This window comes from Myiozetetes cayanensis, unplaced genomic scaffold, assembly GCF_022539395.1.
Source record: "Myiozetetes cayanensis isolate MyiCay16 unplaced genomic scaffold, myiCay2020 scf7, whole genome shotgun sequence".
Lineage (NCBI taxonomy): Eukaryota > Metazoa > Chordata > Aves > Passeriformes > Tyrannidae > Myiozetetes > Myiozetetes cayanensis.
The window spans coordinates 18,097,739-18,241,917 of NW_026087964.1; the positions used below are offsets into that span (position 1 = coordinate 18,097,739).

General features: G+C 35.6%; 1 long non-coding RNA gene across 1 annotated transcript; it reads right to left on the minus strand.

The window, feature by feature from the left end:
* Nucleotides 1-18,452: 18,452 nt before the first annotated feature.
* Nucleotides 18,453-49,593, minus strand: LOC126651932 (uncharacterized). The gene is made up of 3 exons (XR_007631830.1): nt 49,576-49,593; nt 46,506-46,647; nt 18,453-18,539 (listed from the first exon to the last, which is right to left on the minus strand). It is a non-coding gene; the product is annotated as an uncharacterized LOC126651932 (long non-coding RNA).
* Nucleotides 49,594-144,179: the final 94,586 nt, after the last annotated feature.

A 144,179-nucleotide genomic window follows, 5' to 3' on the forward strand; every position in this document is an offset into this window, starting at 1 on the left:
CAGCATGCCCAGATCCCTTTCTGCCTGGCTGCTCTCCAGCCACTCTGTGCCCAGCCTGTAGCGCTGCAGGGGTTGTTGTGGCCGAAGTGCAGGACCCGGCACTTGGCCTTGTTGACCCTCATCCCGTTGGAATCAGCCCAACTCTCCAGCCTATCCAGGTCCCTCTGCAGAGCCCTCCTGCCTTCCAGCTGATCGACACTCCCCCCCCAGCTTAGGGTCATCTGCAAATTTGCTAATGGTGGACTCAATCCCCTCTCCAGATCATCAGTAGAGATATTAAACAGTACTGGGCCCAGTACTGATCACTGGGGGACACCACTGGTGATCAGTCTCCAACTGGATGCAGTCCCGTTTACCACCACTCTCTGGGCCCAGGCATCAGCCAGTTCTTAACCCAGCAGAGGATACCCCTGTCTAGGCATGGGCTGCCAGATTTTTCAGGAATATACTATGGGAGAAGGTGCCAAAGGCTTTGCAGACGTCCAGGTAGACTATATCCACAGCCTTCCCCTCATCCAGGGGTTCCTCTGCAGACTCTGGAAAGGACTATGGTAAAGCTAGTATTCACATTGAAGCTCGTAGTGGACCAGAGCAGGCAGATATGCCTTGAAAGAACTGCTGCCTGTGCCCACAGTTGAGCAAGTTTACCCTGAAGGACTGCAGTCTGTGGGAATGACCCATGTTAGAGCAAACATGAAGGAAGGAGTGGTGGACTGACCACAACCCCTCACTCCCCATATCCCTGCACCACTTGGAGTGGGAGTCAGAAGAGTTGAACTTTAAGGCTTCAAGGTGAGACTGGAGAAAAGGGAGTGGAGGGTGGAAGTGTCTTAAGTTTTTGTATTTGTTCCTCACCATCCAACTCTTTTTTTAATTGTCAGCAAATTAAATTATTAAATCAATTCTGTTTTGCTTGTAACAGTAATTGGTAAATGATCTCCCTATATTTATCTTAACCCACAAGCTTCTCCATCCTGCATTTTCTCCTTGTCCTGTTGAGGAGGTGGGCGGGCATGACAGTTAGTGAAGGTCAGCCCAGTATAGTCCATTTTTTATATCCTGACTTTGTCAGTAAGTCATATATATCATTATTTTTATGTTAGTTCTAATTTATGTTTACATCTTTTTAAAGTCTGTAAAACTGTTTCACAGATGAATTATAATTTTCTGTATGAAAATTAATAAACTACTCTAGGAAACTACAAAATGTTTATAAAGTATATTCTCCTGGCTATTTAATAATAAACTTAAAACAACTATGGGTTTCTAAAATGACTGGTGACCCCACTTGTTTAAAGTAAAACTAGGTATTTTCTATTACTTTGAAGACAGGGTGCAGAAGCAACATTTCTTTTTCCCTTTCTTCACAAGAAATTAATTTTCTCCAGTTCACCTCTCTGTTTGACTTTCCCTAGGCTTTTTGTATGAGATGGATCCAGGAAGCTAGTGGACTTTTGTCCACTGTTTGTAAATATTGATGAAGATATTTCAAAATTTCTACCTCCTAAGAGACAATAAAAAATATACAGCACTATAGCTAACAAGTGTGTTCCCATGGGGACTAAGAACTTTATAATTAATTGGAAAATTAAAAGAACTAAAATTACAATTCCCATGGGTAAAGGATTTGAAATACACTAATATTCTGTTTTAAATGTAAAAACTCCCATGATATGAACATAGATTTAAACATCATAAAATATGAGTCAATCTGTAATTCCACTTACGTGACTGTAAAGCTGGAACAACAGAGTGAAAATCAATACAGTTGCTTATTCAGTGCACCTTATCCTACACACTATGTAATTTGAAACACCTATGTGATGCTTAAATTTCAGTGACATTAGGAAAATATATTCAATCATTATTATTATAATCACAGCACACAGAAACTACCTTCAAAGTAGAATAACTAGAAACACAAGTCCTTTTAATGTTCTTTTTAATGTTAATGTATTAAAAACATAAAATATTTTAATGCATAAAATTTGAATTAATTTTGTGGCTTTTTTAGTTAATCATCTAATATCTGGTAGTCTGTGTATGTTGCAGTATTTGCTGAGTATGAGAGACTACATAGCACAGAGTTGTGCATATGTGTATATATTGAGTCACGGCCTGACAAGCCAACTTTTAAGAAGCTTGGGTGTTTTTTGATGTTACTACTAATCTTGCTAGATCTGTTATATCACTAACTGAAAAACGATAAGCTTAGGGCTCAAATTTGATCTGCAGGATCTTTATCAGAGATCACATACAGCAAATGGGGATCTATGTTTAACACAGTATCAGGCTGATCTTTTTTAGTTTGTATCTAAAAGTTGAATTTCATTAATTGCATAGTCACTGTAGAATTTAGTAAAGAAATTTCTAGAAAACATTGCAGTTAGCATTTCACCAGTATTGTTTTTTCCAGAGAGTGTTCATCTGCCATGCACATGTGAAAATCATTGAAACTCCATTACTTAAGGGTAGCCTTGGCTGCAGGGACCGTGAAATGGTGGAGTTCAAGATCTTTTGGGCAGCAAGAGGGGCACAGAGCAAGCTTATTATGCTGTACTTCAGGAGACAAGACTTTAAACTCCACAGGGATCTGCTTGGTAGAGTACCATGGGATAGAGCCCTGGAGGGAAGAGAGGCTCAGGAAAGAGGGTCTGGTATTCAAGGATCACCTTCTCTGAGCTCAGGACCTGTTGCCATAAATGGTGGTGGGGCAGACCCTTTAAATGTTAGTGAGGGAAACTGAGAGTTACAAAGAGCGGAATTACAAAGACTCTGTGTCTTTTCTGCAAGGGCAGAAGGCAACTGTGATACCATAGCATCACTGCCTGTCCCGCCTGGCTGATTGCAGTGATAATCATCATCTGGCCTCTGCCTGAAAAGTTACCACACCCAGTAGCAGGCCAGCATGCCAGTATCCACTGACTTACTTTCTTCAGCCTCATCCAAGAGAACATTGTTATTTGCGGTTCAAAATGAAACTGGCTGGATAACCTCAGACATTTTATTAAGCTCTTATAAATGATTTTCTACTATTTCTTTCTACTTGAAAAGAAACCCAGAAACATTTCTTGATCGATCTTGGAGCGACAAGAGAACCTTTATTTAGTTAATTTTCTTTTTTGGACTACCTAGTAAATGCATAAGAATTTGATGCCTGAAAACAACACAAATCATGTATATGTAGTAGATGTTAGGAAAGAAAAAACATATGAAATTCTACTTCTCCCGAGGACTTGAAATTTCCTCTTTAGTCAGAAAGGCACAATAAAACTGCTGTTCAGATAATTAAATCTTTTCCAGACTTTGACAATGCAACCAGGTACCAAGCATTAGTCTTGTTACTCTTTTCCAAGACATCCAATGAATGAAACAGTGACCACCAATATTATAGGCTGACTTTTCTATTACCTATTCCAGAGAACTGAAAACTGAATACTAACTGATTTGTCCTTAATTATCAAATAGCATTAAATATTAAAACTAATGAAAAATATTGCAGTAGTGACCCCTAAAAAGTTATAGAAAGAGCGAAAAATACTATTTAAAAATTGTAATACCCTAAGTATCATTATCTTTTTGTGATTAGAATGTGCCCTTTAACATTTACATCTCATTAATTAATAAGCGTTATTTCAGGAAATAGTAAAAATGTAGCCCATTCACTGCCATCCATCCATTTGTTTGGTTTTACTAAAAATGTATCACTGTGTTATGTACGTAGCAGGGGAGGGAAGAAAGAAAGTTCGTTGTTCCTTCTGATGTCAACTAGTAATTAAAAAAATCTGAGTGAACACTCAGCTACCCATAGGGATGCAAGAAAATGACTGAACATAGTTTAAGCAGAGGTTTGAGTATGTAATTTATTTATGAACTAATGCATTAATTCATGAGAATCTGGAGGTGGTATGGGGATTAGGGCTTTTTACTCTATAATCTTTCCTTGGGAAATGTATAGTTTAGTACTCTTAGCCAGCTGGTGATTAAAACAGTCAGTCTGAAGCCAGATTGGTTTGCTTTTCTTGCTTACTTGTAACTCTGAGTCAAATGTGAGATACTGACATCAGTCTGTCATAATAGATCTGCTTGTGAGGATTCAGATAACTTTTTGAAAATGCTCTAGACTATAATTTACCCCAAGTAAACCTTTTTTTTTTTTTTTTTTAAATACAGGTCAGTCACTTATCTAACACTCATTAGAATAAAAACAGAAAATGTAAGCAAGTGACAACACCTGAAATGTGTGAAAATGTAACTAACTGAAAAGCATCCAAGTATAAATCAAAAAGTCTATTTTTTATTTTAAAGATGCTCCCAAAAATGTTGCAGATTTCTAAACAGCTTTTTCTTCTTTTACTGCAAGATCAATGTACAATACCTTTATGACTTTGTTTACTTGTCTTTGTCCTTTAAATAAATAACAACCCAAGAGACTGCACTTCTATAAAGGTAGGGTAGAAAAGAAATGCTAAAACATCATTCATGCTCATTCCTCAGACTCCCTCTTCTCCAGGATGAACAAAACCCACCTGTCATCCAGTATTCATACGAGAGGTACTCCAGTCCTCCACTTGTTGTAGTGGCTGGCCCTCCTATGGACTTGCTTCAACAGGTCCATATCCTTCTTATGTTAGGGAACCCAGAGCTGGACACAGTATTCTGGATGGCATCATAAGGAGAGTAGAACGGGAAAATCACTTCCCTTGACCTGCTGGCCATGCTTCTTTTGAAGCAGCTAAGGATATATTTGGCTTTCTGAGCTGCAAGCACACATTACCAGCTCATATTCAGTTTTTCAGCCACCAATACCCCACAAGTCCTTCTCTGCAGAGGTGCCCTTAACCCACTCATTTCCTAGCCTGTATTAGTGGTTGGGATTGCCCCAACACAGGTGTAGGACCTTACACTTAGCCTTGCTGAACTTCATGTGGTTTGCATGGGCCCACCTGTCTAACCTGACAAGGTACCTCTGGATGGTATCACTTCCCTCCTGTTTGGAGTATCCACCACACTGCAGAGATTCCTGACATCCACAAACTTACTGAAGGTCCACTCAGTCCTACTCTCTGTGTCCCTGACAAAGATTTAAATAATTCTGGTCCCTGTAGGGACCTCTGAGGAATATTGCACATCATTGACCTCCATCCAGATATCAAGTCATAGCTTGCAACTTGTTTGAATACAATCATCCAGCCAATTCCTTATCCACCAAGTGGTCCACTTGTCAAATCCACAAATGTCAGAAACTGAGTGACAGCCCTACCTTCAGACTTTGTAAAGGGAAGGTAAGCTTGCTTCTAACCCTGAGGTGACAGACTCAACCAACTCAAAAGACAAAGCAGAACTCTTGTCTCTGCTTGGAGCAGGAGGAATCCTCCCATTCATCCTGAAGTGCCACTATATAATAGGTAAGATGCCTTGGGTTTGGAGAATGAAAAGAGAGTTAGTTTCAGGCTAGACCCAGGAAAGGTTAACCATACAAAGCTGGTCCAACCACCTACCTGCATGACAACTACTGTCATCAGAACAGCATGTTAGTAACTGGAGAGTCCTTGCCAAGAGGCATCAAAGTGCCTATCTGTTGCTCAGAAAATATCTCTAGAAAAGTTTGCTGCCTAGTGGGAGCTCACATATGTGACGTCACAGTGGTGCTAAGCCTGGTAAACACTGCAGACTATCACCTCTTTATACTATTCCAGGTAGTGTTTAATGATGTTGCAGTGAGGTAATTCAGAAATATCAAAAGGAACTTTACCTTTCTCCTAACAGCTTGTTTATTTGAAGAAGGCACACACAGGATTTACAGTCTCAGTCATGTGATGATTAGTGGACATCCAGCATTCAACCGTAGGTATTTAACTGTTGTAGATCAGTCAGTGCCAGATGTAACTCTTCGAAGTGTTTAACATATCTTCTAGCCTGCGGGATGTTCTGCATAAACTCTTCCAAAAGAGCTGTCTATACACCATTAGAAAATTTGGCACAGAACATGTCTCAGCTGCATTAATTGATGATGGTGTAGAGATAGTTGGTTCAAATAGCTCTGTATATTGATTACAGCTGATATATACAGTCTACTTACACATACACTGTCTGATCTGCCAGGTTTTGTGGAATTTCTTTGCTGTTTCACTGACTTTGTTTATGTCACTATCACTCTCGTTGAAATCAATGATTGTGAAACAGTAACAGTTTAGTCCTCAGAGGGAAGTAAAATGATTTTATAGAAACATCTCCAGGTTATTACTGAAAGCTGGAAGAGAATCATTTGCAAGGCTTCAAATATTCATATTCAAAATTTTGATTAAACTAAGACATTTCAAACTTTTTTTCTGAATAAAAAAGAAATAAAGATAAAGGAAGCTATTCCACAGGATGATGGGAAACCTGACAGTAAATGTGGCATGTCTGTAGGATTCAAATTGAAACACCTGTTCTACCTAAACTAGACTAGAGCTTTGAATTCAGATCTTCTCAACTGTCATAACGAGGATGGTCACTTATGTGTTGCTATGTGGTTGCTACATTATAACGTGATTTCTAGACTGAAAAACTTTGTTTTCCAGCTGCGGTTTAATTAAAAAGGTATTGAGTTCATATTTGACAAGGAAACCAAGAATCTGGAGAAAGGATTCCCAGTTAATAAATAATATTACATATTTTTACTACATTATACTGTTTGAGAGGTAAACTTTGCATGATAACTCTATTTCGGTGTTACTGAAATACATATTTTTTCTATATAACTTCCTCTTGAAAAATAACATAAGATGCAGAGGACACTTCAATTTAGAGAAATTTTTCAATGATAAATCCATGTATCATTTAAGTCTATAAATGTCTCAGGCTGTCACTCCAATACTTTTCCCAGTCATGTGGAACAAAATATTAGTTTGTTGGGTTTTTTGTCTGCAATCTATTTTCTTCTCTGCAATCCATTTTCTCAGCTATTACCCATCAGAGACTACGTTCAAGACACTTCCCAAATACTTCAGTGTGGAGTCATCATTAGACATATATCCTAGTGTTGATGTCTAGAAATAGGGATATTGTCACTGACACATGTGTTGCAAGCATTTAATTATAATTAAATAAGCACCCAACCAAGCTACATTCAGCTGAACTATAATGTGATTAAAGGCTTGCTCTAAGAAATAGGCAGGATCTGCTCTGCTAGTTTTACTTTCTAATCTTCTAAGAAAGGATTAACATTAAAAAATGGTCTCATTATTTCCCTGCTCCATCATTTCAAGGCCCAAAAAATATTTTAAATTTAGAAAGCTTACTTTGCCTTTGTTGTTGATGATGTACAAACTAAGGTAGTATTTTCACATTATAATTTTATGATTGTAATGTATTTTATATAACTGCTATTCATATTTTTGTTCTGAATTCTTTGGAGGTTTTTTTTGAAATTAGGTACAGATCTGTCTGGCTGTCCAATCCATACAATAAAATTGACTGAATCTTTCACTGTCTTCCCATTCTTTAGTCTGTTTTCCTTATTTTAACCAGATATTTTCAAATTATTTCCATGCACATGCATATCCACTCCCAATTTTTCTTATTGTTAATAAAAATTGTAAATAATTTGACTTCAAAAAAAGAAAGATAGAATCAGAAATATTTATTTGCAATAAGAAAAAATCACAGAGATTATTTTAATCTTAGTACATTTAACATTTTTACTGATTATTATTTTATTCAAAGCAAATGTGATAATTTTGTATTTTGAATATCTTAAATGTTTTGTCAATTGGACAATTTAGTTAATTAATTAATGCTTTTCTAATTATTTCCCAATGTTTTGGAAATAATTCATCTCAAATTGATTTTCAGTTTAATAAGGAGATTTTTAAGTCTAAAAATGAGTTAAGTTTCTGAGCAAAAATGATTTAATTTAGCATCTGTATTGCCAAGAAGTTTAACACCTTCATTTAAAATTTACAGGATAGAACAGTAGTTCCAAGAGACATTATTTTAAAGACTATTCCTTGTTGAATGGAAGCACGAAATAAAACTATGGGCTTCTTTTTAAGCATTTGTGCTCAGGGAAATACATGCACTATTCCTTCAGATAAGCAGAGCAGGTTTAAGGTTTACAAATTCATAGACTTTGTTTCATAAGCACTTAACCTAAGTTAAAACAGCAAGATGGGACTTTACCTTGGAAAAGGAAAATCTGCTCTGTTGTATTCACTGTAGAAATGGGCTCAGTGCCCAAAGTTCTTTACGAAAGTATAAGGGTTTCTAAAAGTTTTGTTGTGACAAATGTTATGTTTTTGTCATCACCCTGTAATACCATTTTTTAAAATACTAGTCTTATACTTGCAAAGTCTTTATACACACATTCTATTCAAATAGCATTTAGTATACCCGTGAGTAAAAAAATATTCATATTTAGTAAAAATTCTAAGAACTTTTGAAGAATCCTTTTGGGAAACAGTCTGACTTAAAATGTACTTCAGTTTGAAACTATGGTTTCTTTACAAGGCTATTCTGGAAGCACCATGCAAAGCAAAGCTTCAGAACAGGACTAGCTTTCTGCATATGATTAGAGAAACCAAAATTATCCTTCCCTTGGCACATCTGCAAAAGACAGCACTTAAAAAATAAACTCTTTCTGCAGGCTATTGAAATTAAGCACAGTGATCTCATACAAAGCACAGTGCAGCTGGTATCATGGGATGAAGACAGTGGAATCTTTTCTAATGGAAAAATGAAGTCAGACCAAGCTTGCCTCCTTTCTTTCACAGAATATAATTATGTAAACTACAAAGCTCCATTATAGACAATGTTTAAAATTCACAACTGTTTTTCCCTAAATTTTAAATAAAGCTTTTTAATGGTTGATGTCAAGCTGACATATTTCCACAGATGCCACAAACAATGAATAATCAAAAACATGTTTCTGTTGTTTCTTTCATAATTATTCCAAATTGTGGGATCCCATAATAAAAATCAATGTAATGAACAAACACCACTGCATGTTGATAAACATCACAGTCTTTCAAATTAAAGAAAAGAATCTATGGCATACTAATTAGTAGAGAAATTAATTTATTTCTCTACAGTGATATACAGAATTTGATTTTAAGAATTTTCAAGTTTAGATCATTTGATGGTATAGAGCATTTTCCTGCTCTCTTGATTTATCTAACATGTCTAAGGAGTTTGTGAATCTCTGCTTTATGTTTAGAAAATCTTACATATAATTAGAATACAAACAATGTTGAAATAATTCAAACAATGAATCACTGTATTCAGCAGAATGATGGCAAAATGCTTCTTTTCATTATCCTATGTTTTTTAAAATTCACAGGAATGGAGACTGGGATTCTTCATTGGACTCTACTAAAGCATTCTCTTGCATAAATTTAGCTTTTATCGATATCTCTGTTTTATTGTGTGAGCCTAGAGGTTTCTTCCACTGTGTCTGAGACTAAACCTAAAGCTAATTTATAAAAAACAGAGAGAATAAAAGTGTTCCTAAAGGTCAGGAAGAGATCATAAATTTCCTGTTTTAAGAGAGTGCCCTCTTGTTTAGATAAGGCTGAAACAGATGACACGTACAGAATATGCTTTTCAGTGTCTCATACATCTTCGTCAGAAAGAAAGAAATGAACTTTAAAGTGATGTAAGAACTTGAATGATTCATTTAATCTTGCTACTTTAGCATAAGAAGACTGTTACCTTTTTTTAATTTGGAAGGGACAGCTCTTTTTTTTTCCTTTGAGAACAATTTGGATTAAAAAAAAATTCTGGCAAAATGCTGCTGATGTAAAATGCTAAACCTCCTTCTGTGTCTACAGGGCCTATGAAATTTGCTGTCAGTTATAGTACTGATCATGCAGCATCCTTCTGAATGCCAATATGACACTGTAAAGAATCAGAAAGGAGGCATCTTTTCACTCTGACACAAGACTGTGCAGGTCACAGTGATTTTTGGCTTGGAGGTATTGTGGGTCAACCCCAGTAGGCAGGTAAACACCACACAGTTGCTCTCTGACACACAGCACAGAGGGATGAGGAAGAGAATCAAAGTGTTAAAAGTGAGAAAACTCACAATTTGAGATGCAGACAATTTAGTAGGTAAAATAAAGGCTGAATGTGCAATGAAAGCAAAATAAGAAATTAATTCATTACTTCCCATCAGCAGACAGCTGTTGAACCATCTCAATGAAAGTGGGGCTCCATCACATGAAATAGTTACTTGGGAAGATAAATTCCATCATTCCTAAAGTCATCCCCTTCCTCCTTTCTCTCAGTATTAATGCTGAGCACTATGTCATACTATATGGGATATCCCTTTGGTCGGTTGGTTCAGCTGTCCCAGTTGTGTCCCCTTACAACCTCTTGTATGTTCCCAGCCTCCTCACTGGTGGAGCAGCGTGAGAAACTGAGAAGCCCTTGACACTGTGCAAGCACTGTTCAGAAATAGTTAAAACATCCCTGTGTTATCAACAGTGTTTTCATCACAAACCCAAACACAGCGCCATACAAACTGCCACAATTAAAATAACTCCATCCCAGTCAAAATCAATTTGGGTTCATTTCAGTGTTTTGTTTCTTTTCTGGGGAGTGGGGTTTGTTCGGGTTTGGAAGAGGCCTTTTTCTTTTTTATCCCAGATGCCTTGTGCTCTTTAGAATTATGATGAATGCTTAAAGCACTTGTCAAGTAATCAGCATTGGACCCAATGATCCTTGTGGACCCTTCAAACTCAGGATATTCTATGATTTTAAGATTCACGATCTGCTCAATACCATCCCCTTGACAAAGCTTCAGTTTTATTATTTCTTTTACCATTTTCCTTTGCAAACTGATAGTCCCCTTTTTCTAAACCTTACTAAGTCACTAACTATGCAAAAAAGTGAAATGCGAGGCAAACATGGAACAGTCAGCGCAACTTCAGACCCAATCCTTTGGGAATTCTATGACTCCAGTCATAAGTTGCCCAAAGTGCAGAAAAAACATTTCTTGAATTACTTTTGGACACTAGTTTCAATAAGAGACCTGCAGGACATCAGTTGGTCAACTTCTGTACCATTCTGTTCTTAAGCCTAAAACTGACTTCTTATAAAAGTCTAAGAAACAGTGCAAAATTATGTCTAAAATTATGTCTTAGGAAAAAAAATCAGTTATTTCTTTATTTGTATTTCGGATATTTTTATAGACAATTTCATCATTGGACTGTTTTTATCTTCAGAAATGCTTCTCCTATTAGCTTGGCTGAAATGTTTATGGACAAAAAGCTCAATGTGACCCAGCAGCTGCAGCCCAGCAAGCCAACCACATCCTGGGCTGCATCTAAAGAGACATGGCCAACAGGTCAAGGTGGGTGATTCTGTACATCTACTCTCTTCTTTCGAGACCTCACCTGCATCCATCTCTGGGGTCTCCCACACTAGAAATATGTCGATATGATGGATTGAGTCCAGGGAAAAGCCACTGAGTTATCACAGGGTTGGAACCCCTCTCCTGTGAAGACAGGCAGAGAAGATTGGGGTTGTTCAGCCTGGAAGAGAGAAGGCTACACAGATATTCTATAGCAACCTTCCAATTCCTAAAGGGGGGTTACACAAGGGCATGTGATAGGACAAGGGGGAATGGTCTTAACCTGAAGGTCTTGTTATTGCATTACAGATACTCAGGGCTCCAGGTAGGTGTTTGTATACTGCTGCAGACAAGAAAGGTAAAATGAAATAATAATGCTTCTCTTCAAAGAGGCCATGAGATTTGCTGAGTTTCTCATTCATTTTCCAAAGAGAAGTAGCGATGATTAGACAGCTGCAATGCATTAATGCAGTGTGGGGTTTTTTTAGGCAAGCATCATAAAGTTTATTATAGTTTATATTTTTTGCCAATCTGCTAAGTATAGGTAGAGTAGAAAATATACATGCTAAGTAATGGGGAAGAAGGGTGTCATGCTTAATTTGCATTTAGAATTTTCTAGATATCTCAGGTTATTGTACTTATACTGCATAACCTAACCCTGTTTTGATTGCTTTTGTTCAAGACATAACTTTCAAAGTACAGCGTTTTTGTTTTTTTTTTAAAATTAATGGTAATTTAACAATAATCTTTCACACTAATAAATATTTGCTACTTTGTATTTGATTTAAGGGTTTATTTGTGGAGGTTTTTCCCCCAACTATAAGTTTAAATTGATGTTACTAATGTTGCTATGTGAAGATTAAAACTAAAATAAAATGCTTACCTTACAAGCACATGAATAGCTGCTTGAAAACTAAGCTCTATCTGAGATAACTTTTTCATGTTTATTATATCATGAAAAATAAGGTAAAAAAATATCTTCTGACTGGAAACTAGAAGATAGTAAGAAAAATAACATTTTAAATGCCTTCAAGTGATACTGAAATTGAGTTCTTCAGAAAGTGAATTTGACCAGAAAACATATATTTGAAGAGTAGGAGATTTTCCAATAGCTGCTGAACCAAGAATTGAGTTTTCTCTACCACCCACCCTCAGTTACCAAGAAAGTAAAAATGATGATATTCACCATCAATGTGCTCTAAATCACATAAGATACATAAATTAAAACTTAAAAGTGTAAACTGCAATATTAAGACTTAATTTTTTTTTTGTGATATGCTTATTTGCGCAGTAAAGTGTACTAACCACATTTTCCCATTTCTTTCGGCTGCAGAGAAGTATATTATAAATGAACTAATTCTCTATGATTATTGTAATACTCTGTATCTGATGTCTGTTATGATCCCAGTAGAAATGGCAGATTGTAGATTCCAAAAATTATTGATAACATTTGTAAGAGTTAACAGTAGAATGAAAAAGAGAAATAGCATAGATAATCCTATGTTGCTTCACATTCTGGGAAACCAAAATGGACCATTGGGTGGTAAGACACCTCTGATCAGAGCTGCCCACCTCTGATCATGCTGCCCAGATCCTCTCAACAGAGAGGTTCACCAGCATTTTGGTATTTAGAGCTCTTATAGGACTTTCTTAGTAAAGAAACATTTTTAACAATCATTTTTTTACTGTCAAGCAAAAAAGTGTTCACATGAGAAAATGCTGCTTTGCTTTAAGATAGGTACACAGGTGGCATAATCACTGTTACCCAATGGGAAGAGCTACAGGCTTCTCCTCCAGGATTTGCTGGTTGACCTTATCTTGCAGTAAAAAGCTACAGGTGTGATGGCCAAGACATACACGTGAAGAGCACAAGCCTGTGTCTATTCAGGTTCACCATTTTGGGGATAACTTATTCCTCACATACAATAATCTTCTGATTATGGTCACTGTAACTGTATAGGGAAAAGAAACAATTTAAAGATCTAATGAAACTTGTGATTTCTCCACAGAATTTCCCACCTCTCCCCTCGTTGCTACCCCCCAAAAAAACCCCACCCAACCCTTGAAAATAAAATTGTTTTGCAAAATGTTTATTACTTCTATACCGTCTTTACTCTTGTAGGATGTATTAGTCATATTAATTTCTTAATTTCCTTCATTATACCTATGAACTTTATTTCATATATGCTTTATATGATAATATTATCATATGAAAGTTTGACTTCTTAGCAATCAAAGTAAGATAAGAAGGTAAATAAAAATTTTTATCTCTTTTTTCTTTTTGTTTCCTTGTCTGGTGTTTATTTGTATTATTGCTGAGCTTCAGGTTGCCATAGATGTATTTTAATATTTGGTAGATGGAAGTAATCACAGCATTAGGGACTCTTTGCTTAGCTTATAGCTCAATTACTGTAAAGTAGCTAAAATGAATTGTGTAATAAAGCTACAAGTGTACTAAAGGTGTATTGAAAAACTCATAAAATATAAACCTGTGGGTTTTGCCTAGAATTATCTCCAAATTTCTCAAATATTCTGAAATACAAGTTTCAGAGATTTCATGTAGATAAAAGCTCAAATCAGTGAGATGGGTTTAGCACAACTTGTTTCAGAAATACAAAATTTGTTATTATGAGGCAGATGATTTCAGGGAAAGGACAAAAGATTCTAAATATTGCAGGATGAAGATTTAGTAAAATCCTATCATAGCAGCAGTATTTACAGAAATTATCAGTGCAATGCATTTCAGAGCTGTGAAATAAAGGCTGTTCTGTATATAGTAAATGAAATGAGACAGATACTTCAGAAAGGATGCAGAACAATTCCCTGACAAGCAAATCAGAAAGGTTTCTTGAAAGAATCAGTGTAAAACACTGAGCACTTCCTTGATTTTAGTTCATTATTCAGGTCAGTATGCAGGTCTTGATTCAGGTCCATTATTCCCATAAATTCTGTCTTTCAAAAGCTGATCAGAGCTTATTCTTTGCTTAAAACAGAAACTTAAAGCTGAGCTTAGCTGCTCTACTCCAATACACTTTCTCTGTGAATTTTAATAGATAAATTATTTAATATTTTAAAAAAATTTAAAGTGTTTACTTGGTAAACAATAGACAAAATTCAAAATATGCCCTGTTGACTTTACTTATCTATCACAGTTTCTTCAGTTCACATGAAAGAGTGCTTTTCTCTGATTTTTTTTTATTGTATGAAATTAAATAAGCAAGGAATATAAAGGGAACATATGAAGAAGCGTGAGTCTATAGTGTAATGGTAACAAGGTCTGCATTCTAGTTTTTTTTACCCAGACTTTTTCTGCATGTTTACACTGAAACAACCATCAATACACTCTTAATTCTAAATAACTTACATTTGCCTTCTGACATGTTTTATTAGTAAGCATTGATATGGACAGCCATAAAGTCTATGTGAAAGACTTGCCAGTATACAGGTGTCACAGAAGGTTTCTGCTGTTTTGTTTGGTTTTGATATTGTAGTGCAGACTGATATAGCTGTGGCTGCAAAACTTTGTAATATAAACCAAGCCTCAGGCTCTCAGACTGCAGCTGACCCGGTATAATGTTGTATTGCAGTCATTTGACATTTAGAAAACTTTCTTCACAATTCTTGGGTCTAGAAACTTTGTGGTCGCTCTACAGGTGTGTCTGTGATATTACAAGCTCTAGGCATAGCCTAGGGCTACTTTTAACCTCCCGTCTAAATTCAACACTTTTCAGTAAGACTCTTCCCATCATACATCCAATAAAAGGTTCAACCAACCACTGAGATACTTCGCTTAGACAGTTTACCAGTATGTTCAAACCTTTACAACACTAATTCCTTGAACATACTTCCAAAACATCTGGTGTCCTTTCTGCTTCAATTCCATATTTCTCCCTTTGTGTCGCAAGGAAGCTGTATATGTTATTTTAGATTATAATTTCAATTCATTACAGCTTTGGAAGATTTATAATGTTACTTTATTTTTTTTTACCCAGCAAAGCAGAAATAAAATTTCTAAGTATTTGGGTGAAATGTAGTCATGGTAAGACAGCTCTTCATGTATCTCTTTTTCTTTCCTCATATACCCACAACCATCAGAAGTGTCCAGAAAGCATTAGACTTTCAAAAAATCCACAGATGAAATTAAACCCATGAAGAAGTATGTTTTAATTCTGATACAATCAAACATATGCTTGCCAATTTTAGTCTGTGTACCCTGTATTAAAAATATGCAGTTATGGACCTTCTTTTATCCATCTATCCATCTATCCATCTATCCTGATCTTCTCTAGATAGAACAATTAAGTTAAATATTTTTTATGATTCTTTGTTGAATGATGTGTTGTTTGGTATATACCCAGGATAAAATTATTATTCTGTAACTTTCACGTTTATGTGCATAGTCAATATGTCTCTGTAAGGAGATGTCTCACTAAGTCCTATGAAAACTTTCATTTGTAGGATTATAGTTTTGAATGCATGCTAAAATACATTTTATGGTGTCAAAACTTATTCTTGGATCCAAATGATTGTATTTTTTCCATAGGTCTCTGCCTTTGAAAAGTAGATCCTGAGAACTACAGGTCTGTCACGCTGACCTCAGTTTCAGGGAAGGTCATGAAGTTGATCACTTTGAGTGCTGTCATGTGGCGTGAGCAGGACAACCAGGGTAGCAGGCCCAACCAGCACAGGCTTATGAAAAGCATGTCCTGCTTGACTAACTTTACCTCCTCCTAATGACAAGGTGACTTACTTATTGGATGAGGAAAAGGTTGTGGTGTCTACCTGGACTTTAATAAAACCTTTGACAATGTTTCCCACAGTATTCTTCTGGGGAAACTGGCAACCCGTGGCTTGGACAGGTGTACCCTTTGCTGGTTAAAAAACTGGCCAGACCCCCTGAGTGGTGGTGAATGGAGTTAAATCCAGCTGGTGACTGGTTACCACTGATTTTCCATAGGGCTCAGTATTGTTGTCCATCCTGTTTTATAGCTTTATCAGTGATCTGGACATAGGCATCCAGTGTACCCTCTGTAAGTTTGCAGATGACACCAAGTTGGGTAGGAGTGTAGATCTACTGGAGGACAAAAAGGTTTTGCAAAGGGATGTGGAAAGGCTGGGTCGATGGGTGAGGTCAGTTGTTTTAGGTTCAATAAGGCCAAGTGCCAAGTCCTGCATTTCAGTCACAAGAACCCCATGCACCACTACAGGCTTGCAGAATAGGGCTCAGAAAGCTGTGCAGTGGAAAAGGACCTGAGGATACTGGTTGACAGCCAGCTGAACAGGAGCCAGAGGTGTGCCCAGGTGGCAAGAAGGTCAATGGCATTTTGGATTTTATCAGAAATAGTGTGGACAGCAGGACCAAGGAAGTGATTGTGCCTCTGCACTCAGGACTGGTGAGGCCACATATCAGATCCTGCATTCAGTTTTGGGTCCCTCAGTACAAGAAAGATATTGAGGTGCTGGAGCCCATCCAGTGAAGGACAACAAAGCTGGTTAAGGGTTTGGAGCCAAAGTCTTATGAGGAATTGGGACTATATAGCCTGGAGAAGAAAAGGCTGAGGGGAGACCTTATTGCTCTGTACAACTACCTGAGAGGAGGTTGTAGGGAGATGGGGGTAGGTCTCTTCTCACAAATAACAAATGACAGAAAAAGAGGACATGGTGTCAAGTTGCACCAGAAGAAGTTTAGACTCGATGTTAGGAAAAAAATTCTTCACAGAAAGGATGGTGAGCCATTGGAACAGACTGCCCAGGGAAGTGGTGAAATCACCATTCCTGGAAATGTTCAAAAACCTATTGACATGGAACTTGGGGATATAGTTTAGTGGTGAACATTGTAGTACCAGGTCAATAGCTGAACATGATGATCTTAGAGGCCTTTTCCAACAAGTCTATGATCCTATGTGTTTTGGGTACATGTTCTATATATCAGAAATGAAAGTAAAGCATCTCAGTGTTATGCTTTTAAAATTGCTAGGCTATATTTGTATTCTTTGGACTCCTATCTGCTTTTCTTTAGTTATTTATTTTTGGTCTTAGTTCTAATATGTACAGTGGAAATTAAATTACTTACACACCAAACATATTTTGTAAAATAAAATAAGATACTAAAAGCTCACATTTTTGCTATTTAAATACCATACAGTCAATCTTCATAAAAGAAAAAATTATTTTAAAGGAAAATGTCCAAAAGATGTAAATCCTTTGGTGCACTGAATCATTCAGGATTCCAGTGCAAAAGTGTTCTGTAATTCTTCAATTACTTTCATTACTCAGTTAAAGTGCCTAGGCATGTCAGGACAAAACAAATTTACAAAGGAAGCACCAATTTTGACATTTTTTATGTTCTGAATACTCACACTTCCAAGGTTATTATTCTCTTTATTCATGTGTTCATGTTGTGTACATTGTATTTATAGACTTCTAAAATCATGTGAATCTTCTAAAAATTGTGAAGCAAAAGTTGGCAAATACAAGCTCATTTTTACAAGTAATAAACATATGGGAATTTCTAGGAATAGGAAATAGAAGTTGACATATATATACATATATATTTATATATTTTATGGATAAACATACACACAAAAACAGTTACTTTGTATCAAAAGCACTTCAAATATGCATAAATTCACCTTGCATTACCGTAGCTACTTAGAGCAAAAAACCCAACAGTATTTCAATAAGGCCAAGTCTACAGTTTTGATCTATTTCATCAACATAAGTAAATAAAGGTTTAGAGAAAAAAAAAAGTCTTCCAGGAGAGAAAAGCTAATGTCTCTGTTAGGTATTACACATATCCTATACAGAATTGTCTTAGTTTAAAGACAAAATATTTGGTTGGGAACTCAAATGAAATTAACTCCCTGCCCTTTCACAGAGACAAAAATGCAAGGAGATGTAAGTGAAAAAGAAGAAGTTTACTAAAAGAAAATTGAAACAACTACAAAAACACAGGGGAAACAGTTTACCCACAAAGGGAGAAACTCACCCAACACATGGCACCCCTGCCCCTGGGAACAAAAGGGAAGCAAAAATGGCAGAGCGTCTTCCCACTAAACGACCCCCACCACTCACAGCACTGGTGCTGCCTCTTTGGCTTGGCTGCACTCGGGGTCTGCTGGGTTTTCTTCACACAGCTGGGGTGGGCAGGGAGCGATGTGGGGCCCAGCACAGTGGTCCAGCATGTTGGTCCCAGGGCGGTGAGCTGGCATTGAGGCGAGAATGAAGAGATGCATTAGTTCTGGGTGGGGAGGGCCCCCTTCAGATGACATAATACTATAAATATTCATTGCTAAAGTTCCCTGGTTTTGTAACCGTAACAAATATTTTTTTTTAAAAAAGAAAGAAGAAGAGAAAAAAAGGAAATAAATGAAACCAAACCTTAAATAAGGTGAATATTTTCTTCAATTTGGATGTTAAAAGCTGGCAAAACTCTAAATAATGATAAATTAGTTTGCACTAATAATTTTTTATCTGTATCATCACTTCTAAAAGGCAAGATGTTTGCTGATTCCCACATCTGTAAAAAAAATAGTGTTAAAATGCTTTGTTAAAGTGTTAACTTTGGCCTTTCCAATAAAGTTTATATATAACAAAGGAAGAAAAGTTTTTTAGACAGTGAAAATTTATCACTAAATATCTTCTCTACATTAAGGATTTTTAAATGCAGACTGGTCAGACATATTTTCTTTATTGTATATAGAAGGAGAAGTTACTGTTCAATTATTCATAGGCATTACCAATACAATAAAAACCACCAGAAATAACCCAAATATACAAAAACCAAACTAACCAACAACACCAAGAAAAGGACAAATAAGAAGCATTTTAATAAAATTCAATTTCACTTCCAGTATAATAAACAATTGTTCCTTCATCACAAATAAAACCAAAATAGAAAAATCTTTGCAGGAGCCTAGAATATTAAAATAAAAAAAAAAATCAAAACCGAAACAAAAGAAGAAAAGGATGAGTACCTAAGATACACCACAAAATGTTCCTGGAGTTGATGCCGAATTTTTGCCCCAAAAGGCACGGAGAAACTGCTTTAGAGACAAAGTTTGTTTCTTTAAAGCAGGAGGTATTTTATTGCAACGCGTTGGGAAGCTCTCCAGGTCGCCCTGGGCAAAAAGCTTCGTCGTGTATAATCAGCGTAGCTCTTTTATACAGTTTTCGAATATAGGATTACAACATAATCATGCATATTCATTAAATTGCAACATCTAGTTGTAATATTCATATGAAGGTGGAGTCTGGGCGGAGTCTTCAATTTGGGGAGATTTCACGGTGGGAGTTCCTGTTGCCTTCCTCTGGGCGGGGGTCGTGTGTGAGTCTTCCTCACTGTAAACTTCTGAACTTTCTTTCGATCTTCTCCTTTTAAGGCAGTTTTGGCAAACACAATAAGGTCAGGCTGACTTTTGGCTCATCCTACGATTTGCTGAGTTGCTATCTCTGTGAGGAATGCAGCTATCTCTCTAGGACTGCTCTAGGATTCGCTGAGTTGCTATGCCAAGGACTGCCTAGTTTCCTAATGTTAAGGTTTTGAAATTTCTCTTACAATTTTGTGTTAACCTTTTATGTTTCAAAGTTTTAAGTGAGTGGCTTCATGATCCTGCTCATCATCCCCCCTCCCCAATCCTGGGGGTTGTGTTCCCAGCTAGGGAGAACTTCCTGCTCCTTGGAGGTATCTATTTCATCAACATAAGTAAATAAAGATTTAGAGAAAAAAAAAAGTCTTCCAGGAGAGAAAAGCTAATGTCTCTGTTAGGTATTACACATATCCTATACAGAATTGTCTTAGTTTAAAAGACAAACATATTTGGTTGGGAACTCAAATGAAATTAACTCCCTGCCCTTTCACAGAGACAAAAATGCAAGGAGATGTAAGTGAAAAAGAAGAAGTTTACTAAAAGAAAATTGAAACAACTACAAAAACACAGGGGAAACAGTTTACCCACAAAGGGAGAAACTCACCCAACACGTGGCACCCCTGCCCCTGGGAACAAAAGGGAAGCAAAAATGGCAGAGCGTCTTCTCCACTAAACGTCCCCCACCACTCACGGCACTGGTGCTGCCTCTTTGGCTTGGCTGCACTTGGGGTCTGCTGGGTTTTCTCCACACAGCTGGGGTGGGCAGGGAGCGATGTGGGGCCCAGCACAGTGGTCCATCATGTTGGTCCCAGGGCGGTGAGCTGGCATTGAGGTGAGAATGAAGAGATGCATTAGTTCTGGGTGGGGAGGGCCCCCTTCAGATGACATAATACTATAAATATTCATTGCTAAAGTTCCCTGGTTTTGTAACCGTAACAAATTTTTTTTTTTAAGAAAGAAAGAAGAAGAGAAAAAAAGGAAATAAATGAAACCAAACCTTAAATAAGGTGAATATTTTCTTCAATTTTGATGTTAAAAACTGGCAAAACTCTAAATAATGATAAATTAGTTTGCACTAATAATTTTTTATCTGTATCATCACTTCTAAAAGGCGAGATGTTTGCTGATTCCCACATCTGTAAAAAAAATAGTGTTAAAATGCTTTGTTAAAGTGTTAACTTTGGCCTTTCCAATAAAGTTTATATATAACAAAGGAAGAAAAGTTTTTTAGACAGTGAAAATTTATCACTAAATATCTTCTCTACATTAAGGATTTTTAAATTCAGACTGGTCAGACATATTTTCTTTATTGTATATAGAAGGAGAAGTTACTGTTCAATTATTCATAGGCATCACCAATAAGATAAAAAACACCAGAAATTACCCAAATATACAAAAACCAAACTAACCAACAAAACTAAGAAAAGGACAAATAAGAAGCATTTTAATAAAATTCAATTTCACTTCCAGTATAATAAACAATTGTTCCTTCATCACAAATAAAACCAAAATAGAAAAATCTTTGCAGGAGCCAAGAATATTAAAATAAAAAAAAAAATCAAAACCAAAACAAAAGAAGAAAAGGATGAGTACCTAAGATACACTACAAAATGTTCCTGGAGTATTAAAGAATAATTGCACATAAAGTAATGCTTTAGATATGTTGAACTAATTAGGGTCTATGATAATGATTTGGTTTGGGGTTTTTAGATCCTTTTCTCAGTGAAGTGTAAGTATCACATGTGTCATAAAATTTTTATTTTAATGATCTGGTAATCTTCAAGGCAGGAAAGGCTACATCATTACTGTTCAATTCATAGTAATAAAAATACCATAAAAACTGCTGTTTAAGAACAGAATTGGTAAACTAAGTAGAACTACTGTTTCTTAAGTCATATTTTCATATAGTTCTGATTTCTTCTATAAGTAGTAATTCTCACTTAACTCATTTAATAAAAAAATATGAACTTCATGATATTTTCTAGAAACACTTGAGTCTATTTATTTACTTTTTCCTCTAATGTCCTGTCAATAGACAGTTGCATGTTTTTTCTTGAGTAACAGAACTTTTATAAAACAGACCAGTTTGAAAAATATAACGCTAGTATAAGCTTTATGTAAACCTACTTTTAAATGGAGTTGATAAAATAATTTACATAATATCCACTATGGTAACATAAAAACATCAAACTTATGTAAGAGTTTTCCCTGTTTAAAGGTTTTGGAAAAATACATATGTCCAACCTTGCCATTAAACAACCTATCATTACATTTCCAAAACTGATGATTTTGGAGGAGATAGGGAAACTAAGGGGAACCTTTCTGCTAGCAAGACAAAGCAGCAGAATTATTTTATAGTTGAATGAATAATTTTTAGCACTCTAAAACTGATTTTTAATTATCACTCTTCTAAACACTACCTTTAAAGATTTAGAATTCCCTAACTGATAACATATATATACACACACACATATATATACATACATACATTTCTATACAAAGAGTAGAATGACAATTCTTTTTCTTTGCTAGTGAACATTATCTGCCATTGTTTTATAACAACATGGTTATGAAATCCCAAACTAAGTGAAACAATGGAACAGAGAAATTACTTCTGAAAAAAATGTGGAAGATTAAAACACAGATAACACTAGAGAATAATGTGTCTTTATACACTTCCTGGTTCAATTATTTGGTCAGAAATAGCAAAGATAGTAATTAAAATTCCTTTAGCTTTATATTGACGTTTCAAGGTTTTCAATACTTCATAAGTTTACATTTGTAAAATGTATAGACAAAAATCCTAAGTTTTCTAAGAAAACTTAGGATTTTTGTCTATACATTTTACAAATGTCTTAATCTGCATAAACATGGAGTATGGACAAATTTTGCATTTGCTAAAATAATGTTCTCACCCTTAAGAATATACTTACATATGCCAATGCTCTCCGCTAAATTTGTGACCTCCCTTTATGGAAAATAATTTTTACTGTTACACTCCTTGGCTTCAGAGTAGAAGATTACTTTTGTTAATGTAAAGCAGAGTTATTACAGTCTAGTAAAGGTCTCCTAGTTATATACAGCTGGTTGAATCCTGACAGTATTAAGAATCTCTGGATATACTTGTGCATAAGCCTTTTCTCAGGGTTCAAGTGTTCACACATGTTGAATACGTCAGTGTTTGTGCATTCATGTCACCTTATGGATAGAGGTCTTCATAAGGTGTGTCTTGAGAAGGAAGAACCTTCAGTCTTTCTTCTCCAATAGGTGAGTAGTTATATTTTTTAGACTGCTGATTAGGGACCATTCGATTCTTAGGTATCTGCTAAGTTGGACACCTCTGTAGAGCTGGTGAACAGGAGCATAGAAAGCAGACTTTAGTTATTAGCAGACAACAGCAGAGGGCTGCAGCTGGGAGGCAGCACACCAATAGAGTTGGAGGGGTTCTTCCTCCCTAAGTGAAGATTTACAACCCTAATCTATAATATTTCATATTCAGGAGCTGGATAGGGGGTTTCGGTTAGTTTTTATGGAATATGTTGTACCACTTTCTACTGAGAACTGAAAATATTTCTAAAGCATAAAAAGTTAACAATATAACAGTAATAAAAAGACTAAGGTATCATTCAACTGTGACCATTTCAAGAAACTAAACATTCTATTTTTATTTCCCTCTTTCTAGAACAAACATTCTTATTTAAAAATAATCTGAGATCTTCCCTCTGAATTAATTTATTCTGGAAACCTTGCAAGAATAACCCAGTTATGTCAGGAAATGCACACACACATTAGGTAACTATTCCATATGTTTTCATCAACTGTTATTTTACATCAGAATCCAGCATGTACTAAAACAACTGTTTGCTGTGAAGGCATTATTAGTTCCAAACAGATGAAGAGGTGTCACATTCTATTTTATTTTTTTTTTTCACTTCTTTGTTCTAACAAAGTGATAACAGAAAGTAAGAATTCTAAGAGTAGTTGTAAGGAAAAAAAAAGCTAAAAATTAAAAATGTTACTTACAAGTCTGTATCTTTGACTAGCAGTAAGATGAAAGACCTGTTGTCTCATTAAAAGTTAGACACAGTATCTAACTACTTCATAATATTTTACTGGAAAGTTGCAATATATTTTAACAAAATAATAGCCATTTTTAGTCATATTTTCTAGTAAATCTAATGTTTCATATTTAAATCAGAATAAGTACTTAAATGCACTAAAATTCTCTGACTTGTTTCATTGACCTGACTTCTTTACACTTAAAAAGCAGATCCATTTAATGTACAGTTTTTATTTATTCACACCTTTGGACAGGAATTCAATCTGGAGTTACACATCTATTTGAAATTAATCAAGTTCTTAATGGCTCTCTGAGTGGAATATTTTTCTTGCTTTGAGGGGGTGTATGTGTAATATGGAGAGTGGGAGGAAAATCATTGGAACACTGGAAGCGTCCAAGGCCAGGTTGGATGAAGCTTTGAGCAATATGGCCAGTAGAAGGTGTCCTTTCCCATAGCAGGGAAGTTGGAACTAGATGATCTTAAAGGTTCCTTCCAACCCAAACCATTCTATCATTCTATCGTCACTAACAAAATTAAAACCTATTCTGAGTCCTTTTTTTGTTTGTTTGTGTTATTAGAATGTAACTTTATTTATATTTCCACTCATGAACTGTGAATATCCTGCACTTTCAGCTGTTCTTGTTCCTACTGAGGTTTACTATCATAGCCTCTCACATCATGGCAATGGACTTGAGCTTCTTGGGTGAACACAGTATTCAGGTGTTCTGTGAAACTTTCTCTTCAGGCTAGGAAGTTTTTTAGTGTGAAGATGTTCCTGATACACTACTGTGTACTCTAATGGTCATACAGAGACACTTAAAAATCTTTAAGCATGTAAAAGAAAAGTATTTTACTGCACACAGACATATTCAATACTTGAATGTTATATCTGTTACACAATAGTAAAAATATCCTCAACATAATCAAAATTCTACAAAATCTTTTTCTCTTTTCTTACCCATTTCTGTATGTTCCCTATGAAAGTGTCTCTCTAACACATTTGAAAATGCCAGCTACTCTGTGAATTCAGTCTATATTTACATGAAGAATTTTGGGTAATTGTGCATATCAAGCTCATGAACAAATACTTTAAAGTGAAGAACAAAATTGTATGAAACTCTAGTCTTATTTCTGCCGACCCTCCTAAGATTACTTTTAGGCCTAGGAAGTTTTGACAGGGATGGCCAGTAGTGATAAAAATGAATCAAAACCGTGATGGGGCCTCTGAATAAAATAAAAGGGTTTCACAATAACTGCAGTATAAAGGACATATAAAAACTGTCATTTCAAAGAGGCTAAGTGACATGGCAGTGACAAAATGGGTCATGCTAGAAAGTATTTCTGTTCAAAAGGCAGTTCAAGTTTCAAAACAAGGAACTGTGCAGCAGGCAAATGCATTTGAGTTGCTCTGAATTTGAAAATAGCTACTCTCTGTTTGCAGTATATTTTAATTTGCTTTTTACTGGAAAGAAACATCTATTCAAAACAACCTCTATCATTATGGACAACAAAGTGAAACTGGGGATTGACGTAAAGAGTTTATACTACATTATTACAGTTTAAAAAACCCCAAAAAACAGAGTAGAGTTTTTTAGTTTTTTTGATAAGAGTTACAAGAAATCAATTCTAATGTTGTTGTTTACTAGATAGGACACATGGCTGCTAGGAGGCAATCCCAGCTATTAGGAATTTCTGACATCAGTAACATTTAAATATATTATTGAAATGTGGTTTTATGACAGTTCATTAATACATAATACAGTCAGTTTTCTATGTTTAGAACTGTATTTCAGTCAATACAAGAATATTCTTTGACAAATAACAGTATGCCTTTATATCATTTTTATTTAAATACCAATTTTTCAAAGCCATATCATGTTTTCCTCTCAATCTCTATTTTTAATCCTATTCCATACCTTTCCTGGACTGTTTAGCTTCTTATTTACATTTTGACCACTTTTTTCCACTTTAGTTGGGTGTCCTTGAGCCGTAACAAGATCCATAGATTTGTCTGATAGATTTGTCTTCCTTGAAACAAATAGGAACTTACTTCAGGATCTTTTTCTGTAGTTCAATTGATAAAGCAAAAATAGTGGTCTCTGAGGAAAAGAATGGGGGGGAAAAAAAAAAAAAAGGAAGGGAAAGGATTCTATCAGTATATATTGAAAACTAATTTTAAATAGATAAATTCTGTAGCCAGACTGCTGAGAAGCTAAGTTACTATAAAGTAATGTTTGCATAAGAATTATAGAACCAAAAGTACTTCCAATGAAGTATTACTTCTTATAGCCATGACAAGATATGACATCTTCTAATACATAACAAGATTTCTCTGAGGGCTCAAGAAGGGCCTGGATAATAAATTCTAAAACTAAACCCCATCTTGGGACTCTGTGACTAAAAAAGAAATAAAATACTTTTACAGTAATTTCTGTAAAATTTTACATTTCAGTCTATTGCAAGGCTGCTTTAAAGAATTTTATTGATATTAAAAAATAATTAGATAATTGGGTTTAGACTCCTAACTCATGTTGTTGTGTAAGCAGTGTAAATATACATTAGATATCTGTAGATCTGTATTTCTGCAAGCAACTCTATTACAAACTTTTCTCTTACTTTATAAAATAGACCAAATCATTACCAAAACATGTTTGGTCACTCAGGAACCAAGTCAAACTTTAAAGATTAGATAGAAAGCAATGCAATTGTTTTGAAGATATCCTGGATGAACTAGAAAATTCATATTATATAAAAAAAAAAAAAGTACAATTTTTTAACATTGCATCAAAAAACCCACATTTTTATCTGTCTTTTTTAATTTAAATTGCTATCATGTTTAAAATAAAAGAATACTGGGGAATGAATAGCAAAATAAAATCTAAAAGAAAAAAAAAACAGAACCTGTTCCAAGCCTTTGCTGTTCCATGCTCTGTTTGCCTTTCATTTCACTTAAAGCTAGATCAAGTTGTTGTAATCTTGTAGGTGGACTGGAAGAAGTATCCTGGGATAAGGAGTCACACTGTTGTCTTTATTTAACCTGTTGGCATTAAGTAAGTCTCAGTTTATAAATATCAAATAAGTATTTTTCCTCCATTTTTTTCTGATTCAAAAATTATTGTAACACCTCATGACATTCTGTTTGTAAATTCACTGTTCTTAAAATCACTTAAAAAATAGAAAGAAAACATTGCATCCTACTTTTCATAATAAAAAAATACCTATTTCTTAATTTGTATCTTTTATTTGCTTTTGGACAAAAATGCTGCAGCCCAGTTAGGCTATATACTACTAAAAAAGGGAAATTAAAAACAAGCTTTAGTATTGATAAAAGATGAAATTAAAAGTGACAAAAAATCTGAATCTTAAGTTATGAATTGTACAACAAGGAGTAATAAAATTTAAATTGTTTTACTTCTCATTAGGTAGAGGCAAAAATAGTGTTCTAAGCCAGGTCAGGTCTCTCTAGCTACAACCACCAAAATGATTTACTATTGCATAGGGAGCTGATACATGGTAAACATATTCCTAAATTTCATATGCTATTTTGTTCTTCACTATGATTTTTTCTCATTCAACACATAGCTTCAAGTGCAGATTGTTACATTAATTTATGAAAGCTCAAAGATTTTAAAATAAACCTGAGAAGCAAAGTAGAAAAACAATCATTCTGTAAAGGTAGAAGAAATAAAGTGTTCCAGTTTAATTTTCTATGCTATAAGATAAAGATATCGAATTACATTTTTAAAACCCTCAAAATAGTTGGTTAGATAGCCACAGATTATTAGTATTCGCTTTGGTTAATTATTTTAACATCTCTATAATACCTGGCTAATGGATTCTTAATAATACTTAAAAGTACCACTGTTTCTAAATGCTTCTACAGTAGCACTTCATAGTTATTGATGTAACTTCAACCACTGTCAGTTGACTTACATAATTTGAGTAATACACATGACAAATATTTTAGTGTTGGTATATTTTTGTACTGACAGAATTGAGAACAAGTGTTCTCTGTTAGATCAACCTCAAAGTGATTCTTTCAGATCCCAAGAAAGCATGTCAGCTCTGTCAGACAATGTGCAAATTACAATCTAGTGAAAACAATGGGTTTGTTGTTTTGACAGGTTTTAAACACTATGTAATTTATTTGCATAGCAAAAATAACTCTGAAATCTAGGCTAAAATACGGATGAGAGCTGACATTCATTTCTTCTGAAAGGGCTACATGAATATCTGTTGACAGAAAAAAAAAAAAAAACACACAAAAAAAACCCACCACACACACACACACAAAAAAAAAAAAAAAACCAAAAAAACACACCAAACATACGGCCTAGCTGTATAGTTTTTATAAAATTGTTTTCTTTTCAGTCACAACTGATCTTTTCATGTTGAATGGACTGAAGATATCAGCTTGTCTGTAGCTGTTACACAGAGGGATTTCAAAGTACACCCTAGATTTTTCTTTACTTTGTACCAAGATCATTGATAGGTGTAAACCATTCTTTCTGAATCCTTGTTTCTATGGGAAGGAAACCCCAAATGCCCTCATGCTTTGAGTATTTTTCTTATTTAGACCATCTGGATACCAGAACTTTTGAAACACACACAGCATAGCACACTTGCTGGCAAAATCTATTTATATTTGTTGTGGCATTGGATTATTTTTTGTCTTATCTCTAATTTTTGTCAGTTACTTAGCTTGTTCCCTAGCTTTGTTTCTCTTGTGTTCTATTACCTGTCTTTCCATTTCAGAAACTATTTCAGAGGTTGTTTCATTAACATCAAAACCACAGAAGACTTTCTTGTGCCCAACAAGACATTCTGTCTTCAGTGAGGAACAGTACTGTGAAAAAATTTGTTACCACTTGGTCTGAATCACGTTTAATCAGCTTTTAAAGGTTGCTGTATACTTAAGGAGTTATCAAATACTTGGATGCTTGTGAAGATCAGTCAGGTTCAGGGATACAAATGCCAAAAGCAGTCCACTTGTCTTATGCTATAAGTGGTGCTAATAGGACTGCTATATAGACAGCTGCAAGCAGGTTAGCTATTTTTAATACTGTCAGAACAATGGATTTTTCTGGAAAAAACCAGTTTATCCTCAAGAGATACAGTCGAAATGGTTATAGTTACAATCATACATATATATTGCATATATATATATACAATTATAAGCAAGCAAAAATAAAACCTTTTTGTTGAAATATTTCCAAATTGTCCTTGCAATAATTTCTCCTGCCTCAGTTTACAAGGCTAAACAGAGAGAATTTAAGGATAGAGAGAAACATCATCTATATGCATAGCAAGTTCTTCAACAGAAGACAAATAGATGATGTCCAATTCTTTTCTCAGTTTAAAATGCTGTTCATGGCATTACTGAAGTTCCTAATAACTTAAAAACAATGAGAGGTATTCTGTATGTCTCAAAACTTACTTATTGTTTAATAAATTGTGTCAGAAGTTTTAATGTGTTCCAAATCAATTGATTGCTCATAGAAATAGAAATGTCTGTTACATCAATTGTATAATCCACTAACCTTTGTTGTTCTGGTTTTTTCCTTCTCTTTTTTTGTGTGTGGTCTAAGTATGATTTTACTATGCTTTTTGGGAAGAAGCTTTTATGTATTACATACATCAAGTTACTACCTGGAAAAAAAAAAGAAAGTCCATAGTTATTCCTAACAAATATTGGAAACAACTTAAAATAAACATCTACTACTATGACTTATTGAATTTTTTTTTCAGTATACAATAGCATTGCTTTCTTTTCCAAGTAATTTTTTTCAGTCAAATGAGGTCAATTATGTACTACATTTCCACAGTTAATCCTGTTTCTTCTTATGCAAGTCTTCTTAACCCCTAAATATATGACTAATAAATTTCTATTTCTGTGTGAAAATGAAAAAAGCTAGTTAGTCTACTTAATTATTTTATAAAGTGATATTCACCTTTTCCCCTTTCATAATATTAATGAAAAAACACAGCATCAAAACAGCTTTTAAGCATGAAAATATAGGACTGCAAATTAGTTTCAACTCCATGTAAAATTGGAAAAGGAATTTTGATGAGGTATGAGGCTGAATGATACCTACACTTATGAATAATGATTGGCAAAGATCTATTCTTTCTCAAATTACAGGGTTATTTGTTCTAATTTTGAAGATTTGTGGGACAGAGGAGTGCTCTGTTTTCTCTGGGGTATAAAGTAGTCTACATAAACTGCAAAGTGCAAATACTTCCCTGATGACTTGTTTTCCTTGGGAAATTAAATCCTTTCAATTGTGATCTTACTATGCAAGAAAATACTGCCTGAATTTTGATTCACTACAAACTCATATCACACAGTGCATACTGTGTAGTTTGCAGAAATATTTGTGATCAGGGATTTCAGGTGAATTATTCAAATTAAGCTGTAATAGAAACCAAATCCAATCTCAGAAACCAGATATATCTCAGAAACAAAATGGAATAGAGCAAGTGCTTACACAAACATCAGATGTTTCACATTGACCCAGAAAATATTATTTTTTATTGTTTGGATTGCAGAGAAAACATTTGCATAAAACCTGTAATATCATATAATATGCATGAGTTTACAAATTTCTGGACTGAATGATAGTAAAGAAGATATTTTTGTACTCTCACCTGTTTTCAGTTACTTTATTTTATCCATTGACTGTTCAAGATTCACGTTTACATTCTGACATTTCCTTTTTCTGTTTTTTTCAGTCTGAGAATTTATTTTCAAGTGAGAAGCACTACAAAGCCAAACAGTATCTTAATCTGGATGCTTCCAACAAGATCTGCAATTAAGAGCTTTTTGTTATTTCTTAAATGTGACAAGGAGATGCACAAAAGGGATTTTTTGTTGTGGGTACGTGGGACTTAAGAGAATTCTAGAGCAGGCATGTATAGATGTGATATAAACAAAGTAGTTTCTCTTCAAGGGCGATTTAACAATCAAATACCAAAACGAGACAACAATTTGCAATTATGATGCCAGTTATAGCAGTGAATCTGCCATCCTTCTTCCCAAAGAGCAAACCTATAGCAGAAAATTATTGACTGCATCATGAAAAAAATCACAAGCACCATTTTCCCAGGAAAAAAAAAAAAAAGTAGATCCACAAAGAAATATAAAATCAAGGCTCTCTACCTAAGAGAATTAAAATAATAATCCTTTGGGAGCAGGTCCACTAGGTGCCTTCCTTTAACCTATCCTTGTTCTGACCCACCTCTGAGGTGGGGTAACTGAGATTCTTGTTAATAGATCCCTTGGGGAAGATTAGAGTGAAACAACACTGAATGACCAGTATGTATATGTACGGCAGGTCTGTTTTAGAACAAATTGGTTGCAATGCAAAAGAGGTATGTGTGGGGGAGCCCAGCTGGTTCTGGGCTCTCTGTAAGCTGAGATACCGAACATGGAACGCCTACACCCAGCAGAGGGTCAACCATGGACAGAAAGGACTGTAACACAGAATGGGTTTCCTGTCAAGAATGCTGACCTATTGTTCAGACATGTGGCTGTGTGTCCAATCATGAGTTATTATGTTAGTGGTAAAGCAATGGCGCGTGTACATGTGTCATCTAGAACTGTATAAAGAAGCTGCACTGTTGTAATAAAGTGTGTTGGTATCCTGAAGCCATGTCATGTACCACCCCAACCATGACAGGTATGTAGATTATTTTATTATTATCTATAGAAATGCAATAATATAAAAGCAGAAAAGGAGAGAGCGGAGCGGTTTTACACCTGAGTCTTGTGGGGAGGAGGGAGATGAGGACATTGGCATGATAAAAAGCATTATCCCACCTTGCAGGTTCTGCTTCTTACTGACCTTTTTCTTTGTCTGGCTCAAAAAACACTTTGTTGAGACATCAGTCCCAGGTTATCAAGGACACAGTCAATCTCAGGGCTCAGTTGATTTGTCTGCACAAACGTCAGTTTGCAATGGTCATCCTCTGGGGATGGGTGCACACCTCCTTTACACCTAAGCTGTTCTTATGCAGACCAGAGGTCTCACCACCACACACCTCAAAACTCTCCTCCTCCCTTTCAGTTGGGTGGTGCAAACCTGGCTGCAGTAAAGCATCTGCTGTTTTTGCAAATGGCCAATTGTTTGAATCATTTACCTTCAACATTTCATTCTCTCGCAACCCTAAGTAGCTAAATATATGATTCCCAGTTGAGTTATGTCCTTTCTGTGATTGTCTCCAGTAATTTCTTTATGAAATGTAAAAAGTCAATTCATAAATATATAGCTACTGAACTTCAAGAAGTCTAATTCCTGATTGCAGATCAGCTTTGAGGTTTCTTAGGAAGTATACTGGATGCATGTGTCACTGTTTGCGTGCACAACAGTACATGTTATAAGGACTTTGCAGGATTCTCATTTCATTGACTCCAGTATTGAAGACTCATTGGTGTAATTCCAACTCTGTTTAATGATGGCATAATTGAGACGATGTAATAAAATTAAGGAAATTTTCACAGAAAAGACAACTGAGTATTTTAAAAACAAAGGTACTATATCTAGTGCAATATTTAAAGAAGGCGCAGTGATAAAGTATTAGGGTTTACTTCCTCTTCCTTTTGTAGTAGCTTGGTTACATTGTACCAGCCTGGACCGGCATTCCAATGGACCTGTTTCCAGATTAGGAATTCACCCTCAGTCTCCACATGTTCAATTCAATGATGCAGAATACTGGTGAAGAGATAAGATCATTATAGTAACATTCCTTTAATGTATTTAAATAACCATCTAATGACTCAGAAGATTTAGAAAATGCTTTGGGAGTACCTTAGACCCAGCCAGCAACAGTGTCTATAATTTTTTATCCTGACTGAATAAGAACAGCAGCTTGATCTCTCACCTTCATTATATTTCAGTAAAATCTTCTACTAGTTTTTTTGAAGGTAGCTTTCTGATACTACTTTAGTAGTCTTAGAAGTTTCTTAAAGACACTAGAAACATTCTGCAATTCTTGTGTTTCTTTGGATTGCACATCACAGACTGAACAGAATACTTTTCAGAGTGACAATTGTATTCCTAGATTTTACCAACACTGTCCTAAATTTCCATTCCTTCCAAATACTTCAGAATTGTGGGTATAAGAGAATTATTCTAATGGTTCTATTCTCTGGGATTAACTTACTGATTGAAAGTAGTAGTAATATTATTTTTTATATCTGTTTCCCTTTTTTCCCTTCTAGAATATAAAACTAGACTGTCTTGCATTGTGAAGCTTTCAATTAGCAGTTAAATGATACTGTCTTATGGAAAACATTTGTTATTGTATTATATTCACTTCCCCTTTGCAATTTAGATCATAACCTGAAAATTTAAATAAATAGAAACCATGTATAATTTGCAACTAATTTTTTTCCCCACTTTCTCTTCATCTAGTAATCTGACAAAATATTTGTTCATACCATAATGAGTCAGACTTTTTGTGCCTTTTCCACATTTTCTGTGTTTTCCAGTGTACATGAAGACTAGAATCTCTCCACCTATCAGGTTTTTTCATTTACACAGAAAACTTCAGTTTTCAGAGCACGCCTTTGACTCGACATAAACCCCTATTATACCCCACACTTTTAGGAATTTCTGGAATTTAAAAAGTCAAAATCATAGACCACATGAAGATAAAAAACTGTACAAATCAGAGCAAAAAACACAGAGTACATTTAAGTGGGGTCTGCATCAGGTTGGATTAGTTTGAAGGAGAATTTGATTCAGGCACAAAAAGCGTCTGTAAAAAACAAAAACAAACAAGTGCTTATTTAAACTTGTTAAATTAAGACTGTAAACTACGTGAGAAAGAAACTGGTCAAGTGAGGATCTAAGTAGATATGAAGAACCAGAGTAGTTCAGAAAAATTTGTTTTCTACCTCTGCATTCCTTCGTAGTTCTGGTGCAAATTTTCCCCTTATTGTATATGACACAGCTTAAAGAAAGCAAGTTTGCCCTGCACAAACATAAATGGTGGGGGGAAAAAAAAAAGAATAAATTTTTTGTTACACTGAGAATATATTTTCAGTTCTCAAATTTTGTCTCAATTATTGATAAAGAGGCTAATGTGTTTACATTAACACAGTTGCTACTACTTTTCGTTATTTAAATCTAATGCTGTCATTGCTTGTTTGCTTGTTAGAGTTTTGGTGACAGGTAAGATAACTATTTTCCTCTTTCTTTATGAAATTTAAATAGTTTCCATTCTAAAAAAAATGTATTCCAGTTCAAGAAATAAAATAATTTGCTGTATCTACCTATTTATGATGACATTTTTCTCATAGATCATCAGACTTTCTTCCTCTTTCATTTCTGTGGTGAGGTCACACAGTTAAAACCAAGTTTCATGAAAATTCTTATTGGGTTCATTCAAGTGTATAAAAAGGTCTCCTTTGACCTTGTGTTGTGATCCATACATCACAGAATCATTTGACAGGATCCATTTGACTTTTGGTTTGAAGTCTGAGGCCTACTTTGTGCAGTCCAGTGGGGTACACGCTTCATGCTTTCTCATCTCAGTGATCAGCTCTGGCTCCTGCTCATTTTGTTCCCCCAGAAATATTCAGCTTCACTGAATATTATGGAATTTGTATACATGGCAAAAAGCAGAACAGAAATATTCTCTATTGTCCACAAAATTTCATCAAGAATTTTACCTGTGCAAAGCATCCTAGTCTTATCTGTTAATTTCATAACCATTGATTGACCAAATCAACGTTAGTTTATTCTGGTAAATTTTCACTCCCAAACATTATCATACTGTTAGTTAGATTTCAGTAAAAGTTTATTAAAAGTGCTGTGATTATAACCCTCAAGAACTATTCTGAAATAGTTTTGAAATTATTATGTTATACTGCATTGAAAGTACTCACAGAAGTAATTTGTAAATTCTTGGGTTTAATTATACAAGCAAATCATAAACCTTACTAACACAATCATTTTTCACTTTATATGCTGGATAATTTTCTACCAACAGATAACACAGTCTACAAAGAGAACTCCACTAGAATACACTTTGTGATATTAGTTCTATCATCTTAGTTCTACAATCTTTTTGTCATATCCTCATTACCATCAGAGACACAAAACTCAGAGTCCAATAAAGAGTAAAAACTGCCAAAATTATCTTCACAGACAATCATTTTTATCTTTTTAGCAAAGAAAACTGTGGGAAGAGGTAGAATATTGATGAAAAGTAGGCATGCACTCAGAACAAAATCAATATGGTTCTAGGCTTGTAAACAGGTATACGATCTTGACATTTCATTATATATTATTCTTGACATTCATTATATATTCTCATATATTTTTTTCAATAGATTAAAATGAAATAATTAAAAATAATTTAAAGAGGGAAACAGTGCATTTCAGAAACTAATATAATTGACAATTGTTTAGGGAAAGTAGACCTCTTCTCCCAGGTAACTAACAACAGAAGAAGAGAACATAGACTCAAACAGTGCTGGGGAAGGTTCAGGTTTTACAAGAGGAAGAATTTTTCATGTGAAGGTTGTTAAGCATTCAAATGGGGTGCCCAGAGAGGTGGAGGAGTCACCATCCTTAGAGGTGTTCAAGAAACAACTGGATGTGGCATTTAGTGCTATGGTCTAGTTGACAAGGTGTTGATTAGTCAAAGATTGGATTTGATAATCTTAGAGGTCTTTCCCAACTCAAATGTGATCATGTGGAATAAAAATAACCACAGATCTTAGATGTCTGTTGCACTACTACTTGATGAAAAATACCGTTACTATTAAAAATAAATCAATTGGACATCAGTTGAACAGGTGATTCACTCTCTGACTCACATATTAACGGGGCAGAGAAGTCAATGTGTAAAAAGTTTTACTCTAATGCATTGTAATGATTAATTTTTATAATAATGGATATAAAATGTTATTTTATATAATAGAAATTAAGTCTAATGATTTTTGGTTTCATATTAACAGAAAAAAACTACAGTTATAAAGAACTTATTGTTGCGTTCATTTCAGATGTTTGAATAGAATATAAACTGTTTAACAGTTTTGTTCTGTCATCTACTTTTTGTGGCTATATAATTTCTTAACTACTAAATTCTTTCAGAGAAAGAAAACAGATAACTTAACATTACAGTTGTTGTGCAATACCCCATGTAGTGTTGTGTTGAATGATATGATGTCACAAAATTTATGATTCATATAATGTATTATTTATAGTATGGACTTGCAGATGTTGAACTGTATCATACATCACTAACTACTTTGTTGGCTAGACAGTAAAGGTTATTTGAAGGAGAGCTTTTTATTTCTTTATTCAAGCAAATTCAGAAGCAACAGAAAAATAAACAATTTTCTTACAAACAAAGGAACCAACTATTCCAAAGAAGTCTCTTAAGGTAAAATAAAATAATCAGATAAATAGAAATACAAATATATATATAAAATAGTGTTTTAGAAATTACTCATATGACCTTCTTTTGAGTTCAGTCGCTTCATCTCAGTAAGGATGTACCAAAGATTAATGAGATTCATGCAAAAGCGACAAAAACGATTAATGATAAGGTAAGATTTACATGTGACAAAGTAATAGGAAAAAAGAATACTGTGGGAAGTTGAGTAACTTATGAAGGTCAAATGAAAATGGATTACTTTCACTTCTTAGTTTAGCTCTATAACCAAAAACCAACAGAAACTCTAATGCAATACAGGGCCCTCTGTTTTGAGCATTTCACACAGGGAACTGCCGGCATATGAAAAGATATTCACATTATATTTATATTTAGAGATTTTGAAATACCCATGTTACTGGACTTCAGTAATATTTTTCTGTTTAGATTCTTTAATTGAATGGCTGTCTAAGAAAGTTAGGCTTCTAACTATTGTTCCCTCAGTTTATTTAAAAGTGCAGCTAAAAAGTTTTAAATTGGACCATGAGATTATTCCTTATTCTGTTTAAAGACTTCTAAGATTTTTATTTTTTAATTTCCACTAGGGTATTTATTTCTGACTCTTTTGAACACTGTTTAAAAACCTCTTCTTTAACAAACTGTATGATGAGATAAGTGATTATGAATGTTTAAGATTCAGTCGCCTAACTATGAGTGACATCTTGCAAGATTTTGTCTTCCATTAAATGATTACCTCTTTCAACTAACAAAAGTATCCTTACCCTGAAATTCATGATTCCAAAAGGGGCTAAAAATATACCCAAAAGAGAGCACAGGAAAAGGGGATACTGAGAAGTAAATATACTGTCACTTTAAGTAATATATTTGGAAAGAAAGTACATTTCACATGAAAAAAGTGTACTTTTCCTGTATAAGGTGGATGTATCACTCTTACTGAAAAAGGATTTAATATCTGAACTACAAAAATGTGTGTTAATAGTGAATAAAATATGGAGTTTAACAGTTTTTATGTTCACTCATTTTATGATACAACTGTGACTCTAAAATACTTTTCATTATCTACTTCTAGCACTGGCCAGCCTGTTATGAGACTATTAATTGCTACTCCATAGCAGGATGGATGAGGCTAAATCAGTTTCTATGTTTACCTGTTATAACAGTAAAGAAAATGTTTTCTTCACATAGCAAGAATGTGTTTTTTCTTGCTAAGAAACGCCTACTACTAGCCAAATCTAGGAATAAGAAGCTGGAGCAAATGAAGCAATTAACTAACTCGCTAAGGCAGGTCCTCTAAGACACTTCAACTAATCTGTATATTTAATGATATGTTACAGTTTGTTTCCAGATGATTGCAGATTAGGTTGTAATGTAGTGCATTAAAGTACCTCAATTCAGTCAGACATAAGCATAACAATATCCAAAATTAAAATAGTATTATTTTTGTATATTACAAGGAAGTAGTGTCTTTTTTTTTTTCTGATTTTAATGGTAAAAAATAATAATAATTTCTTTTAATAATATTTAAATGGGGGAAATAATACATAAATATCCAGTTATGTTATTAGAACATACTGCCTTTAAATATTGAAATGCAACAATGCAAAGATGCAAAGCTCTAAATTCGATAGCACATACAAACAGGGTTTATGTGTAAATTTTGAAAAAAAATGGTGAAAATTGATAGAACTTCTTTGATTTATTTAGTTTAATTGTCTGGACTACTAACTGTCTCACATAACTCCACTCATGTACCTAAAGCTAACTGTTTGGCTATGTCTACTGGCAACAAGCAACAGGCTAAAGATAACAAATCCAAGCTCAAAAGAGCTACCTATGAGAGACTGGATGAATTTAAGTAGTTTCACCTGTTAGCTGTGGAGAAAATAATTAACAATTAGACTACACCAGACACAGAATGCTGGATGTCAGATGTCATGTATCCTAACTGATGTGCCTTACTTCAGTTACTAACGTATTTTCTCTAGGATCCATGCATAGAACTGCATAAGAAGAAAAGACAATCAAGTCTATTTGGAAATGTATCTAAAATAGGTGACATGACTAATCTCAACAGAAACCATAGAGCAAAAGCAGGTCCCATAGTTTAACCCCAGATGGCAACTAAGCCCCACAGCCACTTGCTTACTCCCCTACATCTGAATGGGGGAGAGAATCAGAAAGGTAAAGGTGAGAACTCATGGGTTGAGACAGTTTAATAGGTAAAGGAAAAGCTGCACACAGAAGCAAAGGAAAACAAGAAATTCATGCACCACTTCCCAAAGGCAAGAAGATGCCCAGCCATCCCCAGGAAAACAGGGCTCTGTCACATATAATGGTGACTTGTGCAGACAAACTCTATCACTTCAAACAACCTTCAGCCCCCGCATTCTTTTCCCCACAGCTTTATATGCTGAATGGTATGGAATATATGGTATGGAATATTCCTTGGGTCAGTTGGGGTCAGCTGTCCCATCTGTGTCCCCTCCCAGTTTCTTGTGCACCCCCAGCCAACTTGCTGGTGGGGTAAGGTGGGGTATAAGCGCTGACCAGCAGTAATGAAAATATCCCTGTGTTATCAACTCTGTTTTCAGCACAAAATGTAGCCCCCTAGTAGCTACTGTAAAAGAAAACTAACTCTTCCATAGCAAAAACCAGCCCACCAACATAAACATATTTAATTATCTCCTTAGTTTTTACACTAAAAATTTATTTATGGAAAATCTCTGCTCCATTCATAGCTAATACAGAGATAGATGCCTTGAAAGGATGATTCATCCCAATCAAGTGCAACCATGTGCATATGTGATGGAAAAACTGTTCTGTTTAAAATGGCTTTATTAAAGTCACAAGTAGAGCACCAAATGTTTCCTCTATGCTCTTTATGCTTATAGAAGACAATTTTTTCAGATATCTGAAAGGTCACCTGCAGTTTTCCAAAAAAATTTGTACATATTAAAAGGCTACATTTCAATCAGGAAAATGTAAAATCTGTGTAAGATTTTATGATTTTACAAATGAAGTAGTTGTGTATTGTCTTTGCTTCATACAGGTAGTTATCACAAGAATCTTGTTCATAGTTGAAGGTGGGAAGTACCTCTAGAGATCAGCTATGTGCTTCACTCTTTTTACACATTTCTTCTTTATTTTTTTCATTCATTCAAAAAAATGTCCTTTGAGGAAGTATAGCATGTTCATACATATGCAATACTGTGAATTTGAGCAGGAAGTAAATACTATCTTTTCAGGTGCATGAATGTTAAAAAAGAAATCTCAACCCCTATTTCTTTTCCAACACAGTAAATACTTCTTGGCAATACACTTTATAAAAATCTTAATAATGCATTCCAAGAATAAAATTAAAATAGAAAAACAGTCAAGCCAAAATATTTATTAAAAATATGCATAGATTCAATTTGTCTTATTGGGCATTTTTATATCAACAACAATTTTAACTACAGTGTTCTCATCTAAAGCCAAGCCAGGAACAAAGGTGATTGAAAATAATGAACTGTCAGGTTGTGCATAGCTTTAGGCAGGTTAAGAGATTCAGTCACTGTGTTCCTTATCATAGTTTTAAAAGAGAAAATCACAAGAAAAATATTTTTTTCTTATGACAGTCGCATAATGGACTTCCATGTGGATGATGAGCCAGTTTATAGAAAAGCATACTATGGCCTCAAAAAAAAAAAACAAACCAACAATGCCCAGGTTTGTTTGTAAAATGTAAGATTTTCTGAGATTTGCTTTCTTAGGTCTGTTTGTTACAAACTTCCAGGCTATTTTACCAATTGCTAACATGATATGTGCTATCTCAGAATACCAAGTTTAACTGGCTTTTTACAGATCCTTAAAAATGTGATCACAAGTAGTAGATGTTCATTTCAGTGGAGCAATATACGAAACTTATAACAGTTTATACAATTGTTTCAGAAATCACGGGTTTTTTTCTCAGTTTTTATTTAACAGTTATACTCAAAACCTTTTAGTTTATTTTTATCTGTCAAAGAGACACTTGATATATTATTCTCTATCATTTCTCAACAGGAGCAAAGACAGTACTCGTTACATGCAAAATACTAACAAAAATGCTATCCATGAAACAAAACTAAAAAATAGAAAAAAATAGAAATAGAAAACAGAAACAAAATAGACACATGAATAAAATCAACCTTCTTGTAAAGTATGGTATACATGGGAAAGTTCTACTCCTCAGTAAATTTCTTTAACTGTTTTAAAGCACCTGTATTTTAAGTGGTCTTCTCTATGAAATATAAAACAAAGGTTTACAATACTTGAAGTTAAAACTGCATCCATAATTCAAATATATATTGGTGGCTGAAGACATATCTAGCACCTCTTCCAGTAAACAGGGTATTTTACAGGATAACTCAGAACTACTTTTACATTATTTTATATCTCAGAAGAATTCTCTAGTGTCATCTGAATGCATTGAAGCTCAAACTGATGCATTTGAGGATATTTGATTATGAGATGAAAGACATGAAAACCAAAAAGAATATCCAGAAAAGTACTAATGAGAAATAAAGTATCTACTCTAGAACATTTTCCTAACATGTAGTGCTATCTAGCAAAAATTATTGTAGTGTTATTATTACAGTGAGTTATTGGCTTATGCTGTTTTGTTTACTTCTGTACTGGATGCCTTTAGGTTTAAATTTACTGTAAATCCAAGTTGCTGAAGTAGGCATTGACTGTGTCTCTGAAAACCTACCTTCAGGGATCTGTGCACACCCTCATTGCTTAGAAGATTGATTTGTAGCTTCAAGCATAAGACACTTAAGGGGATCTGAAAGTAGGATGGCCACACGAGTGACATGTTATATTCTGCTCAGGGTGAGATAAGGAGCTGTATGCTCTGTTAGTGCCCTCTGATGGTCAGATAACGCAACCCTTTCAGATAATACATGAATCAATAAAATATATACTTAGGATGACAATAAAATATATATTAAAGAACAAAACAAAACCAAAGCAAAAGTGAAGACTAAGTGGAAAAAGTATGTTATGTTAAAAACCTGCAAAAATGTAAGAAATACGGTCTGCTTAATTTTTACATTTGATAGATGTGTAAATTTATTATCAGTGGCAAACTGAAAAAAACCACGCAATAATAATTTGGATCAAACTTTTGGTTAAATATAATTTGATTAAAAGAAATTGTTCTGGTATCAATACTAAAACTTGTCATAAGGGGAAGGAAAACAAAGGGTCAATTCCTCACACAGGGAAATGGAAGAGGAAGAAGTTATTTCATCATTTCCTAAACCAAGAAATGTTTACCCTAAATTAAAAGGTGTTTACTCGAGCCATGGAAAATTCTGGATAGATTTTCTACATTTGCAAAATCAGTTACATTTCTCATTGTCTAGCTGTCTTCTATCTGTCCAGGTGTTGTGTTGAAAATAGGTGAGCTGTTAATCTTTTCTGTGGAAACATTGCCACTTCCTGCATACATACAATTAAATAACCCTGTGAGAAGAAAGGACTGTTGCCTTTTGACAGTTTGAATGTTCTGTGCAAAGAAGACAGTTTCATCAGATGTATATTACCTCAGTATCCTCTAGACTAAGAGAATTCATGTTTACATTTTCTCAAAATATATCACATAAAGGAATATTATTTACAATATTGTCTCTTTAGTGTTTTATGCAATTCTAGCCTGAATAACATGTTCTCTGAGGGCCCAGTTCTGCAAATATTATTGCAGTTGATTAATTTTACTTTCATGTTTAGTACCTTTGAAGTCAAAATCATCAGGAAGATGAATGCAAGTAATAGCAATACAGGCATTTGGAGAATCAGGTCTGGAATTTAAATATAGTAGAGTATGTTGGTTTGATCAGTCTAGGAAACATTTATTTTCACTAGAAAACACTCACTTGAAACATCTAAATTGTTTAGGACTGGTGGAAATTAATTAAATGACAAAATGGTGGGGAAAACCTTTTTGAACTGAACGAACAATTTTGGGGTCTTTAATACTCTGGTGTAGGACGAACACTTCCTTAAGCTTTCTTTGGCATAAAATAGAGTTAAGTGCATCATCTGGGAAAACAAAACCAACGCAGTTATCCAGAGGCTGATGTTCCTTTCAAACTGATAGATAAGGAAAGAAACTTGACTTTTTCCACTTCTTGCTAGCATTTGATAATTTCTGATTCAAGAGATAAATAAAATTAGTAGGATTTAATGAAATTTTGTAGTATGGTACATTCTTTTTCTTCTTTTCACACTACTGCGTTAGGTTTTTTGACAAATCAGGGGCTTATTCTTCTATAATACATCTTCTTTGAGGAACATAAATGTGGGTTTTCCCTTAGTATTTTATTCATGGCACTTGTATAATTTCTTACATTGAAAACTCTCATTTCCATTATTAAGTTTTCTTTTGTGAATTATACATTAACGTAGGCTAAACTTTTATTTAAAGACAATAAATAAATTTAATATGTTTCACGTTTTACTTAAAATAATACATATGTAGCAAATTACTCCAAAAACTGTAAGTTGTATTGGAATAGCATTATATATAGAGAGATACATATTTATATATACACTCACATATGTACACACACATTTTTAGAGATATATGTATATACACATCTATACATTCCTAACAAGGAACATCTGTGGTAGAACGTGATTACCACTTAAACATTAGCCTTTGGTTTATTTAATCCACATGCTGTATTTTATTTTTTCTAACCAAAAAAAAAATACTACTTCCTGCATTATTCTATTTCCATAATTTTGCCCTCCCCAGCAACTACTTTCTAGGAAGTGGACATCTCACAGTTACTAATAAATGTACCTTAATTCCAAAAATTGTCTGTGGAAAGCCCCCTTCTGTGCTATGACAAGTAATCAGGTGGTGAAAAACCTCTGAAGTAAATTCCAAACGACCTGACATGACCTAATAGCTGGAAAGACCATATATCTAGCCTCTCTACAGAAATTGCCATCATTTGATGGAATGGTGTGTCAAGCCTGGAGCTTGATTGGCGTCCTGGTTGAAGAGAGGGGGTGGAGCTTAGTGCCATATGGGTGTGGCTATGTTGCAATTCTATACCACCCACGTTGTTGCTGAAGGCATGGTTTCAGGGAGAGGAAAAGGTGTGTGAACACCCAGAAGTGTGCTCCTTTTCCTTCCTCTCTACAACAGGAAGGTCCTTAGAATCAGCTCTGCAGACCCTGTCCTCTGCTGCCACTGCCCATCCCCTGCCTATTCCTCTGAGATGCTACTCCAAGATGTGGTGTGGGAAGTGTCATGTGGAATAGATCGTTGGAGGTAATCCTGAGCCCAGCTGAGTCTGACCCAAGCTGAAAGAAGCTGAGCTGAGTCAACAAGCAGCTGAGTGGAGCCAGGTAGTCCAAAGTGGTGGCACCAGTGCTAGAAGCAGCCACATGGAATGAAGTCTGGTTTTTAAAGCAGCTGCACAACATAGACCATCTAACTTTCAGGGGTTTGTCTGTCGTTGTTTTCCATTGCCTCACGCTCAGGGAGGGCAGGGGGAGAGCTGCCTGTGGAGAGTACCTCCCATCTTGTCTTTGTCTGGGGAAACGACGTGGTGATGGGTGTGGGAATGGCCACCACCTTGTCTTTGTCCCAGGGAGCCATGCAGAACTAAGTTGAGGTGGTGAACACCTTTTTTGTGGGTAAAGCATCTTTTTTTTTCTGTACACTTTTCTTATTAATATTTCTGCTTTTACTGTGTGTTTCTTATTCCATTCCTTTTTGCTTTCAGTATTTTGTTATCTCAACCCATAGTCTCTAGCTTTGTGCCTCCCTTATTGGAAGGGGTGGGGGGGTGAAGGGTAGTGGTTTATTTGGAGCTTAATTTCCATCTGGTATTAAACCACCATACTTGGTCATAGCGTCTTCAGTATCTTTGCACTAATCACCAGTACAAAGAATAGACCAGATTTTTTCTATGTATTTCTGGCACAGAAATCTGATTATGTTTTATCTTCTTTAGTTATAACTTATAGAGCTGAGACACTGAGTATCCTGTGTCATGATAAAGAACTGCCTTTCAATAACATTCTCTCTTATTGATAGCTGTGTTTTAGGACTCAGCAAATCATCAGAAAGGGTCTTGTGCCTACTTTACTCAGCCCTTAAAGAAGGTCTCTCACAAACAGCTGTTCCCTATCTGCATGCCTAAACAGGTTTTCCTAATGACACCATCATTAAGAAGCCCAAAAGAAAAGCTAGATATATATTTGTTGCTGCCAAACTTTTAATGTTTATTATCTGTTTATTTGTTTGTCTTGACAATGGAATTTAAATGTGGCTCCTTCTTGGTGCTGGGAGTACTTGAACAAGTTTAGATTAGATATTAGGAAAAAGTCCTTCATAGAAATGGTTGTCAAGCATTTGTACAGACAGTTCAGGGAAACGGTGGAGTCATCATTCATGGAAGTGTTCAAAAAACTTGTGGGTGTGGCACTTGAGATCATGGTTTAATGGTAAACATGGTGGTGGTGCAAAGTTGATAGTTGGACTTGATCTTAGAGGTTTTTTCCCACAGTAATCATTGTATGATTCTAAGTGATCACAATTTTTGTGTTTGTATTTCACAAATACAAAGAAATTAGTGAATTTGATAAATGCTTATAACTGTAATCATCTGCTATGGTTTTGGTCTGTGTGTATTCTATCTCAGTGCAGGTTATGTTATAACTGTGCATATATTGCATGTTAGTGGGGAAACTTTTTATTGTTGTGCTTCAATATTATATTAAGTAAACATGTATATATGTCAAAGAAATAGAAATCATATACTTTAACTCTTCAAAGTCTTAAATTTTAAATTGTACAAACTTGCACTTAATGGTGCACATTTGCAACAGAATTTTCATCATATATTCTTGTGTCTTTGAGATACAAAACCTTCTCTTGGAAAGAAAGAACTAATATAGTAATAGCAATGAAACTGGAATAATTAAAACATATGGGATAGTACTTCTTTTTCAGTAATAATCTTTACAAGTAGCAAGGGGTTAATTGAGTATTTATATATAATGTTTTTCTTGGAACCAATTGTAATGCATTTTCTTTACTAATCTGCCTGTTTCACGTCTCCTATACAGCAAACATCTTTTACTTAACTTTATAATTTATGTCCAAATATCATACTAAGATTTTTTTTTCTCCTTAATAACTTAATGCAGAATCATTCCTGCATGCTGCTGAACAGTTTGACCCAAGTCCAAATAAGCACTTGAGCTTAAATTCAAGGGCCCAAATCGTAAGACTGAAATGAATAGAAAATTATGTGATTAATTTTCTGGCCTCTGGATGGAGGCCAGAGTGTTCAATGTCTTGAAGACTCTTGGGGATATAAATAATCTCATCTAAGAAATACTCCTATTTTAAGAGCCTGTATAAAGATCAATCATACCAAAACCAGAACTTTGAATTTATAGACGTCCTCTGCCTTTAATGCTGTGGAAGTCAATGTAACATTTTTAAGGAGAATATGATTTTAGATTGCTGTTAACTGTACACACTTTATAATTGGATGACATCAATATACCAGTTTTATATTCTTCCTTCTTCTCTAACCAAACAAAAAGATCTGGGAGAGCCTCATTTGAAATTCAGTCACTAATTTAAAACATTTCATCCTAGCCTGTTCACCTAATAGTTTTAACAGTCACCTTAGCTCTTATTGTTCCCAAATTAGGGTTGTATGGTCTAGATTGGAGGATGGTGTTCAGAACTGGTTAGAAGACTGAGCACAAAAGGTAGTGATTAAAATGTGACATTCTAACTTGGGAGCAGTAGCAAGGGAAGTACTTTAGGGGCATCTATCCTGGGACCTGCCCAGTTTAACATATTTCTTAATGATCTGGAGGAGGTGATGGAGTGCTTGATTATCCTGTTTGCAGATGACTACAAACTGAGTAATGAGTCAGTGTGGTTGGGATCAATGACTTCTATGCAGATGGACCTCGACAGGCTGGAGGAATGGGCTGCCAGGAACCTTATGAAATTTAATCAGGATACATGTCAATTCCTCAGCATAGGAAGGAAGATACTTCTGCAATGACAGGCTGGGGCCTGATCATCTGGGGAGCAGATCTGCTGGGAAGAACCTGAGCGCATGACCCAGCAGTGTGCAGCAACCAGGCCTGTGCTAAGCCTGGAGGTCTAGGGGAATGACTGAGCCCCTTTATCTGGCACTCATTTTTCCACATCTACATTATTATGTCTGGTTTTGAGCCCCTCTATTCAAGAAAGACATCAATAGATTGGGATGGGTCAAACAGAGGGACTCCAATCTGTCAAGGGACAGGAGCACTTACCATATGAGGGATGCTGAGGGACCTGGGCTCGTTCAGCGTCACTAATTGATGGCTTTGACAGAGAACAGCAGGCCATGCATGCTGTCTGCCCCAGCAGCTGCAGTCAGGTCATCGAGGAGATAGATACTGGCTCCTTCAGGTGCTGCAAGACAGGTAGATGAGGGACAATAAGCAGAAAGGAGGTGGATTTGATTATATCCAAGAAACATCTTTACTCTGAGAGAATAATCAGAAAATGGAACAGGATGTCTAGAGATGTTGTGCAGTCTTCATCCTTGGAGCTTCGACGACATTGATTCAATTTAATCAGGTTCAAATCAAACTGATCTGTCCTCAGACATGGCCCTTTTTTGAGCAGGACGCTGGATTTAGATGAACTTCTGAGGTTCCTTACAATTTGAATTTTCTGTAGTCCTGTTAGACTATGATATTTATACCATCATTATTCCTGCCATGACTCTTTTGAAATTAGAATCACTCCAAAAAGAACTGATGTCCTTACTACATATGTCAGCAAAAGGAAAAAAAAAAATAAGACAAAAAGTATTTTCAAAAAACCTCTTGAGATAGGCAAGCTTCATACTGTTTATTCAGTGATTAAATGGCTTTATGAACTCTGAGAATGTTGTTCATTCTTCTTTTTTGACTGTTTTGAAGATCAGATATGGATTTATGGTGCTTTGGCTCCTTTGAAAACCTTTCTGACATTTTTGTACTTATTGTAATTACTATACTCATTGTATAAAACTCTGCCCTGGATATAAGATAAAATATTAAACCATGGGTACTGTAGGGATAAATCTATGAAGCCCACAAGAAGTATAGGTACAAATTATGCCAGAGTTAGCATGTGCATACAGTAAATGTAGTACTGCTTTACAATATGTTAGCTATAGAAGAAAAAGAACCAAACCAAAACAAACCCCTCCAAAACTTCAACCTCACTGCAAAGAAACATAGTCTGCAAAATATAATAGAGTTTCGAAATATCTAAAGACAAAGCATGAATTCATTACTTCCTTCAAGACTTCTTTCTATCCAATAAGCCAGATAAACTTCTGTAATGGAAGTATATGAGCAAAGGTTATAAATAATTGACTGCATCACCTTGTGTAGAGCAAAACCCAGCTTTTATCAATGAAGTCTCATGATAAGAGATTTCATCTATCCCAATATTCTTAAAAGGATTATGGCAGCAAAAAGAACAAAGTGAGTTCCTTAACATTCCACCTGCATTAATTTTTCATGATAGGAAAGGACTGAGTGGTTAATAGAAAATGGAACAGACTCTACACATTATCTGAGAACTGTAGAAAGGAACAAAGAGAGCATCTTGTATATTTAATTTCCTATTTGTATTAGTTTCTGGGTTTAAATTATGCATAAATATGTAACAAAGGCATATTAAAAAACAAACAGATAAAAAAATCAACAAACCATGAACAGATTTGTGAGCCATGCAGCTAAATCCCAAGGCACTTTTGTCTGGATTTCTTAACAAAAATATTTATCTAGCATTGTCATCCATAATGTATTGAGGTCAACTAAAAATTAAACCACAGATACTTGGTGAATTTCTAAGAATATAGAGCAATATATATTCTGGCATGAGGAAGTGCTATTTATTTATTTATTTTCACAAATTATATATCTAAGACCTCCTAACCTAGAAAGCAATAATGCTGCTTATTCTTATATATGCATGGATACAGAAAAAAAACTGTTGTTAATCGGAAATGGGAACACTTTATATACTTCTATGTAGTTTCAAAATTCTTGCATTACTCTTCAGACTTTTCTTTCATAAGACTTTCTGTTGAAGAAAAATAATGAAAACTGAGCAATCAAATCCAAACTTCTTTTTCTCAGCCAAGCAGTACAGAAAAAAACAGCTCATACATTACTCTAAAAAATTATTAAAAAAGGTTTTATTTATGAATTCATTTTAAGTTCATTTTATTAACAAAGAAACTATTCCTTCTTAAGAAATGTAAGTCTGGCAGATAAAAAAGGGCAATTTGCTTTATTTTATCTAATAATTTTTGCATGTATTTATCATAGATAAATATGCTTTTATACTCACAGTTAACCTCTCCTGATTAAAAACATATTAATGAATAAAATGTAATGCTTCAAACCCTCTAAGGTAAGGTTCTTTGACTTAGACTTTGGCAGATATATTATTAGTACTGAAACACTTTATTGAAGAAATTTAAACTATTCATGTAAACTAAGCCATTGCGTTGCAACTGGCTTTCCATCTATTCTATCAGAAATAGAAATTAACCCTCTAACATTTTCGGTAATAACTGTGAAAATCCCTTTTTCTGTAAAAATAATAACATGCACAAATAATGGCTACTTGACATGACTGATTACATTCACCTCTGTCAAAGCCTTGCAGTAGAATCTGCAGGAAAAGTAACATTCAAGCTGATGCTTATAATTGCATGCCATAGGGGAAAATGTTTCACATAGTGAGGTATTGAATGTTTCAAATAATTGCTCTCAAGACAATTAGGTGTTTTAACATCTGTACTTATGTTTCTGGCCTTTTTACCTCCTGTAGCTTAAATTATGTTATTGTGATGTCAAACTCCTAAGGCATATCGTGATAACTGAGTACATACAAGACTAAAATTACACATAATCCTTAAAATTACTTATTATCCTAAGACTATCACTAAATTTATATTTAAAGCTTCTGCTTTAAACATATTTGATAATTTGTAAAAATTCGTTGGGCATCAGTTATAATGTGTAATCTCAGAATTCAAGTGATTCACAAACCTGATGATATTGTTGAAAGTTTTAGCAATGACTTTTCCATTTCCTTGTAGGAAATGGAAACTCTCTCTCAGTACAATTTTTCTATTGTCTAGGTACAGGGGCTGTATAGTTGTGCAGATTTTTTTTTTTAAGGTTGCATTAGATAATTTTTTCAGCAGACCAATTCAGATGTCTTCTTACCTCCACAATTAAGTTCTCATACTCCACATGAATATTATTGATATTCATATATAAGGAACAGAAAGAGAAAGAAAGGACAGGGGTAGAAAGATAATATCACCTGTGGATCTAGCGAGACTCGACTGTTGCAGTTTCGATGTCTGTTCGTTGAAGTGATGGTCACAGTCTTGAACTGTTGTGGGTGGGGGAAAGCCCACAAAACACAGAGTTCAATAGGTTAATGTATATTCAGGTTTAAGTGGGAATGCCCTCCCCTGGGCAAGTGTAAAACCTCCCCTGGGGGTTTTACAGTGTCTGTTGCAACACCGTGGATCTGGTGCAACATTGTGGATCACCCCCAGAGATGAGTCTGTGGGTGCTTTAGAAGTCTTTGGTGGTTTATGATATCTTCTAAGACATGACAGCTGCCTCTCACATCAGCATAGTTGAGTCAGTTATGCCATACCAGAAGGGATGAATACCTTTAGGCCTATGTGTGAATACAAACGGCCAGACACCTCATCCAGGGGGGAGTTTTCACACCTGACTCAGTTGTGTAAGGGGGCATTATCCCACCTTTCAGGATCTACTTCTTATCGGACTCTTCCCTATCTGTCTCAAAACCCAGCTTGCCACTAAACAAAGGTTGGTTTGTCATGAGTATCCTCTGGTGCTCACACCCTCTGTACCCAGGGTGTTACCTTGCAAAACACACCCTGCTTTTGCAAATGGCCAGTAAGTCATTAACTCTTAACATTTCAGTCTCTCATGGATATTAGCAAAAAATTATTTACTGTGAGGATGTTAGGACACTAGTAAATTTGTATAAAAAGTCTAAATTGGGAGAGGAGTGGCTGTAAATCAGCCCTACAGAAAGGATCTGCGGTGCTGGTCAGCAGCATGTTCAGTGTGAGTCAGCAGTGTGCCCTGGCAGCCAAGAGGGAAAATCCATCCTGTGGTGCATCAAACATAGCGTCACTAGCCAGTCAAAAGATGTGGTTGTCCCTCTGTTTAAAACTGTACACTAAAAGATTTGAAGCCTATTTTCTGCTGCACACAGCTATTTTTGGAATGTAGCCCCTTTTACAACCTGTCATTTTTTCCTGTTTACTTAAAGTTCGTTCTTTAGTCTTCAAGGTCTGTATTCTTCAAATTTATAACTGTACAGACAACCTTTCTATATTTATTTATTCATGTCTTAGATTTATTTGGGGGTTTTAGTTTGAATAACTAGTGTGAATCTTAGGGAATTTATCCTAAGACTTTGTTTATGACTGACTGTAACATCTCTTCTTAATCTTTCTCTTACTAGACTAAATAAGCCAATGACTTCAGGTTTCCTCTCATGTTGTCAACTTTTTTTTCCCTGATAATGTCGGTAGTTATTCTTGGCATTTGTTCCAGTTTGAACAGATCTTTCATAAATGTGACTAGAATTTTAAATCAAATTGAAATTGAATTGTTATCAAACTTTATTTCATGCAGTAGCATTAATAATTTTCTTTCTTACTATCTTCACCTGTATCTTGTGAAATCTCATTTTGGATCTTGTTTATTCTTTTCAGTGTTGTATCCATTTCTGAGTCATAATTATCATACTGCACTGCAGTAAATCTTGACTGTAGGATTTTACAGTACACAGTGTAAACTAAGTAGCATTAGGATAATAATTCTCAGAAACACAAAACATAAAATAGTTTGGGTTGAAAGGGACCTTTAAAGATCATCTATTCAAACTCCCTCTGCAATGAGCAAGGACATTTGCAACTAGATCAGGTTTCTCAGAGCCCCATCCAACCTGACTGCAAATATTTCTGGGGGTGGGGCATTCACCACCTCTCTGGGCAACCTGTTCCAGTGCCTGTCCACCCACATTGCAAAAATGTCTATCTAATCTAAATCTATTATTTTTTAGTTAAAATGCATCCTCTATTTTCCTATCATTACAATCCCTACTAAAAATTTTGTACTCATCTTTCTTATAAGCACTCTGTGTATTGAAAGGCCACAATTAGGTTACCCCAAAGCCTTCTGTTCTCCAGGCTGAACAATCCCAATTCTGTCAGCCTGTCCCTGTAGGAGAGGTGTTCCATTCTTCTGATCATTTTTGTGGTCTTCCTCTGGGCCTGCTTCAATAGGTTGATCTTTCCTGTGCTGAGGGCTATAGAGAGGGACATGGTGCACCAGATGAGAGTAGAGGGACAGAAGCTGGTGTACACTTTATCTCATACATCATTGATGAAGATAATAAACAGTACTGGTCCCAGTACAGATCTCTGAGGGAGCTACTTGTTGCTGATGTCTATCTGGACTCTTGAGTTATCGACCACTACCCTCTGGGTGGGACCACAAAACCAATTCCTCATCCACTGGATAGTCCACCCCATCAAACCCATCTCTCTCCAGTTTAGAGAGAAGGATATTGTGGGGCACTTTGAAGGCCTTACAGAAGTCCAAACAGACATCTGTAGCTTTTCTCTTGTCCACTGATGTAGCCATTGCATCACAGAAAGCCACTAAGTCGGTCAGACTAAACATGACCTTCATGCTGGTTGTCTTGAATCACCTCCCCATCCTCCACTGTGCCTTTGCATATCCTTCAGGTTGATCTGTTCCATGATCTTTCCAGGCACAGAGGGGAGGCTGACAGGTCAGTGGTTCCCAGGGTTCTCCTTTCAACCCATTTTAAAAATGGGTGAAATGTTTCCCTTTTTCCTGTCAGTGGGGGCTTTATCTGACTGCCCTGACTTTTCAAATGTCAAGGAGAGTGGCTTGAAAACCACATCAACCTCTGGAAAGTATCTCATCAGGTCTCAGACTAGTGTATGTTTAGGTTCCTCAAGCAGTCACAAACTTGATCTTCTCTTAGAGTGGGAACAACTTTGCTCCCCTAATCCCTGCCTTGCAGTCCATCCATTCAAGAGGTAAGACAAGGTGTGGGAAGAGAAGTTGCCATCGAAGACTGAGGCAAAGGTATATCAGTTTTCTCCTCTTGTATTATTGTCAGTTTTGTTCATTGGTGCAAGGGGTACACTTTCTTTGAGCTTCCTTTTCTGGCTGACATATCTATAGAAGTCTTTATTATTAATCTTTACATCCCTTGCCAAGTTCAGCTCCAGTTGTGCTTTGGCCATTCTGACCCCATCCCTACACAACTGGGCTTTGTTTTTAGTCCCTACAGTCTTTCTGCTTCCACTGGCTGTGCGTTTCCTTCTTGGCCTTTAGTTTGACCAGCAGGTCTTGACTCATCCATGCTGGTCTCTTGCCTTCCTTTCCTGATTTCTTACACCCAGAGTTTGAGAGCTTTTGTGCTGCATGAAATGAGTCCTTAAAAATCTGCCACCTCTGTTCTGCTCCCTTGTCTCTGAGGGCAGTTTCCTATTGACTAGTTCCTTGAATAGATGAAATTTTACTTTCCTAAAATTCAGGGTCCTGACTTTATTCTTTACCTGACCCTTATCCCTCAGGATTGCAAACTCCACCAGTGCATCATTACTCCAGCCCAGGCTGCCTCCAATTTTAATGTCACCAATAGCTCACTTGCATTGGTGACCATCAGATCCAGTATTGCATCCCCTCTGGTAAGACTGTCTGTAAGTTACACTCAGTGCATTCCAGGAATCTGCTGGACAGCCTATAGCTTGTCTTGCTGTTTTTCCAGCAGATGTCAGGGTGGTTGAAGCCCTTCAGTGGGTTGAGAGCCAGCAAATGTGATGCCTCCTGTAGCTAGAATAAAAAGGCTTTGTCAATAGGCTCCTCTTGATTTGGCACAAGTTTCCGTTTGTTGCCTCAGTCTCTAATTCTTAATCTTTCAGCCTGTTTGTGGCTATTCTTCAAAGACAACTCTTCAAAATCTGTCCATTTCTTGATGAAGAGGTCAGCCTCTCCACCCCTCTTAAACAGTTTGTAGCCATCAGTAGCCATACTCTAGTCATGAGATTCATCCTACCTAGTTTTGGTAATGTCAACTAGATTACAGCTTCATAGTAGCGTGGTGGCTTCCAGTTCCTCCCATTTGTTTCCCATACTGCATGCATTGATGTAGGGGCACTTCAGAGGGACCACTGGCCATGTTGCCTTCTTAAAGGAGAACCTCTTGTTTTCTTTGAAATATTTCATCAGGGTTCCCCTGTGGTCTTCTAATACCCCAAGAGCTCATGGCTCACCCCTGTAAGAGAAGTACAAACATGACCAAAAATCTATACTGGACATTATGAGGAGGCAATTACAACAACCAACCTGGTCAGTCACACTAACTGAACAAATGGCATCTCTGTGCATGCCAGTGCAGTGCGTGGGGTTCTTAAAACCTCCAGTAATTGAACTGGGAATGAATAGTGTGTGCCCTGAAAACCATGTACTGGGAGAGACTGGTGAGTGAGGTGAGTGAGAGGTCCAGCACTGATGGCTTGAGTGGGACTGTGGGTCACAACCTGTGTGTCTGGCGCTGGCTGTATCTTCCCCAGAGCAGGTATACACATGTATTCACTAGCAAACAACAAGCTGGATCAGCCAACCAGTGATCAGGAAACCATGAGTCCAGGCAGGGGTGTCAACTGGGGTGAAGACTTGTGCTGGTATTCAGAGGGATTTCACAAGTGTGGTGTGCTCAATGTGTATGCTTTCAAAGAGATATGAGTGGTTCATTGAGCCAAGCTGGATCAGTCACTTATAATATCTCTTAGCATTAGTGTCCAAATTTTCTGAGTGCAAGATGACATTAATATCCATCATGAAAACAATCCCAAGTTCTAGAGGGACATGATCTAACAAAGTCAAAAGAGTTATTCATTTACATAAAATTAAGGAAGTACTTAAATATTTTCATAACCTGAGACCTGAGAATCTCTATGGTGTCTATGAGTTATAACTTCATGAAGTTAGTTCAATCAAGTTGATAACATCAGATGAGAATCAGATGAGAGTTTTCCCCAGAAACGTATCAAACCTGATAATTACTTGAAGCTTCTGATGGCAATTTAGTGGCTAATTAAATGAACTTTCATAAGTTACTTAAGAAGTTTTGTACATGCAAATATTATCACAATCTGGTTTTGTATGTGTTAACTTAGTATATCAAACTTGTTGGTATTAACATATGATAGAAGGAACTATGCTGATATTACTTAAGATTACTTCACACTGTGTGAAAATTCTGTTCTGCTCCCAGCTTTGACAGTGACCTTTGACAAGTTACATCTTTTGTTGTTGTTGTGGGTTTTTTTCCTCCCAGTTATTAATTTAGAAAATGTAAGAGAACTTTGGAAGACTGTTTATACTGACATCTAACCTAAATTATATGTAATAGTTCTGTGACTTCTATCCCATTTTTGCAAGTATGCTTCAGAGAAAAGGTAAAAAAGTAATGGAAGAGTTATACAAAAGTACTTCTTTGATCAGCATTTAAAGATGATGAAGAAAGCATACGAAAACATGAGTGAAAACTTAGCTTGAGTGACAGTTTTAGAATACGTTTCCAGTCTTTCCATTTATCAGTCCTTGAAATAAGGACACTTAGTATATATACTCTTTCCATTTCTTCCAAGAGGAATAGAAATGTCTGATGGATGGAAAGCACTCATACACATAAACATTGGTATTGTTTTTCTTTCACCATACATATTTCTTTCAACATACATATTGTCATTTTTCTGCTGCTCCTTAAGAAAGAAATATTTCTCCATTCCATATAGTTCTGTGTTTTACTGGATAAAAATATATTCTTGAATTTATTAGGAGCTACACTTAATATTGTTTAAGTAATGCATGCTTATAGTACATTCCTACATCATATAATGTAATCACAAATGACACGTGCTTTGAATGGACCATGAGCTTCATATGGCAATACTCCAGGGCAAAACTTCAATCAGCTTGTGAGGATTTTAATGTAAGAAAGATAATAATACTTTAGACGACTGACTTCTCTCAGACCACTAAAATATTTAAGATCTGAAACAATCAATCTATACATACATGCCTGTACAAAAAAACAGACACCATGAAATCTATCTGCATCATGTGCCTGGTAAAGCTTATTCTGTCCCAGCAATTTCCTTGCTGAATTGTTTAGTGACCATTCAGAATCAAGATTACCCTTTCATTTTGCATTTATTTGATCTGTAGTACATATTAAATGTCTCTTCATAATAAAGGAAAAATCAATTCAAACTGGGTAGCTTAAAAGTGCTTCTCTTCCTTTAGCAATGTCATGTAACAACAGTTTTTAAGCATTTTGAACTACTTTCCACTAATATGCCAGATGATAATGGTTATATATCAAACCCTGTAATTCCCTGAAACTGCTTAGATTTATACCCACTAAATTAGCTGGTTGTAAAATGTTTAGTGAAAACAATAAACATTCAGTCAGTCAGACATAATTCTATACTGATGTAATTACAATGGCTTGAAGCCAGCACTGACTGATTCTAGAAGTTTAGTATACGAAAGGCAAGACCAATACCCTTAGCTCTATTGTAGTGATTAAGATTTCTTTAAAGACTATTCAGGATATGGACCTAATCTTCTAATACATCTTCAGATTCCAACTTAACCAAAAAGATAGTAAAAATTTTTAGATGTCTCTCTCTATGGAAGAGTAATATTTTGTGATTTACTTATATAATTTGGGGAAAGGGTGTTCCATTTCTATTTTCTCTTGCCTGCTGGAAGGAACCAGAGACTATCTCAATTCGCAGTATCTTCCTTCCTACCCTGAATACTGCAGTTTCACGTACTTTAGCAAGTTCCTGCTTTATCATTTAGTTTGAGAGAGAACAATTACCTAAGGATATGCAGCTGCAAACCTCCAACTTTTACTATGCTCCTTTTTTTTCACACTCTCTACTATTTCAGTTTTTCTCTCTTTCCTTTATTGTAGAGCCAATTGATAAATATTTTTTTTAACTCATACAGAGTGTATTTCCCTTATTACTCCTGAAAACTCTGTGTCTTTACTGTGTTTCTTTTTTTTTCCTAGGGAAACTGATACATTCTATGCCTGTAATAAGTGTGTAAAGTGTGAGATTTTTCTCTCTTTATCTTTTTTTCATGTGTCTTTCTTTTCAGCACCCAGCATTCACTCTTTGAACACTTTAGCTAGTGCATTAATGATCACTAAAAATTTAGAAAAGCAGTATTTTTTTTTTAGTTATACTGACACTCAGTTCTGGTTAGCATTTACTGCTCTTCCTACAAAAAGCTTGCCTGATTTGCTTATATCACTGGCACTCTAATTGTCCACATTCTTCAAAATATTCACAAAATGATCTGATCATTACAGTTTTTGTATCATTCATTTGGCAAACAGTAGGCTTTACACTGACTTGTATCAACTGTATTTTTAACCCTTCTGGTTTTAGAAAGAATGTGTGTAAAGGAAAAGTGCTCCACTGTTAAAACCATAAATCTCTGATTCAATTCTCATTTCAGACACATTTTCCAATTCTCTTTCATACATAGACTGTAACACATTACATTTTGCTCTATATTTTTTATATTCTTCATCCACAGGCGTCTTCAAGGTCCAAGATGATGTTCTGGGTAGTGATGTCTCCAGCCATTCAATGGTTGTTTCCACCACTGTCACCAGGTAGCTCTTGTCTTGGCAAGTTTGCAGGAGTGTAACGTAATCAGTCTTCCAGGACTCTCCATATTTATATTTTGACCATCACCCCCATACCACAGAGTCTTTACCCACTTGGCCTGCTTGATTGCAACACGTGTCACAGTTATGAATAATCTGGGAGGTAGTGTCCATGGTTTAAGTCCACCACTCAGTCATGAGCCCATCTGTATGTTGCATCTCTTCCCTGATTACCTGAGGTTTCATGTGCTCATCAACAGTGATGATAATAATTCACTGCCTGCAGTCCAGATCAACCTGAGACACTTTAATCTTGGCAGCTGAATCCAGCTGTCCATTGTTGCAAAGTTCTTCAGTAGCCTGACTTTTGGGTTCATGTGCATCTACATAAATGTAATTTTACAGCCAACTTCTCTACCCAGCCAGTGATGTTTTCCCACAGTTCAGCAGTCTAAATGGGTTTACCTCTGTGCTGCCAATTGGCCTTTTTCCATTGGTCTAGCCAACCCCACAGAGCATTTGCTACCACGCACAAGTCAGTGTAGAGTTAGAGCGTTGGCCCTTTCTCTTGTTCAGCAGTATCTAAAGCCAGCTGGATGGCTTTCAGCTCTGCAAACTGACTTGATCCACCATATCCCTTGACAGCTTCTGTGACTCACCACATAGGACTCCATACAGCAGCTTTCCATTTTTGATGTATCTCTACAATATGGCAGGAACCATCAGTGAAGAGAGCATATCACTTTTCAGTTTCTGGTAGCTGATTATATGGTGGGACCTCCTTAGCATATGTCACCTTTTCCTCCTCTGATGATAATGATAGTATAAAATTTTTGCCTTTGGGCCAATTAGTGATGCCCTCCAAGAGCCCAGGGTGATTGGGGTTTCCTATCAGAGCTTGATGTGTGATCAGCATGATCCACTTACTCCACGTGGCATCAGTGACATGATGTATGGAAGGGACTTTCCCTTTGAATTTCCAGCCCAGCACTGGCAGTCAGGGTGCCAGGAGGAGCTGTACTTCACTGCCAATCACTTCTGAAGCAGCTTGAACGCCTTCACAAGCTACCAGTATCTTTTTTTCAGTTGTGGTGTAGCAGGCTTTGAATGCATTGTATCCTTGACTCCAGAACTCCAGGGGACGTTCTCATTTCTCCCCAGGTACTTTTTACTAGAGACACCAGGAAAGACCATTCTCCCCAGCCATGGTGTAGAGCGCATTTTTCACATCTTGTCCTGTCCTGACAGACCCAAGGGCTACCGCATGAGCAATCTCTTGTTTAATTTGTTCAAAAGCTTGTTGTTGTTTAGTACCCCACTTGAAATTGTTCTTCTTCTGTGTCACATGATAGAGAGGGTTTACAATATGGAATATACATCCTCCAAAAACCCATGGCACCTGGGAAAGTCTGTGTTTTCTTCTTGCTCATTGGTGGGGACTTAGCTGCTGTTTTGTTGACCATGTCCATTGGAATCTGATGATATCCATCTTGCCATTTTACTCCTAAAACCTGAATTTTCTGAGTAGTTCCCTTGTGTTATGGCAGAACTGGCCTTCAGAAGCTATAAGACAAATAAACAATTTACACAGAAAGTCTGCAGCAATACCAGCCATTTCTTCTACCATGCTTTCTTCCCCCTGAAGGAATGCCTTTCTTCTCAGAAGCAAGGGAGTCCCTTTTCCCCACCCCTGGCAATGATGTGAAGTGGTATCAAATAACATAATGTCTTGGCCACACCCTGTCCAGCTAATTTTACTGAAATACAAATTTTATCTCTGAAATGCATTTTGTAAGATTTTAGTGTTTTCAGTTTTCTCATTGTAACTTTATCTACCTTTTTTTAGTGCTTCACATTTTGAAAATTTAGGCACTGAAATTACATTAATAATATCTGCTTTTGAGTTATTCTTAATCTACCAGTGAAACAAAATATATTTACAAGACTATGCTTGGAATACTGATTGCTGCTTTTTATATTCAGGCTTCTCATCTGAACAAAACTGAAAATTAAAACTCTTTGGCTATCACCTATTGTACTCATAATCTGAATAACTTGGCCAGAAAGAGAGATGACTGCATTATCTCATTTGAACTGTCACTGAGGGTACGACTTTTCAACTATAAAATAGACTGTGGAATTATTTTTTACTGTGTGATTCATTTATATCTATGTAAAATTTCTCCTGAGCGACTTTAACTGCTCTATTATGCATCCAGACAGCAGAACAGAGAAAGTATTTTGGTTATTTTTATCAGATTGAGTACTGAAGCCATTAAAAAATATTTTTAGTGAAGTCAGCTTACATTTTCTACTTAAAAAATAAAATGTTGCATTTCAATGTCAATATTTATTTGCTATGGCAGTAGAAACTTTTTTCACTAATATAGAACAGAAATAAAAGACTTCTTAAGTCTTTTATTAAGCCTCTTAAACAACACAGTTAAATGAGAAATAAAAATACTGTAGAACATGTGATATTTAAAATTTAAAAATTCAATCTGAAAGGGAAAGTGTAGATGAAACAGCTAGAAAACTTCTCACCATGTCCTGCTTTCTTTTCTTATACTTCAATAATACTTCTCAGAAATCTGGAGGTGGGGAGGAACAACGGCAACAAAGAAATCAACCAACCAACCAAAAAAAAAAAACCACAAACAACAAAGCACAAACACCTTTTCTTGCTACTTTTTTCCACAATGCAATTTTTTATTTATTGTGTGGAATGAGTGATTTCTCTAGGCTAAACCTGGCCAGCAGCCAAGCATCCACACTGTTTGATCACCCTGCTCTCCATGGGAGGAGAAGAAAATAGAATGAAGGTGAGTAGGTGTAGATCAAGATAAAGGAATTCTAGTAGGTGAATCAAAAACTGTGTTTATAAGCAAAGGAAAAAGGGTGTTTATTCACTGCTTTCGGCTTGCAGGTAGATGTCTGTTACCTCCTGGGAAGCAGGGTCTCACCACATATAATAATCCCTTAAGAAGACAAATACCATCACCATAAATATCCTTCCTTCTTCTTCTTTTAGACAGCTTGGGCCAGCGGTCAAAGAGAAACCCTTTACATTGTGCAAGAACTGTTCAGTCATAGCCAAAACACTGGTGTGTTATCAGCACCCTTTTTTTCAGACACCCAAAATACAGCACTATACATGCTTCTAAGAAGAAAGTTAATTCCATCCCACCCAGATCCTGTACAGTGATACAAATTGAATATGCCCTTTCAATTCAGATCTGTGGATTTTCACCTAAATCATCGTGTTCCCATGTGTGTGATCCTAGGTCTCATTTATTGCACATTAGCAATCAAAACCTGAATGGAAAATCAATTTCTCCATGGACTCCATTGCAATAGCTATCGTTGTATCATTTGCATGACTAAAAACTGTTAATGAGCAGACTTCCATAATATTAAATATACTATCCAATATGCAGTATAGCATATTTATAAATTATTTATCATATTTTATAGATAGTAACAAAATATTATAATATATATAGTATATTTATTAGATTTAATTGTTCAGTATAATAATATTATTGTTAGTGTAGCATGTTGTGTACTATAAAAGGCTGCAAAGGGAAGCACTGCTAAACTAATTTATAAGTTTGGATATTTATCTTGGAAAATAATTTATGGCATCAAGAATCTGAAGCTGCAGATTCAGTGGTAAGTATCCCTTTACATCATGCAATTAAGACAGTATGCTTTCAATTTCAACTATGAACTCATATCTGAATTGGATTGAAAGATATCACTTTGTGTGCATTTATGTATAATATTAGTCTAATTTTCATATTTGTCATTATATAGAGAAGTTTAGCAGACAGAGTCAGTTTCCCAGGATTGTAGTCAGCTTCTAACAGGGATTCATGCTTTTTCTTTGTGTTGTTGTCTGCTTTCTTAAGTATACATACTCCTGCTTCTGAACCACAGGGAAATACTCTACCACACAAACTGTATTTGTCAAGAGAACACTATTTTCTAGAAACTAGTCTTGTAATTAGATGTGTCAGGTAGTTCTAACAACAGGTGTTACTATTAAATTTTTTGTGACTTTGCAAAATGACTCTTTATTTCAAGTGAACATTACTGTGACTTCTCTTAGAAGAGAGTGAATTGTTGAATTATTTGTAAAACCAAACCAAAAAAAGACTCATTGAAAGAACACATATTTTAAAGAACAATGGAAATTCAATAGTTCAAAAGCTTTGTCCTAACTTTTCACTCAGGTTCCAATTGTTTCCTTCATTTGGAAAACTGTTACTATGAAGGGAAAGGATATTTATCCAAGTACAACCAAAATCATTGTTGTCATTGCAGTGAGCACTCTTCCCTGAATAAACTGGTCAGAATGTCCTCAGTCACTTCTAACTCATTGTGACTTCCTCCAGTGTCCCGTTAAGCAGTTTTTCAATCAAAGTAGGTATTTCCTTTATGGGAAGGCTTTCTTACTACTCTTTGGCTTTTTCATTCACTCTGTGCTACTTTTGGGGGCTGTGTTGATGTATTCAATTTTTTTTCAGGCTTACTTTTTCCATCTTCCCATTGGGCTAATAGAGTTCAGACCACAACTGGAGGCAGAGTTGTGTTTGTAACTGTAGCTTGCCTTCCAGATGGTCACCTCATTGAAATGTCCTTATGTAAAATCATTAGACACACAATACTAACTTCACATTGTGGACAGTCCAGTCTTAAAGTACAATCCAGTCCAAGACTTGCATTGTCTTGCTATTCAGAAGTAGTGTTGATTTTTTTTCTTTCAGCATGTGTGAGGATGACTTTCTACAGCTTTATAGTAAGTGGTTTTACAATGCATTATTTTCACAATGTTCCTTCTCCAGTCTTTGCTGCTGCTGATCAGTGTTGCTGGTAGTCCATCACAGCTCTCTTCATTATGGATTTGAAAGAGAACTGGTGGGTGATTTCATGATATAATTATTGACATGGTGGATGAAAAAATAATTATTGATATGGTAGGAGAAAAACTGAGAATATTTTTCAGTTTTTAGAACAGCAGTCATATTTTGGTTCATCCAAAAATATATTCGAAAAAAATTACGAGTAAGTTCTGGTAGGCTAAATGGCTACCACTCCCCTCTCTCAGCTTTGTACAATGCCTTTACTAAGGGTTAATAAAAGTTCCACACCAGCTGTTAGAAGTGCTTATGTTGAAAGAGATTTAAACTGGAGGTGAGCCACTGTGACCCTCTTCTATAAGAAGGGTCAGAAGGAGGATCTGGGGAACTACAGGTCTGTCAGCGTGACCTCAATGCCCAGGAAGAGGATGGAACAAATTATCTTGAGTGAGATCATCCAGCATGTACAGGACAGACAAGGGATCAGACCCAGCCAGCATGAGTTTTGGAAAGGCAGGTTCTACTTGACCACCTTTAAAGGTCAGGTGACCCACCTAGTGGGTGAAGGAAAGGCTGTGCATGTTGTCTGTCTGAACTTCAGTAAAGTCTTTGTTAGTGTCTCCTGTGGCATTCTCCTGGAAAAGCTGGAAGTTCATGGCTTGGACAGATGCACTCCTTGATGGGTTAAAAACATTCTGGATGTCTGGGTGCAGAGAGTGGTAGTGAATAGTGCTAGATCCAGCAGTGGCATTCCCCATGGCTCAGTATTAGGGGCAGTCCTGTTTCATAGGATCAAGTGCACCCCCAGAAAGTTTGTGGCCAACACTATGTTAGGTGGGAGTGCTGATAGGCTGGAGGGTAGGAGGGCTCTGCAGAGGGATCTGGACAGCCTGGATTGATGGGCTGAGGTCAGGCTATGAGCGAGTCCTGCCCTTTCATCACAACCCCATGCAGCACTACAGTCTTTGTGAAGAGTGACTGGAAAGTGGCCCAGCAGAAAAGAACCTTTAGGTTGACTCTTTACTTGTACCATCCACAGATATCATTGACTCTTCACTAGACAGTGAAAACTCACAGACTCTTTCACTAGACAGCTGTTGCCATTGCTACTCAGGTTTTGTTTTGTTTTACTATTTTCTTGATGGTTCTCCTTTAAGCAGGAATTGCATCCCCCCAGCAACTATCAAATTTTTAATGGAGCATATTTTTATACCACTTGCACTAAATGTGGAGTATATGTTTCTCCTTCTATTTCTTTGTTTTGGCTAAAAATGATATCTCTGTATTGTCTCCTCCAATATCACAGAGTAAAATTAGTGGAAGCTATAGTATTACTGGTGTTATTACTGATATCAATAGATCAGTAATTTTTTTTTTCTGTTAGTGAAGCTGCACAAAAGAATCTTTCTTTTTTCCTCCACTTTTCATTTTTTTTTTACTTTTAGCTCATGTCTTGTTCCTACTACCACCCTATGGTTAACAGGATTTTGTCTGGAAATCCCATATTCTCAAGGTCACACCTCTATATGTTGATTCCTTTGCTTCCATATTTTGCTTGCAGTTTTCAACTTTTGTGTTTTTTTTTTCCTAAAAATCACTCTATTTTGCTTATTTGGGACTTTATATGCTGCCCTCATATTTCTTGTTCAATGTGTTTGTGAACTCTGAGAACAGCCCTTGCATGTAAATTAACCAGTTTCTCGTGAGAATACATCTTTACAGATGGGTTGCAGCTCTAGCTATTGTTCAAGCCACGTGCATGCAAACTCATATTCTGCAGCTCCCTCTAAACTTTCTCCTTCACCTGGTTGACTGCATCTACCAGTCTCTCTGTGATAAGCATAGATGTGGGCAAGCCAGCCCTTAATATTCAGGTATGGAGTCTGAAAACAGCCTAATAACTCTGTAACTGCATTAATGCATGAACCTGTCATTAGTCTGCAGAGAGACCTGCACTTTTGTAAATAATGAATTTGCAGCAGATGAACTGGATGTTACACTGTACAGCATTGTACAGTGGTAGAACTCTACCTTTATGGATGCTTCAGTGAAAAGATGCTCTTTGCTCATAGGGATACCTCCTTGTTAATATAATTATCTTCTTCTAAAACTCAAAACTTAAGAAACACAAAGTTGAATCCTTTATTCTTACAATCATCAGTTGTAGTTTAACTGAGAGGATTAGGAAAAATTTCAGCTCCTGCTTCCTCTGTCTTTGCCTGCTATGGCTATAATGTTCTTCTGAAAAAACCTGGTTTTATTCGGTTTCCTATGAGGTTAGAGTAAGTGATGTTTAAAAAAAAAAAAACAAAACAGAGGATAGCAGCCTCTATGTGGCTGAATATCTGCACTCTTTACTGCCACATAACCTGCAAAAAGTGCATAACCCTCCTCAGTGTTTCAAACATCAAAAATAAGCCTCTTACGTTGTGTGGGAAAGAAGAATTGCAACTGCATTTCTATAATTTTTGTAGCTATCCATGTTTTCATTTCAGTTAACAGGGTTTTAGTTTTAAAGATGTTAAAATGGGGTTGATCTGTTCAAAGAGTCCTCAAATAAGAGAGGAACTCTGTGTCTCACCAGCCAGCTCAAGTCCTGTTCTCCTGTATTTTCTTTTGATTGCTGGGTTCCATGGCCCTCACCCTGGATTTCATGATTTTATCTGCTCTCCCTACTTGGAGACTGCTGTCATGAAAATCTACCTGTTCAGCACCAGCAGTCACTTGAGGTTCAGTATTTTTCTCATTAACTTATTGTATTTCCCCACCACATCCTACTTGGCTCTACCAGAAAATGCTCTGAATGCAGATCTCATCACTCCACCTAGTGATATTCTTACCTGTAGCTGTCAGGAGCAGAAACTGAAGGACATGCTCTGTCTTCTGTCCTGAAAACCTCTTACTGGATGAATTCCTCAGGGACTTTGCTGAAATTGTAAAACAAGGTTTTTAAGAAGACAAGTGTGAAATACTTATATCTTCAAAATTACTCAGAAATTGTTTTTTAAGAAAAGTTTATTAAATTATTTTTTAAAAAGCAAAAATAAGTCAATATCTGAAAATTATTTTTCTTTTCTTGTTGGTCTAAGGACATAACTTTCCCTTTCCTTAATCTATGTGACAGTCTTATCAGGTCATTGCAGCTCCCAGATCAAAGACTGTTAAAATAGTAACATATTTTAATTCTGGTTTATTATTCACAGAAAGAGGTAAGAAATAATACTAAGTCAAAATTCAAGGAAACAAGGATCCAGAGTTAACAATAATGACAACCCAACAAACAGAAAAAACCACCATAATTATATCTAGAGATAAGGCATAGGGCAGAGAGGCTTTATGTTAACAAAAATTCATTTCTCCAAAGATATACTCTGTAATGTAAGAAATTATAATTAGAGTTATTTAATGAAGACTACCTAAGAGCTGTATAAGAACATTCTAAACATTACAGTTCACTAGTGGAGAGGTAAATGCACCCCTAAAATAATCTCACTGAGGTGAAATAGTTTTAGTAGTAGTAGTAGTAGTAGTAGTAGTAGTAGTAATATTTTGGGAGCTGAGGAGACAAGTATTTCTAGAAAATTAAAAAGGAAAAGTAATATAAATGTTTCCTTGCCTAAAATAAATATGTATATTTCAATTCAAATATATGTCCAGGGAAAACAAGGTTCTCTTTGATAATCTTGCCCCAAAAAAGGAAATTACTTGCACCAACAGTGTGGTAATGCTCTTCTTCTGACAATTAATTATTTTACTTCTTTACCTAGTAACTCGAAGCCCAACTAATAATACCATAAGCTCATGCCTATCAACATTTGCATTATGGGTTGAACTGAACAAGAAAAAATATGAGTAATTTATTTAAGTTACATGAAGTAAGTTCAGTAACTTCATGAGCAATATGTGCTCTGGATTACTTGTTTGCTTAATCATTCACTGAAGAATGTGCCTACATTCTCTTTCTTGACCATAAAAAAGTTTTAGCAATGTGAGCAGGATAGGTAAGTGAACATAATTTTTTTAGTTTGTAATATATAAATTATAAAATTTAATTATAAAATATAGGATTTTTTTAGCACTAATGAGTGTCAGATGACTACCCCAAGCTACAACGTCTGTGGGAAAGTAATTGGAAATGAGCTACCCTGCTTCGAAATAACTAGTGACTGCCTTACAGACACAGAACAATCATAATTCCTCCCAGTTCTATTTATTTATCTATATCCTGTATAGGGGAGAAAACCTCCACCCTTTACCTTAATACTGCCCCCAAAAAGCTTTACACTTGTTCCCATTGTGATTAGGCAGATACATAGACAAAAATACGGAGTAAGAGTATCACCTTGATGTATGACAACAAAAGCCAGAAATTTATTTCTATTACCAGTTATATAATGTTTCATATTTCATTATGACTTTAAAGACAGTTTGGTATTCCTGAAGGGCTATCACATAATCTGGCAATAAAATTTCTATAGATGAAAAACTTCTCTCATGATACTTCTTTGTCATACTATTAGAGAGGACCAATAAAACAGGTTTATGGTACTCTAAAAATCTGCTGACAATGGAACTGGGTTTGTTTGCTTGTTTTTGTATTGAGTGATTTAAATTAGAATTCTCTCTTCTCCTTTTTGTCCTTTATGAAGAAGTATTCAATGAATAAAAACAAACAGAAAAACTCAGCCAGGCTTGAAAATTTCAGATGTAGATCACCACTATGGAAAAACTAAATAATTAAAATCCATTCCTGGAAACTATGAAGTATGAAGAATTTTTTTAAATTTAATTTTTATTGAATCTAAATTTCTCACTGAGGGATTCCAATACAAGTTAAAAAAATTACTTAAATAATAAAATCAATTAGAAGGCTTTGAAAGCTGCTGTGTGCATTACCTTTTACTGTCAGACAATATATCAAAGAAAACATAAAATAGGAAGCAAGCAAAACTGACTCTTTGGTGTTGAAGACAAGACCCTTTTATAAACACATTAGTGACAAGAGATAGTGTTTTTCACTCAGTATGCACTGAGGCATAATGAATTTAGGGCCCCAAACTGAAATATATTTTCCTCCAAAAAGCACAGTCATTTAACCAACCATTGATTTGTTACCTGGTGTGTTGACACTTTATGATGAGGTTCTTCAGATGCTAACTTACCTTATTTTTCAGATAATAAATAATGCACAAAGGAAAGAAAACAATACACGCACACACAAACCTACACATTCATATATTTATTTTTTCAATGGAATACTTTCTTTCATGTGAAAAGGGGAGGTTTCCTCGACCCTTAGAGTGGGGAGATTTCTTCCACCCTTAGTATTTAATTTGTCTGTCAGTGATCTAGGCAAGATGAGACCCTTGCACCCAACCAGTCTGTCACCATCCCGTACTGGGGACCCTTCTCTGAACATTCCTGCTGGGTTGGAGTGCAATCCAACTGTCTTTTTCAGGGAGCAAAGCCAGCAACATAAGGGAGACCCCCTCAGTGGGTCTTTCCACCTTATTGGAGTGGTTACCCACTGCTGGCAACTGCCAGCAACTATGAAGGACTCACATTAACCCTTTATGGAATAACATTCTTTATTAATATAAAGTTGTTTAAAGATTGCTGCAAAAACATACTTAAAGCACCACACAGACAAGCTCTAATCGCAATAAAAGTTTTCAGTGCACACAGAGTATAGTTCCTACCCAATAGGCATCCCTGTGGGAGAGAAGACAGATCCAGCCCATCTATTGATCCCAGCAGTTACAATGGAATCTTCCCACACTTTTCTCCCATTCTCTACTTACTTTTATACTATTTCTTTTTAAGTGGAGCTTGAGTGACTTTAGTCATACATACTTTTGTTACTGATTGGTGTAAAATTCTCTCTCTTCACTTTTAAAGATAGTCAAAGAAATATAAAATACACACCCAGTGCGGAGTGGTTATACCTTGGAGGTGGGTAACTTTGGAATGGAGATGTGCATTAATATTACAATTAGGTTTTAATGAACCAAGTCCATCTGAGGAGAGAGATTTTGCCACAGTTGTTGCCTCAGCAGAAGGACATCTCCCATCTCCCTTGGGTGACAATTGCTATATGGTTTATCAGCTGCAAAGTACCATTCAGATCCTCTCCCTGCAAGAATTTCCACAGAGCCTGCCCACAGTGTCCCCACTCTGCTCCATCCTCCGTTCCTTCCCTCTTAGCAGGTGTTTACTATTGTGTGGGTAATCATCATGGAGCTGCCAGCTGCATTCCATTCAGGGAGTAGGAGATGTACTTTACCCTATAATTTCTGTACCATTATAACTTCTGTTAGGATGTGAATATAATGACTCAGTTTCCTTTAATTTTTACTGCCAGCCATCTTCTCACACTATCCTTATTGAATATTGAGGTTGCTTAGGTGATGTACAAGGACTTATCAAATCAAAGACATTTAATAATCTTATTTTCATTTACTAATGTAACCCATTTATTAAAGATAAATAGTTTCTTCATTTATAAATATTTCAATATGTCATTTTATACATATTTTTTGTTACACTGTGTTTTTTCCTCCCAGTTGCAGAAATTAAATATGTGGATTTTAAAACTTGTATCATTAACTCACTCAAGTTTGAAATATTGTCTTATTCATAATGATGTAGTTTTAACTGGGCTTTCTATAATTATATATAATTTTAGTATAAAATCAGCACTGAATATTATGAAGGAGACAGTCACCTGACTCTAATCTTAAAAGTAATTTGTTTATTCTAAATGAGTCAATAAGGAGTGCTACACCATCAAGGAGGAGTAAGAATCCTCCCAAGAAGAGGAAGAAAATCTAGAGTAAAGAACACCACAATTCTAAAATATATGTACCAAATCTATTTCTGGAGAAAACTTTCCTTTTCCATTGAATATACAGAGTAACATAAACAATAAACTCAGATTAGAGGCATAACAGAAGCTTTGAACTGGATGAAATCATTTTTCAAAAACAGATACAGACTCTGTTTTCCTTTTTACTTGCTTTGCCTATTACTTCATAGCACAAGTCATGTTGCAAGACATGTAAGAAAACTAGGAAACAGTACAAACTGATTGAAGAAAGCCCAAGCAAGTATACAGACCTGCCATAAAGCCTCCAGCCTGAGAGCACTGGGGGAAACAGCCCAAGGTCTCTCAAAATTTCTACAAATTCTCTTTGTGTTAAGTGTGGTTGCAACCTGACCTCAGCAAACACAGAATGAACTCACTCATCTCTTCTCTGGAATTTAAATCTAAAAAAATCATGAGCAAGTCACAAAGATTCATATCATGTATATGTGCCCACATGTGCGTGTATACATAAAGTCACTCATTAAATTGGCTTTAGGAATTGTCTGTTCACTGCCACTTCTCGGGTGAAGATCAGATATAAAATCCCCTGATTTTCTGAGATCAAAATAACATTTGAAACATGATAAGGAGGTGCTTTTAGAATTTGTGAAAGCTTTTCTAATTCAAGACTTTTTCTCCCTATTTTCTAACCTTTTGCATTTTTACCTTTTCTCAAAGCATTTTCCCCACTTCCTAAATATTTTGCTTTGTTCTTTTCTTTCCTCTTCTTTCTAGATACTCCTCTGAGTGTTCTCTCCTTGGCTATGTATTTTGCCCTGCTGCTTCTTTTGAAGTCAGTGGCAAATCTCTTATTGATTTCAGCGTGAGAAAGATCAGCTTTCACTCCTTTGCTTCTCTCCATTTTACCATCTCTAATAGCTGGTAGCAAAGTCCTACTGACTGTGTCTCTGATCTCTGAAGTGCTGGTATACCATGCTTTTGAGTTTTGATCCCAGTCAGATCACATTCTGACAGCCAGAACTGTATCAAAATAAAAGCACTACTGTGCTATTAAAAAAAAAAAAAAAAAAAAAAAAGAACACCAAAAACTGACAAAACCAACAAAAAAACCCACAGGGATGATGAGCTACGTTTTATTCTTTTCAACTAGTGCTGAGTGCTAGGATTTCTTGTGTCATGTGATTTCTGCTTCAAAACTATTTAACTACCCCTCAGTCATCATGCCCATGTTGTTCATTAATTCTACCCACTCAGTAAGGCAAGCTGAAAAGAAGGCAGAGGAAGGCAGAAAGCAGTAATTCTGTTTAACTACTGGAATTTCTTTACCATCTATCTTAATAAAAGGCAGGTGAACAATTTGGGGATATTTTTATTGGTATGACTTGTATCGATAGGTGTATTAAAACCAACACTGTTGCTTGCAACGATTTGTTTTCATGTCTGGCAATAGCAGAGGCAAACATAGCATGATACCATGTTCTTATATTCTCCTTGATACCTCTCCTCTTAGTTCACTTGTCACCAGGAGATACTTTTTCATGATTAAATATTTTACCTGAGTTTAAATACAAACGGATCAGTTTGGTCTTAGGGATAGGACCTGAATGTCTTATGTTTAATCCAAAATTCCATTTTGTTTACCTGCATGTTTGCTTGCATAATATCTATGTGTGTGTCTGTATAGGCATACATAAATCTACATATATGCATGCACATACAAATGTTAGAGAGAGAAAAAGACCATGAACATTGTCTGTGAGAACACCTTCAGTTTAAAGGGAATGTAATGTGAAAGACTGTGATGATCCTGGGACTTACCAATATCTAAACTCATTTTTGAAGGCATTGTTTAATGCCTTTAAGTAGCAGGCAAGATTTCTTTCATGGTATTACTTTACAGTGTCTGCAATAAAAATTTATATCTAGGCTGAGAAAGTGTGGAAGAGATAATCTCCTTGCATGTCTCCTAAAATCTTACTGTCAAGAGGAGCCACTTATGATAACACTTGAAATCTTAAAATTATATTCCCATAATCACATTGGATGAAGCTACCCATATCAATTCATCCCAGATACAATTAATCTATTACTGTGTCTCTTTTGTGCAAGGAAAAATTGTGAATGAAAGTCAAAGATGAGATAGAAAAACATGGTGAAATGAACAAAAGGGGAAGAGATGGATATTCTAATTAAGAATACAGATAGAGCTTTACAAAAGTAACTGGTGGTGGGGTTTGTGTTCACCAGTTTAGCATGCTTTGATACGCATCTGAATTTTTAAGAATGCTTAATGTTTGTTCATTAAAAATCAATTTTTAGTATTATTTAAAATGGGGTATGAGAAATGTCATTCAATATAGTTTGTCCTCCCAAAATAATGTTTTTAAGAAGATCCTGATTTCCTCTAAAGATAAAATTTTTTGATTTCAGGGAAAAAAAGAAAACAAAAACCAACAAAACAACTTTGAACTGAAATTAATAATTAATTGGGATTTTTTTCCTCCTAAAATATCATATAAGTAAAAATAAAAAAAAATCTAAGAGAAAAAAATATAGACTGAATTTTAAACTACTTGACTTAGTTCTCCAACATATTTGAAACAAAACTTGTGGATAAGAATATCCACTTGGAATTTCTAGATAATTCATAGACAAAGCCTTTGTTTGTCCTGAAAGTCATTTTGAAACTAATCCAACTTTCAGTTAACATGTCATATAATAAACTTTAAACAATCCAACCAATTTTGCAGACTTTGGAAAAAGGATAAAAAATTTTGAGACCTAAGTAAAACTTCAGAAGTCACAAAGATAAATCACCTAGAAATTACTTTTACAGTGATATATTAAATGCGTTGTGCTAACCTATCATTATGGAATATCAGTCGTATTGCATTAGCTTACTAGGTGCTTAGCAGCAGTTTCTGTATTACTATTCTAAACTAATAAATTTGTTTTTAATCATAAGATAATACATTTATTTTGCTTTATAGATTACATTGAAGTTATGCTTGTTGACACAAAATTACACTCTAATACATTGTATGAAATGTTAGTTCACTGATGACAAAACCACTTAGAATATATTTTCTAGGACATTTTTGTTTCATGAATTTATTTTAATGATATAACATGCTAATTAATTAGCATGGGTTTTTTTCCTGAATGAATGTATGTTATAGAGTCATGCATTGCTATTTGATAGTACATAGAAAAACATATTAAATATTAAAAAATGGAAATTTAGAATATAGTCTTGACATAAAATATATTTATTTAGCCATCGATTACTAGGGAAAAAATGTTTCTTTTTTTTCAGTGCTAGTGACACTGCCACTGAACGTTGTGACTGTTTCTGATGCCCTCAATTCAAGAACAATGTCAATGCAGTATAAATAAAAGAACTACAGAAACTACTTGGATGTTGAGAGTGAATTAATTAATTTTTATTTTCTTAATGAAGTAGTAGGTAAAAGTTAGATTAAGCAATATAGATAGATAAAATATAAATCTTAACTTTCTTTTATTTATGTCAAAAGTGCAACAAAATCCAGTGTCTAGGAGATGAAATTCAGCAAGGTTATCTGAAAGATGTGGTTACTATAAGATCAAACTTAGACCACCTTACAGTCACCTTTACCATCTTAAAAAAGGTCTGTCTTTTGCAAAGGAACATTTTAGCTATGATTGCACATTTTAAAAGAGTTTTTAATTCAAAATCAAACTTGAATTTGTCTAGTGAAGCATAAAGATGTGGAATATTCAGAACAGTTTATTAAATAAGCATCTCTTCTAGCTTTTTAATTAATAGAGTATAAAGCCAAGGCTGATAAATGCTAACAATTTATTGACGGCTAGTTGCATCTTTGATCCTAATTGAATTCACTTACTTGTCAAATGATACATGAAAGAGTAGCTATGTCTTCAGATGACTTCATTATACACGGGTTTTATGAGAGCACCACTTATTATTCTGTCTTTCAAGACTCAGAAAGGAGAAAAAAGGATTCAGGTCTTCTTTAAGATCAACAAAATATAATTACTCGATTTCCTCATCACATGCTGGTTTTAGGGGGTATTGTCTTTATTGACAAAGCTTTAGCCAGCTAAAAATGTCTGGTAATTTCAAGAAAGCTTTGTTTTGGAATCCTCTGTAAGCTAACCCAAGACAATTTCTTCAGGTTCTGTATGCCTATACTATGTGCCTATATTAGGAAATAGTTCTGTTCGGTAGAAATGGTTCAGCTTCTGAGTTCCTGTACCATCAGTATTTGTTGTCTGCCAAGAATGTGTCAGTGGTACTCCTTGTATCATTTCTGCTGCACTTGCCAGCTAATCTGAATCTCTGATAAAGGTCCTTATCGTAACTCACTGTCTTGAATTTCAGACTGTAAAGTGTATCATTACTATATTCATATAAATTCTTTGATAAAAAGATTGTATTACTGATTTCTCTTTTAAAAAATTGTTAGATAAGTAGTTTATTAATATTCTATCAGCAACATATAAGACTCACTTTTAAGAATCAGGAATATAACATTGTGGTCCAAGTCTACCAGTATAATCTAAGCAAATTACATTGTTATTCTGTCCTTAGAAACAAGCCGATAGCTGAATCTTCTGGTGCTTTTATAACTAAAACTTGACCTGGTCCATTATGAAATGATTTACAGCATATTTCTTTTGTTGTTTTTGTTCCTTCCACTATTCATCATGCAACTCTACTTGATTTGCCTATAGGCAAGTTCTACTTGCAACGCATGGCAATCTGTGTGTTTAAATAAGCTTTTGTTTCAAGCACAATTTTTTTTTAATATTTTTTAAACTTAGGTAGCAACTTATTCCTTTTCTCTAAAGACACTTTGAACACATGATTTCGTAGCATTCAGTTGGAATAAGTGAAGCAAAAAATTATATGCTCAAAGAAACAGGAAAATAATTCTAATGAAAATGTGCATAAAGGATCATTGTTCTGTAGTTGTGCCTATGAAATACAGTTTACATGCTACTTTTTTGAAATTTATCAGACTTTTTATGAGTTCAGAGGAAGGGGTCTGCATTACTTTCTAATGCACTATAAATAATAAAAAAAAAAAAATCAATGCCTGAGGATTGCTTCTGTGCTACAAAAATACCAGCTTTTAACAGCATTTCTTGTCTGCTTTTGCTTTCAGATATACTCTTCCAGAATAACAAGAAAATTTGGAATGAGCATGTCTTGACTTTAAATAGAAAGATTTTTAGTGGTGAATGGCTGCAGGGGAGTAGCCTCTGTGGGGAGAGACAGGGCTACCCCATGCTGAACACAACCATCTCCAGACAGTTCCATCTAACATGCTGCAAGGCACAGCTGAGCCCCTCAGCCAAGCTCGTGGCACCTCACTGAAAAGGTATTAAAGAAAGGGAAAAAAACACTGTGAGAGAGAGGAGTGAGGAAAAAGCATGAGGGAACCAGCCCTACAGACACCCAAGTGAAGTCCCTGTAGAAGAAGGTGGAGGAGGTGCTCGAGGTGCTGGAGAGGAGATTGCCCTGAAGCCGTTGCAGAGGGCCATGGTGTTACACCCCAATCCAGAAGCTCCACGCTTTTACCAGTTGTACACTTTAATTTTAGACTTCAAGAGATTTTGCCCTCATGAACCTTTGCAAAGTCTTTGATTCTCTGATACCTTAAATTCATGCCCAGAGAAAAACTACACATTTTTCTCTAAGACATTTATTTTAATTTGGAGACAAAATGGGCATTTTGGCAAAAAACGATGTTACAGAAACAACATGCAACTTCCCAAAAACATTGCAACAGATTACTCAGACTAGCAAGCATTGATATGGAGTAGAGAATCTCTGTTACACCCAGCAAACAAAAGCTCCGATACAATTTAAGTGAAATACCCACAAATTAAAGTGAAATACAGAAAGTAGGTATTTGAGTTGTCCACAGAAGTAAAGGAAGAAAGATTACGAGAAGAAAGAACAAAGAGAGAAAGAGATGAGAGAGACGTATTTACCAATCTGGAGGTCACATGTTGACAGGTCAGGAGGACAGAGGCCAAGGGAAGGTGGAGACTGTGTATGTCTGTTTATAGACTCTGGTCACTCCCCCTAGGCAGGACCTTTGACTCACTGTCCCCCTAGCCAAAGTGAGGGGTGCCACAGCCACTTAAGAGGCTCCAGGGTGTGTGATGTCGGCAGGCCACCAGGCGGCCTTGTTGACTGACAGCCCAGCCACATGGCTTTCCCTGCCATGTGTTCTTCATAGGCTACAGGCCTAGGCCTTATCCTTCTCGCCCTTCCACCCCAACACGCACAAACAGACAATATGGTTTATTCAACCCATCAATCAAACAATCTGGTGAGGTACGAATCCAGTCTCTGACACATGGTGAAGCAGTTTATTCCTGCAGCCCATGGAGGGGACACCGTGGAGCAGATATCCACATTGGAGCACTTGGAAGACCTTATACCAGAGCAGGTGGATGTGCCCTAAAGTAAGCTATGGCAAATGGAGAGGACGTCATGAAGGAGCAGGTTTTCTGGAAGAACCTGGGGCCCATGACAGCCATTCATGCTCTAGCACTCTGTGTCTAAAGGACTGGATCACACGGAAAGGACCCACACTGGAGCAGTTCTTCAAGAACTATGGCCTGTGGGAAGGACCCATGCTGGAGTGGTTTCTGAAAGACTGTGTTCCATGAGATTGACTCCACATGGAACAGGGGAGCAGAAGGGATGAACTGTTAGAAGCTGGCCATAGCTCACCACTCCCCATTTTCCCTTGGAGCTTGTAGGCAAATGGTCACCAATCATCTGTGTTTATGAGAACCAAGTATGTGGATCATTAACTCCTTCTGTAACAGGCTTCCAGATGCACCATTGCAGCCCAGAAGTTAATACTGGAAAAGCCAGTCAGCTATAATTCCTTGTTAAAGAAGTTAGTATGTACTAAGTGTAGAATACATGGGATTCCTAGACAGTCAAGGAATAGATGCTATCTGTTTGGTAAGGTGAATAAAAAAACTGCAAAAACAACAGTGCAGGTCTAGGATAGTTAAGACTGTTCTATGCACAAGCTTCTGAGAATAATGTACAGCTAAAAGTTTTTGCTATGTGGCTTGTCACAGTTTAGGACACAGTACAGACCTAGCTGGACTTTTAGTAAAATCCAGTATAATTGGTTCTGTGTTGTGGAGGTGTTTAGATTTTTCCTGGATTACAGCCACAATCAGATAACTAAGTGGAATAAGTGAAGTTTGTAGACTTCAGCTGTTAGGGTGATAAAATTATAAAGTGCCAGATGTTTTGATTTTTTGAACAGAATGTCTTTGGGATTTTATTGATTATGTTGTCAGAACTGAAAATCATCATAGGGCAACAGAAGTCAATTGATCAGTTCTTTACAATTAAGTGTAGCTGCTATGTACAATACACATAAATTTTCCTAGATGGGTTTTAGGGAATAATGCTGTCTGAATTTAAATTATATGACAAAGATTAGACTAGTATACACTAGTATACACCGTTGTAAAGACCCTACCATGAAGTAATTAACCATTTACTTATATCCCTGCAGCTCTATTAAAACCACTAATATTCAATTACTATCTCTGAAGAGATAATTTTACCAGGTGTCAGTTCAAAAAATATTCATATCATGAAAACAATAGCTGGAAGCTAATCTTAATATATTGAGTGAGATTCTTCTCAAAAGATCATGCAGTGAATATTTCCATTGAAATTTATCACAGCCAGGTTGGACGGGGAGTTGAGCAACCTGGTGTAGTGGGAGGTGTCTGTTCATGACAGAGGGATTGAAACCAGATGATCATTGAGGTCCCTTTCAAGCCAAACCTTTCTATGATTCTATGACAAGTACGTGGGCATGTACTTGTGAGAAAAAAATAACTCTTTATACACAAGTCTAAATGAACCAGAATTTGCTAACAGTTTAGTTTTAGTATTTTTCCCATATCAAGATGAGCTCAGACACTATTTGTTACTTGGATAACAGATCATCTCTACATGACTGTATTGTGGTCCTGGTATTGCAACATGTCTCTTAGATCTTCTAAATTGGGATATAAAGCCATTCTGTAGACTGATGAACTGAGAGGATACCCCCCACACTCAGTGTCTGGTTATCCTTTGTCTTATTGAAATTCGTGTAAGGAAATTAATTACTTATTGACATAAAATGATGGCAGGTATAATGCCATATTTTCTACTCAGTTGTCTCTGAATCAGCAGGTTTCATGCTCTAATTAAGTAGGAGAACATGAAATTGTTAGTACTCACATAGGAAAAAAATGTGTTGGTTCTTGTTTGCTTTGGCCTAGAAGCCAAGGTCATCAAAAAGTATTACACTGTAGACTTAAAGACATCTGATCTGAAGAGAATAAAATACTTCTATCAAAGGCAATTTGACTGCAGCCCCAGAGATGAAAGGCGAGTGACTAATCATCTCTTTCCCTGAGTTTATTTTTTTTAACTATTAGTAGAGAATCTGCACAGCATAAAAGCAATAGCAAGGATGAAGGTCAGTTGGAATATTGTTGTACCACCACTTATAAAGAAAATAGCTCCCATGTATTTTAAAAAATCAAAGGCTTTTATACAGTCACTAATAAAAGATGCCAAAGTGCTGTTAGTAGCAGATTTAAAGTGACTTTTGCTTGTGGTGATTAAACCCAGCAGGCGTGCTTGTTTTACAAAGAGTATCTTTTGTGTATAATTCATGGAGACACATAATGCATTTTCTATCACATACAAAGAAATACAAGAGCTTTAGTATCTTTCACACAACAGATCAAATTTAGGAGATGCTTAATGGAAGGTTTTCATCTGACTGACCAAACCTATTAAAGTGAGGCCCTAGTCTGCTGTTAGCTGACATTCTTCTCCAACTTTGAGATATTCTAATGGTAATACTGATTTAAATTAGTACACACTAGAAAGTCTTAAAAAAAAAGTAGGAAAAGAGTGAATTTTGAGGAAATAGTACTTAATTCACCCTTTGTTTTCACTGTATCTCTGCTGACCAGATATATGTAAGTAATGTTGACTTTCATCTCTTCACCTTGGAGATACAAGAGGACAGATACTTCTTTGCTCTTTAATTTCTGCAAGGGTATTAAAACTGTTACTGAAGAGGAATGTTCATAGCATGAAAGTTCTAAAGAACATTCTCAATAAATTAAGTACACAGATATACTGGCTTTCCAAAAACAGTTCTCAAAAGTAGTTCTCATTTTATATGCTATTCTGTCTTTGTAATTTGCTGTACGGGCTTTCACCTTATATGATGCTTTCTGTGCTTGTCTGTAGACCATATGGTTATGTCAAATGTATGCATTACAGAGCACTGTGTTTGCCTGTCAGATTCTGCTTCTTTACAGATTTTTACTTCAGAAGCATATGTCTTACATGAATAATTACATTTCACAAGTATTTGAATGCTGTCTATAAAATCATTTAATTATTTAAAACATATGTTAAATAATCTAGCTCAGATTTTAACGGTAGATATTGTATAGCCTGCTTCTTGAGATGCACACATGTACAGGTTTCAGTGTTCAGAGCAGGCTTTTATGTCCACTGCAGTGCTCTAGTGTCTTAGCTGCCACAGTTGTGCTCATCTATTTCAGTGGCATATGTGTTCACTCAGTGGTTGTTCGGCTAAAGTAAATTAGATTGTTAATTCTGTTTCTGGATTCTACTCTCTTTTACAGCTGTGCATTAATTCTATTAACACACCCGTTGAGAAACTTTGTGGCAAGATGAATAACAAGCACAAATGAAAGATAGTTCTGCAGTTCATTAAATAGGTGATAAAAAGGCAGACTGTGTAGTAGGCAATAACAGTGAGACAGGAAGCAAACAAACAATGTTTGTCTTGGCAGAGTACTAGCTGATACTGCAATCTTTACACAGCCTTTCCAATTTATCATGATAAAATCTGTCATACAGATCTCAGAAAAATCAAGGCTACATTTATAGAACTTGTTAGACACAAAAAAGATACCATTCTGATGTGTAAAATCCTGTGCTAGTCTCCATGCTTACACACTCTGATGTTGCTCCCAATGCTCCCAGTAACTGTAAATGGCAAGAAACAAACTAAGCACCAGACTAACCCCTAGATCATAACAATCCAACATTTACGACTGAGTAGAACACATGGTCTATGAACCAACCTCATACGTCCTGTATGCACATTCCCTGAGAAATAACAGATGGCACACCCTGCATGATAAAGAAATTCTCAAGTACCCATAACTCAGCCTTGAGAATGTAATAAAACCATGATTCCTGCCCTAGTCAGGTGACTCCTGAGATGCAGGAAACAGGGTAGAGTCTTTATGAGCTACTCTGATCAGCTACATCCATCCTGGGGACTGCTGTTATGTTGCATTTCACATTCTGTAATGTGAAATGGAAAAAGGGACACACACATTTTACAGAAATTCAAGAACTTGTTAGGGTAAATTCAATTGGCTCACAAGTTGAGCACAGAGGGTAATAGTGATGAATAACATCAGACTGATGATCTGTCACTAGTGATGTTCCACAGGGCTCTATCTTAGGCCCTGTGCTCTTTGACATATTCATAAATGACTCGGACACAGAACTGGAAGGGTACTAAGCAAGGTTTCAGATGACACAAAGTTGGGAGGAGCTGTTGACTCCCTTGATGGCAGGGATGCCCTGCAGAGATACCTCAGTAATCTGGGCAATCACCAACCATAAGAAGTTCAACAAGGGAGAGGTCCGGATTCTGCACCTGGGATGAAGCAACCTTGGATGTTTGCACAAACTGGGGAATGAGATGATGGAAAGAAGTACCTTGGAAAGGGACCTGGGGGTCCTGGCCAATAGCAAGTTGAATATGAGTCAGCAGTGCCCTGGCAGCCAGGAGGGTCAACCGTGTCCTCAGTGGCATCAGGCAAAGCAAAGCCAGCCACTTGAGGGAGGTGATTTCCCACTCTGCTCTGCACTGGTGCAGCCTCACCTTGAATATTGTGTGCAGTTTTGGACACTGCAATATCAGAAAGATATTAAGCTCTTAGAGAGTGTCCAAAGGAGTGCAACAAACATGGTGAAGGGCCTTGAGGGAAGCCGTATGAGGAGTGACTGAGTTCTGTTCAGCCTGGAGAAGAGAAGACTGATGAGAGACCTCATTGCAGTTACAACTTCATCATGAGGGGAAGAGGAGGAGTAGACACTGATCTCTTCTCTGTGGTGACCAGTGACAGGGCCTGAAGAAACTGCCTGAAGTTGTGTCAGGGGAGGTTTAGGTTAGATATTAGAGAAAGATTCTTCACCCAGAGGGTGGTTGGGCACTGGAACAGGCTTCCCAAGGAAGTGGGTTATAGCACCAAGACTGACAGAGTTCAGGAAGCGTTTGGATGATACTTCCAATCACATGGATTGACTCTTGGGGATGCTCCTGTTCAGGGCCAGGAGTTGGATTAGATGATCCTTGTGAGTTGCTTCAGCATTCTCCGGAGAAGTAAGGGTGAGGGGGAATTGCTAGAGAAACACACATTAGCATATCACCAGTTTATCTCAAATGTTAACAAAGAAGAAAATATTTTTTCTTCTGAGAAAAAAGTCTCAAAATAGTCATAGTTGCAACGTTTGCAAAGACATGTCTTAAGGACATGTCATCACTCATGGTCATCTTCCTCTAGCTGCAGATATTATGATGCACTTTGCAGATAGCTAGCCTGTGGAGAAGCTGACTTCTAAGCAAATACAGAAAAATATATCTTCTTGAAGATACTTGGTAAAATTGTGAGTTAAGAGAGAGAAATGGATAGTCTTTTGCCTTTGTTATTTTCAAGAGAAAAAGAAAGAAAAAATGTCGCTTTTCACACGCTTACAGTCCCCTGTATAAAGGTTGAAAAGTGCATTGCAGTGTTCCTTTTATCTTTTTAGGAATGAACACTTGTGCCCATAACATAACATGAAGTATTGCAAGAAACTATAAAGAAAAGTCAATATTATAATTGAAAGGGAAGAACCTTAGCAGGGAACCAATATCAAAGATGTAAGACTTTAAATTATTAGTGCTGGAAGCATAGAAGTGATGCTGATCTGCAGACATGCCTCTAGTTGAACAGTGCATTCCTCAGAACATAATGGAAACAAGAACTAAGTGAAAGAAAATGAACATGTTGAACTAGTGCTTTTATTGCGTGTCACCTAACCCTCAAACCACTAATAGTCATTACCTTATTTTTGCCTTATCCTCTGTCACATAAATTCAAAACCCAATACAGGTAATGTTCCTATGAATGAAGTTCATAGGAACATAAGTTATACTTTTAATCACCATTGCTTTCTAAAGCTGATCCCAATCCTGGAGCTGGTCTGAAATGCAATACCAAGTCAAACGTATCATTTTTATAGCTGCATATTTTGCATATTAAAACAAATTTAAATTGTCATTTAAAAAAACAATGGCTATAAACAATTAATTAGATTATTTCTCTGAATATGTGCTGTATAAGTACTGTGCCTTTAGGTCACTGAGTAAAGCCACTTGGGAAAAAGAACAGACATCAATTTGATAAACAGATTGAATTAAACTCATATTGCTCATAGAAAGACATCACAACAAACAAAAGATAGAGCCATATAAATAACTTCAATTATTTGATTCCTTTGATTTTTTAGTAATTTTACAGACAAAAATACTTAAAAAAAACAAACCAAAGAAAAAATATATTTAAAATAATTTTATTTAATATATTTCAAATATATTTCAAATAATTTTAAAAACCAAAACATATGAAGTTTAAAGTTTGCAAGTAAACTTTGAAGTTTTGCCTTGTACTCCTTGGACTTAAGAATTTTTCCCCATGGTCAGAAAAAGTACTGTGCACAGAAAAGTATATATACAATACCTGTTCAACACCTCATTTATCTCTTAAATGTGGTACTTGTTCTTTTTCAGAGTTACAAGTACTTTAACAAATAACATAATTTTGAAGCTCAATGCTTCTTGTGAATAACTTTCTATTCAGCTTTTAATTTTCTTTAATAGATGATAGAAGGGTAAGGAACAAATACAGGGCTGGCATAACAAGATGACCTTGACATCAATTCCCAACCTGCAATTCATATCAATAACCACTGAGCTTTCTTTAATACTATCAAAGTTACAAAATTACAGTTGGAATGAACATTGTCACAACTGCAAGTTGTTGCAATTAGGTTTTTTCATGGGAGAAAAGAATATTCTGTATTAAATCTAACAAGTTTTTCCATGTAATAATTTAATAACAGGATTTTTTATTATATGCCTAATTTGTTTTATCATATTGTTATGTACCTTATATAAAACTGTTTGTCCAGTGGCCAGGATTTATTTAATTAGTATTTGGTTTGAAGTGGTTTGCCACTCTATTGAAAGAAATACATGTGAACCAAAATGTTCATTTGACATTATTAATAGAATCTATTCAGAATTTGAAACATTGTAACTTGAACTAATGAGCAGAAAGTCATGAGCTCACCTAAGGAAGAATAATAAATATTTTTTTACAATGAGCTATATATTATGTAGCTACAGTATTCTTCTATAAAAATCTCTTATTTCAGAAAGACTGAACATTGCACATTAAATATAATTACAGGTCATTGTGATGTGAAAAAAGATTTCAGATGTATTTTTTGTGGAAACAAGCTATTTTGTGGAAACAAGCTATTTTTTAAATAAAATGGCATGCATTATTTAATCAAATTCTTACACAGCATTATTCTTCCCTACTTAGTTTCTACTACTCCTAATTTAAATAAAATATAGAAGTTATTTTTTTCACGCAACAGAAAAGTGATATATTTATTTTCAAATTTTGTCTGCTAAGAAATGAACTTTTTAAAAGCATTTTATCTGGTGCAGCTAAGGGCTGAGCTTTCAAATACACCGTGGAAACAGCTGTCATTGAAAAAGAGTACATAACCCTGTTTTTGAGGAATAAAGTTTTAAATTGACAATGTGACTGAAACAAAAATAGAAGAATTCTAGCAATGGAGAAGAAGACCTTGGCAGAAATGGGATTACTGACCTAACTGGACAGTCAAGAATTGATACTGTATTATCTGAATATATCTATATATGTATGTATATATACATACGTATACACAACAGTCAGTGCATTCCTGTTCCAAAATATCTAATCATATAATATTTCAGTATACCGTGTTTATTCTGTTATGGTAAAAATCCTCTTTGAAGAATACCATTGCACACATTTATAGAAGTAACTGACCAGTCAGGGGAAAAACAGAGTTGAAAGAAATCAGGCAGTAAGTAACTAAAAGTAACAACATATTAGAAGTAGTTAATATGAACTAAGTATTAACTAGACAAACACTAGTTAAGTATCACCAGGAGACAGGGTCTTGGCAAGTAACTATTTCACACCTTAAAAAAATTATATTTCTGTGGTACAGAACCCTAACAACGTGATTCAAAGAAGATGATGTATTCAGGCCACTAAGTAATAGCTTATGAGTGATGTAGACAGGCAGCCAGACAGATCAGTCAATCAAATTATTGATCAGTTCTGTACAGTTGTGATAATTACCAAAATAGTTAATGTTTGTCAGAAATTCAAAGGCTATATTTTTTCATAGTGAATATTCACTTTAACACCCCAAAGGGGAAACCCTCCTAAAGAAAAAAGGATGCTGAAATGTCCCCTTACAAATATACTCTCTGATTTATAATTAAGGCAGAAAAATATACTTCCAAGTGCTATATTCTAAAGCAGATATTTCCAAAAGGAGACATTTCAAAGATGTCTTATATAAGTTCTGATAATATGTGTGCTTGAAAAGTCTGCAAGGAAAGAAGTAGGATGCACCCTGATACCTTAAGGCAAATCGATTTTGCTGTGGTGTAGAACAGCCACAATTTCTGTTAAGCATCTGTAAAGGATATCCAAGAGTATAATTTCCTGCCAGTCAGTCTTGATGCTGCCTTCAACCACATGACAGAAATCTGTCTCTTACATAAAGAACACATGCTGATGAAAAAGACTTTCTTCCTGAGCTCCACTGACAGACTAGAGTAGAAAAGATGACACTACAAATATATATAATTTTATTTTTGACATCTCTCTTTAATATTTGATATTTAAGGAACTATACTTTAAATAAAGAACATTAAACAAATTGTGTAGGTTGATCTCTTAGAATCAGAGGATTCCTCTAAGAACCAGAGGATTCCAAAAAGGTCTCTCCTTTTAAGTATCAGAAGAGATTGCCCAGGGAGGTAGTGGAGTCATCATCCTTGCAGGTGTTTAAGAAATAATTGGACATGGCATGTGCATTAGCTTCTTATATGAAGCAGCACAGTTACACATAAAGCTAGAGCATCCGCATTTCCAAGACAGGTGCATACAGGTAGGGGACCACATGAAACGGGATGTCTGCTTGTAGCCCATATGTTCTGTAAGATCTTGTGTGTGTGTGCACACATCTGTGGGTATGTGCATGTCCTGATAAGCATTTCTTGGATTTATGAAGTGCTTAGAGTAGTGCCTAGAAGCTTGTTAACACTGTATTACCATTTCAGGTATCATGGCTTGTTTGTTCCATTACTGAAATTGGTTCTGAATGTGTTCAGAACTCAGTTCACTTATTTCCAGTGATTTATGTGCCATAATAAATTAATAAACAGCTTCAATCCTGACTTGGTTTAAATTATGTGACTATTTTATGAGACTATTTATGTGAATATTTTTTATTAAGGAAGACAAATAGGAAAACACCTTGATATTTTCAGAATTTAAGCATCAGTAACCAGAGAAATTTATCTCCTTTTCAGTCAAATATAAAACTTTTATCCCTTTTAAAGAGTTGGGTTTTTTCTACGTTACTTACTTAACTGAACAGTGTGAGAAAGTACAGATAACAAGGATATTGCATTTTTTGCTCCTGTAGCAGCAACCTTGTTTTTCAGACAGCCACAAAACAAGTCCCATGGCAAAACCAGGAGCCTGACAATCACTAGCTAAATGGCACTAAAAGATATATGTTCAATCTACCACATCCCAATCAAATCTGTTGTTATCCTTTGTTGTTAACCCTTCAAGCTCCACACTGGGCACAGAAAATGATCGTCATGGCTTAATCCCAGCCAGTAACCAAACATCATGCAGTCACTCACTCACTTCCCCACTGGAGGGATCAGGGAGAGAATTGTAAGTGTAAAAGCTAGAAAACTTGTGGTTTGAGATAAAAAGAGTTTAATAGGGAAAGTAAAAGCCATACAGACAAGCAAAGCAAAACCAAGGAATTAATTCACTGCTCCATGTGGGCAGGCAGGTGTTCAGCCATCTCCAGGAGAGCTGGGCCCCGTCATGTGTAACAGTGACTTGGGAAAACAAACTCCATTACTCCAAGCTTTCCCACCTTCCTCCTTTCCCCCTCTTCCTTTATATACTGAGCATGATGTCATAGTCTGGAATATCCCTTTGGTCAGTTTGGGTCACCTGTCCCAGCTGTGTCTTCTCCCATGCACCCCCAACTTCCTCACCAGTGTGGCAGTATGAAAAGCAGAAAAAGCCTTGGCTCTGTGTGAGCACTGCTCAGCAATAACAAAAACCATTTCTATTATTCTGTTATTATGTTCAGCACAAATACAAAACACAGCCCCATATCAGTCCCTATTATCTCTAGTTAACTCTACCTCAGCCAAAACCATCACAGTTCTATTTCTGGAAACTATGCTAAAATTATTTTTGTCATCCCCTTTATTTGCATACTGTCTTATATATGACATCCATGATGAATTGTAAAGAAATATCTGTGTTCATGAAAATTACTAAATCATGCAAAAATCCTTCATATAAGGTTACAGAAAAAAAAAAAAATTAAAACCCCAACAAACCTCCCAGAAAAAATACATTTCTGATCTTACCTAAGTTTTGAAAGGACTATTACTAGTGCAGTCATCACTGAAAAAGAGATGCTCACTTATTATTGAAATGTCCCACTTCAGGTTGTGATCCTTGTTGTTCTGTACTTATGCACTAAATATACCACATTACTTACCTTAAAAGGTTGTATCTATATTGCAATCCAAATAAAAATCACTTTAGTTAAACCACAAATTTAAATTTATCTTTTATTGTACTTTTTTGAATTTCAATGACAAAGTCATTATATATATCTTCTAATAACAATTAAAATATATACAATAATATGTCTTTATATTTACATTATATATTCTATATATTGCATATTTATACTATATAACACATTTTTTAAAAATTACAGAGAACCCTCAACTCTAATCGATCAAGAAAAACTTAGTATTCTTTGATTTTAAATGTGTTCTAAAATGCAAATAACTGCTCTTAGTGATTACATGTTCATCTTAAACAACAATATATTTTGGGTAAAATGAAACACTTGCAAACATAACTTCGTCTCTCAGCAATGCCCAGTCAGGATTGAATACTCACAAGTACTCTTTCAGTTATTCTCAGAACCTTACATCATTCTGTCAAGATTTCCTCTTGCTAGTCTCACAGGAGAGTTTGGAAAATTGTAGGACAAATATTTGTTCCAGTGCTTAGAGCTATAAATTGTGTACATAGCTATTGTACCTCTGAAGTAAAGAATATTCACTCTCACACGTGGACAATATTTTCAATATACTGTGAGAGGGCCATTGCACTGGGTTTGAGTGGTAAGGTTTTGTAGTGTGGAGATACCAGGGGTGGCTTCTGTGAGAAGCTGCCAGAAGCTCCCCCCATGTCTGACAGAGCCAATGCCAGCCAGCTCCAGGACAGACCTACCACTGGCCAAGGCCGAGCCCATCAGTGATGGTGGTAAAGCCTCTGGGATATCAGATTTAACAAGGTGGGGAAACAACTACTGCACAATTGCAACCACAGAGGAGTGAGAATATGTGAGAGAGAAACAGCTTTGCAGACACCAAGGTCAGTGCAGAAGGAGTGGGAGTAGGTGCTCCAGGAGCCGGAACTGAAATTCCCTTGCAGCCAATGGGGAAGACCATGGTGAGGCAGCTGTCACCCTACAGCGCATGGAGGTCTACAGGGGAGTAGAGATCACCTGCAGCCCCATGGTGGATTCCACACCAGAGTAGGTAGGTACCCCAAGGAAGTTGTGACCCATAGGAAGCCCATGCTGGAGCAGGTTCCTGACAGGACCTGTGCCTCCATGTAGAGAGAAGCCCATATTGGAGCAGATTTTCTGGTAGAATGTGTGACCCCCATGGGGGACGCAAGCCAGACCAGCCAGTTCATGAAGGACTGCATTCTGCAGAAGGGACTCATGCTGGAGCAGTTTGTTAAGAACTGTAGGACATGGGAAGGATTCATACTAGAGAATTTCCTGAAGAACCTTCTCCAATGCGAGGACCTCACATTGGAACAGGGGAAGAAAGTGAGGAGTCCTCCCCCTAAGGAGGAAGAAGTAGCAGAAACAATGTGCTAAGAACAAATGCAACCCTCGTTCCTAGTCCCCCTACACTGCTCTGCCAAAGGGGGTTTAGAAATCAGGAGTAGGGTTGAGCCCATGAAGACAGGAGGGGTAGAGGGAAGGTTGTTTTAAGATTTGTTTTCATTTTCTTATTACACTTCTCTGATTTGATTGGTAATAAGTTTTCTTACTTTCCCAAGACAAGTCTGTTTTGCCTGTGACAGTAAAGGGTAAATATTATCTCACCCTCTCCTATCTCTCCTTATATTTTCTTTCCCCTGTCCCATTGAGGAGGGAGTGATACAGCAGCTTTGGTGGCATCTGGCACCCAGCTAGGGTCAACCTACCACAGCCATTATAGTGAACCATTTTCTCTTGTATTCTTTTCCCTATCTGGGTTTCAAAGGATAATAGCGAACAATAGTCATTATACACTTTAAAAGTCAGTAGTTCAAACATGAAATACCAATCATGTCCCTTTTGTAAGCAGTTCAATAAGTCCCCATTAGAAAAATGCAGAAGGAAAAAAATTGGGGCACTGTGGTTCATTTTTGCTAAATCAGTCTGAATTCTACACTGAAATAATGTATTGACAGCTGATACTGCTCGCAAAGTTTTGACTGATTCACCAGCATCATCATGACCCAGTTCAAACTCTTATATTCAGGAGAAACACATAAGAGAAAGTACATTCCTTACAATAGAACAGGCAGGCATTTAAATTAGCAATTGAAAGAAATAGTAGAACCCTTAAATGGGAAGTGTTTGGCAATTAGCATGATATTACATATGATAGAAATGTATTTTAATTTGATGGAATTGCCTGCATTCTGTTAGGGTCTCAGATTGTCTTCTTTGTCTGTGTTGAATGATCTCTCACTGGTGGCAGGAAAAGCACCTCAGTTTTGTCCTGGTCATAGAATGAAGTTAGCCATATCAATGATCGGATCAGCCACACATTAATCTTCCTGTTCAAACCTGAATTGCTATAGAGGAAGCCTCAATTAATGGCTTGTTTTGCCTTACAGTTTCACTTCTCCCAATCCTAAATAAACAACTGATCCTCCCTCTGTCCACTGACCTTTGTTTTACTGATTGTATATCCAGCATTAGTCATAAATTCCTAGTAAGCCAGTATTCCACCATGCCCTATTTTTCACATCCTTCTCCCAGGTATTCCACTTCACCATCTATGAAGTCTGATAGTTTCTTCTGGTTTTGTCTTACTAGTTTAGTCCCAGGTCAGTTTCGACCAATCAGTTTTCCCCTTCTATGATCTATGAGTTTCTTATATTATCATCTTTAAAGTTTAATTTATGGTCATGTACAAGTGTTCTTACTGTATTAAAGTCTGAAAAAAATAAGACATTTTATCTGAGAACTGGGTAACATCTCCCTCATCTTGCCTACTTACCTTCTGGCTTACTCATTCAGTTCTCATCACTGTCTTGTTCCAGCTCCCCTCACACAGCTTCAGTCGGTGTGCCCAGATATGGAAAGCTACTTCTTTTTCTGTGTGAGATGCAGCTCTGATTTTAATTTTACAGTTCTTGAGAGAATTGAGTTTTTCATTTGACCTAAAAATAAAGAATATTCTGAAGTGATCAGGAATCAAAAATTATCTCCATCTTTTGCTATAGCTCATTTTATTTCTCACTCTTCAAACAATGAAAAGAGGTATTTCAATTATATTTCTATCTTTTTCATTAATACTTCATGTTTTTGTCTACATGACTGTTCATTTAAAGACCACAGGAGTTCACATTTTCCTTTATGTCTCAGTTAGTTTCCTGAAATATCACATCTTTGGCCCTCATAAATCCATAACTATTTCTGGTTGTTAACCCATTCCCATTGGATTCAAATGTGGAGTCAAGGATTATTTATTGTCATCCTAACTGAAAATCTAAACAATCTAATCAAAATAGGATAAATGTTTATCCTTAGTCCAACTACCCCTTTTCTCTCAAGTTATTGTGCCCATTGCAGCAGCCCTATGAGACCTGAGGCAATGGAGGTGGCTCTCTCCAGACAAAAGGCAGCACCAGGACTAAGCAAGTTGTAAGCAGCCTCAGGGCTCTTCAGGACAAGGTATGTCCGTGTTCATGGAGGCAGCTCCCCACTTTCTCCTAAGTTAGCAGTTCTCAGGAAACTGGTAGGGTACTAGCTTTATCACAGCTGAAGTCTGGAAGCTGATAAGAGGCAGACTCAACAGAGAAGGGTGCAATGGTTTGCTGTGCCATAACTCTCTCTGTTGGTCCAGACTTGGCCTCAGTCATTCACTGAGTTTCACCTCAAACAAGTGATCATTTGGCTGCCAGCCTGTTCAAAATAACTAAACCAGCTTAGGCCAGACCTGCCCTGTAGCCCCATGTCCAGTCATTGCTAGAAAAAGGCTATGGACTTCTATATTTTGACAGAATATTGACTGGGGTACTCTGTAGTGTACTCACATATATAAAAGCACAAGTACTAATGTCCAGACTAAAGGAGGAAAGAAACATAAATGCTGACTTTAAAATAAATGCAATTACTGTAAAGTCAATATCTCTGTTAATTAGTTGTTAAACAATTAGATGCTGATTACTGTAAATTCAAGACAGCTATACCATAGATGAAGGAAGAAGGAAAACATTGTATCAAGGGTTTCAATATATTGTTCTGATAGTACAACAAATTCTAATTCAATCACTAATTAGTGAAATTTAAAATTTTTTCCTCCAAGAATTTCATTCAGAGGGACATACTAAGACAGAATCTTGAAACATCCATCTTGTACTGTAATTCTCACTTTGAGTCATATTGCTGAATCTCAGAACCCTTAGGTTAGCCTGAGGTGAACACTGTTGAGGTCCTTGAGGTCTTGGTGCACTTTCCTTGCATTATCCTGGTTTTTATTAACTTCCTGTTTTATTCCTATTTCTTACTTAGCTTGAGTGATGGCAGTCCTACTAAAGATTAGTTCTGCTACTGCTTTGTTTTCCCTTCAATACCTACCTTTTATTTTCTGGTGTTACAAAACATTCATTCAGGGCCAGATAAGTTCAGAAACATTCACAAGCCACTTAAAACCAGAGCCAAAGCAACAATTATGCTTTAAGTATTCTTTTGTGACTAGTGTCACACTACATACCTATACCTTCCTTTCATCTGCCACTTCTTTTCCCTCATCCTCCTTTCACAGAGAAATTCCAGCTCTCTTGGCCTTTGAGGAGCTGCTTCTCCAAGAAGTTCTTGCCAGGCTACCTAGTTATTCATAATAGATTTCTTTCTTAGCTGGTTAGTTACTTTTAGAACTTTTTGACAGTCTGGAGTAATCAGGTGCTGTTTTTTGTGTCCTCTCCCTCTTTAGCATTCTTCATTTGTTATGCTAGTTGTTGCATGTTATATATGCTTATTATGTATGCATTATCTTTGGAATAGGAAATCAAGTTATATAAGATTGAGAGTTCATTTTCTGAATGGGAATTATCAAACATGGTTAAAGATTTTGTACTTCCCATTTTTGGTGGTCAAACTGTAGTATTTAAAAGTATAGAGAAAATCTTAATTTCAAAATCTCAGAAATAGAAGTCTATTAAGGTGTTTCAATTTGAAAGACAAGATCTGCAGTGACTTTAAAAAAAAGATTAATTCTTGCAGCAGAACACTGTACTAGGTAGGTTGCAAGATGTTATTATAATCAATTGGTCACAATAGTAACTACAATTGCAGTTACTATGAGCTATATTTTAAATTTTTGAGCTATATCAAGATTTTTTTTCATACCATGAAAAGGAGCTGAGTTATTTGCTACTATTTTCCTCTTTTATCTGTCATATTGAATTGAGCTGTGGAAATGATGCAGCCAAGGTCAAGAGCTAGTAGCATAACTGATATATAAGGAAAATTTGAAAAGAAAGATTCAAAAAACTGCAAAAGCTTAATCAGCTTTTAGCTCTTCCTAAAGTACTATTCGTTTACTAATGAAGAATATGTTATAACTTACAATAATAATAAAATTAGAAAAACAGTCTAATCACTTCTGTTGATACAGCAGACTCTAAATATGGCATTATCTCTGTGCATTAAAACACTGGCCAAGAAATTTATTTGGTAGTTCTTTGGGAAATACTGTACAAATAATCTAATAGATAAACAACATGACTGCTATCAAAAGTCATCATCCTTTTTTAAGTTCCTGTCACTATGTCCAAAGGCAAACATTTGATCCTCTTTCCTTTTTTAAAATCTTCTCTCCTAAAAACAGACATATTTTTGATGAAAGAAAGCAAGAAAACAAAGACTTTCTTTTATAAAAATATAGAAAAAAGAATATATTTTTAAAACTGAATTTTAAGGACTTTAAAAAATAAACTCAGAAAATATTTTCTGGTGATAAACATTTCTATGCAATATATTCTGGTCTGCAAAGTAATTATTTCTGCTTTAAAAATACCTTTGTTTTTATATATATATATTTTTTTTTTTTTTAAGATTACGATGTGAATACAGAAGTGATTCACCTACCTCAGTACAGCTGGTTGAAGATTAATGAGTTGTTTCTTTGGGTTCAAGTTTTCCACTTGTTTCAACTACACATTAGTGGTACAATTAATTTCACAACACTAGGTTTTTGTCACCCAGCACTTCCTGTGGAATTCTACTATGATGAGTATTCTTCAATTAAACCTTTAAAATGTCAGCAATGTTGCATACTACAGCTGAAATGTAAAAATACCTTCAAGGTCCACAAAATCTTTAGTATTCAGTGGGGGAATTATTAGGACACAGACATAGCCTCTGGACTGATGATTTTTATGTCTGTTTGGCTTGAAAAAGCTGCAAATAGTTAATGAAGAGCTTTTTACAGTTTTACTATGAAAGATTAGGCATTTAAGGGTTATCAAGGTGAAACAAACAAGCTAATATTTTATATTGTTAGTGTTGGAGGCTATCAGATACTTCAGATTTCAACTGAAAGTCTAAGCATCGGACTATTCCTGTTCACACTGTGGCATTCTTTGAAGGTGGGAACAGAAATTAAATCCCGATCTGATTGTACTGTGAAGTGCAGGCTGCATATATCATTTTTAAACATACAAATAGTTGGGTCTTTTATTATTTCTAAAAATATATCAAGGTTTATGACCTTCACCTGGATGTTATAGTAATTTTCTCTTTCTTCCAGATAAGGGGAAAAAAATTTTCTTAACTTTCCTTCCGTGGCCAGTAGGTCAATGGAGGTGATTCTCTCCCTCTGCTCTGCCCTTTTGAGACCCCACCTGAGGTGGTGGTCTCATCCAGCTCTGGGCCTCCCAACATAAAAAGGACATCGACTTGTTGGAGTGGGTCCAGAGGAGGGCCACAAAAAGTATTTCTCCTGTGAGAAAGGCTGAGACCATTGAGGTTGTTCAGCCTAGAGAAGAGAAGGCTTTAGGGAGACCTTATAGCAGCCTTTCAATATATAAAGGGGGCTTATAAGAAAGATGGAGAGAGACTTTTTATCAAGGCCTCCAGTGACAGTACAAGGAACAGCAGTTTTAAACTGAAAAACGGTAGGTTTAGACTGGATTTTAGGAAGAAATTTTTTATGATGAGTGCGGTGAGACACTGGAACCGGTTTCCCTGAGAATTTGTGGATGCCACATCCCTAGTGCATGAAGTATTATCCTAGACTGGATCTGTCTTAATATGATCTACAACTTTTTAGAATTAGTCTGCCATGTCAATTAGACCTATGGTAGGTAGATGCAGTTCACAAACAAAACATTTGCTAAACATCTAGATTTTGAAATGTTTTATTTATATTCATACCTGAAAAAGAAAATATTCACAAATAAGAAACCAGGTAAGAACTATGAACTCTTTTGAAAGAAGACTTCTAACCAGACAGATATTCTCTGATCTTTCCTCATCCTTACTCTAGGCTTCACATATGTATTCTGTTCTCAGTCACAAAATACTCAAGCTTCAAAAAGACTTCTTTGAAGCAAGCCTTTGAGATAACTAGAATAACTAACTTTGAGGTGGTTATTTGGTCACTGAAGAGAGAAAAGTGGTCAAATTCTCTTTCTTATGCCTTCTTTTTCTTTAGTCCGTTAATATTTCAAAGCTTGAAATGCTGTTCTTTTTGTAACTTACTGAGTGAAAGATTCATGGCTTTCATTTGAATGATATCATTAGTCATATAAGAAAAAAGTGACTAAGACAAAAAGAGAGATAGTTTCATGGGGAATAAAAAGTCATTATAACCTAGCCACTAACTTTTCTAATCTGAAAGAGTACCTACAGTACCCTACAGAAACGCCTGTGAAGTGCTCAGCTCGATCAAATCTCCCCATGGTTGTCCTTTGAATTCTTTATTTTCAGCTTCTCTTGCATGCATATTTAATCAGACATCTCACTTCTGTATATGCAAAGGAAATTTTAAATAAAATATGCTCTATAGAAAGGAAAAGGACCCATTAGCTCACTTTCAAAGCTGATGATTAAAAATTCAGAAAATACCTTATCTGAAATGGAGTTAATCATAATAGTGTCCCATCAAAAAGATTCATGATCACCATCTTATGCCACTGAACAACACATTGCAGCCACTATCTAGATATTTAATTAGTAAGAGCAGTTTTATCTAAATATTTAGTAAATATTTTATTCTGTTTTAATGAATACTAATTATACTGTGCAGTTTACTCACTATCATTTGTAGGTGGCTTATAAAGCTAAAGATAATACAGAAGATATAAACTAGACTTTTAATACCAAGGTGATTTTAAAAGAAGCATCTACCTTTATCACCAGACCAAAGTTCTCATTAAATCTTCATCTTTGTATCTTTGGGAAGTCTTTCTCCATGGTATTTGATACAAGTGAAAAGCGAAGCTGGATAACACTTCTTATCATTCACAGAAACTTGAATAGTTTTCAGATTCTACAAGGAATCACATGAAGCATGGTCTAGTAGTTCCCCTTCTTTAGACCTAAAAACTAGCTCTCCAAGTTCTGAGAAATCCTCATATTACATATCATCTCCCATCAAATCCCTTATTTTCTTAAGTGGAATTGGAGGAGGATAGGATTCTGTTTGTCCTGATTTTCTCAGGTGTTTTGCCTTTTAGCTACATGCCTATCAGAGGTCAGAAGAGGAACTTCCACTGCACTTCAGCAGTTTAGAAATTTTACTTTCAGGGGATAAACCCATACCTAATACGTCTCTGACCATGCCGTCACAAATGTAAGGCCAAATTTCCGTCAAGACTCATTCTGCACATCACTGAGTAACACATTTAAAATGAAGAAGGTGATAAGATCCTGGTTGTAGAGAGGAGAGAGGATAGAAGTGTCTAATTTTTATGGATAGGTAGATGTACCCTTCATAATCTTAATACTTCTAGACTTGAAAGTAGCACTTAGGTTTCTTGCAGATGACAAATCCTATGGTTACAGAAAAAGGAAGGGGACAAAAGCGTGATCTACCTTAGATAAAGCAACCTTTTTTGTAAAAATTTAGTGAGACCAATTTGCAGTAATTTTGATTATTTTTATGAATGAACTATTAATTTACTAAGCATTCTAAGTAATGCCAGATGTCTGTGTTTCAGTGTGCATGAGGACTGGACTTTTTTTATTGACTTAAAACATTGATATTGTAACAAGCTGTCCAAAGTAGCCACTGCCAGGAGATTAAAGATAAGGCTGAGGGGAGGAAGCCACAAACAGTTATATTTGTGAGACCCTAGGGATGAAGTCTTGGGGGTGTGATGTCTTCTTTTAGGTGTTTGATGTTTATTTTAGGAGGATCTGTAACACCTGTGCATGTGATGCTTGTCTCCTACAAACCAGACTGTGTCAAAAGGGGCCCAGTGCACACAGACACCCGACTCCCCTGGAGAAGGCTTCATAGCAGGGAGGCCTTTGAAGCACCACCTCCCCAAAACTAAATGACCTTGCAAAAACCAGTACCTCCAGCCACTGCAAAAGCAGCCCCTCCCTTGCACAAGGAGGGTTTCTAAGTGTATGTAAACTCATTGAAATTTTGTGTTTTGTGGGCTTGTCTCCCCTACCACTCCCTGATGGACCGAGATACCAGGGACAACAAGAACCAAGTTTGTCAAAGACCTCTGAGGTGGTGTCTATGAGCATTTGTTCTTTTTTCTCTCTCTCTTTTCCCTTGAAGTCTTTTTTTCTCTCTTTCTCTCTTTTCCCTTACACATTTTCTTGGGTGGCTATATTACAACCAAAATGGCTAAATACCTGTTTTCCTTTGCAATACCTTAATGCTTTCTATTGGTCTATTACTATAGATAATAACAACCAAAACGGCTACACACCTGTTTTCCTTTGGAACCAAAATTGTTCTAAAATAAATCCTATATATATATATCTCTGTAAACAGTGATCATCTAGTATCATTTCACTTTAATTCACTCCACGGGATTTAGTAATAAAACAAAATTTACTCCAAAATTTACAACTTTTGAAGGTTGTGGTAGTGTTCTTTTTCTTTTGTTTTTTTTTTTTTGTTTGTTTGTTTTCAGTGGGAATATTGGAAGATTGGCATATTAGGCATTCTAAATCCTTCTGGAAGATAAACCATTGAGGATGGCTTGAAGGCAACAATTTTCACAACAGTAATCTTTTTCATTTCTAAGGCTCAAGTCGTTATCCATTAGTATTTGATATTCAGGGAAAATATCCCTTATTTTAGGCAAGAAATGTAACTCAGAGCAATCATATATTGTAACTGGTAACTGGCGCTTTTTCTCCACTTGTCAATATATGATTGCATTTAAGCTCTCTATGGAAAAGCTCCTTTTCTGCTTAGCTGAGGTTGTCTTGACCTGTGTATTTCTTTCATAAGATGAAAAGTGTCCATTAACTGGAATGGTTCTTATATAGAAGAAGGAAGTCTTATAAATCACACACTGAACCCTGGCAGACCTTGAATACAATTATTGTTATATTTATTTTATTTTAAATTTCTTAACTAAGCTCCATTGCTATTTAAGGAATGAGCTGGACACTCTAGAAATACATTGCTCTATGTCAAAGAGTCCATGTATTTCATAAACCATTTATATTTTTCAGGGGAAGACAGTACTAACCAGCCTATCAGCTCAGCAGAGCAGAAGTCTAGGATTCTTTCAAAAAGAGGAATATAATAATAGGCTATCCATATCTTGTGTAATGATTTTTAGTAAATCATTTCAATTCCTCTCAGGTTCTGTTAATAGTGGAGGAATGATACTCAAATTTTTGCAGAGGTCTGAGATTTCCATGCAAACACATACATAGAGAAGAGAGGAACTAAATATGATATCAAATGTATGTATGTACATGAAACTATTTTTGCCTTAGTACAAAACAAAATATTTTTTATCTATAGTAAATCAAATATACCCACTAAAACCACAACTTCAACTATTCGGTATTGGCTAATTTTATTGTATGAGTACCCTGATGTCTTCCATATAAACAAGTAAGGGATTGCTTTTTAAAATACCTGCTATATTGGACTTGTCTATTACCTTATAAGAAATACAAAATTAGAAAAATAACATGCAGAGTGTGTTTGTTTATATCCTATTAAGAATGATTAATGGGAAATACTTGTCTTCGCCATATTTTTTCCTCTTCTTTTAATTTGGCAGCAATAAGATCCAAATATTTCTTCTTTACAGCACATTACTTAGAAAGTAGAAAATATATAAAGGTATTTAAGTACTTTTTCCTTGTGAGTTAATGATATTATAATCCCCATAAATACTGTTTTCTCTAGTTTATTCCTAACTATGTATAATGGCCAGTCTTCGCGAGCGAAGATCTGGGGAAGGTCTTTACACCTTCCAGCCTGTGCATTGGATTTTTTAGGTGAGACACAGTGTGCGCGGAACTGAGCCCACCCTTTCATCCTAAGGTTCATCTGCCGGGGCCAAGCGAGCTTGGACGGTGGCAGCGAGGTCCTTAGGACGTAGGTGGGTTGCCTTTAAGGGCTAACAAGCTCCACCTGCCCGGGAGTGTCCCTGACCGGGAATCGAACCCGGGTCTCCACGGTGATAGCGCGGCGCCTTTACCACTAGACCACCAGGGGCTCCACTCCTAACTATGTAGCACTGCATTAAATTAAAAATTTTCTATGCAGTATCACATAACCAGTTTGAGATACAAATTTTTTTTTAGATTTGCTCACTTGAAGAACGTTACAGTCCTGAAGATGAATCCAGTGAAGAACAAAGCCTCAGCAATAATACTAGTGCTGCCTTAGACTAGCAGAGTCAGCACTTGTGGGAACATTACTTGTCAAACTACCATCACAAGACCAAGACAGCAATTTCCATATGAAATTATTTGCCGTGTTAGGTATATTGTATCTTGTCTTGTCTTTCAGTTAAGCAGTCTGCCCTTTTTGAGAAATCCAAATTAATGTAAAATAAAATAGGTGTGGTTTCTTCTTTTTCATACAGACCATCTGTTTAATATTTATCATGGACTGCTTTCTTCAGCACCCATGGAAATCACTCACAGTCACTGTTCATGTCAGTGACAGATAAAATTAAGACATGAACCACTGATATCTTCAGTTTCAATGGAAAAAATGGAAGTAAAAGTAATTTCAGTAATTTTAATAAATGTATAAGGCCAAAAAATATTGTTTATCATCTGATCTTGTTCCCATCTATCCTAGTTATGTATCTCAGCATCTATACACGTACTACTTGTTCTATGTGAATTTAACTGGTCATAACTGACACACTTGCAAGTTTGTTATTGATCCTGTGGCAATAATTTCAGTTCTATTTTCCTAAGAGCTGTAAGAACTTTATATAATTTCCTTAATAATATTTTATTAATTCATCATCTTTCAGTAACCTTATTTTTCCTTTTAACACTATTCTTGTATCCTTCCCTATTTTTTTTTATGCTCAAGTATTACAAATTTACTAGACTATTAGTTGATGGTTAAAAAACTATGGATACAGGATTAGTCTCTTATCTACAATTTCTAATTCTTTTGAAATTTAAAAATTATTTTTGCCTTAAAAATACCAATAAGCTTACATAAACAGCCACCTTCCATAGCTTCCAGAATCTTTCTCTGCCATTTTTTTTTACCAGATACTAACTTTTTAATCCTGTAGTCATTGCTAGCAAAACTTCTCATGCCACAAACATTAGAATATTTACAGTGTAGACAAGCAGTTGTCACCATGGCAAAGGCATAGCTGATTTCATGCTGTGGAAGAGGGAAAGAACACCTCTTGACACAGTCTGTATTATTATATGTGATATAATGGTGTCAGGGGTGGACCAACAGAAGCCTACAGAGAATGGAGAAAGATGCAGAAGGGCTGCGAGGAAACCTCAGAGGAAGAACAACTGCAGCTGCGAGGGGTTGCCTAGAGACCCAGCTACGGGGCGCAGCCTCACAAACCTCTGTAGAACTCCCCTGTTTGTACCCCAGACTACTCCTTCCCTTTCTCCCTAACTCCCAACTCTCCCTATATGGCTGGACATATTCCCTGCAGCCAATCCCTCCATCTTCCCTTATCACTGACCCTCAGGATTTGATGCCCCTGGCAAAAATCCCACCCTTGTTCGAGACCCTTCCATATTCCCCTCTATATAAACTGACATCTTGTTTTAATAAACACCATTTTGTGGGTCACCACCCGTGTGACTGTCTCCTAAACAAAGTGGGCCCTAGGGTCTTTTCCCAGGGGACCATTCCCCCCCTGCAATAATGGCATTTTATTCTGAACTTATAGAGGCATCTGATATTTCCATCATGGAGAGCTGAAATACGACTAAAAGAAACACTGTATTACTGAAAATTGTAATCGGTTGTTGGTATAGAGCTAATATTACCAGTCTCTGATAGTTGTATTGGTTTTCCTTTTGTTTAAAGTGTGTTCTTGTCATGTTTTATACATGCAGGTATAACAATGTGAAATAATTGACACAGGTTTTACTCTATTTTTAATCTTTATTTAGTTAGAGAAAAGGAATGTGTACATAGATATGTTGATCTGCTTTTAGGAGTAGTTGTCTGACATCACTAAAAGAACAATTGTTACTGCAATACATAAAAATATTACCAAGCCTTCGAGAAAACTGTAAGTTTACTGGAGCTTTTAGCTTCTGTAAAACAAAGATTGTGGGAACTAGACTTTGTAAGTTATCAGTGACATTGTATCCTTCTACATAAATAAATTAAATAGTTGCAGTAATAGCTAATGTCAACAAAATGAAACAACAAAATAGTAAAAGAAAACTACAATGGTCATAATTGAATACTGAAAAGACTTTTATTTTTTAAAACATTTTAATTTATGTGATTACATCTCACTTTGTACAGTGATGACTTAGCCCCATCTCAGATCTTAAATACTGGTAAATTTCTAATAAGCAGTGTTTATGTGAGTACAGGTATATATTCCATATTCTTTGAAAATCGACCACTTTTCCAGTGATTTATTAAGAAGTTTGGAAGTATGATTTGAAGGGTCATACAGTGTGACCAGTCTATTTCTTACAGCTACAAATAGTAGGAATATGTATTTACATTCTGATAAGATTTTGTGGGAACAGGGATATTTGTATACTTTCAATAACTTATTTTCCTGTTATGATTGTAGCACAAGCTTTTATTTTAAAAAAGCATAATAAACAGTATTAAACCATTATGAGGAAATAACAATAGGTGCTATACTTCTGCCTTTCAATCATGATAAAAATTACACATTTCAAGGATTTTCACATTTATTTGTTAGATAAGTGTATATGAAAGTCATACAACAGGAAAAAAAGACTATTTGTTATGCATATATGCAAATTATTAATAAATAATAAAGGGTAATTTGATAGACAGTTCTACAACTGCCTCAAAGACATACACTTAAAAAAAATTAATTATTCTCTTCATTTTGTTTTACCAACAATGTCCTAATTTCATCTTCAGAAAAATTATTTTGTATTGGATTTTATGTCCTTTGTACTTAAGGAACCTATTTATTTTAAAGTCTGACCCAAACCTTCACTGTAACAGTCAGTTCTGAGACATTTTTCGAGGAAAATACATTTTTTAAGCTGTCAGCTTTCCTGTTCTTCTCAACATTGTTAGAACCTCATTGTTTGACTTAAGCGGTCAGCCTTGAGAACATTCCAAAAATTGGTGTTTTGAATATGCAATTGTGTTTGCAAATAGACTTATTTTTGATACTTTTTATTTTTAGTGGTTTAATCTGTTACATGATATTTTTTTTTACATGTTGCATATGTAAAAGTGTGCTGATACCAATACTTTATACTAATCAGCTGTATAAAGTAATTCATAAGCATAACCTTTTATTTGCAAGAATACACTCTAAATATAGGAATGAATTCTTCTGCTATATAACCCCTAATGGTTCAAATGTCTCAGGGATTCTCTTTAAAACAATTATAGAGTCAGCTGGTAAGACAAAGTAAACAGCTGGTTCTGCTTGTCCAAATAATATTTTTAAGCACTTATTTGAAGAATTCAGTCAGAAGCACATATGTTCTTAGATTAGCTGGCTTTTTTATCAATAAAAAATGCCTTGATTTGAAACCCCATTATTTTTGTAGTGCTACGGCATCATGAAAAATAAAAAAGGACATCTCATTCAATGATGTCATGAACACTGACATTTTCATGTGGTGTTAAGTTTCTTAAAAAATACACCTTAAATACTGGCTAATTACAACCTTATCTTAGGTGTTGCTTGCAATTCTGAGCCAAATGCATGATCTAAATTCAACTGTTTAAAATTAGAAGAAAACAAATACAGTTGGCTGAAAACATTTGTTGTGAAGATGAACATTTCATATAATTCTATTTCAATTTGCTTTAGAAGAATAATTTAAAATATAACAGGGGATGAACAAAATTATTGCTTTGAAACTATTATAGGAAAAGTTTCTTGAGATTAAAATGAAAAGATCTTGTAGCTGTTGAGGTGAAGTAAAATAAAACATTACTTTTAGATAGAGATCTAAGTTGAAAATGGAAGCTATAAGATATGCTTTGCTGTGACACCAAAAGGTTCAAGTTCATGAATTAAGAGGCTCTTTCAATTTTTTTCAGTGTTATGAAAGGGATGATTTTGCCAGTTTCAGCTCAATCATAAAGACTGTGTACACCTTCAGTATGTCACTTCAAAGTTGCTAATATGATACTCCTCTCAATGAACTGTGATAATTACACATTAAAACATGGCTACTAAAGTCATGATCATATCTAGTTAAAAAGTGAAAAACTGCACGTCAGTTGTTAACTAAAACAGTAACATAATTTTATTCTTATTTTCTAACAATATAAAAATTCATTGTCTTTTGACATGTTCCTTTTATTGAAAGATATAGGCACCTAGTTGGAAGAATTATAACACTCCTTTGACAATGAACCTCTCTAGTAACATCCACTGCTCCTACTTAGATTGCTGACAGTTCATACTGCTTATGATCATAATCATAAATACCCACTGAATTGTTTCTGTCTTGTCTAAGCTGCATCAAGGACTGCAAATAAATATGGTCTAAAAATGAGGTATTTTAAAAGAAAGGGGAGCTTCTGTAGATCCAACCTTCTTTGATTTTTTCTCTTGGTCCTGTTACGGATAATCTTTGTATGTCAGTAATGAGGCCAGGCAATATCTTTCTACCATTTCTCTCTATCAATGAGAATGCTCTCACAACCTTAAAGGCCTTTTAAATTTCTGCAAATCAAAGGTATTCCGTCTAATTCCAATAAAACCCCCATAATGTGTTATCAGTTTTTGATAGAAATAATTCATTGTTTTTCAGATTTCCATACTTGCATTAACACATCTGAAATGTAAAAAAAGTTAGAGTACATCTCAATCAAAATTTTAAGACTGGATGTAACAAAAATTTAGTAATAATTTTCACAGGCATTTCAGCAATTTCATGGATTTCAAATATTTAACTCAATAGAACATCACAATTCCTCCTTTCAGTTTCTCCTTTTTCCAGAGAAATGGCAGTGTATTTTGACTGTGTAAGCTGCAACAGTTATTCTTCATACTGTTCTTAACTCTGTTAGTGATGTGCATGATAGATTAGAGAATGGTGATGCTTAAACTCTTCAATATCCTTGTGAGGTGTCCTAATCAATTGTTGTGATTTGTATAGAGTTTCAAAATGCATTTACAATTGTATTGGACTATGCTTTGAACTTATGAGTTCCCTGTTTACATAATAAAAATCATAAATAGCCAGAAACTTTGACCAATTAAACCTTTGCTGCTAATTATCCGTAAAGCATCTATGCACCTTTGATAACAAAACAAGACTCACTCTGTTCCACACTGGGTCAACAGTTCTTTCCTCTCCCTTTTAGCAACATTTCTGAAGTGTGGAGAATGTAGGTAGTATTACTACCTACATTTTGCATGTTTCCAAAGACTAAAATGTATGCTTTGAACTCAGTTGCCTCTCTTGTCCTATCTACATAAAATCCACGTTTAAGAATGTCTTCATTAAAGCATATTACCTTCAAAGATTTTTAATATCCATATTCCATCTACATTCCATTTCTCTTTATATTTCCTGGGGATGGGGGGGAGAACACTCAACATTTATTGACTGAAACATTAAGGTAAATTTAAAATATTGATACTTTTTTATAAAAATCAATCATCTTGAATACATATTTCTCTCAAACATTTTGCGGAGCAAAATTTCTCTCAAACGTGGAGTAAATTCTCTATGGCAAAGATTTTAAAGCACAGATGTCGGAAGACAGACTCCTAAGTGAGCATGCAGGTTATAACCAATCTACAATGTATTTTGATCTTGAATAGAGAATGAAATTTAAAGATGGGTGAGATGTGTTCAACACCTCTGGGACTTACACTGTTCGGTTGCTGTCTATAAGAGCACCTTTGAGAAATGTAGCTCTTAGACTTTAAACAGTTTTCTCTATAGGTAATAGCTTTGTAGGGTGGTAGTATTTCATGAATAGCATTTTTGTAGGAGTTTGGCCAGATGTTGCTCTTTCTTTCATGTGACTCTGCTGATTTAAATAGAAAAGTCATCTGTTCCACTGCTTGATGAAACTGGGGAAAAAAAATAAATTGTTGCTTTGCAAGTTCCCTTAGTCTAGAGTTCAGCATCCTCTGCTCTGAAGGGAGTTTGAATTTCAGTCTATAAAAAAATCATCAACAAAAAAGATTGTTGCCATTTAAACAATAGAATGTCAAAATCTGCCATATTAACATTATTCTAAAATATTCAACCCTGAAGCAGTTCTAACAAACTTTAAATATGCTGAATAGGAAATGTAACAGAGACCAGGTGGGCTTCCAGCAGCAGGAGGCAATATATGAGAAAAACAATCAGAAACTTAAAATGTATAGTTTGGGATATTTTCTACAGAGATTTTTTTACAACTCTCTGAAGTCAGCACCTGCAATTTTCTCCTCTTCAGCATTTACTGAAACTTCTGCAGAGCTAGTAAAGGTAATTATTTTATTTGAAATTCTTCCACAATCTCTAGTGCTCTTGCTGTTATATTATCGCTTCTGCCACTCAGCTCTTCTGCTAAGGAGTCTCTTGTTTATTATGAAGAAAGAGTGCTTCTAAGAACACCCTTACTATGGTATAGTAAGTATGGCACTTAGTGTATCTGTTTCTTTAGTCTCTTTTAAGTGACTTCATTATTCCTAATCATTATGTACTGAGAGCTGTGAGTGTTATGTGGTTGGCATAACACAGAAATTATGGAAAATGAAAAAGGGCCTGTCAATGAGGTGTTATAGACCTATGCAGATTACAATGTGGATATAGTGATATAATAACATTTTAGTTTTCTCCACTTACATAAATGAAGGAAAGTAAAGCTGCTGATATTCAAAGACCTTTTCTTGGTGGTGAAAATAAGATCAAGTTCCTCCAAATAAAAATATAGCACATGGAAAAAAGGAGTAATCTCAATCATGGATTTAAAATCCTTATAATGCAATAATCTAGGGATGTAAAGATAGAATCAGACACAACAAAATAAACCCCTGAAGCAATAATCCATTTTCAGTAAAATGCTTCTTTCTCAAAGTAAAGAAGGACATTCTGCTCAAATCTTTTCAAATCCATCTGGGCAATATACTAGGAAGTATCTAATAGTGGCAGGAAAAAGAAAGGACTTTTTCAATTCACTGCATTCCTTTCTGAATAAGAATTCAGGTTAAGCACTTCCAAAAGTTTGATAGGAAGATTCTATAAAAGTGACAGTAAGTCTACATTTTTTCATATAGAATTCACATTCTACATCCTTTCAAAAATTAAATTGGTATCCAGATAGACTTCATTCCACTGATCACCATATTCTGAACCCAGCAATTTAGCCAGTTTTCAATCCACTTCACTGACTGCTCATCCAGCCCATACTTCACCAGCTTCTTTGTGAGGATGTTATGGAAGTCTGTCAAAGACCTTCCTGAAGTCTAGGTAGACAGAATCCACTGTCTTTTCATTTCATCATAAACTCATTTAGGTTGGAAAATGCCGTCAAGATCACGGAATCCAACCATTAAGCTATCACTGCCAAGTCCACAGCTAGACCACGTTCCTAAGTGCCACATCTATCTATTTTTTGAACACTTGCAGGAGTGGTGTTTCAACTACTTCCCTGGACAGCCTGTTCCAATGCCTGACCACATTTTCAATGAATAATTTTTTCCTAATATCTAATTTAAACCTCTCCTGATGCAACTTCAGGCCATTTCATCCTCTTACTTGTTACGTGGGAGAAGAGATAAACGCTTACCTCGCTACCACCTCCTGAGCCTCCCTTTCTCCAGGCTAAAGGACTCCAGCTCCCTCAGCTACTCCTCATAAGACTTGTGCTCCAGGCAATTCACTAGCTTTGTTGCCCTTCTCTGGACATGCTCCAGCACCTCAATATCTTTCCTGTTGACAAGAGGGGTCAGAACTGAACACAGGATTCAAGCTGTGGCCTCACAAGTGCCAAGTACAGGGGAACAATCACTTCCCTAGCCCTGCTGGCCACACTATTTCTGATGCAAGCCAGGATGCCATAGGCCTTCTTGACCACCTGGGCACGCTGCTGGCTCATGTTCAGCCACCTCTCCACTAGTACCCCACAGTATTTTTCCAGTGCTCAGCTTTCCAGCCACTCTTCCCCAGACCTATAGCACTGCATGGGGCTGTTGTGACCTAAGGGCAGAATCAAGCACTTCACCTTTTTGAACCTCATACAATTGGCCTCAGCTCATTGATCCAGCTTCTCCAGGACCTGGGTCAACACTCCTGCCCAGCTTCATACCATCAAGAAGTTTATCAAGTTGGTCAGGCATAGCTTCAGCTTTATGAATCCATGTTGACTACTCTTGATGATTTTCTTGTCCTTCACGTGCCTGGAAATTGTTTCCAGGATTAGATCCATCACATTCCCAGGGATCAAGTGAGGCTGAGAAACCTGTTTCTCCCTGGGTCCTTGTATTGCTGAAAATTGAGTTTTGTTCTTCATTTTGAAAGATGGTGCATTGATATCAAAACCAGAAGAGCAATTAATTTTACAAAAACTTGGCTTACCATAAGAACTTTCTTTCACAGGGCACCTTCACCTTTTACTTTTTTTTTCTTTTTATTATGAACAATGAATTATGGATACAGACTAAGAGTTCTGTCACACCCCAATTACCTCATTTCCAGCCGACTACTCATGACTGCATCTCTGACCAAATTAGGAAATATCTTGCAGATTAATGAGTTCTCTGAAGCTGGACAAGGGAAACCATATCTTTCCATATAAGTTAAAAGTATATTTAACCTATAGAAAAGTAGTAATGGGGATTGTTTTTAGATGCTTTGTGGATTTTAAAACAAATAATAAATTTCCTTTCCTATCTCAAACTCACAGTATCACTAATTCAAATTTTGTCTTCAGGAGGTGCAATGTGTTTTTTCCTCCCTTTTAGAGGACTTATAATGACAGAATGGTAGAACATTTGAAAAAAAGTATAAAAAATACCTATAAGTACCAGGTATTAATGCTCTGCATGTACTGACATATCAAAAATGTTCTTTTCAAATAGAACATTATAATTTTACCTGGAAACACTAAAACACTAATATTAAAGAGAATTAGGAAGACTAAATTAACTTTCTATAATTAATCTCTTGATTTCTTTTCCAGTAAAAAAGAAAAAAAAAAAAAAAAGAACATTGAGATAAATGCGGAAATTTCAAGAAGAAATTTAATTTCCAAGTACCAAAAGGACTAAAACCATAGCATTCCCATAGTTAAACAAAAAAAAATAAAGAAGAATGAAAATATGCCGTAAGGAAATTTTCAATTTGCATGACGTCTTTCTACTGTGATATCAGATTGGCAAAAAGTAGAACCATAGAATCATCTGGGTTGAAAGGGATCTTTGAAGGTCATCTAGTCCAACCTGCAATGATCTCCAACTAGATCAGGTTGCTCAGAGCCCAGTCCCATCTGACCTTTAATGTCTCCAGGTATAGGATGTCTGCAACTTCTCTGAACAACCTGTTCCTCTCTCTCACCACCCTCATCATAATTTTTTTTTCCCTCATACTTAGTGTGAATCAATCCTTTTAACCTAAAACCACTATTTCTTATTCTAGCACTATAAGCTGTACTGGAAAGTTTGTTCCATGTCTCTTTTAAGCTCCCTCTAAATACTGAAAGGTTGCAATAGGGTATCTCTGTAGTATTCTCTTCTCTAGGCAGAGCAACCTCAACACCCTGAGCCTTTCCTCACAAAAGAGGTGCTTCATCTCTCTTATCATTTTTGGAGCCCTCTGGCCCCTCTCTAACAGTCTATGCTCTTCTTGTGCTGAGGACTCCAGATCAGCAGTGTTCCACATGGGGTCTCAACAGAGTAGAGGTACAGAATCACCTCTCAGAATCACAGCAGCCCTGGATATGGTTGGCTTTCTGTGCTGCAAGTGCACATTGCCAGCTCACATCCAACTTTTCATACACCAATACATGCAAATCCTTCTCATCAAGGCTGCTCCCTATCTTTTCATCCTCCAGCCTGTATTAACACCAGCGGTTGCCCCACACCAGGTGTAGCACCTTGCACTTGGCCTTGTTAAACATCGTGAGATTCACATGGGCCTACTTCTCAAGCTTGTCCAGGTCCCTGTGGATAGCATCCTATCCTCAGGTGTGTCAACCACTCCACTCACTGTTGTCATCCAGCATAGGTAAGAGTGAACAAATTATCATCTTTGTTTAACAAAATACATTATAACTAAGAATCTCAAATAAAAACCCTGGAAGTGAGAATATGTGGCATTTTACAGTGCCTGATTCATGTACAGGTTTTACCACAAGTAAGTTTGGCCATGTCAGAATAGGTGCTGTTGTCTTTACTGATACCAAAAAAATAATTTTTCATAAATTCTAAAACACTATTACAATGAATCAGTTCCATTCCCTCTAAAGCTATGCAAGCACTCTTATTCTTGTGACACTTTGGTATCTGGTTTAAATATGAAACATCTCATTATGTTGTCATGGTTCCTAAGCACAAAAAATTACATATTATCTCAAGGATTAAAGAGAAGAGTACACATTTTTATTTGAATATATCAGTACACATTGACAAATAATGGCATTTTATCTAATAAAATTTAAATTGCTTCTTCCACGCTCAGAATTTAATACTAAAATGCTTTTTCTTGTGATAGTTTCTGGATTATTTGCTTCTTAGAATTAAGCAAGCTACTCAATTAAAAAAATTAAAAAAAAAAAAAGGGAAAAAAAATCAAAAGCTTTACCCCATATGGAAAATTCAAATACTGGTCTGTTTTGTTTGTTTGTTTGTTTGTTTTTAAGTCATTATTGACATGGAGTTGCCTAAAAAAAAAGTGGAAAGTTCATTGACACTCTTCAACTTGCAAAAGTATTGTTCAGAATGAACATTCCAGTCTTATTACAGTCAGGAAATACTGTTCCTCCATAATCCTGAAAACTAATAAACAGATAACCTGACTTTCAGCAGTAAAGATTAGGTCATCATATACCAAGCCTTGTGCATCCCCATCCACTCAAATTACCATTTGTTTTCTGCTGTTATTATTTCATCGATACCAAATCCCATTTAAATCAAGGACACATCTGTGTTTTCATTAGCCACATTTATCAGCAGTCAATGAACTGATTACAGCTCTCCAGACATGAGTGCAGGGTCCAGAACCTTCATGACACAAGACTAGCAGCCCTCATGTAATGTCATGACAAAACTCTACTCCACAGCTATCGATACCTGAGACAGCTATTTAAAACCACCTCTAGGTCTACAAAAAAGTAATGATATCCTGCAGTAAGTGTTATGTCTTCTCTCTAATTAATTTATTCAATTCCCTAGAAGGGCATAAATGTATACAGAAATTATTTACAGGCAGAAAGTGATACACATGATCAGTCTCAATCAATGTCTGGTTTAACAAGAAAGGATTAAGCAGATGTAGTTTGGTAAAGCAAAAAACTATGCTTGAACCACAAATAAACTAACCTCAAAGTATTCTGGTGCTAGAAACTCAGAGACAATACTTTAATTTTAAATGAAAAAGCATGAGGCCCAAACTCTTTTATGAAGAAATACTGACCTTGGATATTCCTGGATGTTGAGAACATTTTCCCATGGAAAAATTTCTGACTCTCAGAAAAATTAAAGTTTCTCATTTCAACAACTTTGCTTAGTAAAAAGACATTTTTCTTCACTTTAACAGAGATTTGAATGGTCAAAATGCTATTGTTAATTTAAAAAAATTCCGATTACAATCTAGGATTTAAAGCATCTCAGATATGACAGAAGTTAACCTTTTCACTTCATCAACCCTGTTATTCTGTTATGTTTTTTAAAGCCTCAGAAAAGATAACCATCAAGGTATAAAACTCTAAATTTGAGGTAAAACTCTAGAGCTCTTAACACTGCTCTTGTACTATTTTAGGCATCTGTAAAAATGAAACCACAGAAAGCAATAAAGTGAGCAATAAATTCCTTTGTAGAATAAGGTTCAAGGATTACTGTCAATTATTAATGATTATTAATCACAAGGTTTGTGCTTAACATATATGGATAAGGTAAGCAATTTAATAAGTAAACAAATGGAGTTTCTCAGATCTAAATTTTTGGTTTATATTCTCACAAAAAGTAATACATAATAAAAAGAAAAAACTCAACCCATAAATAACTGTAAGAATAGACTTGCTTACAGATCTTTTCCTATGAGATTACTTGACAATATTTATATTGTTCTAAATTCCCTCAGCAAGAGACAATGGAAAGGGGAAAACATTGGCTTTGTTTAAACTATAAGCGTAAACTATACCAGCTGGTGCAGTCTGTTGGGAACTGATATGTGGGTCAGCACATTGCATCATCAGCACTTCTTCAGCAAATCCACCTGCTTGAGTAAACAGACAATATGGGGCCCCAGTGTAGCAAATTACATTATTAAAGAGATAACTTCCTAAATTTGTGACCTTCTTAGCATTTTATTCCAGTTAATATTACCCTCCTTGTATAAAAGTATTTAATTTTGTAACTAGCTTCAGTGAGCTGATAGGTTCTTTGAAGATAGTATAAGGCAAAAAATTACTTTGCTAATATGGCTATAATGCAGAAAAATATTAACATAATATTAAGTTTATTTACCTAGATGTTACCTTCTACTAAAATAGTTGACAACTATTTTATTGTCCTAAACAGAATCTGAAAAAGATTTTGGAAGGTTAATTAAAAGTGTTTTTACAAGGGAACCCTTCCTATATCTCTATAGATTACTATATAGACAAAAACATCTGAGATTTGACCCATATTAACATGCTTTAAATAATTATGCATTTATTTTTCCTGCTCTATGTTGGAAGATGTTTAATTCCAGGGGAATCAATTCTTCTTCATCTGAAAGGACGTGCCTATCAAAAACTGAGGACCACATCAAAATAAAATAAAAAAACCCAAACCAAAACACATGCAGTCACAATAATTGAAAGCAGATGGGATAAGCTAAACACAGCATAAGCATAAATGAAGACTGAAAAACCTCATGAAAATCTGAAAGTCAAAGCTTGTCTCTTTGGGATAAGCTGCTACAGGTTGGCCTTCAATGAAAGCTCTTGATGTTTCGAAGGGTAGTTCAAGATCTGTGCCTTGTGAATTAATCAGCATATTCATATTTTGGAAAGGTTATAGAAGGCATAATGTTGGCTGAACATTAATTTCTGAAAAAAGTCACTATTTCTTCTCAGGAAATTAACTGTTTCTTATTGAAACAAAATGCATTTTAAATTAACAATTTAGAAGCTATTTAAAATATTCCAGCAGTATTTCTGTTTTATTTTTCTTGTAATTTCTTTTTTGCATTTGAATTTGCATATCTAAAATCCATGTTGGTTGATGCTGTAAATATTCAATAGAAAATGTAATAGAGAATGTTCATCTTTTGTACTATATTATACTATATAATTTTAGCTAAATGACAGGTGTTAACTGTCAGTTTTCTGGAGGTAATTCAGAAGTGTACCCTCACAGATTCTCCTGATTAGTGCAGATATATATCTCAAATTAGTAGATTTTTGCTTCTTTTCTCTGAAGAGGTAATTGTTTTCCCCAAATTATGCTCACATACAATGAAATTATGTATCTCTGAATTGCTAAGATTATTGGACTTTTTAAATACAAAACATCAACAAGTAAACTGATATTAGAACTGACAGAAAAATTCTAAAAAATGCTGATTTTAAGTGGGTTTCTCATTACTGAGAACAGCTGTCCATGTATCAGAATTCAGAAACAGAAAACTGCCCTATGAGGATGTCCTTTAGAAGCTGAGAGGAAAAAAGCAAAACAGTATTTAAAGAAAACATGTTGAGGGGAGCAAATATTGATGCCACCATGTTGAGTTGATATGTCTACATCTTCTGAGAAATAGAAGAGTAGGAATGGGGAAAATATTTATAAACACAGGCTCTACGATCAGCTGATTTTAAGGACTAGAAGACTCTAATTAGATTCCAACAGGGTTCTATTGTGAAGGTTTAACAAGCAAAATTCCTTCAACTTTCCTTCATACATCATGATCTCCAACACTGCAGTCATCTCAGTGACCATTTCAAAAATCCTGTCAAGCTTTTCAACTTCTCTCTTGAACTGGGAGAACCAAAAACTGTTACAATATACAGGATAAACAAGCCTTGTACATTTGATATGTAACTTGAGTGTAGAGTAGAGAGGGGATGATAACATCCTCTGATCTACTGACTATACTCTTGCTGATACAGCTCAGAATAAGGTTTTATTTTGTTGCTGCAGTCGTGCACTGTCATTTTATGATTTTATATGATCTATATGTAACAAAACTAAGAGAAATGTCCCTTGTCAACAGATAAGCTTCTGGAAAATAGAGTGTTGATGGTTTTTTCTATATTACTTAATTTCATCACTGATTAGAATATTATTCAAACACCTTTAATCCTACTTTGGAGACTTGAAATCATATGTTTAATTGTTTAATCGTTCTCCTTTCTCATCTCTGGCAAAGCCGACATTTATAATTATATGTAGACAACACTTGCTCTAACCAATGCACATGTGCAAAGAAAATCTCTTATTTTTCAACCACTAATATGTGTCTGCAAAGTATTGCTTAAGGCATCAAGAAATTGAAAAGCTTTGCTAGGAACTGAGATCTGTAGAGCAAAACTTGTGCAAAAAAGAATATGTATTTTCTTCTGAAGTATTTTGTAATGGCTAGGTAAAAAGTGGTTTATGAAACATTTTGTTAGCAGTATTACCCATTTTTGTTAGCAAATAATAAATAAACTTATAACATTTTTATTTATACACAATTTTAAGTATATCTGCATATTTTAGCAAATTACATCTCGGCCCTGTTTTGATGAAATGTTTGCTTACCTGTCAATTATTCATCTCCTATTCAGTGTGACAGATAAATGGGTCACAATGCATTTCAGTTGTCCTTTTGATTGGATAAGGTAAGCATCTGAAATAATCTCTATTATTTAAGTCTGCATATTTCCGCCATCTGATATGTTTGAGATTTCTCCACATATCTCTTAAAATATACCATTTTTCATTTAATCAATCTTTCATGTACAGAAATGTCTCTACGTGGACTGAATTTATTTAATGTCTTCAATTGCACACACACACAAAGTTAATTTGGGACAATGCTCCTTTATAGATTCTGTGAAATACATGTCTCAGCCTATGCTGTATCAAATATATACAAAACACAAGTGACATAAACAGTGTTGTTGAGTGCCATAACTCATTTGTTGGCTCATTGGTGGTGCAACCTTGGATCCCACTGGTATGAAATGAACCATGCAAAAAAATGTTACAAGAAGCTGCACCAAGAGGTTCTGCACCTTTGCTGTGAAGCTGCATTTAAGCTGAAGCCCCAGCCCCAAGCCCTTGCTCGAGCTGTGCTGCACTCATGTCTGTGCCTGGCCATGTACCTCTCTGATCTGGACCCAGACATGAGCGAACAGCCTGTGCTTGCAGCCCAGAAAGTCAACAACATCCTGTGCTGCATCAAGAGAGGAGTGGCCAGCAGGTCGAGGGAGTTGATTCTTCCCCTTTTACTCCTGCCCTCATGAGATCCCACCTGGAATACTGAGTCCAGATCTGGGATCCTCAATACCAGTTGAACCTGCTAGACCAGGTCCAGAGGAGTACCACAAAAATAATTAGAGAGCTGTAGCACCTCTCCTATGAAGACAGACTGAGAGAGCTGGGGTTGCTCTGCCTGGAGAAGAGAAGGCTTTGGGGACACCTCTTTGTGGCCTTTCAGTACTTAAAGGAAGCTTATAAAAAACAAAAAAAAAAACTTATTTTTCCAAAGACTTGGGGAACTTATGGCTTTGAATATAAGTAATACTAAAGAAACACAAGAGCTAGATTATTTGTAAAATGGAGAAAAAAAGAAAAAACTTCTGTGGTAAATGAGTCTACTCTGACAGAGAAAACTGAGTATTAGTTTGCCTTTATTCATCAAAAATCCATCCCTTTCCTCTATTCTGTTACCCTCCTACTCTCCAATGTAGCACAACACTGCATAAGATTGATGGGTATGAAAAAGAAAATATAAATATACATATATACATTCAAAAGGAAAGTTTAAGGTCTAATGAAATTAAAAATCAAAAAGGTATGGTGAACCTATAAATTATATGTTTTGCTAAAATTTATACAATTTGTTTCACTACAGTTCTGAAGGTACTTTCCAAATAATAAAAGATAGCTGAACTTTTTTGTACCTTTCTCCTATTAAAATAATTTCACCTTCAAGTTCATACAATTTTGTTTGTTTATTTGGCCCTTCCCCTGTGTGTGTCTCTTCCTGATTTGTATGAAATCTTTTTGTGGGTTGAAGGAAGACAGCTCTGTCAGGCATGAATTTTCTTTTGAAATATAGAGGCAGTAATGTTGTCAGCATGACTTCTGATGTTTAGGTATCCTGTGTATAATACTGCTGCAGTTCTGTTCTCAAGGAAGCATGGCAAATGGGACAGAATTTTTTCTGTTTCTCCTGAAGTAGGTTGTTTTAACAGGGTAGAAATATGCCACTGCATCTAGGTGACAAACAAGCTGTCCTTCGCTATCTCAATACTTTTACCAGAAGAAAAGCAGAAACACTCCAAGCATCTTATATAAGTGTTTTATGGCAAAATTTTGTAGTTAAAAGCCCTGCCAGATGTCAAAGACTAATCTCAAAGTCCATCAAACTCTAGTGGTCCATATGTTTTTACAGTTAGGGAGTATAGGTAGGACACCACCTCTGCATTTCCTTTCATTCCTCTACTTAAGAAAAGGGAATAGGAGAATAAAGAGCATAACAACATCTTTCAGCCCTAGAGTGATTTAAAACTTAAATTAGTAATAAGAACTTTGTGATTATTCACTTCACTGTGGTATCTATCCGTTCTGTCTATGTGAATACATATTGAATTAAATTAAGAGAGCTCCCTTTATGTTTTCATTTAAATTTGTTATAGTGAACACCATAAGCCACACAGGTTTGCAGCATTGACTTGACCTTGATTATTTTCTCAAGCTGCAACATTTTTTTTTTTTTTAATGTACTAGGAGCTATAAAGAATTTCTTTTGGGACTACTATGCAATGAGTATATATTTTGAATAATTTATCCTATTTATACTGGTTTATTATGTTTCAGTACCCCATAATAAGCTTTTATTTTTCTTATTAAAATCAAAAGCCAAACCAAACTAAAGCAACCAACTAAAAACTGACATAGTTTTCCTATTATTTAATTATTTTTTTTCAAAGTTCCACCTTTCATAGAACTGGTATGATTTAAAAATCAGAGTTCTAAAAATAGTGTTATAATTTTGATGTCTAATAATAGTATTCTTTATAAACTGTCTACAGTGCAGAAAAGGAACAGGAAATCAGGAAGATCAGGTATATAAAATATGAAAATAAAAATTCTGAACAAGAAGAAGACACTAATAAACTATTATACAAGATTTGCCCAGTTTTATTTTATTGTTGGAATTAATTAGAACCACACAAGACTTTCTTGTTTTTCAACTCTTATGAAAATTGGAACGTTCATTCCTATTTTGAACACGTCAGAAAGAAAATTTTCCTAGTGCAAACAGACTACAATGACTGTATAAGCCTGCTAAAATATTGATTTGATTAAGAATCTGCTGCCTTTTAAACTTCTACTCCATACACATAAAAACCCCTTATTTTTCAATAATAAATTGCTGTTTGTGTTAAAAAGTACAGTTTTGAGTGGAATACAGATGTACTCTTAAGTGCAGAAAACTATTTCCTTAAAACTTCTTAGTTACACATTTGTTTTCATTATTTAATGTAATCTTTAATTCTTTCATATCTAAATCTTGATTTATTTTTCTTATCAAAGAATCATCCTAATCATGATCACTATAGTGACAAGATTCAGTACACTCAGAACATATCCACTGCTATAAGTATTTTTGCATGTTTCTATGTCTGATTAATGGAAAAGAATCACACCTAACGGCATTACTAAGAGTAGACTGGCAACCCTCCCTGAAAATGCACTTTGGTAGTCCTGTCTCTGAATCTTGAAAGCATAGAAAGCCCCCAAACACCCACAGATCTAAGTTATGCACATATCCATCTAATAATATATAAATATTGAACCAAAACTGATATTGTGGAAAATTATAACATGTAAAAAAGAATCATGTTCCCTGATTATAAGACACAGCTGAGATCCTCTGGGGTAAAAGTGATCAAAGAAATAATACTGTCTAATAGTGTTTCAGTAACATCAAATATTGAGGACACTAAAATCCTTGCCAAAATATGCATTTGTAGAAACTTTTAAAAGAGTACATAAGTTATGTCCTTTCTAAAAATAGAGGATTTTAACAACTTGACGATGGCAGAATATTAATGTAATATTACATGGTCCCTTTCACTAGGGTTTTCTTTTAAAATATTCTATTATAAAGGTAGGAATTAGATTAGTAATTTCTAAACACCCTTTTCTTTCTGGGTTGCCTAATATATGCTAGAATTTTCTTAGGGGATCTTCAAGACCTATCTAGATCAAAACCCTGGATAATATGGTCTTATCTCATACCTGACCCTTCTTTGATCAGGAGTTTGGACTAAAGACCTGCTGAGGTCCCTTCCAACCCAAATTATCCTATATCTTATTGGTACTAGAAGGTTAAACTTTGTCTCAGTGACATATAAGGTCCCAGAATCATTGTCTTTTCTCTCATCACTGTAACTTGTAATAGCAATTAGTTGGTTCCCTATGAATGACAGACTTGAAGCCATTTTTCCCCCCTCTCCCTCTCTCTTGCTCTCTGTTTTTCTTTTCCTAGAGTGAGTGATTCAATGCTCAAGAAACAGAGACTGAAAATTTTTCTTTAAAAATAACTTAACAAAACCCAATAACAAACAATAAAATAAACAAAAATCTCCACATATCCAGACACTGATATAAAGCAAACTCCTTGCTGTACTGACTAACACTCAGTTTGGTGACATGTTATACTCAAAGTGTTGTCCTTACTCTCTCAAGCAAACTGCTAAATTTTGCTGTGGTGTTAGTCAATAAAAGTGACAATAAACTGAAGCTGTTCAACATAATTCTTCTTGCAACATTCTGACAACTTGGATGTAAGCACAAGCCTCTACAAATGAGGACTAGAGGGGTTGGCTGTTTGTTGTGTTTGGGTTTTTTTCTTTCTTCCTGCACAAAGCAGTGGGAAAAAATGAAAAAGGCATTAACTTGTCCTTAAAAAGTATGTGTACAAAATATGACCTCAAGCTTTTGATTTTCCACATGTGGACAGATTGTACTCATAGAGATTAAATGAGTAATGACCTAATTCCCAATGCTGTATAAATAAATGGTCCCATTCTTACTCCTTGACAACCTTAATTATCTCTCTCTGGATACTACATTTAAAGATATTAACTACAAATAAAAAGGTTGATTTAGGGCTCTTGCATTCAGAGTACAAAAAATAAATTAGCTGGTATTTCTACCTTTCAGAGTTTTTTTCACTAGAATTCATAATATGTTCAGAAATAATTCCACTCCAAAGTATTAGCTGTCAGAATATAATTGCATTGTTTTGTAACTTGGACTTTTATATATATATATAGAAATATATATATAAATATAAATATATAAATATATTTGTAACCTGGATTTCCTTCAAAGGTATGTAGCTGCCTAAATTTCTAACTATGTCTAAACATGGTTTTAGGGAATTTTTACATTACCAAGCTGGAACCTGATAAGACCCAGCAAGAGTATAATATCGCATAAAAACAAATTTGTGCTTCACGTCCTACCTATATTAAGATGAGAAATTACTAATTTTTAGGAGACACTTCTTTTTATATTTATATAATTAAAAAGAACAGAAAAAAAGAACAGTGATCATTTTGTCTAATATGTTTATACTAATTTTAACAATATAGTATTGTCTGAAATGTTTATTAAAATTGGATTAATCTAGATGAGAAAAAGTATACAAAAATACTGAACGACTTCATAAATCCAACACATTTTCCTGCAGATTAATATTTGTTCTTCTTAAGTATTTGAAATTTAAATAATCTCAATCCAAGTACATAATTCTGAGAAGATAGGTCTGTAAATGGTGCCTCAGTTGGATCTGCTTTTCTAGGCAGTGATCCATTCAAAAAATCTACTTCAAATATCTGCCCTATGATGACTGGATGCATGCTTAGTGATGTTTTTCTTTCCCCTGCTATAGCAGTAGTTTAGATGATTAGATGAAACAAAACAATACAAGAGACATATAATTATTAAAATTAGTAATTTAATTTATGCATAGTAAATTTTGAAGAATAAACAGGGGATCAGGCAATTAGGAGCATAACTATCCACATTTACTCTTTTGAGGCTCCAGATGGTCCTGACAAAATGTTGAAAGATGCCAACTACTATTGTCATAAGGACTTTCAAGTCCTTCTGCTTTACAGAATGGAAAACAAACAAACAAACAGACAAACAAACAAACAAAAAATATAACCTCTGCCTCCTAGATGATTAGTTTCCCATAGAATGAAAACCTTAGTTTTTTAAATTAGCTGTTCAGGGCATACAGTTTTCCAAACTACTTTACTACCATAACCAACCCAAACCATCTTTTGTAACTGCCTTGCACAGATGTGTCATGCATTTCAAGTTATGGAAAACAGATATCAAAAATGCTTCCAAGACAAATTTGACTTTTGCTTACACAGTATCTGCATGGTATGTGTTGTTTGTTCACTCTCCCTAGTTGTTAATGCTGTGATAATACCAGTACTAGAGACTCCATTTACTTCTTTCGAGTTTTTATGACAGTCGCACTTTGTGGCTTTAAAACCTGATTGATCTACTTTTGAATAGAAGCTGCTGGGCTTTTCTAATACATTCTACTCCCAGGAAAGGAAATAAGGCGTAGTATCTTTAAAGAAAGTTACTTTTGCTACTTAATTGATACTTATTACAATGGTATGACTTAATGGGAAAAAGGTACTGTATCAAGTCTTATATGAACCTGCTTGGCAGCTTCTTGTGAATGCCACCTGCATATTAATTACAGCACAGTGCTCACCTTGGTTTAATATTCTACTTCTTTTACAGAAAATGAAAGAGAGGAACTGAATGTGAGAACAGTTGTAAGTTATTCAGAACAAAACTACAGAAACTTGCTCTAGACCTGGCAGGGCTATATTAACTAATGACAAGAGTGAGAAAACTGTAAAAGAACAGATTAGCAAATCCCTTGTTGCAGACTACTTCATCAAAATCAAGATAAGTTCTCAGGCAGTTTTTTCAAGGAGAATTCAAGGAGGGAGAGAGAGAAAGAGAATCAAGATATAGGTAGGATGTGCATTCAAGCAAGACAGTTTCCGGGGTTTATGGGGATTTTTAGCTTTCTCCTTGTGGAAGTATTGTGGCAGCTGATTTGCCTCTTCAGATTTTCAGCAGTCACAAGTAATCACATTATTTTCAAGAAGAGAGAAGAGAGCTTTCACATGTTTGTGAACAAAAAGGGTTCAGTAGTCCACAGGGGAATGAGTTTGAAATGACAAATAATATTGTGACATCAAGAAAGTGTTCTGAAAGTTGCCAAATGCATTGGAAACAGGTCCAGCATCTACACTGAGATTTTTACCTTCCCTAGTAAATGCAGGGTACTGAAAAGACAGGGAGACTGTAGTGTAGATATTAGAAGTAAGATGGTGTACTGACAGCCTGATACCCTGTTAAGAAAGGAGATGGAGTTTTTTTAGAAAAGTGTTTCTCTGTGACATGAAATTTTTTAGAAAAGTATTTCTCTGTGACCTTTCCAACTTTCAACTCTGCAAACAACAGCCTGTGAAAAAATGCAGTGCTATTTTTGCACGTATAAGAAGTGGGACCATAACACTTCTGCTCTCTGACAACCTCATTTCTTCTTTATTTAACTGAAAATTATCAGTCTTTCTCTGGGTACTTTTTCCATTCAAAATATATTTACTTTAGAGAAGTAATCTTGGGATGCAGATCTTGAGAATATTTCTGCATATTTTTTTCCTTAGGATCTGTAAAAGATTCTCTCAGGTACTCACAGGTAGGTTAAAAAATGGTGAATTATTTTTAGTATTTTTAGATATGCAAGAAGTGAGAGTGTAAATTCCCTTTCTGACAGATGTTTATTTACTAGTGTGTCATCTTTTTTTTACAGGAAGAAAGAAGGAAGGAAGGAAGGAGGAAAGGAGAGAAGTAAGGAAGGAAGGAAGGAAAGAAGGGAGGAGGGAGGAAAAGAGGAAGGAAGGGAGGGAGGAAGGGAGGGAGGAAGGAAGGAAGGACATCCTTTTTGCGACTAGATTTAATAATGTTTGTATGACAGTCTTACTTAAGAAACATGTGGTTCTCAAATGCCCTCATCTTAAATTTATCAGTGCTGACTGTTTACATCAGTTTTCCTTTCAGCTAGATCCTGCTGAATGGCATATGGAAAGCTACATAATTTGTATTGAAGTTGTACCTTTTTCTTCCTTCTTTTCTATTTTTTTTTTAGAATAACAAAATCTCTTATATAGTCATGTTATCAAATAATTTTGAAAACAAGATACATACTTCCACAGCAATCATGTAGAAAAAATAGTTCACTTCACATACCAACCTTCCAAAGTCTATAATGAAGCAGATGAGTACAACAGAACTTCCAAAGTCTCTTTGAGAAAGAGAGGAATATTATAATTATTATGGCATTGGACATCTGAAACAAACCATAAAAAAATAAAAAAAAGTATGATGGAAGACCTTTGCACTGTAAGTTGTAGGTATAAGGGACACTGACTAAGAATATTTCTTTGCAGTTATATAGTTTTACAATTCCTATTTGCTTTGTACAACTTCTAACAGACAGACTGCACCTGGACTGAATTATTTTATGTTTCGTATTTGTAAAACTATACTTTCACATTATTCTTTTTGTTTTACAAAATATTGTTCATGTCACGGTATTTTTATTTCATAAAACGAACAATATTTTGTATAAAATTTAGGGATGTCAACAGTCTAAATGAAGTTTGACATGCTCTAATTTTCAAATAATGTTTCTAAGGTGAGAATTCTTATTAAGATGTAAAGTATATCCAGTAGATCTTTGTTGCTTACCTTCTATATAAGGATGTGGCAAACAGAAACTGACTTCTTTCTTATTGTGCCTTTGTTAGCAAAGCAAATCACTACAGATTTGAAAATTCTAAAGACATACATAATTAAACTTGTGCATGGTTACCAAGAGTACAAGATCAGTGTCACAGAAGAAATGTTTGACCTCGTCTTCTAAGATTGCTATGCTGTTACATCTCAAAAAAGAAAAAGAAAAATAATAGCCCTTTCAAAATACATAACACCTTTCAGCTCAACAGAGAAGGCTTTTATCAGTCATATATTTTGTTTTCCTTATTTTTTCCGTATGTTGTATTAAATTTATGAGCTACTTTTAAAAATAAATTTTTAAGGATTATAGTAACATTCTTTTTCATAAGGGAAATTGGAACACAGAGTACAGGTAGCTACAGTCCATATTTAGATACCCTTTTTAAGCAGTATTTGATTTCTTTTTCATTTCTATGTTTGTTTCTTTTAACCTGCTTTTCAGTTTGTCATGTCAAAAGGAACGCAAAAGTATCTACTTCAGTTATACAGGCAGAGAAGCAGCTGGAGTCACCTCTCTTTGACCCTAATCCTACAGTAAATTTCCAAATACATGAAAAATCTTCTCATTGCCAATGCTGTGCATATATATATATCTCGTTACATTCCAGTATAGTATCTACCACACGTCACATCATTGTTTACTTACCTGTGGACGTCTGAAGGATACAGATAGTCATGATTTCTGGGCAGCCATGGATGCACATTTTCTTAGAATCTATGGGATGATTAAAATAACCCTTAACTGACAGTACATCTGCTATGATTAAAAGTGACAGAGAAACCTTAAAAAATCAAGATTACATTTTTTTTCTCCCTCTGCAGTGAGAAAATATCTATAAACAGGGGATCCAGATTTTAATTACCATTCTTCTTTTAAACAGGACACAAATAATTCAGCCTTTCCCTTCCCCGCTGACCCCAGTAATGCATGTAGTGGTTGCCCTTGCACACAAGGAATAATGTTCTCTGGGATTTATTTATTTTTTTTTTAATCAGTAGCAGAATACTGAGTTTTGCAGTCACAAATTCTTTTTACAATTCAGAGTAAAAAACGCCTATTCACTTGCATTTTTCTTCTGCTGATCATAACCAACCTGTAACTATACTGAGAAGAGTAACATCAGATCAGAGTCTGTTACTCACTTTCTTGAGTTTCACATTCTTCTTTTAGTAGTATGAAGAAAATAAATCCTTTCCAAAGACCTAAACAGTTGCATGACTGCACATATGTTTAATTTTGAGGGATTTACAAAAAAATTTTAAATTTATAAATCAAAGATAAATCTATCCACTCATGAAAGTACAGTATGTTATTTGAACTACTGCAGAGAAAAAAGGAAAGTTTAGATGTTATTTTCTAAACAAGAATACAGGAGTGCAAACTCTTAGAGTCTTTATCTGCTGTAAAACTGCATGGCTCTACTGAAGTCAAGAACTCTAGAAATCACCAGCTTATATATCCATGGAATTTGAATTTATGTGAACTTTGCAAAAACAGAGGAAATCTTCAAAAGCTACGTTTTCTAAATTGTTTCCTATCTCATCAGTGAATAGACAATGTCAGAAGAAATCTTCAGGAAAAAAAAAAAAAAAAAGGAAACCCTTGGCAGTTTTAAGTATGCACACTGAGTTTGTATGGAAAAGCTGTAGAAAATTGTTTCTCTGTTACTAAGGTAAATTAACTTCATATGTATGAGAACAGCATAGGATAAGAGTTGTTCTCTTCCTAAATGCTTAACACTCAAGTTTATTCTTATCCACTTAGCAATTTGGTAATGTTGCTGAAGAATATTTTTCAGCTATTAGTCTCTTTCCTTATCATTTTATGTTATTTATCTCTTATTTTAGGAGTAAAATTTGAAGTATCACATAAGTAAAATTAATTTAGGAGTAAGAAGGAAACTGAAACAAACTAGAACATAATTATAATATTTAGGAAATTAAAAATAAACCCAAAATAGTCTGCTGACTTTTAGAGTCAAAAAGAGGTTTAAGCTCCATTTCACATAGCCAGCTGGAAGTTACATTCCTGGCAGAGTATGAAACAGAGATTAAATAACAGGTATAGATTCCATCCTAAATAGCCTGTCTCTTGTTGATAGTTTTATCATGACAGTAATTAATTTAAAAACAATAAGAACTGCTCGTGTGTGAAATTTTGTGGGACTAGATATTCATTGACATCACAGCTGGCAGAAAATGAAACAGAGTCACTAAAGTATTTGCAATAATGATGTCCTTTCCCTCTTCCTTCAACTGGCTCTAATGGAAATTAGTATTTTCTCTTCTTATTTGATGAATTATCTTTAGTCTTTTTGAAAACCATTCTAGTGATTAGATGGCAGATGCAGCACAGTCTAACAACAAAGTGGTAAAACCAACACTTCCTCTCAAAAATACCTGCTTAGATATACAAAATATGAACTTGAGATAAAAGATCTAACAGTTCTGAAAACCTGCCAAATCTTTTTCACTAAATAAGGTTAGAAGACATACCTTCTCACTAAAGCAACAGAAAACAAATAAAGACCCAGTTTAATACTTCTAATGTGGCATGAATCTTCTGGAGCATTCACAGTATGATTCACAGCTTTGGATTATGATTTCTACCAGCATTATTTGAAATTATTGTTTTATATTCTTACTTCTAAGCTTATGTGGGGTTAGCTTCTGAAATCTATATGTAAATCAGTCTGAATACCCTGTGATATATGAAATATCTTTAGAATTAATATACTTTTAACAATATATTCCTATGTATAATTAGACATAAAATCTTCTAGAGTTATATTTAAAATGTGTACGTATGTGATTCATAGAAAGGCTTGGGTAGAAAGGGACCTTAGAGATCACCTAGTTCCAACACCCCTGCCATAGGCAAGGGTGCCAATGATTATATCAGGTTGCTCATGGCCCCATCCAACCTGGTCTTGAACACTTCCAGAGATGAGGAGTCCATAATCATTCTGGGCAACCTCTTCGAGTGCCTAACTACCCTGTGTAAAAAGTCGCTCTTCCTCTTTAGAAACTCCTTTTAAGTACTGGAAGGCCACAATGAAGTTTTCCCAAAGTCTTTTCTCCATGCAGACCCCAGGTCTCTCAGACTGTCTTCATTGGATAGGTGCTCTAATGGTCTCATCATCTTCATGCATGTCCTTCCTCTGGACTCACTCCAACAGGTCCATATATTTCTTGTGCTGAGGACTTCAGGAGTCCACTCACTACTCTTGTGTGAGTCTCCTGGTGGGGTCTCCCAATCAGAATCAACTACCTCGACCTGCTGACCAGTTATCTCTTGATGCAGTCCAGGATGACGTTGACTTTTTGGGTTGCAAGCTCACACTGTTTGCTCAGGTCCAACTTTTAATCCACAAGAACATTCTCCACAGGGCTGCTCTCACTGGGTTTATCTCCCAGTCTCTACTCATGTCTGGGATTGTGCCCAGCCAGGTGCAACACCTTGCATTTGCTTTTGTTGAACTTCATGTGATTTTCATGGACCCACTTTTCAAGTTTGTCCAGGTCCCTCAGGATGGTATCCATTCCTTCTCTTGTGTCAGCTGCACTGCTCATCTTTGTGTCATCTGCAAAGTTGCTGAGTCTATGTCATTGGTCAAGACTTAGGCACTCTAAGATAGATAAACATAAGTTTAGTGCTAAGGCTTCCTTGTACTTCGGCTTGACAAAGTAGAAATATCATGTGGATTTGAGTACAGATTTTGCTTGCTGCTTTTACTTCACTGAATTGAATGAAAAAATGGAAAAATATTATTCTGTGATTACTGGTTAAGGCTTACCAACCTTGACTATTTTAAGAGTTTAAGGGGTTTTCTTTACTATATCTCATCCCTGTTGTGCATTTACCTAGGCCACATTAAAAACACGGTTTTTTCTTTCTTTTTGGGTCTGACTGTGAAGTACAGTCTTTATAAAAAAACAGTAGTTAAGTCCCTATTTTTGTGACCATTACTGGCTTCCTCAAAATCTAATAATCAATAGTAAAGTAGAGGATCATAAGGCCTCATATCTTATCAAACTGATAGAGTGCAAACCAAAGTACTATCAGTATTTGCTTTGATTAATCTGTTGAGCTACGTTGATTTCTCTTCAAAATTATCAGTCTTTCAACATTAGCTACAGTAATTTAAAAAAAATATAAAATATATCTTTGTAATTCTACTATTTTATGTATATATACACCCACTGATTACCATTTTAGGTCCCAATACTAAATAAACTTTCTTTACACAGATGGTAGACACAAAATGTAGGAAGAGCTGCTACATCAGCAACTCAAGGGCAAAATGTTTTTTTTATAAATAGGTGACCTGTATTTTAGCTTTCACCATGACTTTTCCATATTTAATGAGCTGATTAATTGTGTGTGCACTGTAAATGATCGTGTTCAGATCACTGACCCACACATGACTCTAAAAAATGACAAACTTCAAAAATTACAATTACAAGGTCCAGATGCTCTGTATTGCCTTTATTAAGCATTTCAGGTAGGAAAGTTACACATTAATTATATGACCTAAACTCAGGTCATATTTTTTGTAATATTAAACTTTTGAGGGAAAAGTAGATTTATATATTCATAATAGTGTTTAACGTTATTTAATAAATTTATGAAAAATCTGATTTATTTTTTCCCTCGGAATTGACATTAAAAAATCATCATATCTATTGTGTCAATATTTTATAACTTTGCATACTCTTAGATGCCCAAGTCCTTCTCCATAGTGCTGTTCTCAACGAGTTCTTCTCCCAGTCTATACCTGTGTCTGGGATTGCTGTGATCCAGGAACAGCACCTTGAATTTGGCCATGCTGAACCTCAAGAGTTCCCATAGACCCAGTCCTCCAGTTTGTCCAGGTCTCTCTGGAGTTATGTGTGAGACACTGGATTATTATATTAATTATTGGCTTGGACCAACTCAAGTGCAGGAGTGGAGGGGAAGAGAAGGGTTGAATTTCACCAGTGTGAGGTAATGCCCTATCCTGCATGCCAGCCCTTGCAAGTCTCCTGGAAGCAGCTGCAAGTGCTGGATCACTGCCCATACCACACCTCAGAGCCCCTGACCCAGCCCCAAATTGGCTGGCACAACAGAAGTCCTATCTGGGGGTGGGGGTGTGGCCACAGGAGAGTTAAAGCAAATAAAAGCAGCAGCATGTGCTCTCCATGAGTTCAGACCCTGCTGCCTGGACATGTGAAAGATGGACTCTCACAGGGCTCCCGTGATAGCTATAATTCTCTTTTTCTCTCTCTTTCTTATCATAATCTCCTTTCTCAATATTTTGGGTAGCTTGAGACCAGATGGTTTGGATTTGGCTAAATTGTATGGTTAGTGTGTGCTAAAACAGTGATTTGTAGAATGCTTTATTTTTCTTGAATATTACTTTTTAAACTTTTGCCCAAGTATTTTTATTTTCTAAAGTTTACCAGTGAAAGTACCCTCCGAGAAAATGTGTGCAGCTTTTCTCCTATGAACTCTCTCTTAAGGTGTTAAAAGAACCGAAGGCTCTTCTAATAATCTGGAGGATGGATATTGTTGAAGCCTTGTATATTTTTAAAATAAATTCCCTTTGGTGAGCTTATATCTTGGGGACCATGGTTTTACATTATGTTATGTTTCCAAAATCTTAATAATATCTTCACTTGATACTGCTACAGATTCTCTTATAAGTCTTCTTCAGTCTCTACATAGGCGTTGTGGTGGCTCTCCCCCAGCTGGCCTGGGGGATTCGGGAAGAATTAAAGTTAGCAGGAACCTTTGTTCAGGGGAGAGTTACGCCCGGACCCGGAAATTGTAACAATATGGTTTTCTGGTAAAATGTGCTGAGCACAGCAAAATGTGTTTCGTGACATGTGCAGTAAGCAGAGTTATATAACACCGTTAGTGGCCAATGGAAGAATATTTATGTATGTGGGAACCAGTGGAGAATTGACATGTGTAGCCTAAAAAGTGTATAAAAGTAGCAGACATCGTGCAATAAAGTGTTCCAGACTCTGGATCCACAAGGGTTTTGTGTCGTGTCCTGCCACGACCCACGACAGGCGCCTTTTAAACAACGTAGTAAGGAACTATTTGCTTTCTTAATAGAAAGTAGGCTAACACTTTAAGCCTTAATTAAGGAAAATTAATGTGTTATTTTACTCCCTACTTGTGGGGGAGCCCAACTGGTTCTGGGCTATCTGTAAGCTAAAATACCGAGGATGGATCTTTTGCAATTGGCAGAGAGTTAACCACGGACAGTAAGGACTGTGATACAGAGTGACAGGGTTTCCTGTCAGGAATGCTGACCTGTTGGGTTCGGACATGTGTGGCTATGTCTAATCATGAGTTGTTATGTTAGTGGTAAACCAATGCTGTGTGTACCTATGTCACCCAGAACTGTATAAAAGTAGATACACCTGGTGTCGTGAAACCGTGTCGCTATCCCGCCTCGACCCGCGACATATGGTGAACCCCGATAAGATTGCAAAGGAAGATAGAAGAGAACTTGACAAGACGATTTTGAAGCGAACGAAAAATCGCTCGGGCAGGATCTTGGGAAGCTGCCGCCGAGGTGATCAGGCGACCGCTGGCCTCCCGATCCGTTTGATCGCTTCTCAGCTCAAGAGATCGTACGCCACTGAGCTCTCCTTGTTGCTACTGCTGAGACTTTGTCGCTGCTGCTGAGACTTTTTCGCTGCTATGTAAGTTACTGAGCGCTCCACTATCAGCCCTTCTACCGCGTGGCCCCACTCCACCCTGGAGCATTCGTCATCTCGCTCCACTCCCAGCCTTCCCGCAGGGCTGCCCTGCTCCACCCTGGAGTGTTCGTCATCTCGCTCCCCTTTCCAGTTGCAGCCCTACGAAAACTGCATAGCTTTGCACAAACTGTGTGACTGTGTATGTGACCAGCATGCTGCTGTACGTAAACTCCGCAGCACCGCTCCTGACATCCCGGCTCTGTGTAGCGCTCCACCACCGCTCTGTGCCTGGTTCGCGTCCCTCCACTTTCACCAGACATCCTTGGCTGTGCGCAGAGCAGCTGAGACCACACCCCAAAAGTGCCCTGACTTCCGAGCGGACCCGGCTTCGTTGCTCCTGCAGCCGCCTGGCAGGCAAACTGCTGCTCGCCCCCCGTTCAGCTCGGAAGGTTGCGAAATATCGGTCTCCTAGCAACCACCGTTTGTCAACTCTTGGCTGCTAAAGGCAGCATTCCAACTATCGTTCAGCTTTGGTTTTTCGTCGCTCTGCTTGTAATTCACATAAGTGCCTCCTGAAGAAATCTAGAAGGCTTTCACGTCCCAAGCGAGGATGGAGAGAGACGACTCAAAAGGAGTCGTTGGGGGCAGGAACTCCGGTGGAGCTTTTGAGAGCGACAGGAGAGCTGCAGATGGGACCAGCCCAAAAATATATTGAGACACCTGTTTAAAACAGGTGAGCCACCGGAGAATAGTGGGTTCCATGTTATCTAGAGAGGATGACTCTATCATCCAGATGTGGCAATTACTTTTAAAGAAACATGGAATTAAGCTAGATGCCCTGCTCCTGCAAAAATGCTAATATGGAGCAGAGATCAGGGATACCAGACCACTTCTAAAGTTGCTTTCAGTGTCTCTGTGTGGATGAATCGGGCAAACCTTTGTTCAAAAGTTCTACACATAGTGAAGAAGCACTGAAAGACTGTAAGAAGTCAAAAATTACCAGTAATAATATGAAAAAAAAAAAAAAAAAGGATGGATACCTGCCTGTTCAGCTGACTTTTGAGGAACAATATTCTATCCTCCAATAGACTGCTTTCTACCTGCCTGTTGTACACTCATGATTTACATGGACGACTCATTTATGGACATTCAACAATGAGAAAAAGGAATACCATTCTTGTGGACTGATGAAAGAAGGACTTTTAGGGTTGATTCTTTGCCTATGTGTGTAGTTGTACTGTGTTATTGATATTGCCATGTCCCTAATGCAAGGCTCCTGTATTAGATGATGCTGGTGTTTTCTATAATACAAAACAGGGGGAATTGTGGGGGAACCCAGCTGGTTCTGGGCTCTCTATAAGTTGAAATACTGAAGATGGAACTTCTACACCTGGTAGAGGGTCAGCCACGGACATTCTGTATGTGTTACATTCTGTAACACAGAATGGGTTTCCTGTCAGGAATACTGACCTATTGGGTTCGGACATGTGTGGTTATGTTCAATCATGAGTTGTTATATTAGTGGTAAACCAATGCTGTGTGTACCTGTGTCACCCAGAACTGTATAAAGGTAGATACACTGTTGTAATAAAGAGCTGGTATCGTGAAACCGTGTCACTATCCCACCTCGATCTGTGACACCTACTCATGTTTCCTGTGGTTTTTTTCCTCTATTAATCATCATTCTCTTTACACTTTCCTAACAAAAAACAGTGTCCATCCTTCTTTATTACACTTCTGCTTATATTCAACTGCTCTATCTATCAGACATTTCACTTTCTATCACATTCCTCAAGTGATGGTTATTTTTTCTTAATTCACTCAATCCTTTCACAGAATAACAATAAAGGGAATAGATTATTTTTGGTTTTATCAAATTATTAGTATAATTATTATCAAGAAAATGTAGCAATATCTTAACATTTTCACCCATGTATTTTGAATGTTATTTCACCTTTATTTGAAATTACTTTTCAGAGGAAAAACCTGAGGCCTGGATTTAACTCTGTCCATAGTCCATATCCTACACATGACTGTGCTAGTATAGATCATCAGGTAGTACTACCTCTGATTGTGACTGCTACAAAAAAAGCTGAAAATAAAAGGAAGAAAAGGAGTATTCACTTTCGTTTTAAAGTACTTCTTATTTAATTTTTACTGCCAGTAGGTTTTCCCTCGTCCACCAGTGCTGTAACTCTGTCATAGGAGGACACCAAATTTGATAGCATGCAGGAGAATCTGCTGCATGATCTTGCCAGGCGCAGAGATGAGACTGACCAGCCTGTAGCTCCCCAGCCTAACCACTTCCCTGGTTCCCTCAGGACCTGTGGGTGTATCTTGTCAGGTCCCACAGCCTTGTACACTGTTAAGTTCCTTGGGTGTTCTCAAACCTGGTCTTCTCCTGCAGCAGGTGGTTCTTCATTCTCCCAATCCCCGCTTTCACCTTCTCGTCTTGGGCGGTGTGGCTGGAAGTCTTGCTAGTGAAGACTGAGACGAAAAAAGTCGTGGAGTACCTCAGCCTTTTCCATGTCCTGGGTAAAGAGGTCTCCTGTTTCCTTTCAGAGAGAACCCACATTTTCCCTATTTTTCCTTTTATCACTAGTACATCTATGGAAGTTTTTTTGTTGCCCTTGATGTTCCTGGCCAAGTTTAATTCTCTCAAGGCTTTAGCTTTCATAACTTGATCCCTGGCTGCTCAGATAATTTCTATGCATTCCTCTCAGGCTACTTGTCCTTGCTTCTACCCTCTGTAGATTTGTAGATATGAACCCAACTTTCTGGAAGATGATTGTTAATTTATTTATTTTTCTTTAATATCTTTTTCATAATGACCATTACCTCCTCTTCCTGTTAATACTTATTTTTCATTTTTGTGGGTTTTCAATCCTTGTCCTCTAATTTGTGTTCATTTTTAGAGTTTGTTTTGTTTGTTTTATTTAGTGTTATTTTTTACTTCATTTGCAATTTTTTGATCATTTCAAGTTGATATGAGTCAGCAGTGCCCTGGAAGCCAGGGGGGACAACCACGTCTTGGGGGCATCACGCAAAGTGTCGCCAGTTGGTCAAGGGAGGTGACTGTCCTGCTCTGCTCTGCACTGGGGTGGCATTGCCTTGGATATTGTATGCAGTTTTGGGTACCACACTATAAGAAAGATATTAAGCTCCTAGAGAGTGTCCAGAGGAGCATAGCAAAGATGGTGAAGGACCTTGAGGGAAAGCCATATGAAGAGCAGCTGAAGTCACTTGGTCTGTTCAGCCTGGAGAACACTGAGAGGATACCTCAATGCAGTCTACCATTTCTTCTTGAGGGGAAGAGGAGGGGCAGGCACTGATCTCTTGTCTGTGGTGACCAGTGACAGGACCTGAGGGAATGGCCTGAAGTTGTGTCAGGAGAGGTTTAGGTTGGATATTAGAAAATGTTTCTTTACCCAGATGGTGGCTGGACACTGGAACAGGGTCCCCAGGGAAGTGATCACAACACCAAACCTGATAGAATTCAAGAAGCATTTGGTCAATACTCTCAGGCACATGGTGTGACTCTTGGGGATGGTCCTGTGAAGGGCCAGGAGCTGGACTCACTGATCCTTTTGGATCCCTTCCAACTTAACAGATTCTTTGATTCTGTGATAATAAATGGTAGAGAAAAAAGACACCACTGCAGTATTTGTAGAAAACAACAAAAAGACATTTTCCCAGAATCTACTTTCCTCTCCCTAGTGTCCTGGAGTGGATGGATCTTCCATCACCTCTTATAATTTTACTTCACTATGTGTTTTTATGTGAAAGAATCAGTAACTCTGGGAGAGGACACAGCCATCACTGGAGCTTAACCATCCTCACTTTAAACCCTAATGGTATCTGGGAAATGTTCAGTATTTTTCTGTGATGTCATTTATTTCCCAAACCAAGTAACCTAGATGGAAGAAATGTATTTTATTAGATCAGCAGCTAGATAAGAAAAAAAATACTGTTGCTGTGTGGTTTAACTCCAGTAGATAGCTCAGCTTTATACAGACACTTGCTCACTTCTCCCACAGTGGAATGGGGGAGAAAATCAGAAAAGTAAAGGTGAGAAAATTCGTAGATTGAGATAAAGACAATTTAATAGTTAAAGGGAAAGCATACAGCAAAGCAAATCAACACATTCAATACTTCTGTTGGCAGAAAGATGCTCAACCATTACCAGGAAAGCAGGGCTTCCTCATGTGTAAAAAGGCACTTGGGAAGACAAATACCATCACTCTGAACATCCCTCACTTTCTTCTTCTTTCCCCAGCTTTTATTGCTGAGCATGACCCTATATGGTATGGGATATCCCCTGGGCCATTTGGGATCAGCTGTGTACCCTTCCAACTTCTTTTGAGCCCCCAGGCATGAAATAACAGCACTGAAACCAACTAAGTTATTCTAGATGTATGCTGATACATCTGTTATCAGTATTGTTTTCCTTAAACCACCACCACAGTAAGAACCATCTATTTCAGGAAAATCTTTAGAATGGCAAAATTTATCATTAATAGAAATGGAGTGAGCTCTTTTCCCAAAAGAGGTACTTGTGAGATCAAACACACACTAGTAAGGCGGTGTTGAGAAACTGCATTGCGACTCTCTCTGCCAGTCTGTTATCTACATAAGAAATTATTTGCTTCAGCTGACAATTCAGAACTTGTTGTGAAGAGGGATTTGGTACTCTTTTAGATTATGTTTTGAGAGAGGAAAGAATAAAGAATTCTCTCATTTCTTAGTGATTTGGATTTAAAATGAATACAGCCAAATGTGTCAAGTTAATTGTGTAATCCTTAAATTACTGTAGACAACAGATGGTAGATGGAACATGAATGGGAAAACATATTTGATTACATTATAAATCCATTGAAGTTTGTAAATTTCTTAATTTAGTTATTAAGACAAATATTTCTGTGCCCAACTTTCTGTGTTTATCAGCTTCAAGCCCTGGTATTGTCACCCCAGGTTTCAGAGATCTACAGCAAAAAAACAACTTTTTAAACAATCTTCAAGAGACCTGTTGCTGTTAAGTGACCGGCAAAGTATTTTTCTTTAATATTGGATCATTTGTCTCTCTTTCTCTTTCTTTATTTCTTTTAAGTCCTGTTTTCACTCTGCATTATGCATAAGAGTACATTAATAACACTGAAAAGTAGTACAACATACTTCAGTATTCTGAATTCTGAAGTCAAAAGGGAGGAGACATTTTTGAAAACACAGGGAAAAAGAATATGAGATTTTCTGATAAGAGGGTTTTCATTCCTTCAGGGTTTTTTTTTGTTTTTGTTTTTTTGTTTGGTTTTGTTTTTTTTTAAGTAGAATATCCTCGTGAGAAACAGGGAAACTACTTAAAAAATTAAACCAGGAAAGATAAGATATTTTAATCTATTTTAAGATGCTAATGATCTCAGAGTCATATATAACTCATAATTGTAATGAAACTCTTTTTCTAACAAGCTGTGGGGAAATTATAAATTCATGTTTTGTAAAGACTATAGCTAGAATTATTTACATGGCAAACTTATAGTAAAAAAAGTCTGTATTTACGTTGTATATTTTTAATATACTTGTATATTGATAACACAAAATTTAAAAATAGTGTGTTGAACAATATAGTCTAACAGCACAATTTTGCTTTTTGCATAATTTTAGCCTAATTTAAGATATCCTAAGATGTTCCTTCTGTTGTTGAAAATTTATTCTAGCACTACAACTGAAAAGAACTACCACAACTGTGGGATGTTATTTAACATTGGTGAAGACAGAACTGACAGCTTGGGCAAAATGCAAATGACTGAGAAGTTTGTGATAGAAATGAGTGTAAACAGATGGTTTGAAGTGAGCTGAAGTATTGTTGACGTTCTATTTTTGGATAATGGAAGAGTTCCAATTTAAGAATTTTTTAATGGCAAGAAGCAAAATACTAACTTTAAAAAGTCTTCAGTATGCTGGATCTTGGGAACTGAATGAACCTTTTCATAATTCTTACTTGAAATGTGTGGCTAAGATGCTGCAGCTGGCCCTGAAATGCTGAGTGCATTTGTACAAAGCACTGCTAGGTTCTTTAGACACCTGGAGAAAAAGTACTATGTTCCTGGAAGAGAGCAGTAAAATTGACCCCATCTTCTCTACTACTGCTTTTAAACACATTACCTTAAAGTGTTTTCACTAAACACTCACTTGAACTTCCTTGGACTTTTATTGCATTCCTAGCAAATTCTACAGAATTTATTTTGCATAAACGTGCACTCTTTTTAAAAATTCATTTCAGTAAGACTGGATTTTGCAGACCGTGATACATATCAAACAAGTTTCTATTTAAGATTATAATATTTAGTTACAATTGCATACAATAGAATATTGCTGTGGTGATGTCCCAATTTTGTATAATTTTGTAGAAAATTGCTTAACATGCATGTACAGTCAATTCCACACAAATTATAATCAATTCAGCAACCCATTTCTTTAGGGAACTTGAGTGAACAGACCAAACTGAAGCATAATAGCCTTTCATTACTATATTGTAATGCAGTGATGTTTCATAGAATTAGGAGAATTCCTTTGTGTTTTTCCCTTCTGAATCATAGCCTTATAAATAAAATCTAGGGAAATAGAATGTTAAGTGGTGATGTGTTTCTAAAGTGTAAGCTGATAAAAATAATGCAACTGAACCTTAACTCTAAAGAGATAGAGAAGAAAAAAAATCAACATGTGATTATACTTAAGCCTACAATAAGTTTAATCAAGATGTAGTTACGCAGCTGAATACATCTAAATTGCATTAAATTACTTTTAGCTTACTTAAGGGGTTATTAGAACTCTCGTGTTCTAAAGAAAATCAGTTTATAAAAATCCTAAGTGCTATCTAGATCTGTTTAAATGTCAAATGAGAATTAAGTTCACCTCATGGACATTTTGATGTGAAATTAATGTATGGTGTGAAATTATTATATTTTTTCTGGTTTGTTTTTTTTTTTTTTCCAGGGCTTTTCATGACTATTTGAAAACTTTGAATAGTTATTGCTCATTTCTAACTTGACTGAGTGGAGACGATAGTAGGAGAAATCCAAGTAATTTCTTATTGATTTTTGGACCTTGTACCCCACTACTTTTTAGAAGAATTTAACTTGTTACCTCACTAATGTCATCATGGAAAATTTATTTTCATGGAAGGACAATGACCTACTTTGTGTTGTAAATATTCCTCCAAATATCCCCTGAATATCTAAATTAAAGAAGTATAGAAAGGAAAACAATAACATAAAAAGGCAAAGCACAGTACCAACAGAGGTCCCATAAACTATCAATTCCTTTTCAAAGCTAACACAAGGACAGGAATAAGAAAAGTAACATATGCAGTGTAGGATTTCAAGAACCTATTGGTTTCACAGTGTCTTGATACGTAGATTTTTGGTTTTGGTAACCTGATTGTTCTATTTTGGGAAATACACCAAGATCCAGTCCTTACCAACACTGAATCTCAGAAAGGGGAAATGGTCTTGTTTAGAATTACTGATACTTTCAAGAAAATAGCATGTTTCTAATCAGCTTCACAATTATGAAGACTGATTTTAAAGAACAATTCAAACAGAGTCTTTATTTCCATTTCCTCCCCATAATTGGATAGGAAATACTAAAAGCATTGTAATTAAAATATGAAATTATAAAATTTGTTTAAAAATTTAGTCCATAAGCTTATAAGTCTGGGAAGCTCATCATATCCATGTAGCTGGATAGGACTTAGTGGATTTTGAAAGACATTTCTAAACCCCACCCAAGGTAATATGATACTCATCTTCATGTTTTAAATAGAATTTCATTTTGAAATTAATTTGAAAAAAATATTTCCATTATAAAAATATTCCTTTCAAATTTATAATTTTTTAACCTTTTGGTCCCCAGTGTATACACTGAAACATCATAAGGAGTCACTAAAAGTATTTTCTATTCAGTCTTTTCAATGAAGATGAAGTTTGAGAGATGACAATAGAAAAAAAACTTTGGGGTACCAGACATCAGCAGGCCACAATGTAAAAAAGGTCATACACTTATGCTTTGTCTAGAATCTTCAGCAAATTATATGACATTTCCAGACTTGTATACATTTCTCAATTAGAGAAGCAGAGCAGCAGACTCCATGGAATTAACCATTTTGGTTAGTAATAAGTGTTGTAGCTTAGATTTTCCATACATAGACTGTCATTTCATACTCACCATTACAACAGGCAGTTACATCTTTTTAATTCAAAGGTGCTCTGTAAAGTCTAAAACCCTGGAGACAAAGGAAAAAAGAAAGCCTTGGAAAGCACAACACTGAGGACAATGTTCTTGATATTTTTAATTTCACTTTCATATTTTTAATGGTATACTAAATGTATTTGTGTGAAAGTATAATTTCTGTTCTCAAATTGATCTTCATGCATGGCTTATTTCTCCTTAAGCTATAAACCTTTATTTGTAATAGCACAAGTGGTTGCTATGGGAATGTTTGTATGGTCACAAAAGAGTGAGTAAAAAATTATGAGGCAAGATAATCATAAAATCAGAGAATATGTCAAATTGGGAGAGACCCACAAGGATCATTGAGTCCAACTCTTAGATTATATATCACTTCATTAATTCGGTAGCTATTTATCTACTTTGCATGTATTAATATACTTTTTCTAATTTCCTACTATTTTCCAGTATGTTTTGTGATGTTAATTATCTACTTTGTCTTAAGGAATTTTGATGGGTTTCGTTGGGATTTTAGTCCATGTATCTTAGACACTGAACTTGCAAGTTAATTTTTGGCAACTGTTGAGCAAAACATCCTAAAAGAAATGGTCAGGATATGTACATGGTCAGAGGATAAAGGCAGTTATCCTTCTTTTAATATGTCAAGTTAGAAATTCATTCTAAAAAACAGTAAATCCAGGAAAAGATGAGTAATACAAAAAGAGTGCTTCCTTCTGATCATGGTCTGTACCAGAAAATACACCCTATGGCACAGGGCACATACTCTACCGGCACGTAAAGACACAAAGGCTTTGGAAAGATCTAATGGAGGAAGTAAGGAGAAAGTGGCAAACACTGTAAAGAGCATGATGGTTTGAGAGCTGAGTCTAACATTGGCAGCTGTGGCTGTGGAGTGTATAGCATTTCTTTCCTCTTCCTTTAAAACTATTAATTTACTTGGATACACAAAATCTGGGGACAGGAGTCTGAGTCCCCATTTCACCTAAACCTCCCTATACAGGAACCCAATCCCTACCTGGAAGATGAAAACAACCCTTCTGAATACTTTATAGTAATTAACCAATTTGCTATCTTATCATTCAGTCATTATATACATTAAACATTACCTTTTAAAGCTTTTTCTTCACTGAAATGTACTTCCTGAAAGATGACTGTTGTTACATTCTCAAAAACGTAACAGGTACTTATTTCACTGATTATTTGCATGTTATTAAATTTTAAGCCACATAATGACATGAATTACTGATCACTTTTTATGTGCTATTTGTGTATGAACTGAGAACTATCCACACTTGGTAGGTAATTCATCAGACTTCAGTCATCTGTTCATCTGTTCATTATGAGTTACTGTAGAAATTTAGTAAATAGTTGATGATCTGATCAGCTATGGAAATACAACGGGTAGAAAAGACTGACTCTACATATTTCTTAGGAGGGAAAGAAAAAATTAACTACCAAAAAATGAACCAAGAAAAACTAAAAGACAGAAGGAGGAGAAGAATGTATCAGCATAAGGAATGAGAAAAAGAAATAATAATTTAAAAAATATATGCCAATGCAGTTTTTAAGGCTAATTTTATTTGAGACACAATACTGTACCAATAATAAACATTATGAATCCCACTGTTTTTAATTATGTTCTTTTTCAATTTAGTAATGAGTTTATTAAACCCATAACACCATATAAGCTTATTTAAAGTAGTACCACGGTACTGCTACTTAAAATATGTAAGTAACATAACAGATGTCATGCTAACCAAAATTTCCAGAAATGTTTAGTATTATTCTGTCAAAAATGCCTCCTATATAGTACTGATCACCTTAATTTTTAATGAAGGAAATAAATAAATAATTAACCTATGGAATCTGATTCAAAGCATTTCACATTAGAAGTGTAATTAGAAATCTTTTTTAATTTCTTTTAAAGTTTGCATTGGTATCATTAGGATCATTTTTTCTTGAGAAACGGTGATGAATTCTCATTTGTAGTAATGAGCATGGTATGAATCTGCAAAGATAACCATGGAGAATTTGCACCTGCAGTGAGCCATGTGTCCTTCAGCATCCGAAATGGATGCAGCTGTATTTTGAAGGACTACGGAGATGACTTCAAGAAATTTCCAGAAAATAAAAGTAAAATTTATCATCAGAAGATTGTGTCTCTTTACAGACATGCTCTCTCAGTACTGGAGTTGACACTGGGCTCTGAGTAACCAGAAAATATAATTCTATAGCAATTCAGTAGTGGTAAATGTAAATGTAATGTAAACAGTCAGATGTGTCAGATCAGGTTAAACAAATCTCTAATAGTCTGCTTCATATTTTTTTTTAATCTCTGAAGATTTTTTCTAAATTAATTTGAAATTTGTGTGCCTTCCAAATATGTGTAGATAAAAACATATTTCAAATTTTTTCTGTGCTGAAGGAGGAATGTCTGACATTTTTAAATGAGGATTCTGTTAAATAGCAGTTAAATAATATGCTGATAAATAAATACATCATTTAATGTAAAATATTAGTGTTGGATGATTTTCTATTATGTAGAAGAACTATGTGCAAAACAGAATAAATTTGCATCTGAAGTTTTGCCAGTCCTACTAAGTAGGAAGAAATGAGCACAATACAAAAGTAATCCACAGAAATCAGGGTTTTAACCACTAAAAATAATGTTTTGATATGAATAGCTTTATTAGTGGTTGTAATTTTAATGAACTGAAAAGTTACCCTGAGCTATTAACACATTTTGAGGGTGTGAAATAGGAATTTTCTAAAAGGTGTAATTCTAATTCACACAGAAATAAATTCGTGGAATCACTATCACCTGTGTTATTCAAGTTATGGGTATGAATGTTTATGGTTTTATAGTCACCGAATCTACAATAAATAAAAAGACATTTTTGAATAATTTGCAGTGATGATTGTTACTCTGATATTAACTTACACAACCCTACTTAGAAAGGAGATCTATGCTCACACATGGACGTAAATATCTATAACCAGTCTTGTCTGTCAGCTTGGGTACATAAAAGCCAAGTGATTTTATATATGAAAAATACTTATTTGCTCTTTTCCTATAGGGCTCTTTAACTATAGGCACATTTCATACTGTGACAGACATAACCCAAAATACTGACTTTCTGTGTCAACTCTTTTTTTCAAGTGAAAAGTAGGCTGTGTGAAAATATGCAAGCAGCCACTAACTCAGTGGGGAAGGGGAGATCACTGTCAATCCATGATAGCTTACACGTGTAGAGAAAATATTTGCAGGAAGTAATTTTGTCTTTACCAAGATCACCTGTGTAAATCAGATCTCACCCTTGGATAGCTGAAAGCAATGGGGTGTCTTTTTGCAGATGACTGAGCATTAGCAGGAGATTGTCATAAAAGCAAACTTGAAAAGTATTACTTCCTATGAAGCATATTGAGAAATGTCAGTTCTGAGTTCACCATTTCCTTAATGGCTGTGACCAACCTTACCTTGGACTGCCCCTCAGAACTGGTGCTGTGCCTTTCACTCTGCTGTCTCTCTGGCCATGTCACAGTCTGGACAGGCTTCTTGATACATGCAGGAATCTAAGCCCATCAGATGAAGAACATACAGTTATTGCAGAATCCAATTCTGCAGTTATGTTGATTTCAGTGTCAAAATAATCTTTTATTCAATTATGTCTCAACAGCCCAACTCAATACAATCTTTGCAAAAACAAGAAAGTTAACTTGCCACATCTAAATCACAGATTCTCAGATAAATGCTTGTTTCCATATAAATGTGTTCAATATGATTTTTATTTCACTATATTTTAAAATTTTTAAAAATTTTCCACCATGAAACCTTATTTACTGTAAAAATGACATTTAAACTACAAAACACATAGTAATTTGAAAGATATTTATCAGAGGAAAGGCATTATGTCTTGTGTTATTTTTCTTCTCAGGTTTATAATCAGAAGACAAATAGTATAGGCAAGGAGAGGAAGAAGTATAAAATGGACAAGATGTGATTGTAATTTCTGTGTGGTGGCAATGAAAGGCCTATGGGAGAACCAAATATATAACATTATGCAGAAGTGGAAAGCTTCTTTCCAGCCAAAGAATGAACGAGGAAGAGAAAACGAGTTTGGGGAAAGGACAAGAAAAACACTTGACTTACTTTTCCTCTTGTCCAGTACTATAACAAACCAAAATGAAAATTGAGATCAGTTTTTATCATACACTAAAATTTAACCTATTATTGTACAATACTGAGTGAACTAGCTTTTGCAGCTATGTTAATACAGGAGGGTCTTTCCGGCTATTACTGAACATTGCTAATAAATAATGACTAATATAAACTAATGTAATATACATGGCAAAAGGAGGAAAAGTTAACTATAGCTTTAAAATAGGTCAGTGTTTCTTACAAATGTCAAGTAAAAATTAATAAATGCTACAAATGCTGGATCATAATGGTGTTTATTGGGTGCTTGTCAGTAGAAGAGGAAATTGATTTTCAGTAAATATGAACCTGCAATCCACTGTGGTAGCACATATTTGAACTTGATAGAGCCCATGATAAATGCTACTTATTAAATTTTTCATTGTTTTCACCTATTTATAAATGTATTAGGCTAAATCCAGTGTCCATCAACATATACAAATCAGGATAATATCCAGTGTATATTCTGACAGTTGTCATTAGAACAGTATTTCTTAGCAAAATCCTGCAAATGTAGGAAAGGTAGGCTAGCTGAAACCTACACGATAAATAATTATCACTTATTTGAATTTAATAAGCTTTTTTTTTTTTAATTTATGTATTTTAAGTAATCTGTAAATAGTTAAACAAATCCAAGTCTCCTAGTAGCATTTCTGGGATAACAAACACTTTTTCATGGAATACACTATTTTTTTCAAGAAAATATAATGGAAAATCTTCATAAATAAATGGAAACATACAGAGACTAGATCATACCTTGTACTTATATTTCCCCTGCCATTGCTGAAAGATGTGCAAGGACCCTGGGTCTAGCTCTTTAAACTGCAGTCTTAGAAAAGACTTCATCAGGGCCTGTCTAGTAATAGCTTATGCAGTTTATATCTTGCTTCCTTTATAAAACATTGAACTCAGGAAAAGCTGTTAGAATAGAGAGCATCAAACACATTCATAATATGCAAAGTAGTATAATTGAGGTGTCCCAAAAACAAGCAGAAAAAATCCATCTTTATACCAAAAGGTGATTTTTATCATTCTCAAGCAAACAGAGCTCACAAATACCTAATGGAAATTGAGGCAAAGTATTACCTAGTTTTCAATTATATTTAGATGTGGCTGTATCCTTTCTGAATTCTGGCATTAGTACCATTATTTTCAAATAACAGTAAAAACCCCAGGACGAATAGATTTGTACTACTCAAATAAAGCAGAAATCGGTGTGCATAAGGATAGCAGAACCAAGTCGTACATGGGCTTCCAGATAGACTGAAACTTTGAAAATACTGTTTATTATTAGTCATACTTCCTTCTTTTTTATTCTGAATTGTAACAATGGGGATAGTATTAGATACTTATAATACATCTCTCATCAAATATGCAATTTTCATTTTAGCAGATTGTGCATTTTTTTACACTATGTGATTACTTAGATGTTTATTTGGCGCCTCCATTACAATGGAAATATGCTTAGTTATGCTGAATGGTTTTGCTGTCTTTGCTGTTGACTGTAATGTGATCTTTTATGTCTTTTTTAAATTTTTTACATTTTTTACATTTTTTACATCTTTTGCATTTTACATTTTTTGTACAATATGAGAAGATTTGAGAGAAGTCTTACTTTGTTGAGAAAGGAGGTGAGAGTTCAACAGTTGTATTAAACTATTTAATGCAGCCAGTTTTACTTTTCTGTCTTCCCAGTCAACAAGTGTCTTGATGATGATTTGAGAAAAAGAATTGAGCCAAATGTAGAGATTCTCTTTTACCTAGACACCATTTTTGAGGGAAAATATCCAACACTGCTTTTCATGTTTTAGTTGTGTTTATCAAAACCAAAAATCAAGATACTGAAAAAAAGGGAAGGACAAAAAATTTCAAATAGCACTACATTAGCAGCCCAAAGTCCTGTGGGAACTTTATTATCTGAATTGTGTCTGATCACTGGGCATATCCACCTCTGCCACTCAATCCTAGATCCTAGTCTCTCTTTGACTGATATTATTCCTTATACCAGCATAAAACATAGCTTAGCATATAACATAACATAACATAACATAACATAACCTCTTCTACAACATAACTTTTCATTACAGGCCTTTGCTAGAAGGTGCTATACCTTCATCAGAGCAATGACACTTTGATAAAGCACTAGTGCAATACATCATCAAGGAGCTGCATAGGGTGATGTATTAGTGTAATACATCAAAATGCCACTGCTCTTGAGAGGTTTGATCCTGCTTCTGTTGAAGTCTGTAGAGTATTAGTGTTGAGTAAAATGAAAAGAAGGATCAGGACCATAATGTGCTTCATACAAAATTATTTTTATATTCTTGTTTTTCCATCTTTTGAAAATATTTTTATCTGCCACATTTAGTATCTCAATTCCACATTTTAATCAAGGCTTGTATTATAAGATTTAAGAGAGAAAGACAGTAGATTATGAAACGTGTATGTATTATTCTTCCCCTCCATATTCACTGTAGATGTATGGCATAATAAAGGGAGAGGATTTTGAGTTTGTATGGCTTGCACTGAGAGATTCAGAGTTTGTTGCAGTGGGAATAAAAATAAGCAGTGGCAATGTAAAAAAGTATTTGTTGGAAATGCCATAAGAGTCTGAGATTTTAAAAACAAAAATCACATATATCAGCAGTATCCTGCCCCTGACAAAATACCTAAAAACCCCTTTCTTAGACAAGAATGAAAAAAAAAAAACAAAAACAACCACAAAACAAAACAAACAAAACCAGAATAAACATGTTGTTCTACCCAGTGTTTGGCACATTCAAGGTCTTTGCTATCCTTTGCCACTTGTGTGCTCATTCTCACAAAATGCTTTCCATATAAGTTTTTACAAGCTCCTGAGACCTACCAAATGCCCCTGAGGCAGCTCCTAACACTGTATGCAGAGCTTTGAGACAAGTGAGAAATTCAGAGTATTATTGTTTCTTTTATGATGGAACATCACACTTTCCTACCATTCTCAGATATTGGGAGGAAATGGTTAAGAGTAGAAGAAAGATGAGAAGGATGATAGATTCGCTCAAGTGACTTAGCAGATGGGAACGCCAAGGCCTGGAGAATATCAGTGTGAGAAACACCATTTATTATGCTAAGTGCTGTTTACCCTCTGTCTGTTTTGAGAAGTACAATCTCTGCGTAGAGATAACTTAGGTGTTTGGAAAGACTTGGAGGCACTCTCATGGACATGCTTGAGCTCCCTGTTTTGGGAGAGAGAATATCAAAGCTCAGACATGATAAAAGCACATGGGAGGTCACAGGGTGGTGGTAAAACTACTGGTGTCCAGGCCCTTGACAAATTGCTGCCTGCTAGGATTGGACTAAACCTGAACCTGCCTGCATTTCCACTTGTGTGTCTCCGCGTGGGTTTTGCTTCAGGATCCTCCAGTTAGTGAGGTAATGAAATGAATTTTGTCTTTGCTTTCAGCTGTGGTTTTCTAGTTGCTCCAGCTGACTGCCAGTGTTGACTCATGCATTAGAACATCTTTTCCTAGATGTGTCACTGTAAAAATTTGTTGCTAAATATGTTTTCTCATGATATTTTCTAATATTGAGTTCTGTAACTGTCTTTTTCCTACAAAGAAAGAAAAAAGGATTTTTTCTGTAGGCTAAATATAAGTGGTTCAGGGTCTTTCAAGTGGTATAATTACACAATCCTTAGTGTCATAGAAAAACCCCATTTATATTTTTCTTGATTTAAAAACTTCTTCTGGATTTTTGTGTAATAATTTCCACCAAGTTAAATTCACCCACCCCGGGCAGTAGAATTGAGGGCTCTCTGTGATTCCTTGCTATTGAGCAAGGAAGACACTGAGCTATATTTCTGATATGATGTTTAAATAATAGATGTATTAGTTAAATAAAACATACATTTCTGAGACATAATAATAAAAACACATATTATTATCATGCAGTATAATTATATATTATATAAGAAGATGTGGAACATGACTCATCTCTGTTGTGCTTTGTGCACTTCTACAATAAGTAAGACATAAGAACTTGTTAGCAGCAGCTATTCTAAGCTGTAGTGAATACCCTGTTTCAGGACAGACTTCACTGTATTTTCTAGTTTTTGTAGAAGTAAAAACCAAAGAAAACAAAAATTTTGAAAAAATATGTTCTCCTAAAGTTTTCTCTGCCAAGATTTTCAAACCTGACAGATACTATGACATGAAAATCCTTACAGCTGAACGCATTAACACCTGAAGTTTGTTATTCACTTTTTGTGCCTGTAGTAACAAATTTCTCTAAATAGTATAATTGCCACAGACACTGAGCCAAGGAAAAACAAATATGGAAATAGGAAAGCTATTGAAGTGGAATTCAGAGAATGTTTTAAGCTTTTTATCTGTAACAGTTGCATTCAGTCCTTAGTCTTCAAATAAGTCCTTTAAAATGTAGCCAAATATATATGGATGGAACATTTATTGAGCAGTCTTTAAGAAATCAATATCTGAGTACTTTCAACTCTCAAAGTTTAACTTTTTGCTTTTTTAATGACAAACTGCAACAAAACTAAATAAAATTAATTTACCTTTAAAAACGTCAAAGCAGTCTACTCTTTTTCCTACTGGGA